The sequence below is a fragment of the Haliotis rubra genome, unplaced genomic scaffold (genome assembly GCF_003918875.1).
Source record: "Haliotis rubra isolate DU_JTF1 unplaced genomic scaffold, ASM391887v1 Scf41, whole genome shotgun sequence".
NCBI classification, from domain to species: Eukaryota; Metazoa; Mollusca; class Gastropoda; order Lepetellida; family Haliotidae; genus Haliotis; species Haliotis rubra.
Genome location: NW_025767091.1, coordinates 297,730 through 441,908, shown reverse-complemented (window position 1 = coordinate 441,908; position 144,179 = coordinate 297,730). Strand labels below are relative to the sequence as shown.

At 39.6% G+C, this 144,179-nt stretch overlaps 4 protein-coding genes across 6 annotated transcripts; 3 read left to right on the top strand and 1 right to left on the bottom strand.

The window, feature by feature from the left end:
• Nucleotides 1-12,870: 12,870 nt before the first annotated feature.
• LOC124288017 (otolith matrix protein OMM-64-like) lies at nt 12,871-27,508 on the top strand. Its single transcript, XM_046724540.1, has 4 exons — nt 12,871-12,988; nt 23,940-25,720; nt 26,098-26,208; nt 26,496-27,508. The coding sequence occupies exons 2-4, from the start codon at nt 25,522-25,524 to the stop codon at nt 27,506-27,508; spliced, it is 1,323 nt and encodes a 440-aa protein (XP_046580496.1). The 5' UTR covers nt 12,871-12,988; nt 23,940-25,521.
• On the top strand, nt 27,471-40,209 carry LOC124288016. 3 transcript variants are annotated; one of them, XM_046724539.1, is made up of 4 exons: nt 27,532-28,325; nt 29,085-33,966; nt 34,090-35,010; nt 38,907-40,209. In XM_046724539.1, the coding sequence occupies exons 1-4, from the start codon at nt 27,624-27,626 to the stop codon at nt 39,611-39,613; spliced, it is 7,212 nt and encodes a 2,403-aa protein (XP_046580495.1). In that variant the 5' UTR covers nt 27,532-27,623; the 3' UTR covers nt 39,614-40,209. The 3 variants fall into 3 exon arrangements, with proteins under 3 accessions (XP_046580494.1, XP_046580495.1, XP_046580491.1); XM_046724538.1 differs by having other exon boundaries at nt 27,471-33,966; XM_046724535.1 differs by having other exon boundaries at nt 27,532-33,967; nt 34,373-35,010.
• Nucleotides 40,210-63,329: 23,120 nt separating this feature from the next.
• LOC124287966 (probable C-mannosyltransferase DPY19L1) lies at nt 63,330-114,575 on the bottom strand. Its single transcript, XM_046724469.1, has 22 exons — nt 114,345-114,575; nt 103,824-103,848; nt 88,900-88,987; nt 87,300-87,437; nt 86,554-86,674; nt 85,784-85,877; nt 84,118-84,175; nt 83,640-83,731; nt 82,887-82,959; nt 77,859-79,142; nt 74,841-74,927; nt 73,373-73,429; nt 71,715-71,795; nt 71,202-71,303; nt 70,460-70,531; nt 68,867-68,955; nt 68,714-68,735; nt 67,485-67,604; nt 66,395-66,569; nt 64,648-64,747; nt 63,987-64,112; nt 63,330-63,812 (listed from the first exon to the last, which is right to left on the bottom strand). The coding sequence occupies exons 1-22, from the start codon at nt 114,499-114,501 to the stop codon at nt 63,662-63,664; spliced, it is 3,312 nt and encodes a 1,103-aa protein (XP_046580425.1). The 5' UTR covers nt 114,502-114,575; the 3' UTR covers nt 63,330-63,661.
• Nucleotides 114,576-116,573: 1,998 nt separating this feature from the next.
• On the top strand, nt 116,574-130,419 carry LOC124287998 (spermatogenesis-associated protein 48-like). Its single transcript, XM_046724509.1, has 9 exons — nt 116,574-117,249; nt 118,097-118,152; nt 118,376-118,467; nt 119,164-119,302; nt 125,781-125,848; nt 127,004-127,045; nt 127,493-127,600; nt 128,464-128,574; nt 129,428-130,419. The coding sequence occupies exons 1-9, from the start codon at nt 116,715-116,717 to the stop codon at nt 129,552-129,554; spliced, it is 1,278 nt and encodes a 425-aa protein (XP_046580465.1). The 5' UTR covers nt 116,574-116,714; the 3' UTR covers nt 129,555-130,419.
• The last annotated feature ends 13,760 nt before the right edge of the window (nt 130,420-144,179 follow it).

Here is a 144,179-nt window from a genome sequence, read left to right as displayed (position 1 = left end):
CATATTTTTATTCATGAAGATGAATTGGGATTGGTGAACAAGCATTACTGCTTATCTTAACACCGCTCCCATGCAACGTATAATACAACATGAAATGTAGGATTTGACGTCATCGATATTGACCATTGCATGAATATAATATTTTAAAATATATATAAATATATACAGGTTACATGAAATACAACTATTCTCTAAGTAGTCATAAGTTAGAGAGTTACAGTTGTGTGTGTCTAACAAGCCATTGTAGAAATATAAATCAATCATGAGAAGGTTGTTGAGTAAATTTAATTATTTTCCTGAGAACATTTGAAGCGTTGTGTCTTGGTTATATAATCGTTGTATATTCTAGTTGCACCCGTTAATCTAACAATCTAACAAAAAAAGATAGTTACCAAATTATAAATATTGTATAAAACGTAGAACATAATGCAGAGCTCAAGGGGTATGTAGTTTGATTTTCATTTGTATAATTCAATTCTCAATTAATTACTTTCTAAAATCAAATAATTTGTTATGCCTTGCAGTAGCAAAGATAAGAGTGTTCTTCCACAGCGTCCGTCTGTACTGGCGATCCGACCTTATCTGATTCAACCAGTTAAAGGTTGTGACACATATGGTATAGTTATTAGACAGTAGGTGGTCGAGTTCATGTTGTCTGTTTCCCATTGAGGATAGCCCGTAATGATATGGTAGGGGGTGAGAGGCTAAGCCGTATACATACAAACACTCTACAACAAGGGCGAACCGGGATAACCACCCCTCTTGAACATAGATTCACCTGACTGCTTAGATATATAATGTCACACCAGGTCGGGACAGGTTAACAAAGAGACCCTATGTGAATCTGGATTAAGTCGGGCCAAGAAAAGTCGGGCAGGGCCGGACCACCGGGTAATACTAAAATGGATTGCAGAATATTAAAACGAAATCTGCACATTTGGGTAGATACAATTCCTGCCTTCACAAATGCATAGTTTGATTGAAAATGTATAGTTAACAATGAAAAAACACACAACAACAACAATGACTACATACCGAGATTCCCGTAGAAAAGACACCGTCTTGTTGTTATGTGTTTTCCTTGATATGTCTATGTGGGAAGGTTGCTTACTTCTCTCAGCGTGTGACATCCGGGTGTCCTGGGCAGGAAGTGACAGTGTTTTGACTGCTTTTCTTTCCTTAATTAAGATATTGGGGTTCCCTAATTAACCTTTATTGTCTCATGCTGAATCAGCACAGGATGTTTATGCTAAAGAGAAGTGGATATTGGCGAGTGTCAATGGGCAAATATGACATGATTATGTATATTAAAAGAAATTTTTAAATCACAACCTTTTGTAATATGTTATAAAGGATCAAACAAGGTATGCATTCACAAACACAAAAATTCTTATGTGTTTTCATTGTAAACAATACCAGCCCAAATCAGATAGCCAGCGCGTATGCATATGCTTATATTTACTAATACACATGAAACACAAAATGGTATTATATCTACCTAAATACTACTTCATAAGTAAAGTAAAATTGAAGCCCTTTTCTCTCTCCATTCCCAACGATTTTAAGGAAAAAGTCCTCTGAAAACAAAATCCTCAATCAAAAGTGTTTAGTCTCTGTTCAGCCCGACTTGGCCCGTGCTGTCAAAAACAACATAAACCTCACAAATGTATCTTGAAATGTGCTTATATCCATAGATTAGTATTATATCTACCTACATATCACTTCACAGAGTCTCAAAGCGTAGTATTTGAAGCAAAAACGTTGCTGAAAGTAAAGCTCTCTTTTCTACATATTCTCAACAAAGACACTGTATCACAAGCGTTTGGTCCGCCTTGGCCCGGGCTCTCAAAAACAACTTAAACCCCACACATGTATCCTGATTTGTGTTTATATGCATAGATTAGTATTATATCTACCTAAATATCAATGTATGATGTTACAAAATGCCACATGTAAAGATAACTGGTTCGTTAAAGTGAAGCCCTTTTCTCCCTCCATTCACAACATAGCCTCAATCAAAAGTGTTTAGTCTCTGTTCAGCCCTACTTGGCCCGTGCCGTCAAAAACAACTTAAACCTCACACATGTATCTTGAAATGTGTTTATATCCATAGATTGCTTAAAGTGAAGCCCAGTGTTCAGTCTAGCTCTGCGCGGGCTAATGAAATTAATACACCTGTTAATTACACCTGTATCCAGCTTGCTTAATTGCCCCTTGTCTAATTGCAATCAGCTAGGTGTTGTGATTCAATTAACACACTCCACTGTTGCCCTGAATTACCTGTCAGAGGCCTTCGGCCTTCCGTGTTATTGATTGCTCTACCGTTTCTTCATAACGTTTTTCACAGATGGGCATGTAATCACTGACAAAATTAGAAATGCTAACTTGAGACATTTGTTTAATTATAATATATATAATTATATATAATTATATATGCTTCCACTCGTGTTACGCTGCGTATGGGATTTCTGTATTGCCTACAAATACCAACATCATACTTTGTGAATAAAAAAAGTTACCAAACCCCCCAACCCCGCCCAAAACATCATACCTTGTATATCCTGTGATTAGATGGATTGTATGTTGCCTAACATCCAGATTCACTGTTGCTCTGTATGCACAATATGTGAATGACTATAGAAAGTCTGAATCCATATCATGGTTTCTTTCATGTTTTATAACCTCAAGCTTTACGAAAATAGAACCATTTTGGTTCGTTTGTCTGGTGTAAGTGAGATACACTTAGTGTTCTTTTCACAAACAAATCATTGTTACACATCTATCTTATTCATCTGGGAGACAACGGTTGGAACTTTCAGTAAGTACAAATAAATTTGAAAATGCATCAAATGTTGTATAGGGGGGTTGCATGATTGGTGCATGCTTGTCGTAAGAGGCGACTAACGGGATCGGGTGGTGAGGCTCGCTGGCATGGTTGACACATCTCATCATCATATCCCAATTGGCTAGATCGATGCTCATGCTGTTGATCACTGGATTGTCTGGTCCAGACTCGATTATTTACAGACCATATAGCTGGGATATTACTGAGTGCAAGATAAAACTAAACTGACTCACTCGCTTAATGCATTGCTGGAGGATTGACATGAGACAACTGTTCGTTGTACAAATCTTTGTTTTACAACTGATAAATAATCCTCCCTATGTCACTGAATACATTTAACCTACAATACAATTCCTAACACCAGGAGGTCCTAACCCCATCATACCCTACACCATACAGTCACAAGAAGCTTACACCAGTATTTCATTGTACTGTCTGTGGAATAAGAGCGGCTAACGGCATGTGAGATAACCTATGTGTGACATGATGTCAAAAAAAAGTGTCATATATAGTATTCATGGACATAAGATGGGTTTTTTATGTTTGCAGTTTGAGAGTAAAGTTTTAAAATGTTGAGTAAAAGCACTGGAAAGTTTTACAGGAGAACACATGTAGGTTTGTTTTCTTATCCAGTAATATATATGACAAATGCTAAATCATTTCATCACTGTACAACCACTTGACACCCTACTTGAGATATTCAGTGACCATCAGTCCTCAACTGCTTACTATTTCCTGTCTTTAATTCCGGTCAGACACTTCTCTCCCTATACATAACGGAAGCTGACCGCTTGTCAGCATACATTCAACATCACGACCCGTGAAGATCCGGGGTAGAATAGGTCTTCAGCAACCCATGTGCTTGCCATAAAAAGGCGACTATCTTGTCGTAAGAGGCGACTAACGGGATCGGGTGGTCAGTTTCGCTCACTTGGTTGACACATGTCATCGGTTCCCAATTGCGCAGATCGATGCTCATGCTGTTGATCACTGGATTGTCTGGTCCAGACTCGATTATTTACAGACCGCCGCCATATAGCTGGAATATTGCTGAGTGCGGCGTAAAACTAAACTCAATCACTTCAACATCACATTGAAAATTATCGACTGCCATGCCATGTACTCATGATTACAGTCTGACCTTTAAACAACGGAAGCTGGCCATTTGTGACACTACATTCGCCACCACGCTGAAAATTATCAACGACCATTTCATGTACAGATGATTACAGTCTGACCTTTAAATTACAATAAAACAATTTCTGGTCAACTTGAACCGGGTAACTTTGTGAGCATAGGAAGTCACACACAGGAAGCTAAACACATCAACCCCTCAGGTCCGCACCTACTTGAACATATCTGTACACGCATAAGCATAAGTGATACAAATGACAGCATTAAATACGTAAAATGGTGGTCAGTTTACATGACTGGATGGAGGTGCTTTTAACAAACATAACATCTTACACTATTTCATCCAATCACAGCTGTCACATGTCTCTTCAGTTACGGCCCGTCTCAGCGAGCAAGCGATTCTGCTCTTTAGCGCATAGACTGCACCCTCCATTCACGCAATAATCATATACGGTGGCGCTTGAATTTTATTTGCTAACAGCTATGTAAAATAAATACTCAGAACTTCGGAGTTGTTCCTTGTGTACCAAATGACAGCGCATTTTAAACTGGCTAGTGATACCTTTGAATTAACAAAATGCGCTCTGATCTAACTTTTGACCTAATAAATAGCAGCTAAATTCCCCTCATAGTGTGATATTAAATCTACGTTGAAAAAAGATTTTGCTGTGTGAACACTCATAAAATAATTGAATACTAGTAATAATCACAGACCGTCATAAAATCAAAATGGCGGATTCTTTCCCCTATACAACACCTAAAACTAAATTTTGGGTGGAAGACAAAAAAACATCGAACAGTTTGGAAAGTGTTTATCTAAATGCATAGGACATGTAAATAAAGACTGTTTACAACCAGTTTAAGGCTTTCTCTTTGTTTTTCTCGGTGTACGTCGGAAAGTAGCAGTGCCATTTTCACTGATGGATATAAAAATTGAACTAAAATCATTTCATCTTAAATTTTATTTACCAAATTATGTTTCAACTGACATTTTTATTCAAAGAAAGCACATCACACATGTTCAAAACGCTTGAACTATTTTGGTATTTTTATGTATTCGTAGGTAACATCATACATTTGTTCTGAAGATCACTCCTTTAGGTCCTCGACGCGGCTGGTCACCTTATCAAGTTGAAGTAAATACTGGATTGTGATTGGTTAAGCAAGGTCTTATAGAGGTATGTAATCACGTTATATACCTCTGATTTTCCAATACAGTATGTATTATTTTTTAGTCTTAATAACACGGCTATGGTAGGATGGAGATAAAATTATAATAGCTCTAAATTTTGTATTTGAAACCTCACGCTACGCGTTCGTTTTTAATTCAAATTTAGAGCTATTATAATTTCGTTATAAACCTCTAATTTTCCAACACAATATGTTTATCTCCTAAATGGACATCTGCACAAGTTAACTTCCTTAACACTAATGTGATATGATGTGAATATCATTGTGATCGGAAAATGACAAATAACAGAATAAATAAATAACACAAACAACAGAAATAAATTCTTTTTGCCCTTCAACTACTCCAACTAGAATAGACCACTTTAGATCATATAGGGGTGCCACTATATTTTACCATTGCGTAATCAACAGTCAACAGACCATGAAATGTTGTTTTAAGACTGTAGGCGAATTGGGATGTAGGCGAGATAAGAACATGCCACAGATATAGATAGCCGGCTGAAGCTATTCATGACATGATTTAAATATATCAGTAACTTAATAAATATCAGAAGGTATCAGCTAAAATGAGACATGTTACGGAATTGCTGTATGAGATGTTATGGTTATATAATTTGAACATACGAAAGTATGAAAACACATCCACGGCAATGACACAATGTTGTCCAGCTCAGGCTCAGGAGAAATTTGTTGTCACTGTGAGAGCTTTGCCAGGCAAAGGTTACTCGGTGATACTGTGTCTTTGTTGAGAATGTATAGAAAATAGGGCTTCACTTTGAACAAGGTGTTTGCTTCAAATACTACGCTTTAAGACTCTGTGAAGTGATATGTAGGTAGATTTAATACTAATCTATGGATTTAAACACAAATCAGGATACATGTGTGAGGTTTAAGGTGAGTAGATATAAATTTCATTCTACAGCACAGACGATCCCACATCCCACATCCCACCCCCCAAAAATCCCACATTTCATGCTCCAATTAGCAAAAACAAAGGAACCAATGACCAGAAATCCCACATCCCACATTTCATCCTAAAATAGTCTTACAATACAGTAATTAGCTAGTAATCCCACATCCCACATTTTATCCCACATCCCACATTTCATCCTAAAATAGTCTTACAATACAGTAATTAGCTAGTAATCCCACATCCCACATTTTATCCCACATCCCACATTTCATCCTAAAATAGTCTTACAATACAGTAATTAGCTAGTAATCCCACATTTTATCCCACATCCCGCATTTCATCCTTAAATAGTCTTACAATACAATAATTAGCTAGTAATCCCACATCCCACATTTTATCCAACATCCAACATTTCATCCTAAAATAGTCTTACAATACAGTAATTAGCTAGTAATCCCACACCCAGCTTCATAAAGCGTAGTGATACACAATGTCTTCTTCATTAAAGGTCACATGCAACGTAAAACACAACTTTGCAGATTCTGATACCTTTCGGTATGGACTTACCGAAACAAATCGTCAAAAATGCAAATTCAACTTATAAAGTTGAAAAATAACGCGATGAAAAAAAACGCGCGAAATCGGAGTTCAAACGTTTCACTAATTTTCCCCAGACTTTTCTGGGGAATACGGGTTTCAACAGCTGGGCTGCGCTCATAGCACGTGCGCAGTGAAATAGGTTCGCGCAACTTGGAAGCGGGCTGTCTGGTGAATACTCGGTGAAGGCTTTGGTGTGAGCTATTTTCATAATGTTTTGTTGATATCTCACAGGCGCGAGCTTTTTATATGTTATGACGGTAAATAAACTGTTTATATCATTTCATTTGTCTATTTCACCACACGTTCTTCTTACCGAGTCACTTTCTCAGTTCGATACTTAAAAGCAATGTCATTATTTAGCGTTGACAGAATTTCTAACTGTGATATAGATATGTCGTTGTCACAGACAAAACTCAGTGTCTTGTTTTATTGACACCTGTGTGTCTGCCTGCCTGTCTGCTAATGACAATATTCAATACACAACTGCGATCACTGACCACATGCAATTTGAACTTAACACCAATCAGGCTATACACCATAAACAAAACGCATTGATTTATGGCCCGAGTTCGGTCTCTGTCACATTATGTAATTACACATACAGGCAGGTGTGATACTTGAACACATGACATGTTATGATGTCTGTTGATTGCAAAATGTTATACACAAAAAAATGAGCATGTATTTACAAAACCCAACATCTCTATATATACACACACAATGAGCCGGCGGCAGTTGCTAATGAACCAGCCGTTACACTTGAGTGCACACCCACCCGCTCTGACTGGGTTCGGTATCCCGGCTGCTTCGTTTCGAGGGAGGTAAACCTAAGTACAAAATATTGCACTTTTGATTTGCGATTATACGCTTATAATTTTGTTTATTTGTTTTTTTCATAATCAGCAATGCATATTATATGTCATGAAGAAGTGATAATTGTGTTTTAATTATGTTTGATTTTTTGGTTGCATGTGACCTTTAAGAAGTTAATGATTGATTTTAATGAGGAAATTATTTATCATGAATGGATGTTTCCCGCTATATTTGAATTACGGTTTGCTTAGTACCACAACAATTGGAATGCTGACTATTCAAATATATATATAGAACAGTTAAGAAAGGGTAGCATGACTGGATGATACTCAATGCATGGTGTACTCTATATATAGAACAGTTATGAAAGGACAGCGTGACTGGATGATTCTCAGTGGTAAATGTTGAAAGTGGATGCATAGGCGGTGTCTAGGTGGCGTCGGCGTGTTATTTGATGACTGACAATGAGACACTAATTGAAACCCGCGAGGTGTTAAAGTTTCTCGGTTTGTTCTTGGCTGGGACGAGTTTCCAGAATAGACTCAAACATCTAGCGATTTTGTTTCAAGACACATGCACGCTCTAGTCCATCACGACTCCATTTCGTGGTAGTAATTTCGTGCCCTGAAATTCGTCTTGTGTCATCCACAGCAAGAGAAACGCTGTATCACGTTCATGCTTCGGTTTTCTCATTATCCTATTGTGTCGAAGTGCTGACAAGTCTTTGATCTGTAGGTCAAGATGGTTCGCTTTGTATTACTGTCTATAGAACTGAGATGTTCAAGACCCTTCCCTGTCACGTTTCAACATTTTATCAGAAGAATTGGTGATGAAAAGAATTTGTTAGTACCGCGACAGTTCGTTTAAGTCTGCATACATGCCACATCATCAATAGCTTTTAACCTATTTAAGGGTTTGCAAAACTCGTTTACATCTTAAAGCGCACCACTGTACGCAACGGATTTAGTTGGAATATTTCATGTAATGGGTGTTCGCGTTACATTTAATGCTACGAAAACAGAGTACGAACTTAAATTTAGAAATAATAACGCTTGGGATTTTATTTTAGATTTTGAAACAGTTTCCAAATTAAAAGCGTTATTTATCGACTTTTTCCAAGAAGTTAGAAATTTTAAATCTAAGACAAGCAACGTAACCACGTGTTGTTTGTTGAGTCATATTATAAAAAACTTTCATTTCACTTTTGATCGACTGTTTGGATCACTTTCCATTCAAAGGTCAGGCACTAGCTCTGTTGTCATATTGATATCGATGACATGAAAACTATTGTTGAATATCTGATTAGAGCCGATGCTATTGTGGAGTTTCACCGATTCAAAGAAGAATTTAAGGATAACTTAAAAAAGGTAAGTATATTCATTATTTATATAGATTAGATGTTTCAGTACTTTATCTCTTTTTTGTTTAATCATTTTGTGCACTTTACCTCATCAAAAGGACTATCATGTACAGGTATCCTCAGTGTTTCCACTCTTATTGAAATTTGTTATTATGTGAGTGCTGTATCAAGTGATAGGTCGTTAGATAGAATTACAGCAGTTAGGCTAAAACGAGAATTGTATTCGTTTGGAACGTACATTGTCTTTATACATATGCGATAGTGAGTTCACTAGAAAACTGAGGGAGATTTTGTTGCAAACAATACATTTTAAGCCGCGTGATTAGTGATCTGTTGAAAAGCTACAGAACCTAACTGGATCAGGCGAGCACGTCGGAGCAATATGAATATTATAATAAAATAATAATAATAGGAAACCAGAAAAGTCTTGCTTTTTGTTGTTTTATTGGTAGTGATTGCTAAAACAACATCAACCCATATGCTGCCTGCTTAGCTACTCAATTATCCAAACCGTGTAAGTCATGCGTTTCGGTCTCCTGGTTTGATCACGTTGTCTATGTGATGGTATGTTCAAGCCTAACTGACTGATATATTTTGCAAGCATACTCTTGAAGTAATACATTAACATTAATTGTATAACCTAGTTTTTACCCCCAACCAGCGTCACTGTGATGTTATACAGCTATACATCTGTTCTATATATATATACTTAATGAAGCTGGTGTGGGATTGCTAGCTAATTACTGTATTGTGAGACTATTTTAGGATGAAATGTGGGATGTGGGATAAAATGTGGGATAAAATTACTGGATTGCTAGCTATTTTAGGATGTATTTAGGATGTGATAAAATGTGGGATGTGGGATTTCTGGTAGCTGGTTACCATTGATTTATAATGGGATGTAGGATTTCTGGAAATGTTCCACTGTTTTTTGCTAACTGGAGCATGAAATGTGGGATTTTTTGGGGGTGGGATGTGGGATCGTCTGTGCTGTAGAATGAAATGTATATCTACTAAGGTGTTTTTGAGAGCCCGGGCCAAGGCGGACCGAACGCTTGTGATACAGTGTCTTTGCTGAGAATGTGTAGAAAAGAGAGCTTCACTTTCAGCAAGGTGTGAGGTTTAAGTTGTTTTTGACGGCCCGGGCCAAGTCGGGCTTAACAGCCTTTTGATTGAGGCTATGTTGAGAATGGAGAGAGAAAAGGGCTTCACTTTATCGGACCAGTTATCTTTACATGTTGCATTTGATAACATTACAAAGCGATATTTAGGTAGATATAATACCAATCTGTGGATTTAAATACAATTCAAGATACGTGTGTTACGTTTAAGTTGCTTTTGACGGCTCGAGCCAAGCCGGACCGAACAATTGTGGCCGAGATAATGTTGAGAGTGTGGGGAAGAAATCGTATCATTTAAATGTGGGCATGCTTTAAATACGATGAATAGTGTGAATATGTGTGTGTGTGTGTGTGTGTGTGTGTGTGTGTGTGTGTGTGTGTGTGTGTGTGTGTGTGTGTGTGTGTGTGTGTGTGTGTGTGTGTGTGTGTGTGTGTGTGTGTGTGTGTGTGTGTGTGTGAGTGTGTGTGAAAACATTTTCGGGCCGACGGAAATGTGTATCGGAGTTGACTGAAGTATTTATACGTTTTAAATCCTGTTTCGTTTAACTTTTAGATGTAACCTCGGTCAGCCAGTTCATAGGCTTCTCGTCCTTCTGAGGTTTAGCCGATTTACGCGTAATAAAGTTATTATGGTACCCGTTATGGCTTCCGATGGATCATTATTATCATGACTGTATATTGCATTAATTGATTGTAGGCATGGTTTTCGTTAATGGGTTTATTAGCCAATAATATAGTTGGTCTGCCTTGGCCCGGCCCGGCCCGACTTTTAGGCCATCCCTGAATATTCACTTGTATAAACTGACATTCATTCAAATCAAGGTTCTATACTTAGCGCCTGTGTGAGAAATAATTTCCAAATTTTGCTAGCCAGACGGGCGTAGCTATATGCCTGAAGGTTACTGGCCCACAAAATAAATCACTAGCCCGATATTTGAATGTAGACACGGGTTTCATTAAGCTGCTAATATGATTGTTATCAGGCCTTGCATGATTTAAAAGTGTATCATAAATAAACTAGTCAGAGACCGTGATACATTTACTAAATGACCCCATGAAAATTCATTAGCCCGTCGGGCCAGTGACTGTGGAGATTTACTGGCCCGACTGGAGTTTTACTAGCCACGGGCTAGCGGGCCAGTGGCTATTTCGCACACTGTAACGGGATCACAGGCCAGGCGTGCACTGGTCAGCTGTTTGGCCGTTGTCCTGGTAATGGACGCAGGAGGCTAAACATAATTTATGATGATTATGATGACCACTGCACGAGAGGCATGCTTTGGTTGTGGACGAGGTTTCACAAGAGTAGGATGATTATATTACCATTTTAGGAAGGCAGTAAGGTTGTGGACAAGTTCCACATGGTCTTGCCATATTACCATTTTTGAACAAGAGTTTCATGAGCATTTCTACTAACCTTAGTGAGTTAGAAACTCGGAGCTGAGCACCAAGCTCCAATTTTTAAGTTAGAAAGCTCACAATAAAACGTTGTGGCACCGCAGACGGACTTGTGTTGTCCGCCAACACACAACAACAACCAGCACCTACAACAACATAGCACTAGACAACCGGAAACTTCTACCGCGAAACTTCTACGGCGGATGCTTATATGGATACCTTACAGTGATATGGTCTTCAGCAACACATGTTTGTCGTCAGAGGCGACTGACGGGATCGGGTGGTCAGGTTCGCTGACTGGATTGATGCATCTCATCGTATCACAGCTGCGTAGATCGATGCTCATGACGTCAATAACTGGTTTGTCTGGTCCAGACTTTCTGGCCTCCGTCATATAGCTGGATTATTGCTGAGTATGGAGTTAAAACAATAAACGTGTACAAATAAACAAAATTTTGTTTCTACCCTATGCCAGGTCAGTAGCATCTTTAATGAGAACATTGCTGTTCAAATTCCCAAACTCTAAATAAATACAGCTATTAGTACTCCCGCAACAACGAATGATATTTATAAAGCAGGTTGAGTGGTGTTTTTCTGATCCTTATACCACTAGGGTATGTTATGTCCATTGTTCTGGCAGGTTGATTTTCTGTGTATCAACCTTCTATCTGCACGTGCAGAGGTTTAATGTGGATAACAACCTTGGCGGTGCAGGAAACGCACGTGCAACAAGCAATGTACGAGTCCATTCGGCGCCCACGTGGTATAAGTAGGTTAGCACCCCCCCTCTGTGGGTGATATGGATTCAACGCTCTCGCCTGACGGCTCGAGCGTTGAAATCCATATCACCCTTGAGGAGGGTGCTAACGTATACATAGCCTTCCAGAGTGAGGCTTTCGACTTGGTTACGCTCCCAAACAGGCGATGGAGTCTATATTTAGCACACTCTATTGCAGTTACACCTTCCACGAATAAAGACTCCGACTGATAGGATTGGTCTACTTAAATTGCATTGGCGATCTGCCAAACAACAGCCAGTCGAAGCAAATGAGCCTATCCCAAGCTGAAAACATCCCTCAGCTGTAATTATTGTGTATGTGCTAATATCGACTTTGGAAAGGGCAATATTACCGTCACTATGTCACAGTACAAACAAAATGAACCATGCAGATAATATAAGACTCCGTGTATGGGAATTGACCGTAGTCATCGTTGATCTAATCGAAAAGACACGGATATGACCTGTCACGTGATCACAGCGACCTGGAAAAGCCCCGACAGTAGGACAACAGTTCGTGGGATCGGATTGTATTGATGTGTTCGCGTAACACGGTAGTAACCGTGCGTTGATTTATTATATTGACATAGAACGCTGGTAACCGGTATCATTTTTATATTAAAACAAACACTGTCAATATCAAAGGGACATAACTGCTACAAAGGCAGTATTACCTTTCGCGCCTTCAATTCGTCAGATGCGATCACGTGATTATACTGTCCTCTTATAAGAATCCGCTCTTCAAAACAGTATGGAGTGTAACATTGGTTGGCGTGTGTTCGTGGAGAAAATGGGATAATTATAATGTGATGATGTATGTCGAACTTCGTTGAGAGTAAGTAGGTTCATTGTTCACATACGTATCGTCATTTAGACCACTGTTTAACACTTTCAGTCGGTTGTTGTAGCTTCAATGAAGTTTCGAGCAATAGCCTTCTATGCTTTGGTCCGAATGGAGGGTGACTAATCCTTCGATCCAAATATGGGCATTTGGTTTTGTTTACCTTATATGGTGATGAAACGGACATGTCCAAATATAGCATTGGGGAGGTCGTAGGTCAAGTTTCATGATGTATGGCATTCATGAAATGTTTCTGCTTATTTTTCGTTATTTATAATCTTATTGTGTACTTAGGTAATTTTCCATAGCAGTTACACGACTAGATATATATATTATTACTCGTAATTATTCTCATTGATCTATTTCCTAATGAGCTCTAAGGAGAGTTAATACACTTAATTATTTACTGGTATGGAAACGGTTTCAATCCACTGGTTGCTGCTCAATGTGTTTATTCAGATTTGATCACTTTTCCTCTTAGTTTTGTCAAAACAAGGCTTGTAAGGGCAGTGTTGGCAAATAAATATTACATTGCAATATTGTGATTCTGGTATGGTATTCTGAACATATTGTGAACATGCTGTCGATCACTGGATTCTCTGGTCCAGAATTGATTATTTACAGACTGCCGCCACACAGCTGGAATATTGCTGAGTGCCCCATTGAACAACAAACCAACCAACTGATACGCATTGCTACATTGCTATATATTGGGAGCTTTAATGTTCGACAGTGAGTGGCATTGATTGTACAAGGAGGGCGTATTTTCTACATACCTATGCTCCTAAAAGTAAATGTTATGGTTGTGATAACAGAAATCTCGAATTTAGATTTGACTTTGAATGAAAATTTTTTCTTATACTATAGTGTGTAAAGTATGCCGTTTTGTCAATTAATGACAATGAATAACTTTGGTGGGAATGAAAGTCTGTTTAGATATTTAACATAAATCATAGTGATAATCACAAAGCTTCATCTATTTTTCACCCAGTACATGTACACTGGTTCTGAGGAGAAAGCAGTGCAGTATGTATCGTTTGAAAGGAGTATTGTAGTATACCGCTAATCAGTCTGAACGCTTATAGATTTCAGAGGATATTTAGACTTAAGATTGTGTAAGCTTGGCCCTATGAAAAGTATGTGTATATTTTTTAGCATTAGTACATGATAAATGTGATCGGTATTGTGGGGTCAAGATCACAATAGGCTTTAGTTGACCTCAATGCAAGGTCAAGGTCAGTGTCACAAAAGGTCAAATTATCAAACATGCTTCCAAGTCCAACCCTCAGACAATGTCCAAACTTGTCACATGTAATGATTGTGTCAAATGTATTTGTTCAGTTAATTTAGGGGTGAGGGGTGGGAGAGGTACAGAACAGTAAACAGAAAGTTATCACCAACTTCACTGACCAAAACATAGAAACAAAAACATAATTATTTTACAATTACTTTTACAAACAGAAATCATTTTCCAATAGTTTGTCTGAAAATTCATTGTAATGCTGGTCTTGCATTTGCCGCAATTCATAAGAAAGAGTCTGATTTGTGTGTGTAATTTTTAATTTTGACAACTTGAGTTCATTCGAAAAGTGCATAAAGAGTCGCATAATGCGACTGGAGTCAGGGGACACGTCATCAGTAGTGAGTGTGACCACCCTGGGCATCCATACACGCTAACACACGTCTCCTCATCCTGGGCATCCATACCCCCTAACACACGTCTCCTCAGCCTGGGCATCCATACACGCTAACACACATCCCCTCAGCCTGGGCATCCATACACGCTAACACACGTCTCCTCACCCTGGGCATCCATACACGCTAACACATGTCTCCTCAGCCTGGGCATCCATACACGCTAACACACCTCTCCTCACCCTGGGCATCCATACACGCTAACACACGTCTCCTCACCCTGGGCATCCATACACGCTAACACACGCCTCCCCACCCTGGGCATCCATACATGCTAACACACATCTCCTCACCCTGGGCATCCATACACGCTTACACACTTCTCTCACCCTGGGCATCCATACAGCGCTAACACACGTCTCCTCAGCCTGGGCATCCATACTGCGCTAACACATCTCCTCACCTGGGCATCCATGCGCTAACACCGTCTCCTCACCCTGGGCATCCATACCTCTCTAACACCGCGGCTTCCTCACCACCCTGGGCATCCATCTGCGCTAACACACGCTTCCTCACCCTGGGCATCCATCCGCTAACACACATCTCTCCTCACCCTGGGCATCCATACCGCGCTAACACCGTCTCCTCACCCTGGGCATCCATACGCTGCGCTAACACACGCTCTCCTCACCCTGGGCATCCATCCATGCTAACACACATCTCCTCACCCTGGGCATCCATGCGCTAACACACTTCTCCTCACCCTGGGCATCCATACCGCTAACACCGTCTCCTCACCCTGGGCATCCATACACGCTAACACACGTCTCTCCTCACCCTGGGCATCCATGCGCTAACACACTTCTCCTCACCCTGGGCATCCATACACGCTAACACACATCTCCTCACCCTGGGCATCCATACACGCTAACACACGTCTCCTCACCCTGGGCATCCATACACGCTAACACACGCTTCCTCACCCTGGGCATCCATCCCGCTAACACACATCTCCTCACCCTGGGCATCCATACACGCTAACACACGTCTCCTCACCCTGGGCATCCATACACGCTAACACACGCCTCCTCACCCTGGGCATCCATCCCGCTAACACACATCTCACCCTGGGCATCCATACGCGCTAACACACTTCTCCTCACCCTGGGCATCCATACACGCTAACACACGTCTCCTCACCCTGGGCATCCATACACGCTAACACACTTCTCATTGATGTCATCAGTCGGCGGATGACGTAAGCAGGAATCCTGTTCCATAAGTATAAGAAAGAAGTTCCTGTCGGTTCGGTGTAGATGGTGCACGCTGTCTCAGCTGACGATCAAGATGATCCCATTGATGTTCAATGGAGTTCATTTCTGGAGAATGCGCTGGCCAAGGCAATACGTTGACATTAACCATGATGCCTCCTCCTCCATTGAACAGATGAACTTCTTGAATGCAGTTCAGTAAACAAAATCAAACTCTGTCATCAATTCTGATCAGACTGAACCAAGTTTCATCTGTAAAGAGCAGTCTCTCCAAAACACATAGCTGCCACTGACTGACATAGTTTGTGCCCATTGCAGTCTGCGTTGGTGTCGAAGGGTCAAGGCCATTCCACGAAAGCGACGATAGGCTCGTATACCAGCCACACCACGTCATCGAAGGACTGTTTGTCTGCTGATGACGTGTTCTAGTGCTCTCGTCAACGTGATGAATGTGTTCTGGAGGTGGATCTGTTGATGTAACGCCTTCGACTGGTGTCGTGACTCTTGGTCTTCCCGATCTTGGGCATTCTTAGGTCTGGCCTCTTTTGCTGGTAGTGGTTTATCAATTTGCTGATGGTGGCCTGGCTGCAGTTGAAGGTTCTTGACAACTGACTGTGAGGCCCACATACTTGTCACATCGATCGCCCTGTCTCGTTACACTTGCGTAGGTCTTGGCATATTCGTGGTAGCTTTTTGGTGATGCAATGCTTGCTCTGTCCAACATCGATAGTTATGCCACAATCATGCTCATGCATTTGGACCATTGTCCCACAATTAAATTTTACACATTTTGAAAACTTTACGATTTGTACAAAGTTTTCAAACAACTGCGTTGTTATAGGGACTGTTGCGTTTTGGCAAATGTTTTCTGCATGGGTTCAAACCTATACCAGCGTTTGTTCTTTATACAATTACTTTTAAAGTGATAACTTTCTAATATCCAGTGGTTTATATTATCACTATGGTCTGGTAACTTTTATGTTATAGTAAAGAATCAGGTTTGTTTTCCCACATGCAGGGGGCAGTGGGGTAGCCTAGTGGTTAAAGCATTGCCTTGTCACGCCGAAGACCCGGGTTCGATTCCCCACATGGGCACAATGTGTTAAGCCCATTTCTGGTGTCCCCCTGCCGTGATATTGCTGGAATATTGCTTAAAGCGGCGTAAAACTAAACTCAGTCAGTCAGTCAGTCCCACATGCAGGGGTAGAAATAACTTTAAAATTGCTAGTGTACTCCGGTACAGTGGCACATGTAAAATCACTTGCCCTGAAAAGTTTTCCACTATACCGTCTGTTTTCTTGTTGATTTTTTAAATAAACAACATAATTAACATTGGAAAGTCAATTGGACACCGGTACAGTGTGATATACAAATCTGCTTGCCCGACAGAAAAAAACACTGGACTCGGACGTTGGGCAATGGGTTATTTCCACCCATGCACATGGGTACAATATGTGAAGCCCATTTCTGTTCTCCTCCCTCATGATATTGCTGAAATATTGTTAAAAATGACGTAAGACCATACTCAGAGCATATTGACTCATTTTGAGTGTGAAACCATGATTATGAAACCAAAACATCCAGCTGACAATTCTGCTGGTATAAATTCTAAGTAGGCATGGACTTAATATTTGGTGTCTTAATACTTACATGCCAATGCAAATAATTCAATTCCCAAAGTCATTAGTCCAACTGTAAATTCACATAGGCTAAATTACTGCAAGGTTTTGTATATAGAGAAGGCACACACCCTGCTCTTTGGTATAATTTTGTTTAGAAAATAACTGTTTACTGTGATTTTGACACAACAATATTTATACAGGGCAATGACATTACATGAACCAAAGAAATGAAGTTAGTAATTAATAACACTAATTTCTTGTTCAGTGTTCACATTAGACTAATGCAAGTCTGCACAGAAACAAACGAAAAATTCTTCCTGTATTTTGCGCTGCGCACTTATCAACGGAAGTCAGTTACTTAACTATTGATAGGCACACATACTGTCAGTGCATTGATAGGGAGTGCCACAGTGGTACTAAACATTGCAATCCATTGATAGTTTAATGCATAGTTACAGCCCTAGCAGGGCCCCCTGATAACTTTTCAACATCAAGAGTACGTACTCCTAATTTTTTCAATATAGGAGTACTTGAAAACCTAAAAGTACATTTAGAGCACTGATTGGAATTTAATGTTGTATCAGTAATCTTGTGTTTTGTTTCATATATGCACCACAACATTGTTACTCTTGTGTAAACAGGTCAATAAACAATAAAACAATACCTTTTCAGATGAATTTACGTCTGATAATGATTCTAAGGCCGTACGCCATTGCTATGGTGCATATCTGCTGCGTTTTCTTAATTTTTTCCTTCCGTATCGTGCATATTTTATATCCGTTCATACGTCCATACGGCCCTTAACTGGAGCCCTGCCTAGTAAAGAGCCTTGGCAAAATAATATTTTGGCAATATTCAATTTTGCATATCTCACTTAGACAAACAACAAAGTTCCAAGAAAAAACACTGTCTTAAAAATAATCATCACCCCTATTTATAAATGTATGTAGATAGTGAATGCAGCAAAAACAACCCATAACGGTTTCATTCACATTTTGAACCATATTGTAAACCTTACATTCAATGAAATTTAAGTTACAGTATTCGTGATTAAATATTTGTATTTGTTTCTATATATTTGGAAACGTATCATATACACCTCATGGGGTATTCGTTGTAGCCCTAGTAATCAAGTACTTGCAGAAAAAGGACTGAAAACGGAAAGTCACCCATGAAGATTTCTTCCCTAGTGGCATTTCCTCTTTACCCATGAAGATACAAATACAATTCTAGGCAAGGCTGCCCTTTCTTTTGCAGACATGATGTTGTAAATATGTTGTCAGCTGTGGTCAACTCTTTTGGAGAGCCAAGAGAGGGAGTGGCATGAAACTGGGATACAATCCCTACAACAATGTTTTGAAAAAGTATCAGTGTGGATGGTAAATATTGCTAAAAGTGGCAAAAATACTTCATGAATTTTGCACTGCGCATTTAATTCAATGGTCACCACAACTTCATTGTCTAAATCTGTAGTATTTCCTGCTTAGCTGTCAATAGCAAAATATCCACAAGCTTATATCATGTATATGAGAGAGAGAGAGAGATTTATTCAAGTCTCACCCAGTAGTTAACAACACATAGTTAAAATAAATAGCTTTTTTTGTTGTATGAGCCACCCACATGGGTTATGGGAGACCTTTTCCTTAATTTATACTTATAACAAACAAAACTAAAACAGACAACACATTCCTCTCACATACAGAACATGTTCACACTTATAACCAATATACACAACCCAAGCCCACATGCCCCAACCCCCACCCCAACACACACACACACCTACACCTATATCCCAGGTAATGCACATGCAAGATCATTCCAATACTCCCTCCCTTAACCCCCTATTAACACATCCCAGTGCTCCCTACATTACTCACCAGGGCTCCAAAATTCCACTCGTCCGCTCGTATTGAAGAGTAAAATTTGTATCAGGCAAGTGAAAAACATAATTTGAATACGTTTTCTGACCCAACTATTTTTCAAAACAATAAGTTTAAGTTTTAACATCGTCATTCCCGATTAGCAGTATTTTCAAGTATTTTTCAGGAATTCCCTGCTTGTTTATACCGATCGTAATCAAAGTAACGATGTTTCGAGATAATAATTATACAAATTTAATAAACCGATGAATAAAATCAATAACAGTACTCATAAAAGTTTTCAAATGTACATTTATAACTTACTATTTCCATCTTTTTTGTGCGATCATGTAATTAAATTATATCAAGTGACATCTTGGCTTTCGTCGCCACGAACTTTGCGCTCGGACACGATGTTTAATGCTAAAATATATGCATGAAGCATTTTTGTCAATGGTCATAGCCTAGCACGATACGTCCACTCAGTTCCATAATATACGTATAGGTGGTGATTTTTTGCATAACACATTCAGAATAGCATGGTTTTACCCAAAACTTTCGTCTGAATCTAAAAGTTTTCGTCTACGAGGATACAATCCATTGTTGCAATATGATTGGCTGCCTTAGGTCAAATGCATAATTTTGTCCAGTCACGATCCCCATAGCAGACTTTGGCAGAAAAGCGTCATTAGAAACCAATCTTTATTCAATAAAGTTGCTTCTTACAACTATGAAAATACTCTTGGCAAGGGTATAGTGATAATGTTTATGTTCAGAGCTTTCGAACGATACCCGCCATCAAATGAATTGCCTCACATGTTATCCGTACGAAGCTTCAAAAACGGAGGTATTTCACGCTGTTGTATCACGTTACCGAGCAGAAAGCTACTGATATCGGGAAATAGACGACCATACATATTATTTGAGAAATATTTTAAAAATAATTTTCTGATTACGTAAAAATGAAAATATAAAAGAAAAGGTAAGGGGATAGTATGACATGTTACAATTGAAAAAAAATCGCCACATATTTTGCTCCCTTCGTGGTACCTCTGGAAAGTAAGCTTGCCTTTTCATTAAATATTAACTTATTTACGTTGTAGTTGTATTATTTGAATAATATGATAAAAAATTTATTTCATATTTATAAACAGAAGTATTAGACCTTTCAAATGGTGTATAATATGTATTATTACCCACGTGGTCAACGTATGGGTAGTTGCATACTGAACTCGTTCGTACGTCACACGAGTGTCGTATCGCGTTGACCTGTGTCGTAACGACTTGACCTGAGATTCTAACGATTTGATTGGATAACCAATGACCTCAATTAGGTCACATTCTGATGTAACTATTTTTTCATTCATAACAAACACGCGAATTCATTCATTCTACAACTTAAATGTATTGTGGGAATGTAAACATTGCTGAACGTTGCCGTGTCACTGTTTAATTGTGAGTCGAACTGAGACATTATATCCGTCGAAAAACATAAGCGCAATATTTCCACCAGTGATGTTTTCCGAATGAAGCAACTGCAAACCAAGGAACGCGGTGCTACGGAGTAGTTTACTCTAGGAGGCTGTACGAGACGATGACAACTGACATGCATCGTGACGTTGGTTACCAAGGCAGTGACGTCATTACAGTGTGACGTCATGCAAATATTGTACTACAGTACAAAACTCTTCCGCAACCTCTTTATGAAACCGGTTTCAGTTTGAAACCAACATATGAACAAAAATGCGCTATTTTGTCAATTTAATGCATGTAAGGCGTGGGTAATAAATAAAATACCACACTTTCGGTCTCATTCCATCACGAATTATCACGAGCTTCGTGACCTTCCTATGATATCTGACCTGCGCTTTAAACCGGGTCGGATACCATAGGAAGGACACAGTTCATATAATTCGTATGGAATGAGACCGAGTGTGGTATTCTCTATGTAGCAGTAATGTTTTACAAGCTGATATTTTCCTCTAAGATCTCAGGGTCTCTTGGAACTCGGTGTCATGGCAGTAAATGCCTCTGGTTGACTGATGTTGAAAGAATTAAACAGATGAGGTGGAAATTTTAATTTAATCTAATGTTTTAAAAATCCTGTCATATATTAAACGCACTTGCCAGGTGTCATTGATATTTTCAACAAGGTAATATAGTTCACTATTTCATGCTTTGTTGGGTTTACAATATCCACTACGTTGATTTGTAATCTACTAGTTTTCTCAAATATTTCGTCTCACAAAGTCAAGGGAAGTAACATTTTTCTTTTTCTTTGAAGTTCAACTATCTTAAATTGTGAGCGAATTAGCAGACAAAGTAAGTAATGTTTATTGTAGTTTTATTCCAAGCAAACGGGCGGTGGGGTAGCCAAATGGTTAAAGCGTTGGCTCGTCACGCCGAAGACCCGGGTTCGATTCCCCACACAGGCACAATGTGTTAAGCCCATTTCTGGTTTCCCCCGCCGTGATATTGCTGGAATATTGCTAAAAGTGGCGTAAAACTAAACTCAGTCAGTCAGTCCAAGCAAAAATTTTGAAATAAAATAATTTAAGTTTACTTTCATTATGTTGCATAGGGCAAGTACAATTTTAGAAGGACGAGTGGAAAGTTCATATTACTCGCCCTGCAGGGCGAGTGCAGATTTTAATTTTTTTCAAGCCCTGCGTTTTGACATGTCCCTAGAGAGATGATGGAGCATGTCTTGTATAATCTTTGTCATAAAAATACCACCCCTTCTGATATTATATTGTTGTATAATCTTAAACCACTGTGACCATTCTTTCCACTGGTTTATGTTAAACTATACGATTGTTCTGGTTTTCAAGTCTCTAGTTCATTGTTGTAGCTCAGTAGCTAAAACCACTGGGTGACCATTCTTTCCACTGGTTTATGTTAAACTATACTGGGTTGATGATTGTTCTGGTTTCAAGTCTCTGAAGTTCATCATTAGCTCAGTAGCTAAACCCACTGGGTGACCATTATTTCCACTGTTTTATGTTAAACTATACTGGGTTGATGATTCTTCTGGTTTCAAATCTGTGAAGTTCATCATTAGCTCAGTAGCTAAAACCACTGGGTGACCATTCTTTCCACTGTTTTATGTTAAACTATACTGGGTTGATGATTCTTCTGGTTTCAAGTCTCTGAAGTTCATCATTAGCTCAGTAGCTACCATGAAAAAAATTTGTCTGGTCCGAGACATTAATTAACCCCATTGGGTTGTAAAACAAACCTATACATATAAGCATTTATTTTGCATCACCCACATTCTTTTTTATCCCCTATGCATGTATTGCAGCGCGATATAGTCGACGCCTTGTCTGTCTGTCCGTCCATAATCATTTTGTTTCCGGAGCAGAACTCAAAACCGTTCAATATCTTTCAACAAGTCTTTGTAGAAATGTCAAACAGAACCTAAAGTCGCTAATTATAGATTTTCGTCTTTTCCATTTATCTTGATTTTTAATAGTCTCAAAAGTGAGAGGTGGACTTTGTTTCCGAACTCGAAAACTGTTCAATATCCTTCTACAACACTTTGCAGATATATCAAACAGATCTTGAAGTAGTGCCTTTTGCTATTTGCAGATTTTTGGCATTATATTTTTCATGATTTCGATGGTGGCTATTTGGACTTAGTCTAAAAAGATCAAGTTGGACTTTAAATGTCAGATGATTGTTCTTTTAAATTTGTAGGGGCCTGGGTGATTTGTAATCTTCTAGTGATTTGTTATAAAGTTGAAAAACATTACATGTTGTATATGCTTAGAAAACCAAATTCCAATTTTTAGAATGGTAACAGTAACATATTTTACTCTTTCTGAAACAAAATCAAAATTGAAATTTGGTAACAGTTTACTTGCATTTTGAGAGTACTACACAACTATGTAAATATGAACGATGTAAGAAGGTATGGTCCTGTACCTCACCAATGGCTATGGGCTTCTTCACAGAAATATCAACTAATAATCATGTGGTTAATGTTAGCACCAGTGTTGTGACAGGACATCTTGATGTCTAAGTCTGTGTCTTGCCATGTCAAGATAAGTTCATTTAAGTTCTGAGGTGTTACAACTTACATGGTGTTAACAAGTAATAATACTCTAGTGCACATACTGCAATTACGAATTTTATACTTCTGGCTGCTCTTGCATAGCAAGAGTCTTGCTGTGCAGCGTCAGGCAATTAATATTTATCATCTTTTGGGGAAATTGTGGGAATGACGTGTCACTGGTTGGCCCACCCTGTTCACAAAAACCCATGAAGATCTGGGTGAGAATTGGTCTTCAGCAACCCATGCTTGTCGTAAGAAACGAGTAACGGGATTGGGTGGTCAGGCTCGCGGACTTCGTTGACACATGTCATCGTATCCCAAGTGCGTAGATCGATACTCATGCTGTTTATCAGTGGATTGTCTGGTCCTGACTCAATTACTTACTGACCGCCGCCATATAGCTCACCTGCTCACTATTCACAAACACTTGATATCATCACTGATTTTCTATGGTCCACTGGATATTATTTTGCACTCATTTTCTATATTTTGTCTTCTCAGATGGACACAGCTGATGCTCAGGAAGGTCATCCTTCAAAAGATGAGGTAGACGGTGATACATTGCATTCAGCAGAAAAGAAATTGCCGTCCGAAGATGAGGTAGATGGTGGTACATTGCATTTTGCAGAAAAGAAATTGCCTTCAGAAAATGCCATTGAAGGTCAGACTTTGGCAGGAACTGAAGCTACTGTGATGGATGAAAAAAGTTCACAGAATGTATTTACTGACCCCAATGAGCAGAATGACATGTCAGTACCCAAAACAAGCGATCAGGCTGAAGTGTCACAATCAGCAACTGATAGCATCACTGTTATCGATGCCAAAAAATTGACTTGTCCTAAAGGAGAGGCAGATTACGAAAGGGATGAGTGTCTCTCAGGTGTTGAAGAAACAAGTTGTGGCCATACTGATGGCGAAAAGTCCAAGAATGAATCAAATGACAAACTTACAAATAGTTTAGCTACTGATGATGATCATCAGACAAGGACAGATGGCCCGAGAAGTGATCATGGGATACTTACCAAATTAAAGGAAGCTGTTCCGGAGAAAGCAGCTTGTGAACAAAGTGAAGATGATTCTTTAACTTCCCTTGCAGAGCAGCCAAAGCATGATCAAAATCTGTTAGAGGAAACAACCCATTCTGTATGTGGTTTCAATCTGCAAGCAAGTACACACAATGAAGGATGTGATTCTTCAGGAGAGTTAGTCATTGATGAACTTGCAGATGATCAACACACAGATGATGTCCATCAGACACCTACAGATGAGACGAGTTCTGATCATGGGGCACTTGCAAAACCAAACCAAAATGTTCCGGAGGAAGCAACTGATGTCCACCAAGCGAACATAGATAAGACAAGCTCTGTTCACGGGGCATTTAGCAAATCAAAACAACTTGATCTAGATGAAGCAGCTTGTGAACCAAATGAAGATGTATTTTTATCTCCCCCTGCAGAGCAGCAAAATTCTGATCAAAATCTGTTGGAGGAAACACCTGCTTCTGCCTGTGACGATTGTGTCGATGTTCATGGATCAAGTTCACAAGCAAGTACACACCATGAAGGATGTGATTCTTTAGGAGAGTTGATCATTAATAAAGTTGGATGTGAAACAAACTATGCTCATTCTGATGAAGATAAATTATCCAATGAATCAATTGACACAAATAATCCACCTAAAGATATGGTCAGTCAGTCAAATACAGATGAGCCATTTTCAGATCATGTGGTACTTGCCAAACAAAATGTTCAAGGGGAACCAAGTAAAGATGGTTCTTCTTTCTCTTCTGAAGTAGAGCATCCAGGACATGATCGAGAAGGTTCACAGTGTCAAGATTCTAATGACAGCCTATCTCAGTCTACCAGGACAGAGGACCATGAATTTGCGATCAGAATGGATAAAAGTGTTCACACAGGTGAGCAGGGTGCTGGAAATAGTCATGAAAATACCAGTGAATTAGCTGAAGTTGTGACCAGTAAGACCACAGAAAGCGTGATTGATGAACAGATCCAGAAAACTGAGGAAGTAGCAAGACCTGAACAATGTGTGGAGATTGGTAGTGATTTCATGGTAGTTTCAAACCATGGAGAGAGAGAACACGAGTGTTTGTGGAGAAGATGCCACTGATCCTCAAGACTGTGATACTACTAATCCTCATGACTGTGATGCTACTAATCCTCCAGAAGATGATGCCACTGAACCTGCAGAAGGTGATGCTGTTGATCCTCCAGAATTTGATGCCACTGATCCTCCAGAAGTTGATGCCACTGTTCCTTCAGAAGGTGATGCTGCTGATCCTCCACTGATCTGTCCTTCACAAGTTGATGCCTTTGATCCTTCTGAAGATGATACCAATGTTCCTTCAGAATGTGATACTGCTGATCCTCCACTGATCTGTCCTCCAGAAGTTGATGCCCCTGATACCATTGACCCCCCAAAGATGATACCATTGATCCTCCAAAAGGTGATGCTGCTGATCCTCCACTGATCTGTCCTCCAGTAGGTGATGCCTCTGATCCTCCCAAAGGTGATGCCTCTGATCTTCCAGGAAGTGATGCTGCTGATCCTACACTGATCTGTCCTCCAGAAGATGCCTCTGATCCTCCAGAAGGTGATGTCTCTGATCTTCCAGAATTTGATGCTGCTGATCCTCCAGAAGTTGATGCCACTGTTCCTTCAGAATGTGATACTGCTGATCCTCCACTGATCTGTCCTCCAGAAGTTGATGCCCCCGATCCTCCCGAAGATGATACCATTGATCCTCCAGAAGGTGATGCTGCTGATCTTCCAGAAGGTGATGCTGCTGATCCTCCACTGATCTGTCCTCCAGTAGGTGATGCCTCCCTGATCCTCCCAAAGGTGATCTTCCAGAAAAGCTGTGATGCCTCCTGATGCCTCTGATCCAAAGGTGAGATCTTCCAGGAAGTGATGCTGCTGATCCTACACTGATCTGTCCTCCAGAAGATGCCTCTGATCCTCCCAAAGGTGATGTCTCTGATCTTCCAGAATTTGATGCCGCTGATCCTCCAGAAGTTGATGCCACTGTTCCTTCAGAAGGTGATGCTGCTGATCCTCCACTGATCTGTCCTTCAGAAGTTGATGCCTTTGATCCTTCTGAAGATGATACCAATGTTCCTTCAGAATGTGATACTGCTGATCCTCCACTGATCTGTCCTCCAGAAGTTGATGCCCCTGATCCTCCCGAAGATGATACCACTGATCCTCCAGAAGGTGATGTCTCTGATCTTCCAGAAAGTTATGCTGCTGACCCTCCAGAAGGTGATGCTTCTGAACCTCTAGAAGGTGATGTTGCTGATGGAACAGAAGGCGTCACCTGTAGTCCCATTCAAAAACGTTTGGAACTCAGTTGTGAATCTGAACCTTTGGATATGGATCACATACAGGCCAATGTTGAAGATAATATCAGTAAGGACAAAGTTGTGGGACAGCATGAGGAACACACCTGTTCCTTTCAAGGTGAGGTACATGGTTCAGAACAGACATGTGAGTCTCAACCTTTTGATGTGGATCACATTCAGTCTAGTACTGAAGATAATATCAGTGAAGACATCAGTACAGATAAGGAACATCCAGGTGAAAATCTGCTCAGAGGATGTCCAGTTACAGAAAATGAAAAAATGACCGATAATAATGGAGAAGACACAGTTACAGAGGAGAAGCGGGATAAGGATGAGGTTCTGAGGGATGATGTTAGTCAACCAGAGAGAGCTGCAAAAGGAACATTTGCCAAGAAAGATACAGCAAATAGTTCTCATGGATTTGTGATGTTAAGCCCATTTACACTTACTCGAGAAGAATTTGATGCCCAAGGCAATAGTCCTGACTTGAAAAAATCAAGTGAACAAGCTTCAGTTGCATCTGCCCAAAGCAGTGAAGTTGCAGAAAGACCATGCAGTGATACTTCATATTTTGAAGCTGGAGACACTGAAAATGAAACGTTTGTTACTGGAACTGAAGATGAGGCAGGTGAAGAAGTTAACACTGGAGGAGATGATGAGAAAACAGCAGATAATGATTCTAAAGAAAAAAACACCCCAGAAGGAAATTAAGATAAAAAGTCCTGAAAAGGGTCGAATTTCCATTGGGTACTCGAAGAGAAAAGACAAATTTAAGTGCTTTCTTTGCGATGAAATAGGTTCTGGTAGTAGCTTTGAAGAGCATGTGATGCAACATCTTCTGTGGAAACCATACAAGTGCCTTTACTGTTCACAGTACTTTATTACTCGGTCTGATATTGGAAGGCATGTGTCAGAGAGTCATGATGGGAAGCAGCTTAGGTGTGGTTTGAGGGCAATCAAGAAAGCTAAAGACTGTATGCGGGAAGCCCAAAGGAAGGGAACATGTGTTTATTTTGCTGATAAATTGAATGGTATGTACTGGTCTTGTAAAAAGAAGAAAATGGAGGATGATGCAACGTTGGAGAATGAAAAGGCAGGAGAAGGAACCAGTGACATGTCACCACAGGGGTCTGAGGAATCTGGTCAGGGTGCAAAGCAGATGGCAGGGAGTGGTGTTGATCTACATCAGGCAGTAGAAAGTAACCAGACTGACGTCAATCAGAGAAGTAATGAAAGTGTCCTGGACCAAAGAAATGTCATACAGCCTAGATCGAGCGACTTTCATGCAATACAGAGCTCATCAGACACTGCAAAGGTTAATCAAGAAGAAATGAGGAACAGTACACCTGAGGCTGTCCTTACACCGCAGTCAGTGAAACCAGTTGAAGATTATTCCATATCAGTTACATCAAGTCTAGGAACAGTATCAGCAACAGCTACATCTGCAGTCTCATCGACAGCAGTCCGTCCTGTAGCTACAGCCACAATCACAGCACAAGGCCAAGCACCAAGTGAAGGACAAGCCCAAGTGAGTGTTCAACCTATAACTGGTCCAGTTCCAAATGTATTTCCAAGTATTATGCCAGGAACAATATCTCCACAGAGTAGGAATATTCGGGTTGTACAGACTACAGGTTTAACCGTACCTCCAGTGCCATTGTTTCTTAATGCTGTTAGTGGTGGAGTCATGACACCTGTTGTGTCAAATCCTTCAAATACACGATTCTCCTCAGTATTAACATCTCCACCACAAAACTCAGTAGTGGGACAGCTAACACTGTCACCACCAAAGATTATGCCCCAGACGCATATTATAACATCTAACCCAAATCAGATTATTATTGGGAATCAGGCCACTGTGCCAGTGAATCAGCAACCAAACATGCAGCCAATTTTCATACCAGTGTCACTGAACAACGTAAACATGAATGTAAACCCTATGGGTGTGACCTCAGTTGCTGTCTGTCCCACAGTATCGTCAACAGGAGAAAATTCAAAAAGAGAAATCAAACCTGTCAAAAGTAAAGGAAGCCCAGATAAGAATCCCAAACCTAAGGATAAACAGCTGAAATTCCATGATACAACTCAAACTTTTATGAGTCCAAGTGCAAGTGCTAATATTGCAATATTACCAAAGCTTCCTGCACCTGTTTTGACGTCATTTCTTGTTCCATCACAGCAGACCCTATCAGGCACTCCTCAGGTTTTGAATCCAACTGCAGCCCCTGGATTTATTCCACAAAATGTATCATTTGTCAATCCCAACTGTCAGCTGCTTGTCTTTCAGAAAGCAGGATATGGAAATTTAATGGAGGTACCATCAGTAAATCAAAAAGCTCCCACCAAGACCCAAACCTTCAACAGTCCAAATAATCCGAAGCCATCAGAAGTACAACATACAGTTACCTCCAAGAATATCCCGGCAAGTGAAGGTCAGAAACACACTCTGGCAACAGAAAGCTTTCTGTATAAGCCACAGTCTTTGGAACCATCTAAGCAAGTATGTGTACTGTTTACAGTAGGTTTGGTTAATGGAACGTATGCCTGTGCCATGTGTCGGGGCAGATTTAAGCACGAAGACAGCTTCCGAGCACATCTGTGGAATCACATCCATGATGTTAATTTGCCCTGCCCAGACTGTAAAATGTGTAATATGAACGGATTGAAGACTATTACATGTGCAAAAACAGAAGGCTACATAGATAAACTTAAGAATGGCTTGGTAGGCATGTCAGCATATCTGGAAATCAAGGGGTATAGAACTGTATCAAATGCTACTGATTCTCAACATTCAAACCCTCCAAATGAGACAAATACAGCACAGAAGAACCCAGTGGATAAATCAAAACTGAGTCCACCTATAATAGACATTTCTTCAGAAGTAGTTTCAAGGGACCCAGTACAAAAAACAATAACACTTGAATCAAGACTGAAAGGATCAGCTCCAACAGTCCATGGAAGCGAAGTAATTCCTAAAACTGTTGTGGAGGAACAGTCTGTTACTTTGGAATCTGGGGATCCTTCTAATGCTGGTAAAGCCAGTTGTGCAGAGGAACCTTCATTAAAGGAACTACACCCCAACAACGAAAAATCCAAAGCAACACCAGATCTGACCAGTATCAAGGTTACATCAGGAACCGTGTCCTCAGTGGATGCTCATAATACAGAAGAACATCTGACTTCAAGAACACCTATTCAGGATAGTGATCAAAGAAGTAAAGATGTTGCTAAACCAGTTTCATCTGTTGAGGGAGGTCACACTTCTAGTGATGCCAAGGATTCACAAAGATTGGTTAAAAGATCAGAAACAGATCTGAACAGTAACACACCATCTCCTGTCAAAGCAGCGACAACATGGACGTTTTATGTTTGTGGAGCACAATGTGGATACTCTTCGTTATATCCCCAAGAATTGAAGAAACATGTTGGCGAATGTAACCAGCCAGGTTCACTCTTGTGTTCCCATTGTCAGTATTCTAGTGATGGTCCTGACAGCTTGCTACGTCATCTAGTGAAGCATTATGTAGGTCATGCTCCTGGGGTAGCTGTGCACACGTGTTCAGTCTCTGGCTGCAGATTCACAACCAATATCTTGCAGGGCTATTACCAGCATTTGGCAACCTATCATACTGATGTCAAGGAATATGAGTGTAACTACTGCAAGGATCCATTTTCTGATCTTGTGTCTTTCATGAAACATCTGCAAGAAAACGTACTTCACATAGTGAGTTGCAGATATTGCAATGCTAGAGATTGTGCCAAGACTGTGCTGGTCCGTCACATCATGGAATCTCATCCCGGAAAAAGCAGAATGACAAACATGTTGAAACACCTTGTGTGCAGGGACAGGAAAGATAATCGTTTAAATGCCCTGTCAGTATCTTCAGCAAGTTCTACATCTCCACCACCAGTATCTTCAGCAAGTTCTACATCTCCACCACCAGTATCTTCAGCAAGTTCTACATCTCCACCACCAGTATCTTCAGCAAGATCTACATCTGCACTACCAGTTGATGCTTCAACATCTGCTTCTGATGGTGCTTCTGCAGTGTTGGGAGATGATGGTCCAGTAGATCAAAACATTGTCCTTGAGATTGACAGAGCTGCTTCACCAGCATCACCTGAAAATACAGATGCACACCTCTCCTGTAATGAACCAGGTGATCAAACCAGTTTGGGTGGTTCTCTAGATACTTCTCTAGATCCTGTTTTGGGATGTCATTTATGCACATACGTTGGTCTAAATAGACATGACTTGAACACTCACATTGCTAAGCATGATAAGAAAGCCGACAAAGTGGCATCATCGTTTCCATGCACAGAGTGCCCTGAGGTATTTAGCTTTCTGTCAAATTTTGAGATACATTTAAGAAAACACAGCAAGTTATTGACCTACAATCTCTATGTATGTTCAGTTTGCAAATTTGAAATGGGCAGCAATGATGAAATGTTGAATCATATGGCAAATATTCACAAGCTAACTGGTAAGGCACAACTGCAGTTTAGTCGTACTCTGAAAGTGTCCAAGACAGAAGTATTGAACTGCTCCTCATGCCCTTTCCAATGTTTAGGCCAAGATGTTCTTGATAAACACAGGCAGAGGTGCCATCTGTCTGGCACCAACAAGATCCCAAATCAGATATCGGATGCGTCCACAAATGAAGATCCCTCTCCAGCAAGTAACAAAGGTGCTGAGGATGGTGGAAAGCATGTTGGCAACACCAACACAGAAAAAGTTAAGGGTAACCTTAAGATGACGATTCCCGACAGCAGTGTTTTCATTAGTCCAGTCAGATGCATTGCATGCAACCATTCCTCAGTGTACAAAACCAATATTCAACGGCATATTGCTAAAGACCATCCTGAAATAGAGATTGTCGTTGAGACTGGAAAAATAGGAAGTCCTGTGAAAAAAGTCATGACAGATGCAGCTCCAAAGAAGGAGGAACAGAATGATACAAGACTCCAACTTGGGAGTCCGCTACTGGACACTGAACTTGAGTGGTTATATGAGTGTCATGGATCATCCTATCGCTGTATGATGTGCTTGAAGTATTTATACAAGAAGAATTACCTTCATGGCCACATCCTGGACCATTTAGACATTTCTTTATGGAAATGTAAGGAGTGTGATTTCAAGAGCTCTCGAAGGAACACTGTGAAGGATCACATGATTGATGTCCATGACAAAAAGTGTCACACAGAAGAAATCATTCCAGTTGTGGATGAAGTAAGGCCAAAGATTTTCAAGGTTCTTGGGAAGCTCATCCAGGATGACCAGGTCGTCACTGACGTCAAGCCGTTTTTGGGTACAAAGGAATTAGATGACAAGCTGAAGAGCAAGTATAAAGTTATTGGAAAGAAGAAGATCTGCAGAAGATGTGAAACAGAACACCAGTCACTTTACTCTATGCATAGCCACATATTGAGGAGGCACTTTGGTCTGCAGCTGTTCAAATGCTCTTACTGTGACTTTTCAGGGCTTGAAAGATATTCTGTGGCCAAACACTGCAAAGGAAAGCATCCTGAGAATGAATTAACAGTTCGATATCTTCACAACAGTATTAAAGATCTCTTATCAGAAGAGGGTAAAAAGGGACCTGAAAGATCCCATCTGAGTACCACAAAGTCATCAAGCCCTGATCATTCGTCGTCCTACAAGAGACAAACAGAGTTGAGGGTTGGAAGTGACATGCTGGATCAGAAATTACAGCCACTGTATGACGTCAGAATGGGAAGAACAAGGAAACTTATTTGCAAAAGCTGCAAAGCTGATTACCCAAGCAAATACTCTCTTCATTGTCATCTTCTCAAACATTTGAAGATCAATCTTGTTGCTTGCCCACATTGTAATTTTGAACTTTTGGAACAGAGCAAAATGGGCGCACACATCAAAGTAGTGCACCCAGGCAGTCATGTCTATTTCAAGTTCCTTGATGTGGACATCGAGTCTGCTGTGAAGGAATATATGGACAAAAAGGAACGAAACAAATCTGCAAAAGCTGTAAAGCCTAAGCTTTCTGACATCCTTGCAAGGAGAAAGCCTACCAGTCCAATCAAGCCTACCAGTCCAATCAAGCCTGTAAGAAGTCCGGGGAAAATTTCAAAGAATGTGATGCCTGTAACTGCAGGAGGTTTGAAAAGGTTCAAGTGTCGATTGTGTGATTATATGGCCTTGACAAAGAACAGCGTTGGCACACACGTTTTCAAAGTTCATAACAACTCTGGAACGAAAACAACCACAGTCACAACAAATTCTCCAAAATCGTTAGTTCCTGATTATTTCACATGCAAGTTTTGTAAATTCAAGACACATCTGCTGGAGTTATTGAAATCTCATTACAAGCATAAGCATCCGCTGGAGACCATGGATGAACCAGATGTAGTGCAAGAGAATAACATCGAAAGTGGAGATGAAGGTGGTGATGATTTTGATGATGATTTTACACCTGATACTTTTCAAAAATGGCCACTTCTACATTCTGAGAAGGAAAATTGTGAGGACGGTAACCAAAATTCAGAAAGTGCTCATTCTGAACCTGCAAAGGAGCATGACCAAAATGAAAGGGAGTCTTCTCTAATGAGCATGGAAGAAGCAAGAGTGGTTCTTGAAAAAGTTGATGTTGGGGACAAAGTTGTCAGTGATATTTCAGAGAGAGTAAAGTTAAAAAAGCGAAAAGAAACATGTCTAGAGGAAAATGCAGAAGTACAACCTGCTAAAAAACCGAAGACACTAGAATCAGAACCTAGACATGTGTCTTACAAGTGTCCCAAGTGTAGCTTTGTGGATTGCAGTAAGACCAAGGGAGTGCTACATCTGAAAATTGAGCATAATGTGAGTAAACTAATGCATTGTGCTTATTGTTCAGCTCCTTACATTACAGAAGACTCACTGAAAAGCCACAGCCGATTTCTCCACAAAGGAAAGGAGATTTTGTATGAAGACATTCCTCTGGAAAGTCTACTTCAAGAAGTTACAGGTTCCCAACCTTCTGAGGTGGCTCCTGGTATTGATGACAGTCACTCTTCAGGGAAGTCTTCTAATGCTGCCCAGAAAAAGTCTGCACTTCCAGAAGGATCTTCAGAGTCTGATCAAGCTCCAAATCCAACAAAGTCATCGGAACCTCAAAAGGACGAAATTTCTCCAGAATTGAAAGATTCAAAGAAAACATCAAATAGTTCTTCAAAGGACTCTACTAAAGATGTATCTAGAGACTCTAAAACTACCACAACAAAGTCATCAAAAACTTTAAAGGACGAAATTTCTCAAGAGGTAAAAGATTCAAAGAAAGCTCAGCATCGTGCTGAAGTATCAAATATTTCTTCAAAGGACTCTTCTAAAGATGTATCTAGAGACTCTAAAACTGCCACAACAAAGTCATCAAAACCTCTAAAGGACAAAATTTCTCCAGAAGTAAAAGATTCAAAGAAAGCTCAGCATCGTCCTGAAGTATCAAATATTTCTTCAAAGGACTCTTCTAAAGATGTATCTAGAGACTCTAAAACTGCCACAACAAAGTCATCAAAACCTCTAAAGGACAAAATTTCTCCAGAATTGAAAGATTCAAAGAAAACTCAGCATCGTGCTGAAGCATCAAATAGTTCTTCAAAGGACTCTACTAAAGATGTATCTAGAGACTCTAAAACTGCCACAAACGATAGTGATCCTGAGGAGTCCATGTATGCAGCACTTGTGCCGAGCAGTCCCGATAATAGTGACCATGAAGAGAGAGTATATTACAAATATGTGTGTGTTTACTGTGATATCTACAGGAATAGGAAGTCTGACATTAAGACACATCTTGCCAAGCATTGTGTGGAGAGACTTCATGGGAATAAAATTCCTGAAGCTGAAGCTGCCAGACAAAAAATCAAAAAGAAGGTACGGGATATTATTCCCATATGTGTTGAGCGTGCCAACAATAAAAAGATCAAGATTTCCTCACAGACTGAAACAAGCAAACCAGATGCTTCCAGTACAGTATCAGAGGCTGAAACTCCGAGACAATCAACAGTACAACAAAAACGTGAAGTTAATTATGAGAACAAGGCTTCAAAGTGCAAAGGAGACATTGAGTCCGAGTCCGATTCTGATTCCATAATTGTGATGAAACCTGCTAAAAAGAAAAGACGAAGGATAAAGCCTGTGATCTCATCGTCGGATGAAGATGAACCCAGCAGAGCATGCAAAGAAAAGAAGGTGAAAACTACCTGTAAGTATTGATGTCATTTAATCACTATTTATCTAGTTTTGGATGTCAGTAGGGATGGAAAGGCAGAAAAACGAAATAGTAGGGTTTACAACCTGAACATGCTGAAGCAGCAATAACACATTATATTTGGGATTACACTTTCTCAGTAAAGCACAGTGGTGGCTGAGTGGGTTAGACAGCTGACTTTGTGTGCTAGCGATTAGGTGCCTGTCTCTTGACTGTGGGTTCAAGGCCTGAATGGGACTCAACCCAACAAAAGTACTAGAATCTGTACTTTACTAAGAAAGTGTAATCCCAAATATAAGATGTTATGTGAGCTACATTGCCATGGCACTATTGTTTGTTTTGAAATTACATAATGCTGGACAAAGTAGTTATCAGGTCATGTTGTTGCAAAACCTTATACATTTCTTTTAATCAGTACACTTGATGGTGAGGATTGTTGCCTTGGCTATGTCACTGTCATGACCCAGATTATTATCAGGCCACAGTAATGAAGCTGGAATATTGCTGATGCAGCAGAAAACATCCCCTCATCCATCCAGAACCTTTCACTTGACCGTATTGTTCCTAACCATATAGTGGCTATTGTTGTGAATGCAATAAACCAGTCCTATAAATTTCGTACCACTATCTGATAATTATGTAAATGAGGTGCTCTGGAAGGAACTACTTTCATATCGGTACATCGATTCAGTGTCTGTATTTGGTACATAGCACGAACTAGTTATCCTTATAAGTTAAGATAAGGTTTAAGATGAAGGCTTTTCTAAGCAGATTGAGAACTAATTATCCTCATATATTTAGATAAGGTTTAAGATGAAGGCTTTTCTAAGCAGATTGAGAACTAATTATCCTTATATGTTAAGATAAGGTTTAAGATGAAGGCTTTTCTAAGCAGATTGAGAACTAATTATCCTTATATGTTAAGATAAGGTTTAAGATGAAGGCTTTTCTAAGCAGATTGAGAACTAATTATCCTCATATGTTAGGATAAGGTTTAAGATGAAGGCTTTTCTAAGCAGATTGAGAACTAATTATCCTTATACGTTAAGATAAGGTTGAAGATGAAGGCTTTTCTAAGCAGGTTGAGAACTAATTATCCTTATACATTAAGATAAGGTTTAAGATGAAGGCTTTTCTAAGCAGATTGAGAACTAATTATCATTATACGTTAAGATAAGGTTTAAGATGAAGGCTTTTCTAAGCAGATTGAGAACTAATTATCCTTATATGTTAAGATAAGGTTTAAGATGAAGGCTTTTCTAAGCAGATTGAGAACTAATTATCCTTATACGTTAAGATAAGGTTTAAGATGAAGGCTTTTCTAAGCAGATTGAGAACTAATTATCCTCATGCATCAAGATAAGGTTTAAGATGAAGGCTTTTCTAAGCAGATTGAGAACTAGTTATCCTTATACGTTAAGATAAGGTTTAAGATGAAGGCTTTTCTAAGCAGATTGAGAGCTAATTATCCTTATACGTTAAGATAAGGTTTAAGATGAAGGCTTTTCTAAGCAGATTGAGAACTAATTATCCTTATCCATAATGCTAAGATTAGGTTTAAGAAGAAGGCTTTTCTAAGCAGATTGAGAACTAATTATCCTTATATGTTAAGATAAGGTTTAAGATGAAGGCTAAGCAGATTTCTAAGCAGATTGAGAACTAATTATCATTATATACGTTAAGATAAGGTTTAAGATGAAGGCTTTTCTAAGCAGATTGAGAACTAATTATCCTTATAATGTTTAAGATAAGGTTTAAGATGAAGGCTTTTCTAAGCAGATTGAGAACTAATTATCCTTATATGTTAAGATAAGGTTTAAGATGAAGGCTTTTCTAAGCAGATTGAGAACTAATTATCCTTATACATTAAGATAAGGTTTAAGATGAAGGCTTTTCTAAGCAGATTGAGAACTAATTATCCTTATATGTTAAGATAAGGTTTAAGATGAAGGCTTTTCTAAGCAGATTGAGAACTAATTATCCTTATATGTTAAGATAAGGTTTAAGATGAAGGCTTTTCTAAGCAGATTGAGAACTAATTATCCTTATACGTTAAGATAAGGTTTAAGATGAAGGCTTTTCTAAGCAGATTGAGAACTAATTATCCTCATGCATCAAGAAAGATAAGGTTTAAGATGAAGGCTTTTCTAAGCAGATTGAGAACTAGTTATCCTTATACATTAAGATAAGGTTTAAGATGAAGGCTTTTCTAAGCAGATTGAGAACTAATTATCCTTATACGTTAAGATAAGGTTAAAGATGAAGGCTTTTCTAAGCAGGTTGAGACTTAATTATCCTTATACGTTAAGATTAGGTTTAAGAAGAAGGCTTTTCTAAGCAGATTGAGAACTAATTATCCTTATACGTTAAGATAAGGTTTAAGATGAAGGCTTTTCTAAGCAGATTGAGAACTAATTATCCTCATGCATCAAGATAAGGTTTAAGATGAAGGCTTTTCTAAGCAGATTGAGAACTAGTTATCCTTATTCATTAAGATAAGGTTTAAGATGAAGGCTTTTCTAAGCAGATTGAGAACTAGTTATCCTCATACGTTAAGATAAGGTTAAAGATGAAGGCTTTTCTAAGCAGATTGAGAACTAGTTATCCTTATACATTAAGATAAGGTTTAAGATGAAGGCTTTTCTAAGCAGATTGAGAACTAATTATCCTCATGCATCACGTTAAGATAAGGTTTAAGATGAAGGCTTTTCTAAGCAGATTGAGAAATGATTATCTTCATACATTAAGATAAGGTTTAAGCTGAAGGCTTTTCTAAGCAGATTGAGAACTAATTATCCTTATACATTAAGATAAGGTTTAAGATGAAGGCTTTTCTAAGCAGATTGAGAACTAATTATCCTTATATGTTAAGATAAGGTTTAAGATGAAGGCTTTTCTAAGCAGATTGAGAACTAATTATCCCCATACATTAAGATAAGGTTTAAGATGAACCTTTACCGGAAGCATCGGGAGACATATTGTTTGTGGTTGAGTTTCTGTTGGCATTGGCGTTCCTCTGTTTCCAGAACATAATTCTAAAACTACTTGAACAATCTTCACCTTTTGGGGGTTTGAGGTGGGTTTTTTCAATTTTATTTTTTTCTGCTTTCATGGCAACAATTTGGACTTTTGTCTTTTTGAAGAGTAATGTTCTTTTCCAGAGCATAATTCTGAAACTAATATACCCATCTTCACCAAATTTCTTTCAGTTTTATTTTTTTCTGTTTCACTTATTGAGAGAGAGAGAGAGATACAGCATACCCAGGCTCTGGTGTTGTTCCATGCTACTACAGTTTCCATGATATCAGCTATCTTGTTCTTGATTAGATTCCAGGGGAAAACTTACATCTGTAACTGAATGTGATAAAATTTGATTTTGATTTCAGCATTTGTTTTTATTGACTAGAGACAACTCTGTGACTGAAAAACAACAGATTCATTTATGAATTCAAAATAGAATCATTTAGAATTCTGAATGTCTTGTAAAATATAACTGTGGAGTTGTTGATTTGTTGATAAGCAATTAAGTCCAGTTGAATATATAAATATTAAATGAAGACATAATAACATACTATCAGTAATATGTATTTTCATTCTTAGAGATTTTGAAATTGAAGGAATCAAATGAAATGTTTGAGGTCTCAACGTTTAAATTTTATGAGTAAAAACACTTTCTAGTTATTCATTTAAGTTCAGTTAGGGCATAAGATGAAGGCTTCTCTAAGCAGAATGAGAACTAATTATCCTTATAAGTTAAGCTTGGGTTTAAGATGAAGGCTTTTCTAAACAGATTAAAAAGTTCTTTACAATGAGTATTGCACAATATGAGGACTTTTCAATCTTGTCTGACCTTCTGATCTGTAGTTCATGTGTGATGTTTTCGTTTCCAGCTCAATCCATCAGAATCTACTGCTGTCACCTCTGTCGGTACAAGGTGGGATCCCTCTACAAGTTCCGCAGCCATCTTGCTTCACATGGCAGTTTCAAGCACCTCAACCCAGACATGTCCCTGGGTCTGTTATTGAAATGTGGTTTCTGCGGATATCAGGCCGTGGACAAGGAGAGCTTCAGCCAACATGTTGAGGAACATCTGGATGGACGAATCTACAAGTGTGGCTACTGCAAGTACGACAGTTACCACTGCAAGAACATGAGGTCCCACTTAAAGAACAAACATCGACACAAGCCGGAGAAAATTATAGATCTTCGAATCTCCATGAATGAAAGAGCTCTTCGGCCTTCCGGAAAGCCCGAGTTAGTCAATCTGGATCCCACTGTGATGGTGGCAGACGTCTTTATGATCAAGGATTTTGCACGGCTGCTGAAAGAGCAGGGAGTGAGGACTGTGGACATGGATGAAGCCATGAAGGATGTGGTTTTAGGTGAACCAGGGCAGATGATTGAAGTGATGGACGTGGAGATAGCGGACTTCAGTGATGAGGAGGACTCTAACAGTGATGATGAGTACAGGGTTGATGATGATGCTGGAGGTATAACAATTTCTTCCGAAGGATCAGATGTCCCTCTTGGGGATTTGGAGTTTGATGATGTTAGTGATGATGATTTATATAAAATGGCTCCTTCTCCAACAGATTGAGAGTCGGACGTGTGGGAGTGGAGCTTGAGGATCTTTTTGCTAAAGACCTGTTTGTGGCTCTAAACGACAAAGTGCATTACCTTCCTCAAAACAAACTGTGCTACGGACTGATAGTTTGATATTGTCAGTGTTTGGCTGGGATATTTACGAAAATATGTCAGTTTGTTCTCAAAGATGTTTGAACAAGTAACATTTCATCAGCCTCACTCGCCATGTCGCATGCTGGGTGTTGCAGGTCCTGTAACATTCCTGTATCAGGAAACATTTGTATATGTCGCAAACAGAAATCCCAGCTCAGCAGCTTATTTGTTGGTTTTCTGAGTTTAATCAAATATTTTAAACAGGTGAGACGCCACTCAGTGTGAAGAACTGACAGACTTCATTTCCATTCAGCCATATATCACTGTGGCTTCTATAGCATAAACCATACTCACTCACTTACTTATTCCAAGGCTTTAGAAGCCACAGTGACAAAGCATGCAAAGTATTTTATCTCACCTCACACATAAATGTCGCTTTCTGATTGGCTGAGAGCTCTTCTATTATTTTCAATGTACCCTGCTGTCAATGGCAACTCATTTGGTACTTTGTGGTAGTAATTCTTTATCTCTAATTACATTGAATCACGTATGATATATGGAAATTACCGATGTTTTGCGAATGCAAATCGATGGAAGGGAGATAACTCTAAATCTGTTTTTCTTGTCAGCAAAATCTAGCGATGGCTACACAAAGATTTCTACCCGTGCTTCAAACAATTCAAAATTAACATTAAGGTGTTCGGTAAGATAAATACGTTGTTCACTGGCCAGTGAACAACTTATAATGTCTGATTTCAGCATTTAAAATTACTGAAATTGCAAGATCAATGCCAGATTATTCCAGTTGTAAGGATTTCTTCTTATTGTTGAGTATTTTCACTATTTTAAGATTCCAGCCTTCAGTCATTACACGTGCTATCTGTGTTGACACATGTCATCGTATTCCAATTGTGTAGATCGATGATCATGCTGTTGATCACTGGATTGTCTGGTCCAGACTCGATTATTTACATACAGCCGTCATAAAGCTGGAATATTGCTGAGTGCGGCGTAAAACTAAACTCACTCACTCACATATGCTGTCAAAAAGAGGAATACTGTTAAAAGTGGCATTAAACACAACTCACTCACCCATTGTTCATATTTTATTATACAAGTCATACTTGACCCACATCCGTGACTACTTCAGACCTCATTTGTTTTAAAAGGCCACACTGTAGAATACTAGAAAGTGCATGTGAATTAAGTCAACTTTGTTGTTATCTCTTGGAGATCAAAACCAGGAAAGGGCATTATATATTTTGATTAAACAGAGTATGATTTGTGTACATGTATAACATTTGTTATTATCCATATAAATTAATGGTTCATGGTTAACCATTTAAAGGTTAAATATTTAATGCTTGAAACGGCATGATCCAAAACCGTCCTTTGAGTCACCATACCTGGGACAGTTTCTTCAGATGTCTTTAGACTTTAGTCATAAAGATAGTGTTGAACTTATCGCATCAGTTTCAAACTTCAATGGAATTTGTACAGAGAAAAACAACTGGTTTTCTCATTCCTCAGTTGTTGAACCTTATGTCTTAATTATTAAAAAAAGGAAAGCAAGAGTTCACAAAACATTACAATGAACATTTGGTATAACTAACATAGATCACTTTATGTCAGTGTTTACATGTTATCACCTCAGGGGTTAAATCTTTGAAGGGCATTAAAGTGGAATATATATGAAAAGGAAGATATATGGAAGTCAACTTCTTTATTGTGAATAACACCACGTTTCGGAGTGTATGCTTGCGCACCTGATGAAGGAGCAAGCATACACTCCGAAATCCTGTTATTGACAATGAAGAAGCTGACTTCCATAAATCTTGCTTTCCTTAGCTCTGGGGTTGTCATGTGTAATGTGGAAGTATTATTCAAGAAGTTGATAATGTTCATATGATTTGTTGTAATGCTATTCCAGTATTAAATATATGCTATGAAAAACATTGTTATTTTCCTTAAGGGAGACAGTCTGAAACTAAACTACATATGAAGTGGTGGAAACTTCAAGCAGTTTTGACCAGAAGAAGGCCATGTATGTTCCATCATACTGCAAGATGATGGCTTCTCTTTTCTGGAATTCCTTTCAGATAATTAGCTCTTGCAACAATAAGAAACTGTCAAAGACGTGTCGTACAACCAGGACAATGAGCAAATCTGTTTTTCTGGCTACCACTCTAGAATGGTTTGGAACTTGATGAACATCCTCCCTGTTCACCAGAGGAGAAACTGTCGGATTTCCTTTTTCTCTCGAGCTTGAAGTAAGAACTGTGTGGCAAGTAACTGATTTGTAGATGACCTTACCTATTTAAATGAGTTCATATTGTCATTGGAGTAACCATGTTAGTCTTATTTAACAAATGTTCTCAGTATAGCAACGTGAAGTAACCGTTATGACAGCTATCCCACAGTGAGAGCGAAACTAAGCCACGGTTAGATGGTGTACATTTTAATAATGGAAGTCAACCCAATCTTTTAAAATCTTAAACCATGAAGATCTGGTTAAAATTGTCATCAGGAACCCATTCTTGTCATAAGAGGCGACCAGTGGGATCTGGTTGTCAGGCTCGCTGACTTGATTGAAACATGTCATTGTATCCCAATTGCATAGATCCAGATTCCATTATTTACAGACCGTCGCCACATAGCTGGAATATTGCTTAGTGCGGCGTTAAACAACCAACCACCTTGTCAGTGGCTTAGCCAAGTATGATTACTTATTAAACACAAATACAAGTTTATGTTGAGATCATTTCTATGTTCAATATGCCAGCTTAAAGGTAGAGTATCTGTCTGGGATATATTTAGTCCCCAACCAAATTGTACTCTGATTGAGTTTAGTTTTACGCCGCACTCAGCAATATTCCAGCTATATGGCGGTGGTCTGTAAATAATCGAGTCTGGACCAGACAATCCAGTAATCAACAGCATGAGCATCTATCTGCACAATTGGGAACCGATGACGTGTCAACCAAGTCAGCGAGCCTGACCACCCAATCCTGTTAGTTGCCTATTACGACAAGCATAGTTGCCTTTTGTGACAATGTACTCTGATGACGAGTCCATGTTCTGTTTATGATTCACTGATGGCCGCAAACGTATATGGCGAAGACGTGGCGAGAGATACAGTCGTAACACTATCATGGAGCATGATTCCTTCGGTGGAGGGAGTGTTATGTTCTGGGGAGGTGTTTCTTACGATAGGAGGGCGGGTCAGGCTAGCTATTCTCGAAACGTTCGTAGCCCTAAGTCCATTCTTAACACTTTGGCTACGATTAAAGTTTAGAATTCTTAGGGCTACGAATGTTTCGAGAATGAGGGCCCTGCTTCTTGTTCCCGGTAATCTGACAGGACAGCGTTACGTCAACGAAATCTTGCGCCTCTTTGCTTCGATGCCCTGCATCGTAGGACATAACTTCACCTGCGCGATCGGGTTGCTTCAAGTACTGCAAGTACTTCCAAGGATGACACTGAGAGTGCATTGAGTGATGAACAATTTAACTTGCTAAAATCTATGCAAGCAACCTTGAGTGCTGTAGTTTCGATGGTTGACTTTATGCAAAAACAGTGGTTTGAGGAAGGTGATGATGGAATGGACACAGAAACGGGGGGACAATTTAGCTATTAATTTGCATACCCAATCGGCTGCAAGCGATGGCCAGTTGTGTCACGGGACACAGGCTGATGCAGAGAACGGAAGAGCAGTTACCTCCACTGGAGCAGTCATGGCCGCTCCCATGCCATCAACATCCGAGAGCATCGAAACTCCTGCCATTCAGAATCTCGCCGAGAAGTTCAGGACAACTGAAAAGATTAGCCCCCCCCCTGTCGACAAAGGGGTTGCTGAACTTGTTGACGGCCTCATGACAACAAGGCTTGAGGAAAAACGGAGACAGGATCTCGGCAAGAAATACAACCCACCATCAAACATGACAAAATTAAAGCCACCTAGAGTAAACCCCGGAATTTGGCAGATAATGGACACAGACAGCAAATCAAGGGATGTAAAATCCCGGAAAATACAAGAAACTCTCTGCCGTGGACTAGTTCCCATCACCATGGCTATCAATAGCCTGAATGCGTTAAGCTCTGAGTCACAGATTTTGAGTCAGGTGGTCGATGGTGTGGCCCTTATTGCCAGTGCCAGTTATGAGCTGAGCATACGTAGGCGTGGCCTTATTCGTCAGGACATAAAACCAGAATTCAAATCTCTGTGGACATGGTATGCCAGTGTCGACTTTCTGTTTGGGGACAACCTCAATGAGAAAATAAAGGAACTTTCAGAGACAAATAAGCTTATGCTCAGAGTTGGCCAGCGGTCCTTCGCCCCAAGGGGTCGTGGAGCAGACCGTGGAGGTTTCCAATTCAGAGGACGCGGTTGCCGGTTTTTAGACCAGCCCTTTTATCCGCCAGTCTTGCCCCAAGCACCCACCTCGTTACCCAACATTCAGGTCCCAGTCTCAGAATAACCGCAGGGCTCTATTGAGGGGCAAGAGTAGGACAGGTGAGTGACACTGTTTTTCCTATTGCTGGTAGGCTAAAAGAATTCATTGATGAATGAGAACGATTGACATTTGATGAAAACATTCTCCAGATTGTAAGAGGATGTAAGATTGATTTTGTAGATCTACCATGCCAGAATTCTGTCCGAGAAACCAAGCTAAATGCTACACAAGGTGCATATTTGGATAAAGAGGTCAATATCATGCTAGACAAAGGTATCATAGAAGCAGTTCCTTCTACACAGGAAGGTTATGTCAGCACTGTGTTCCTAGTGCCAAAATCAGATGGCACTTATAGACTCATCCTGAATTTAAAAAAACTGAACTACTGTGTTGAAAAACTCCAGTTCAAGATGGAACACCTTAAATCAGCTCTTATGGGCTCTGTTGACTTAAAAGAAGCTTATTATGCTGTCAGTATTGCAGAGGAGGATAGAAAATATTTGCGTTTCATTTGGAGAGGTACAACCTATCAATATCAATGTCTTCCCTTTGGCTTGACGTCAGCTCCTCGCATATTCACAAAGCTTTTGAAACCTGTGTTCAGTACTTTGAGGGAGATGGGTTACTTATCAGTTATCTATATTGATGACTCTTATCTCCAGGGACAAACATAGGCATTATGCAAGGAGAATATTGATGTTATGAAACATCAGCTTGAGAAACTAGGATTTCTGATTAACTATGAGAAGTTAGTGTTACAGCCTTCTCAGAAAAGTGTGTTCTTAGGTTTCATACTGAACTCTAAAGAAATGACAATCTCTCTCACAGTCAAGGGGCGGTGGGGTAGCCTAATGTTTAAAGCGTTGGCTCGTCACGCCGCAGGGTTCGAATCCCCACATGGGCACAACGTGTGAAGCCCATTTCTGGTGTCCCCCGCCGTGATGTTGCTGGAATATTGCTAAAAGCGGTGTAAAACCAAACTCAGTCAGTCAGTCAGTCTCACAGACAAGAAAGTCCAAAACTTTCATCTTCATTACCGTAACTTGATCGAGAAAGACTTTGTGACAATTCGGCAGTTGGCAGGAATCACTGGCATGGTTGTTTCTTATACTATAGCAGTGCCATTCGGCAGTTTGTCTGTGAAACGGCTGGAAATTGAAAAAAACTTGTGCCTTGAAAGCAGCGAGAGGTGATTTTGAAGTTTACTCCTCTTTTTCTGATAGTGTAAGACAAGATTTAAAGTGGTGGGAGGACAATGTTGACTCTAGTGGTGCTCCGATTCGCAGAGAGGAGCCAACACAGACAATGACTACTGATGCCTCTGATCAGGGCTGGGGGCAGTGTTAGACCATGAACAGCAAAACACTGGAGGTAGATGGTCCCTGGAGGAGCTAGAATACAAAACCAATATCAACTATCTGGAGCTGAAAGCTATCATCCTAGGCCTGAAGTGTTTTGTAGACAATTTATCAGGGTGTCATGTACGCCTTCGCATTGACAATGCTACTGCCGTCTCCTACTTTAATCATATGGGAGGCACCAGATCTGAACTGTGTAACAGTATGGCCCTTGATATTTGGCTGTTAGCGCAGCGTTATGGTATGTGGTTGTCAGCAGTCCACCTTCCACGTACCCAGAATTGTGTAGCTGATAAAGAGAGTAGAGTGTTCGAGGACTCAACTGAATGGATGCTAAAGCGTGAAATTTTTCTATCAATTACCAGTAACTTTTTTGTGCCTACAGTTGATTTGTTCGCTTCTCGTTTGAACATTCGGGTACCTGTCTATTTTTCATGGAAGCCAGATTCAAATGCTTATGCCTTTGATGCTTTGTTGTATAGTTGGACAGAATACAAATTTTATGCATTCCCACCCTTCAGCCTACTGGACAGTCATAGAGAAAATCAGATAAGACCGGGTGGAGAGCTTGGTGGTCGGTCCTACCAAGGTGGCCAACGCAGTACTGGTACCCAGCGATGCTGAGAATGTGTGTGTCTCCACCCCGTCTACTGCCGAGGGGGAGTAGTACACTAGTACTTCCATTCAAGGAGTTGTCAGTTCACCCTCTACACAGGAAACTTCAGCTGATGGTTTGCCATTTGTCAGGCAGTATCTACAGACTCGGGGACTGTCAGATGACACCATATCCATTGTCATGAATTCATGGAGGGGGAGCACCCAGAAACAGTACAGAACATACCTAGTCACATATCGTGATTTCTGTGAAAGGGAGGGTAGAGACCCCTTTGTACCTAGTGTTAATACAGTGTTAGATTTTCTTAGAAAGCTGTATGACTCTGGTTGTGGGTAAAGTGCCATTAACACGACTCGCAGTGCTTTGTCTGCCATGTTACAATTTCCATCAGGCTTACCTATAGGACAGCATCCCTTAGTAAAGAGGGCATTTTTAATCTTAGGCCAGCTTTACCTTGATATCAACATACTTGGGATGTTGGCGTAGTGTTAGATTATTGAGTTAGCTTAGGTAGCAATGATCAGTTGTCCCTAAAGATCCTCACGTTTAAACTTACTATGTTATTAGCCCTAGTTAGCGGTCAGAGGGTACAGTATCTACAGTTACTCAGTCTGCATAACATGAAGAGATCCAGAGACAAAATTGTGTTTGCTATCTCTAGTTTAGTCAAACAGTCTAGACCAGGTGTTCATGTGAAACCTGTAGAGATCTGCCAATTTGATAAGGAACCTCTGTGTGGGGTACGCTGTTTGGATGAATATATTTCAAGAACAGAGACCCTCAGGGAGGATGATCAGTTACTTGTTAGTTTCATTGCTCCTTACAGAGCAGTGTCCAGAGACACTATCTCCAGATGGCTGAAGCTATTACTGAAGGCAGCTGGAATAGACACTGAGATGTTTACAGGACACAACACACGGGCTGCTTCTACCAGTGCAGCTCACAGTGCGGGTTTGCTATGCAGACTATAATGAGTGCAGCGGGCTGGTCTTCTGCGGGTGTGTTCGCCAAGTTTTAAAACAAGCCTGTGGACACTCAGCTGTCTTTTGCTGACGTTTGTTCCAAATGTTGAACACATGATATTAATTCCCTAAAAGTTACATATTTCATGACATGATTGCATTGATGTGTCTGTTTTCTCTATTTTGATTCTTATTGATGGAAACAATACTGATACATCCCTTGTATTACTGAGTCAATTTGTTTAATTAAAGTCATTAATCCTTAATTTCTTTGCTCTGAAGAACTGCTTTGAATTCTCATGGAGGTCACGTGACCTGATGCCGAAGGAGAATTGAGAAATTAAACGAGACTTACCTGTAACTTGAAGTTTGATCGAGATTATCCGAGGCATCAGGGAACAAGTGAGCTAAAACTAAACTCACTCACTCACTATGCTGGCACAAGTGATGTCCTTAAAGATACATCCACGATGTCATAATGAGAGCGGAAAACAGAATTTAGAGCAATATTTGTTTAAACCCCGTACTACACGTGCACAATATTTCAAAATGCTCTCAAGAGAAGCGGTATATCGTAGAACCTGTGGTAAGTGAAAGAATTTCTCATACGTCACGTTGCCTTTCACGCTTCTTAAACTAGTATAAGGGCGTCTGAAGGTGCGTACCCGTGAAAGGCCGGGTTAGAATATTGATCTTCAGTAACCCATGCTTGTCGTAAGAGACGACTAACGGGATCGGGTGGTCAGGCTCGCTGACTTGGTTGACATATGTCATCGGTTCCCAATTGCGCAGATCGATGCTCATGCTGTTGATCACTGGATTGTCTGGTTTAGACTCAATTATTAGAGACCGCCGCCATATAGCAAGAATATTGCTGGGCGGTGGGGTAGCCTAGTGGTTAAAGCGTTGGCTCGTCACGCCGAAGACCCGGGTTCGAATCCCCACATGGGTACAATGTGTGAAGCCCATTTCTGGTGTCCCCCGCCGTGATGTTGCTAGAATATTGCTAAAAGCGGCGTAAAACCAAACTCAGTCAGTCAAGAATATTGCTGAGTGCGGCGTAAAACTAAACTCACTCACTTGGAAGGTGCATGTTGATAGTCGTGATAAAATGTTTGATTTTGATCTTATTGATGTCAGTTGCTAAGCAACGGCTGACAGTCAAAATATTGTCTTATCACTATAGACATGTTATTGAGATACTTGTGGGCCCACTCATCTCCGTAGTGGAAGGCTTTAAAAATCGTGTTGACAAAGGAAAGGGATTTGCTGGGGAATTTAGGAAATTTGTGACTGATAACACATTGAACTAATCGTGACAAAATAAAGATATCAAGGCGAATTACGCGGAGAGAGTCACATGACTTTAAGAATCTCATATCCAGATATCTGACGCACGACTCGGTCAAATACATGATTTGCTACCAGATTTAATCAGTAATTACAATCGCTCTGTAAATAGAAGCCATGGTTAGTGGCTGAAGTCATGAAGTGAAACGAGCTCAGTTTGTGGAATTACATGCATCCCCGACCAGTACTGGCACAAATTAATTCACTTGAGAAAAGCTTTTTCCAAAATTTAACTACAGATTGGAGTGAGTTTTACGCTGCTTTCAGCAATATTCGAGCATTGTCACGGCTGAGGACACCAGAAATGGGCTTAACACATTGTACCTATGTGGGGAATCGAACCCGGGTCTTCGGTGTGACGAGCCAACGCTTTAACCACTAGGCTATCCCACCTCCCCTACAGATTGGAGATATGATGAGAAATAGATATTTGACTAAATCTTTCAGTAAGAATTATTCAAAATGGCTTCCTTTTCACGACGACAGGATACTGTCATCTATACACTGGTAGATTTTCATGACGAGTGACTGAGTTAGTTCAGTCTAAGCCGTCTTTTAGTAATATTCGAGCAATATCACGTCGGGGGACATCAGAAATGGGCTTCACACATTGTACCCATGAGGGGAATCGAACCCAGGTCTTCGGCGTGACGAGCGAACGCTTTGACCACTAGGCTATCCCACCGCTTCCTTGTCATGACCAAGCTCCTAAACGTCGGTGTTAAGAACAAGAGTTACAAAAACTAGACTAGAATATGGACATTGCTTTGAATGTTGAACGAGTATTGAAAAAGAAACAAAAAACGTAAGGAAGGCGAGAATTATGTTTTAGTTAAGCGGTCTGGTTGGCCCGACATTTTAAATTCTTGGATGTTCTCAAGATCAAAGTACATGCATTTATAAAAATAATATTTGGTTTGAAAAAGATTCAAAGCACTCCTACCTTCCAGGCTATGGTCCGTATATATTGTGACTGAAACTAAATTAGTGATTAACTTTTGATGCAATTTGTGGAAAATAGATTTATAAAACATCAATGTCTTCCATGTCGATATTATGAACCTATGCGATATTGAGACGTGTATATTTAAGACACAGATCAAGCTACGTTTATTCCTAGAGTTTATAATATCCCTGTTACGTTGAACGAGCTATCGCTATATCGGAGTCATCTCTGAGGATACACACGTGACACTACCCTTAAGACGTTATCTGTTTTTAGATCGATACAACTTTCTCAAATTGAAATTATGGACTCTGTACCAGACTGTTCAAAATGGAAACACTATTTAGGGAAACACAACCTCGGTTCCAGGAAATGTGTTGTTAGAGGTAATCCTACAGCCAACTAGATTACTCCTTCAAACCAAGTGACAGGTGACAAACACATGAAAGGTGCGAATGTAACAGTGCAGATGATGTTAGAACCACAAAGGGAGCAGATGGAAAAGAGAAACGTGCCAACACTAGAAATGTTAAACATGTGCATTCAGTTGTGTTGTAAGTAGAGATAATTTAATATGCTTGTTATACCCGTGTGTTTTATTCTGAAGTGGGATGTAAGGGTCCGGTCATAATTTATGGCAAGGTGTGTGTGTGTGTGTGTGTGTGTGTGTGCGTGCGTGCGTGCGCGTGCGTGTGTGTGTGTGTGTGTGAGTGAGATATAATGATTTTTATGCAGAGGCATGTACAATGTGGATGACACCCCCTTTTCAACCCATCAATGACCCCCTCCCCATAATTTTTAAATATTTTTATGTACAAAATTGCTGACCCCCACTAGCATATGTGTCCCTAAACGAGAGACTGTGGATAGATGCTCTGTGACTCATTACATATCATATCATCCTGCAGAAAAGTTATATTCGCCGACATCTCGCCATATGACCAATATACAAATCAACGCTGTCTGTGATATTGACAAACGTGTGTTGAACGGCTTCATAATAGTCACAAGCAATGACAATCGAAGGTTAATCGAACTGGAGTTAAATCCCAACAATAAATATTTGAGAATGTTACGACATATCTCTACAAGAGAAAAGGACAAACACAGCCTCGTGGTACACACAACTGACTGCGTTCATATCAAAATATTGACACGTACGCCAGATGAGAGACGCGGCACAAGGTAATATTATGCGCCATGCCAGACAGCACTGAGGTCCACGCGTGTCTCCAGATGTCCATTACAGAAAATGTAGGGTCCCGATCCACAAAACCTGCCACTTTCACCTTCGTCCCATCAGTAACATCCGTCCCTATCTCTCAGTGGATGCTACCCATGCCTTGGTCAGAGCACTCATAACCTCAAGATTGGATTATTGCAACAGTGTATTTTTTGGCATTCCTCAGAAACTCTGTGACAGACTCCAAAAAATCCAAAACACTACTGCCCGCATCACTTATCGTCTCCGAAACGCTGCCATAATAATAATAATAATAAATGTGAACTTATAATGCGCCTTTTCCATGCACAAGGCCCATGCTCAAAGCGCTAACAAAGTGAGTGGATAATAATACATATATACAATAAGGGACTAGTTGCTAGTCATAATGCAGTGAAAACAGGTGAGTCTTGAGAAGTCGTTTGAAGGAATAAAAGTCAACTGCTGATTTAATGGTGATAGGGAGAGAGTTCCAGAGTAGAGGGGCAGAGCAGACAAAGGATTTCCTTCCAAAAGTTTGCAGTTTGAACCGAGGCACAGAGAGTAGGTTCAGATTCTGAGAACGGAGCTGTCTTTCTGGAGTGTACGGGTAAGGAGTTCCTTCAGGTATTCTGGGCCTATGCCATTGAGGCATTTGTAGACAAAACACAATATTTTAAAGTCAATTCTTGATTTAACAGGCAGCCAGTGGAGGTTTTTCATGACAGGTGTTATGTGTGAGCGCTTTGAAGTTCTGCTTATGATTCGGGAGGCTGTATTTTGGACATTTTGCAATTTTGATAGCAGCTTCTGAGAAATACCAAAAGGAGGCTATTGCAGTAATCAATTCTTGATATAACAAGTCCCTGGACCAGACCGTGTGCTGCATCACGACTGATGAGATGGCGTATTCTGCCAATGGCTCGTAGATGAAAGAAGCATATTCTGCAGAGTTGATTTACATGAGTGTCCATCGCCAGGTGTGAGTCAAGTGTAACTCCAAGGTCTTTAACAGAGTCGACAGCTTGTATCTCTGCATCTGCTACCAGAACAGTTTTGGTGGTAATTTGTTTTGCATTTGCCTGGATCCAATAACCATCACCTCAGTTTTGTCATCATTTAACTTTAGCAAGTTGTTTGTCATCCATGACTTAACATCTTTAGTACAGTCTGTTATTTTATGAAGACCAGTGTGAAAGTCCTTGGGAGTTGAGTTTTTCTGAAGTTGAGTGTCATCTGCAAACAAATGATGGGAAATGCCATGTTTGTCAATTACGTCTGCAACATCGGTCGTGTATGCTATGAAAAGAAGCGGACCGAGTACCGATCCCTGGGGTACACCACAGTGGACCAAGGAGGTTTGTGATTTGATATTGTCTAACAGGACAGTCTGACTTCTGCTTTCGAGATAAGATTGTAACCAGATGAGGGGTACCCCATGGATTCCAAATTGGCCCTTGAGTCTTTCCAGAAGGAGTTGGTGGTCGATTGTATCGAAGGCAGCAGAGAGGTCAAGCAAGATAAGAGTAGCTAGTTTGCCTTCATCAACAGCTGTAAGTAAGTCGTTGGAGACTCTGAGGAGGGCTGACTCGGTGCTATGATTTGATACCAGAAAAACTGTGTATCAGTAGGAGTATCAAACAGCCTACAGTGTTGAAGGAGCTCAAGCCAGTACTGGTTGCCCATCAAAGCCAGGATCGAGCATAAGATACTGTGTCTGACCTACAAAGCCAAGCTTGGTCTTGCTCCCCAGTACTTGTCTAACATGTTGTCATCATACTCCAGTTCATGCAATCTTCGTTCCAACAGCCAGGATCTGCTCACTGTGCCTTCCTTCAGACTGAAAACTTTTGGACAGTGTTCTTTCACCTATGCAGCCCCTACTCTCTGGAACTCTCTTCCTTATGACCTCAAAACTATTGACAATTTCGACTTGTTCAAGTCCAAACTTAAAACCTACTTCTTCCAGCAGTATCTACCTTAATGTGCTCTAGTAGTACTTCTGTACATATGTACATACCCGACTCTGTAGCGCCTTGAGCATGTCTGCCGAGGTGGATTGTGCGCACATATAAATATGCATTATCATTATTATTAAAACGTTTGTAGCACTACCACGACATTCGTAAGTTTATGATTAACAATAGGTGAGGTGAAATTGGGTTTAACTTCGTGCTTGAAAATATTTCGCTCATATGACGACGTCCATGCGTGTGTATGTGTATATGCGGCTGCTTGTACTAGCCCAGACTTAAGCTGGTTTTATAGTGCTAGCCCACTGAGATACCATGCCGCAGTGAAGCATGAATACCCCACTCAGACACATTATACTGACTCCGAGATGACCAGTCCTTGATGTACCCTATTAATGCCGAGCGCCAGGCAGGGACCAACAAGTACCATATGTTAACGTCTTTTGGTATGACACGGTCGGGGATCGAACCCGCGACCTTCCGCTGTCCGGGCGGACGCTCTAACCACTACACCACGGAGATGGTCTGATAAACAATAGAGTTACCATAGGTCCTAATGTTACGAACACTTTGTGGATCGGGACCAAGGATCTGCTGATATGAGGAGCAATGAACTGTCTGACAGTGACGACAGGCTTTCAACAAAGTTGACCATCCAATCCATTAAGCTGCCTCTTACAACCAGCGTATATATTGTTCGGATCTGTGTTAACGTGGAAATCCCAAGTCTGGACAAGGCAACCCTGTGATTAATATTATGAGCGGCCATGAGCAATGTCTGGCTATGACAGACTGGCCATGGAAGCTGACCACCCAATCCACTATAGAGACCAGTATATAGATTGCTGGGATCTCTTCTTGTCCCCCTACCTGATATTGCGAAAAGCTATGTAAAACTTAGCTCACTCGCTCTTGTAACCTGGAATTCCCATGAATGACACCATGGCAACTCCACAAAAACAACCCAAACACAGGTAATAGAGAGATTCTTTATTGGGGAAAAACCCTGTTTTCCAGATCCATTTAGAAACAGAGGAGGCAAAACCAACTATCTAACAGAACTCCTAGGATTAACATATGCACTATTTTGAAGAGAGGGAGATACACGCAGTGGCTTCTTGTTGTAACAGTTGACTCTGTTGGCAGATTAGGCATAAAACCACTGAGCTTACGGAAACTATTGTGGTTTTCTGTCTATAACATTTTGCAGTGATAACTAATTATGTTAAGTTCTGGGCCTAGATTTTCGAAGCTCTCTTAGCGCTAAGATTGTCATAAGTGCCATACATTAACATTAACTTACGACTATCTTAGAGCTAGGAGAGCTTCGAAAATCTAGGCCCTGGATCAGATATTAGTAATGTAGGTGTGTTTATTAATTGTACATTCATTTCATTATCTCATGACTATGTGATAATTGCGTTGTTGGTGATAAATAGGTAGAACTTCCTGAGTTTTAGGCTATAATATGTTTATGTATACATTTTGATTCTAATCCCAGCATTAGAGTAGACTGTAAGCTAAACTGAAATATGAACAAAATACATTTTAAGAAGCTGCTGCTGTGTAATACCCCAAATAATAACATGGTACAAAGTAAATGTGTAAAATTAGAACTTCCCTCTGTAACAATTGAGCAAAATCATACGGGGATGAATCCATCTGGTTCCTATTTCAAGGAATGATCAATACACTTGTCAATTATGAAACATGGGTTTTGAATGTACTTAATATGTGTTTCAATGGTAGCAATCTCCCACCTCATATATTGGCTGGAATAAAAAAATGACTACTAGCATATTTTTTCTTTTGTTTGACAATTTGAAATTTAGTAATGATTTATCTGTAAGCCAAATAATAGCAACAAGGGGCTTAGGTCTTTCTATATTATGGGATCAATTGTAAAATATTACATCATTGTTTCCAATTTGTTGAAACGTCCAAGTACAATGACACTAAACATTGTGTTTGTCTTTACATAAACTAGAATGTCACTGGGGTATTGACTGATAAACATTTAGAAAGGGACAAATATATTTTCTCCAACCCTAATGCTGTGGATTCAGACCAACACCAGCCTGAAGGTTCAAATCTCAACAGTCAGGATGAAGTTTTGACCATCCTTGGTTCTCGTGTAACTTAGTTACGACACAATGATGTAACACAAAACAAAGGACATGAGTGATATCATTCAGCTGCAGGACTGTTTGGGGACTCTTCCAATGGTGAGTGTTGCTTAATGCTGCTACGAATATTTCTCAGAAATTCCTTGGCACCAAGATATAACGTAAACACCTGAAGAATTGGGACATCACTAAATAAAAACAATATAAAGCCCTAGATTTGATTCAGAGGAAATGTGGCCATTCTTTGAGGTTTTAAAAGAAGTATTTAGACTTTTGAGAAAGGAACAATTTTAAACTACATGAATTCAATCCTTAGAGTGAGCTCAATTTGATCATTTCTGCGATTCAATATGATCTTTTATTTATTAATTGAATAAAGAGGAAATTCATAAAGAGGAAAGACCTATACTCATTTAAATTTAAAAATCTAAATAGTCATCAGTTTTAGAATTTCTTTTGACTGAACATTTCAGTCACTGCTTTAAACTTACAACTGTAATGTTTTTAAAAGCATTTTTTTAAGGACTTTAATCCAAATATTATAAAACAAGTGGAAAAATTTATTTTGTCCAGATCTTGTGGAACAAATTAAGTAAAGAAAGAAGGAAACTGCAGCCCAAACAGGAAATTAAATGGTCTCAACAGTAGAAGAGGTGACAATGCAGCTGATATGAGGTCAAGGGTCACAAAGTTATCTGAATGGTCACATGGCTCCAACAACTGATTGTCCAGAGTACAGTTACATTAGGGACTTGTCAATACATCTAACGGACATAACAAACAAAATGCACCTTCTAAAACAACGACACCCTGTACCTCCCATACTTTACCCCATGTGCTTCCCTCTCAGGGTATGGAAGGAGGACATTTATATATTTTAACACTTAGACGCTCAAATTTGACACACTTCAATATATCAGACAAAAGGACTCACATGTTCAATGCACTGGTTCTTCATACATTGTTTACAGCACAATCGTTAACAATACACAACCATAAAACATCAATACCACTATACTCCCAAACAATGGAACAAACAAAATACACAGTCAACAACAAAATACATCCAAACAGATGTTGCATGTTTTGTGACAAGATGGTATATTTAAGGCCAGATTTTGTTCCTAGATTAAAAAAATAAATGAAATGTGAAAACATTTAACTTGCTACTTCATCCAGAAATAGCCCAAAAAACTAAACTGTGAAAAAATACTCCATTTCATGTCACTGTAAATAAATTATTTAAAATAACTTGTGGAAATAGTATCATACAAATTACTTAACATGTGGAAAAAATCCAAAATGTCAAAAGAATTAGGCTAGTTATAATTAAAGCTTTTAGATGTGGGAACACTTATGCTTCTATGGCTACTCCAAAACCAAATCATATAAATTATTAGGAACAAAAGTTCCTGACCATCAGAGTTTCAAATCTTATCAGTCATGAAATAAAAAAAAGGTACAAATAAAATGATAAAGCATAAATCTACCTTGTTCTAGTGTACATGACGACTAAAGGTCTGTCTAGGCAAGAGCGACTATGGCAATAATAGTGGGTACAAATAGGAATAAAACTAAAAAGCCAAATAATATCATTATGCTCTCTAGCAAGATTTAATTACAGACTAAATAAATTCATAAATTTGATCAAATATTATATTACAATCCAAACAAACATGAATGATTATTGTCAAAGGGAACAGTGCCAACAGATATGTAACAGATAAGATACACATTGTCAATACAACACGGGGCCCTGTTTCAGAAAGACATTGTCGCGCTATGACTGTCGTAAGTCTATGTTACAGTATAGGAGGTATGACAGTCATAGCACTATATTAGCATTATGAAACGGGGCCCTGGTTTGTATACACATGTCCTCCAGCACCCAGGAATACACAGGACTGTCTTGTAGTGTTGCCATTATCAACCAATGTGACAAGTGATGGCCTGGTTGTGTCACAGACCGACTGAGCTATCAGAATGGTGACCTGTCCTGCAAAACTGACAGTCATATGACAGTGTTACAACCAGGACTTGTCAACATGATCAAATACAGGTTTATGACAAATGGACACTTAAGTTCGTAAATGTCAATATTACTTTGTTGACATGTGTTAACAGGAGTTATTGCCTTGCTGTATCTTCTCTACATATTGCAACAATGTTATGTAAAGGTAAGGCTCACACAGAGTTCTTTCAAGTAGGACTCCTTATAGTCTCTTATAAAGACCCTATAAGAAATACATCCAGTTACAACATACATGTATTCATAAATCCAATTAGATCCAAGTTTTATTCCTGAAGTTTTACTTTCTGAAACTGAAGCAAGTCTTTGGGCTTCTCCTTGGTACATTTTATCCAGATTAACAACTGTTTTTTTCTGTAAAAAGTTTTCCCTTCATAGACTGAATGTTAGTCTAGGCATATTTGAATTTTGTAACAAGTGCACAGTCGCATTTCATTGGCTGGTTAAAGACAGACACACGTGACCACTACAGGCCCGATGTATTGACAGATGGTGGAAGACATGTACAAGTACTGACATATTGTTACATGGTGACTTCATGAGAGGAAGAGTATTCGAAAGGTTGTCTGAAAACAGGCAAAACATTCTAAATATGTCATAATTCAATATAAGCACCAACAAAATGTTACACAGTAAGTATACAACACACTGGAATAAGATATGATTATTATGCATATGATTGGTGTATAATTGTGTTTATCACACTGCCATGTGTTGTTCAGTACACATCTCCACTCAATTGTTGCAACAATTACTTGATGACTGGGACAGTTACAGAAGCAGTAAATGGAAACAAACTGACAGATATGAAATCGTATTCCAAGGGGAGACATGCATTATATTGATACATAATGAAATAATGACATTATCTGACAGAAAGCTACAGTATGAACAGTGTGTGTTTTTGTCACTTTTGATAATGCTACATCAATAGGAAAATAATGTGTATCTTTCTGTGTGCATAAGAGCACTTATTTCCCACGACGGCTCCATTCCACAAAGCAATCTTAGCATAAAGACTGCTTAAGTCTATGCTAAAGTATGTGAATTACGATAATCTTTGTGCTGTGATTGGTTTGTGGAATGTGGCCATGGTATTCCCAAAGACGAAAGAAGAATGGAATGAATGATTTTGTATCATGAACTATCTGCATGTTTCACAAGTCTAGCAGTCACTGTGAATGAAGTAAACAATTATCACATAATATAAGCAATATTTGTACATTAGGAATGTTAAGAGACGAAAACATATCATCAAATGTTATATTGGATAAACCTACGAAGACCAATAAGGACAGCTCCTACTGAAAGCACAGCCTAACTGGCAGCAGTAGAAACTTACAACTCCTACAGGCCTGACAACTGCCCAGTAGCTATGGTATCTTAATAACCAGTAGATATAAGCTATATCCCATGAGGTGGACTAAAACCGCTAATTTCTATCCGTGCTGAATGTTGAGTCACCTTAGAATATTATTCAGGTTACATACTATCAAAATAAAGTGACATCTGGTTTACCTGTTATATTCGAAGTTGAAAAATAAGAAAATAAAATGAAATTTTGAAAAATAATTTAAACCACATTGTCAACCCTTTTACAAATCTGAGTGAACCTGACTTGACAACAGTGACACAAAACTCATGGCTGTGCTTTGAGCAGGAGTATTCAAATGAATTCAATGTCCATTCCCTTCCAACACTCACAATATACAGTTGTGCCCGCAGTCTCTCAGGTGCTACAGATCTCACACTACTCAATTACTGTCTAACTACAACATAAACTGACGTTTCATGTCAACTGTTTCTGACACTAGACTGCAGACAGACGGAAGAGAATGAATGAATTTCCGGTCTGCACTGTGTTGTATCATAAATATACTACTGCCAGAGCTACAGATAACTTTTTGGGTCATTGAGTTATATACTCACTTGTGTTCATGTCAATTGGGTATCCTAATTTTCCTTTGAGTAACCAAATAAATTGTACCCTCCTCACTCAAACTAAATTGGGTATTTTGCCATTTTCCATTAATTGTAAATACATAATAAAATTTAAATGTTGGTTTACATGTTTGTTCTTTATATTTGATCTGTAATATGAGAAACGATAAGAAAGACTGCAAGTTGCCAAGTTCATGTGCTGAAATAGAACCTCTCAATATACCTCAGTTAGTTTATCTATTTTTGTGTGTATGCATGTAAGATCAAATGTATTGAGTATTTACAAAATTTCAAGCGTAGTTGTACACAATAGACCCAATAGGAATTAGGGCTGGGACGATTCACCGATGCATCGCGATACATTTAAGTTTTACAGCTATCGTATCGTGGACTGGTGTATCGATACAAAACGATACACAACTTTTTTCAAAACAGTATTATCTTAAACATGTTACAGTACTTATTTAGAGAAAAATATGCAAGTATGATGGAGTTACTTGTATATTCATTGCAATAGTGTTATTGTTAAACACAAATACCTTGAAATAAATCATTTTAAATCTTGATACTGTGTCATTCTTTCAAGGTGTATGTATCGTGATATGTATCGTATTGCAGGTCAAATATCGCAGATATGTATCGTATCGTGACATAGTGTATCGTCCCAGCCCTAATAGGAATTGAGTTTTCACATAAATATTTGCGTAATTTACGAAGATACGCAGCTTATCTGTACCTCTGTACTTCCCTATGGACTGGGGTGTCAGTATCTCTCCATGGTACACAAAACTGATTCTTGTAATACTACAAGTGTATATTTAAATGGAACGATATATCTAACAAACCTTGTCAGAACCTGAAAAGTGTATTTCAAAAGAAGTAAATTTGTATAATGTATTCTGTCTCATTTTGTAAGACCTATACAATTTTAATCATAAAGTTCTCAACATCAACACAGCAACAATTCCAACTCAGAATAATAATCTAACAACAAACTCTTATTGTTTAAAAAACTACCAATAACAGGCAACTGAGAAGCTGTTCACAACCAAGTCTTTTGGGGGTCGTTTTGCTGAATATTTGTTATATTCTGCCAGTCACCCAGTGTTCACGAGTGGTGTTTCAAAGTAACAGGACATTGGGTCCTGTAGTTTCAGATGTCTGTCTGACCCATTGAAAATGCACAGGACCCATGGAATAAAATTAAACACACATTTCAGATTTAATATTTCTTATAATTGACACTGAAATTATTAACAAAGATTTATAAACAGCAAACAAGTGTCTCGTGTCACATAAAACAACTTCAGTCAAAGTCATTGTGAAATATACAGTCAGACACTGGGGCCGGCGGGTTGTACACTTCTGTCTGACCGTTTGCGAATCTGCTGCATTTGACAGAGGGTCAGACGCTATTCGTGAACACTGGTCACCCACTACCTTTGGTCACCCACTACCTTTGTAGGTAAGTATGGAAATGACAACCACACAAGCTAACATCAATAGTCATGTACAGCATCATCCACTATCAACCAGTGTATTATGATGAACAGCCACTTGGGTCAGGTATTGATCATAACAGAATGCCAATATAATACCCTACATAAAGTGGGACGAAGGTTGTCATGCAATGAAAGGCATCGATTTATCAGATGGATACTGCACATGTACAACTGACCAGGATGGAAATGTAATTTGCATCATTGTAAGATCGTTTTACTTCGAAATATGTCAAGTATATCTGAAAATGCATGATGCACAGAGTGTGAGTCATATCAATGGATATCACCTTAATTGAAACAGGATATAGTGTGGTGAAACCCAAGTGGATATGTAAAATCCTGAAATACCACAGACCCTCTTTTGGACAAAACTGGAATTTGACAACTGGATCCTGGAATGGCTAAGGGAATTAACTCTGCAGAGCAAATAGTGACCCTCAGCTGTGTTGTTTCAAATTGATAAGCCAATTTAGAGATACCCTATATATCTACACATGAATACTTTAGCCGATGCTGTATGACATAACACTGACAATCTGTGAAAAATCAGTTGAGCACATTTCCTAAACATTCACACAACAATATTTCCAAAAATATTTTTTCTTTAGTTATGTACAATAATTACATATGAACATCATACATAAGTAAATACCAAGGAAATCTACATCAGTTATCAACAAACCTGCCATTTTAATTCATCTGTAGCCAGGTGTGTGTGTGTGTGTGTGTGTGTGTGTTTGTGTGCATGCCTGTGATTGTGTGTGTTGTGCCCATGTGAGTGTGTATGTGATATTGTTCATATATTGTGTGAGATGATGTGAGATATTGTGTTTGACTGTATGTGTGTGCATGAGCCATTTTGAACAGTTAAACCATTGGTGTCCGCTTAAAGTTAAGTGCTGACCATCACAAGAGGGACAAATTTTGAAACCATCACCACCAGATCCTGCTCTGGCCAAGGGACACAACTCAAAATGGATGCAGTACAAAGACACATGACACTTATGTAAGTGTGCATTGAGTCCATAGTAAGTTACAAATATCACACTCAGCTTGTACAGAAACAGCTGTTCACTTGCTTCATCAATGGCAGACAGGCAAGCAACAATGATCACCCAATGAAAGGTAATAACTGGTTAGGAAAAAATTAATATTCAACATCCATATATTGAGTTTAATACTATCTGAACAGTATATAATAAAAGTACATGTATACTGAAAGATGGGACTTTTCAGAAAGTGTCAATAAATGTAGACTGTTCAATAAAGTAACATTCTTAAAACGATAAACCTCTATTATACACAATTCACAACAGATACAGGCGTGATTATGTTGCCATAGCAACAATGTTCAGGTATTCAATATGAGTGTATATTTCCACTGCAGGGTACAGTGTATGGATATAAATCATTATGATAAGTCGTCAGTATTAAACAGTGAAACCTCATTAATATGGGGACAGTGGGTTGCCTAGAGGTTAAAGTGTTTGCTCTTCATGACAAAGACTGAGTTCGACTCTCCACATGGGTACAATGTGTGAAGCCCATTTCTGGTGTACCCCATCGTGATGTTGCTGGAATATTGCTATTGCAGCGTAAAACTAAACTCACTCATTAATACAGACAGTGTTTTCCCTTTTAAATGGCTTGGATGAAGTTGTTTATTAATCAACAAATCACAGGTATGCTGTAACAGTCTATGACTTGGACTAGTCCAAACCCAAAGTCTAACAACTTTGTTTTGATAACACTAAGAAAGACCACCAACATCTTTTGTTTTAATGACAATCTACTGAAAATTATGCCAAGAAATATTTTGGGCTAGTAGCCTACTAGTAGGTGAGGTGAAATTGTTGTTTAACGTCGTGCTTGAGAATATTTCACTCATACGACAGCCAAGTGTACTAGCCAAGACTGAAGCTGGTTTTATAGTGCTAGCCCACTGAGATACCATGCCGCAGTGAAGCATGAATACCCCACTCAGACACATTATACTGACTCAGAGCCGACCAGTCCTTGCTGTACCCGTTAATGCCGAGCGCCAGGTTGGGACCAACAAGTACCATATTTTAACATCTTTTGGTATGACGCAGTCGGGGATCGAACCCGCGACCTTCCGCTCTCGGGTGGACGCTCTAACCACTACACCACAGAGGCGGCGCTCGGGCTAGTAGGCATTGTTGAAGGTTTTACATAATCTTGTAGTGACATGTGTTTATTGGTGCATTGCTGTTCCACTGCCTCTGTGGTCTAGTGGATTGAGTGTCTGACTTCAGGAAGGAAGGGTGTAGGTTTGATCCCCAGCCACATTTCAAACCACATCAGACTAACTGACTGACTGAGTTTGGTTTTACGCCGCTTTAGCAATATTCCAGCAACATTACGGCCGGGGACACCAGAAATGGGCTTAACACATTGTACCTATGTGGGGATTCAAACCCAGGTCTTCGGCGTGACGAGACAACGCTTTAACCATTAGGCTACCCCACCGCCCCCAAACCACATCAGAAGATGACAGTGAATGAGTAAGTTTTTACGTTGTGTTTAGCAATATTCCAGTTATATCATGGAAGGGGACACCAGAAATGGGCTTCACACATTGTACCCATATGGGGAATCGAACCTGGGTCTTTCGGCGTAACGAGCAAATTCTTTAACCACTGGGCTACCCACCATCAAGGAGTGATTACCTGGGAGGCAGAATACCTGGATTACAGTGTCTGAGTTGACGAGGTTTCACTGTATAGAAGGTTCCAGGACATACAATACTGAGTGTGTTATGACTCTTCTTGATGTTCACATGGACAAGAGCACCTTGTGGTTTTTAAGTAGGACTGAAATTAATCGCACTAACTTTCCCGACCCTCACAGCATGATGTCAATATTTCATGGGTTTCTTTACACTACATTTCTCCATCATCTGTGAATTAGTACGGATGCTTTGCATGTAACTAAACAAGCGATGGCCTGATCGTATGAGAGGGAACTTGATTGTGGTCAAACCTATGATCTACCAGCAGTGTATGAAATAAGGCCAGTCCGACCATCCGAGACAGCCTAGAGTTCTGACGGATGGTCTGGTAATTTTTTTAGATGTTCCATACATCTGAGTAAATTCACCATATTTGGTCTGGTTAAATCCATTTTGGGCTGGTAACATTTTAAAGTTACCAGCCCTGATGTCTGGCTGGATTTTTGGCTTATTTCATGCACTGTTGTCAGTTAATATAGCAATATTAAAGGCAATGTGTCTGTCAACATTGTGAAAACATATACTTCATGCTCTTCCCATTGCTTGAATGTCAGCAGTGGTTGGGTTTTCACAAAGTTCATACATGGAGTGGAACTAACTTTACTTTGATGAGTTATTAATGCTCCCCATGGCATTACCCCAATACTGGATACTGACGTATCTGTTCACAGTTGATGGAGGCGTTTACAACCCATGAGGAGGTGACGATGAATGATGCAGGGTCATGCTTGATCTGTATGGCAGGAGGTGTTCAAGGCTCACGCTAGCTTCAGCACCTGGTACACATTGTTCATGTAGACTCGTTTGAAGTAGGGCTCGGGGCGGTCTCGGACGATCTCACAGTATGGTGTCTTTCCTCGATTCTCAATATCTTCTGTATCCCAGATCTCAGGCATAGAGCATCCCTCCCTGAAAAAATAGGACAGTGAGTCTGGTAACTGAATCTGAGCAAAATTTAAAGTTTTACAACATACAACATAAGACGAGGACCAACAGTTAGTTGAAAGCCCTTGGACAGTAATCAGTGGTTCCACTACAACACTTTAACTGTCCCACCATGACAGGATAAGTGGATGGACTCACTTAGTTCTCCGGACACACCATGAGTTTTCATAGATGATATAATCCACTTCCAGTTCCTTGAGGCCCTTTACCACCACATCTCCTGACTTCCTGCTGAAAATACTGTACACCACCTTCGTCCTTTCCCTGCAATACACATGTACAGTTTCAGGTCAACACACTTCACATGTACAGCTTCAGGTCAACACACTTCACATGTACAGCTTCAGGTCAACACACTTCACATGTACAGCTTCAGGTCAACACACTTCACATGTACAGTTTCAGGTCAACACACTTCACATGTACAGTTTCAGGTCAACACACTTCACATGTACAGTTTCAGGTCAACACACTTCACATGTACAGTTTCAGGTCAACACACTTCACATGTACAGCTTCAGGTCAACACACTTCACATGTACAGCTTCAGGTCAACACACTTAAGATATACAGTTTCAGGTCAACACACTTCACACGTACAGCTTCAGGTCAACACACTTCACATGTACAGCTTCAGGTCAACATGCTTCACACGTACAGTTTCATGTTGATGTGGATTTGTAGCAATCAAGCAAGCCATCACATGCATAAATGACCTTTATAGAGGGTTTAATGATCTGAAACAATTGATCATCAGGAACTGAATCACTGAAACAACGTCCCATGATCGAACACCTACCTCAGACCTGCATCTTCATAATGGGGGTGGTTGACTATAGGTCGATGGGTGCACAGCTTAATCGTGGCCATTGTCGGCATTGGACCAGCAAATACAGCATCTGAAAGGACAGAAGTACCATGAGGCCTGGAACCTTTAACTTTCCTTAAAGCAATATTCCAGCAATATCATGGCTGAGGACACCAGAAATAGGCTTCACACATTGTACCCATGCGGGAAATCAAACCTGGGTCTTTGCTGTGACGAGTGAATGCTCTAACCACTAGGTTACCCCACCGCCCCTTGCCTTGTTGCTGGGTACCTACTCAAACCTCGTATCCCTTACAACCTAAGCTGCCTGGCACGTAGTCTTATATGGAATCCACACTGGGCCAAATCTGAATGCCAATGTACTTGTAACATGTATCAGATCAGTTAATAGTAGTGTATAAAAAAAACTCAACTCAAATGAAAATAATTGTTTGAGCTGGTAAAGTTGGAAGTTTTGGGTTGTTTTTGACTGCTGTACCGGGATTTTCCGGAAAGCCGCCCAGGGCTGTAAAATGGAAATTTGGGGAAAAGTTTTGGGGAAAAATGGACCATATAACCGCCCGGGTGATAATTCAGAAATAAAATAATTCAATAGTCGGGAACTAAAATCAAGTTTCATCCCGATTAGATATCGTGTAGATGCACGCAAAATGTTGCCAAAATGAAATCTTCGCAATTCAACATGCAGTAGTCATAGCAAAGTAACGATGTTTCGAGGAAATCATTAAATAAATTGAATAAACTAATGAATAAAATCAACAACAGCATTCATGAAAGTTGTCAAACGTACATATAAAGTTACTATTTCCATCTTTTTGTGCGATAATGTAAGTCAAGTCACTGACATCTCGGCTCTCGCCGCCTCAATCTTCACGCTAGGACACAATGTTTAATGCGAAAATATATGCATGAAGCATTTTGGTCACAGGTCATAACCTAGCACGATACGTCCAATAAGTTCCATAATTTACGTATAGGTAGCGATTTCTTGCTCAATATGTTCAGAATAGCATGATTTTACCCAAAACTTCCGTCTAAATCTAAAAGTTTTCGTTTACGAGGACGGTATCCATTGCCGTAATATGATTGGCTGCCTTAGGTCACGTGTCTCATTTTGACCAATCACGACCCTTATAGCAGACTGTGGCGAAAAAGCGTCATTAGAAACCAATATTTATCCAATAAAATGGCTTCTTACAACTGTGAAAATATTCTCGACAAGGGTACAGTGACATTGTTGATGTTCAGAGCTTTCGAACGATACCCGACATCAAACGATTCGCCTCGCATGTTATTCATACGAAGCTTCAAAAATGGGGGTATTTTCCGTTGTTGTGTCATGTTACCGAGCGGAAAGCTACTGATATCGGGAAATAGGCGACCATACATATTATTTAAAAAATCTTTTTATAATAATTTTCTGATAACGTAAAAATGAAAATATAAAGGAAAAAGGCACGGGCATGTTACGACATGTCACAAATGGAAAAGAATCGCCATAGCATTTGCTTCTTTCGTTTTTTATCTGGACATTATAAATGTAAGCTTGCATTTTCACATAAATAACGAAGTTTACTGTGAATTTTATTTCTAAATAGCAGTAATGAAAAAAGAAGTTTTAACCCCAAATAATTGCCCACCTAAAATAAGCGCCAATGGGCGATTTATTGAGTGGGCGTCTTTCCGTAAAATCCCGGTAATAGGAAAGGAGGCCTACTTTTAGGTGTATTGTCGTTGATCCAGTCGACCAGGTCCTCCATGGGGTAGTTGCTGAACTCTCCCATGATGCTCCACTGCTGCTGCAGGTTCTGTATCCCTGTATACGCCATCCCCGCCAACACTACCGCCAGCACTGCGAAGTGGGCCTCGTTACGGCCGCACCAGCCGAAGTACTACAACATTCAGCCAGAGCATGAGTACATTGTTCAAGTCACGTGGGTGTATGAGTTTGTTTGGTAACGCACTCAACAATATTTCAAATAAATGACAGCTGCCTGTATATAACAAAGTCTGGACCAGACAATCTAATGATCAATGCTGTCGGGTTACGATGGCAGGTATCAACTCATTCATTTAATTTATTTATAATTTATAATTAGTCCATTTATATTGTGTAAATCCACACTGACAGCGTGCTCATAGCGCAGACAATTATTACCCCAGATAACCCAAGCTGCCTGTGAGGCGTTAGAAGGTAAAAAATAGTCACATGACTTATCTGGCCAGGTACTCATTTCCTTCTGAGTGAACAAAGGCAATTTTGAGCAAACTCACTTGCATAAGGTGAGACCACATGCATCACATGTGCTTTGATGTGGGGCAGGACTGAAGTCCTAGAAACTCTCAGAGTCGAACTGCCAAACATGGTCACCCATGCAAGGACTCTCCGTGCCCAACGTTGCTTAACATCAGCTGATTTGTGACGTGAGCTCTATGCACAGGACCCCACACGACCATTTGGTCACCTTTTGTGACGAGCATAGGTTGTCTTTCAGTGGCATTTAGAAGTTGTACATTGATGTCCAAGATATTTTTATGGATTAAACTTCTTTTTAATTTCTCTCACGACGTTTCGAGACCATTCCAGGTCCCTTCATCAGGTGAACTGGCAGTTAGGACTATGACTATGACTAAGCATAGGTTGCTTTGGACCATGTGTACAGAAATGGTCTTCTTACACTGGGGAATCCTAACATAGTCTCAGCACAATGAGTGACTGCTTTAACCATAAGGTTACCCCAGCCCCTCCTTGATGAGGGTGAGAGAGTATTGTGTGGGTGGCAGGAACAATATACAAAGCTTCTCACCTTCCTGGAGGCTAGCAGTGACGTGAGGAGACACAGGTGCGGTGTCCAGAACAGCTTCAGCCTCATGATCATGATGGCCATCGTCGCGAAGGAAACTTGTTGAAACAAGTGATACACCAGCTGGAACATGGACGCAAACATCACAGATGATAAACTATCAGTCGTTTAATGATGCACTCAACAATATTCCTGTTATACTACATCAACCTGTTATACTACATCAACCTGTCTCCCTGACCGCGTCATACCAAAAGACGCTACAATATGGTACTAGTTGGTCCCTGTCTGGCGCTCGGCATTAATGGGTACAACAAGGACTGGTCGGCTCGGAGTCAGTATAATATGTCTGAGTGGGGTATTCATGCTTCACTGCGGCATGGTATCTCAGTGAGCTAGCACTATCAAGCCAGCTTCAGTCTGGGATAGTACAAGCAGCCACACATACACATACACACACATGCACGTCGTCATATGAGTGAAATATTCTCAAGCACGACGTTAAACCCAATTTCATCTCACCTTACAACCTGTTAATAACTAAGTACTGACTAGACAATCCAGTGATTGATATGGTGAACAATGGTCAACACTGTCAGGTATATAGACACACTGAACCAAATCAACAAGCCTGGACAACAGGATCCCCTACAATGATCGTAACTCCTATCTAACACAGACTTAGATGGTCATAGGGCTAAGATCGCTCTGTGCAAGTGCGCATTGATCCACATAGTTGTCCCTTGTGAGCAACACTGACTGCTAACATGACTCCCATACTCTAACATTGACTTAAAATGGAAGTTGTGCTAAGATTGCTTTGTGCAAGCAGAATATCATCCATATATACTACTCACACTTTGCTAAGGATCACAAAAATTCCCAACTTTACTTAAACATAGATTTAGGATTTGAAATTGTATCCATTTGAAACTGGATAAATAGTAATATGGTAACCCTAGTTAAGGCAAACAGCCACTTAATCTGACCGTAGGCACTTAATACATGAGTAACCATAAAAATGGTTTTCATGGCACCAATCAACCATTCACACATTGTGCCCATGTGGGGATTCGAACCCGGGTCGTCAGCATGACGAGCCGACGCTTTAACCATTAGGCTACCCCACCGCCCCGCCTGTGTCAAGAGATAGGGGACACAAACATTGCTTTCTTACAACCTTCTCTGCAATGTGCAAGATGTATTAACCTTGACAGGTCTGTTAACCTTACCTCAGCATCAGGTCTGTTCCTTCTGAAATAAGAAAAAAATTCACAACTTTAGTTTCATCACAGTAATCCATTTGAGTTTAGTTCCTCACAAATAGAACTTTTGCTTGTCATGGTCTAAAGAGCAAGGCAGCCAAGTTCCACACTGATACCTACCCCTGACTCTCTGCTGTGTTGGAGGCATGTACCGCAGAGCCATTAGCAACCACTGGACTCTTCCACTGAGAGTATTCAGATCTCAATATCTGCAACAAATCAAATATAGACTAGGACCGATTGTGGATGAAAGTAATGCAAGAGGCATTTTTTTGTAGTATTTGGTATCCAGGCTATTTTACCTATTTAAAGGGTGCTGATCATGAAAAAATAGGATACCAAGCTGAAAAAAGTGTTTTTGACCCTCAAAATTGAAAAACAAAATGGCCGCCAAAATCGCCTAAAATAGTGGTAGGTGTACACAGTATTTTCACCTGTGACTGTATCTCTATTTTGTACATTTTGGAAACTTGACCTTTTATGACATTTAAAGAATTTTGATCATGAATAATTAGGATTGCAAGCTGAAAAATGTTTTTGGGACCTCAAATTTGACAAACAAAATTGCCACCATAGTCACCGCAAGTAGTGGTAGGTTTGCACGGTATGTCATCACCTGTGACTGTATATCTATTTTCTAATTTGTTTAAATCTGACCTTTTTAGACATTTAAAGGGTGCTGATCACGAAAAAATAGAATATCAACTGAAATAAATTGATTGTGAACCTTAAAATTGAAAGAACAAAATGCCTCAACATCTTTTATTTGAGCCTTTTTCCAGAATCGGGCCTGGTCTAAAACAGGCTGTGATTCTGGAGAAATGAGAAGCTGTGTGAGCTAGTGAGTAGGCTAACACCTCTTAGTCACCAACATATTGGAAGTTTAGTTTAACACAGCCTATATAACCAGTGGATGAGCTGGCCTTAGCACTACTAAGAAACAATTCACTGAATAAACAGCTTTGATCTATGCAACTGGGATACAATGATATGTATCAACTAGGGCTGCGCAATATAACCGGTTTACCGGTATTTACCGGTTCAGACATGAAAACGATATTGCGATACGCTGATCGAAAACCGGTATTTTGACATGCATTTGGAAAACTCCGTAACACTCGGAAATTTTTTGGATATTTTCGTTTTTTTAATTGTTCTTTTCCCTGTTTCATTAGTGCCAAATGTTAATTACATTTTTATTTTGTCATGATTAAAAGTTTGTATAAACGGTTAATCAATCATAGTGATTTTGTTGTGTTTTTGCTTATAATCAAGCATTAACTCGATTATAAGTAGTTTTTGTTAAAAAAATAATCCTTGCAATATATTGCAATACATATCGCAATATATGCTTCCGCATCGCAATATGCAATACCCACCCCTAGTATCAACCAAGTCAGTGAGCCTGACCACCCGATCCCGTTAGTCACCTCTTATGACAAGTATGTGTTACCGAACATCAATTCTAACCAAGATTTTCTTGGGTTGACATTGTAAACACTTGTGACTTGTATCTGGACGAGAAATACAGTGATTGATACTGTGAACAACCACTCACGTTGTCAGTGTACTATGATCCACCATCATCCAAGCCTGACATCCAATCTGTTTGGAAGCCTCTAAGCACTACTACAGGTTGCTTGGATCTATTCTAACATAGTATCTATACAAGGACAGCAAACACCAAGCTGATTGATACAGTGGTTGACTTACAAAGAACACAGCTGTGAGAAATACGATCAAGGCGCAAGGCAGAAGTAGGGTCCACGTGAGCTTCCATATTGTCTGAAACAGAGTGCAGCTTCAATTAAAACTTTGAGCCATGTTAGAAGGAGCGTAAACATTTGAACAAGACAGACACTACTTAGTAATGTAAGCAGTGTGCAAAATAGTTTCCCAATTTTGCAAGCCAGTCGGGCTAGCTATGCCAGAAAGTTACCAGCCCACAGAATAATTCACTTGTCTGAAATTTGAATGTAGACATGGGTTTCATTATAAAGCTGCTAATATGATATAATACTTTTTATAAGGCCATAATCTTGCATGATCTAAAAGTGTGTTATAACTTAACAAGTCGGAGAGAGTGATATATTTACAAAACGACCCCATGATTTTTCAAAAGCCAGTCGGACCAGTGACTGTTGAGACAAACTGGCCCGATTGGATATTTACTTGCCACAGGCTAGCGGGCCAGTGGCTATTTCGCACACAGGATGTAAGACGATTTCACAAAACTCAAGTCTTGAAAACTTGTGGACTAGTTAACATTAACAAATTTACTGATGGGAAAACATAGTTACAGTGTCATGTGACAATGTATACAATAGAGTGCTCAATGAAGTAATCTTCTGGAATTTGGAGTTCAGTGTAATAATATAAGCATAATATCTTTATAAGGTGAAACTGATCTTATTGATCTCTTAGTTGATGTGGACAGCTAAATTAGTATACTCACGATTTCTTCAATGAAATCAAACTCCTTGGAACAAGTATACAACATGGTGTGGAAGTTTTTAAAGTCAGAAAACTTGCTTCTGAAGATTTCCCCTATGTGGGCCTGGAAATAACAGACTTACAGTTAGGAAAAATATCACTTCCCCTCAGTGTCATGGACATACAAATGCAAACCTACAGTCACAAGTTATAATTCTATTTCGCTTTGAATGTTAAATCAAAGTGCTAAGTTTATTGACTACATGAACTGTTCACAAAAAAAGATAAACCTTATTTGCACTAAATGCTATACTACCTTTGATTTCAAGAACACAAAAGGAGATCTGAATTATCAAAAGCCTCTATAAAATGTTTTCTACCCATTCTCTACAATTTTGTATAAGACACTGGAATTTTACTTGATAAAATGCATGTTCAGTATGGCAAGTGAATTCCTGGCTCAGGACCAATGGCATGATATTATAACTGTTTAAATCACAAATGGAACACATCACAAGGTGATACAGTTACATACATCATCAGCAATGTTCAGCAGCTTCCCGACCACTATTTTACTACAGACTGTTCCGATTGCCAAGAGTATACTCTGCACAGCCTGAAACACAACATGGAAACCTCACAGACATTATGTAATAGAGTACTGACCTTGCTGAATGTTAACATAGGACTGAAGGAAATGCTTCCATGCACAGATCAGTTAATGCTCAAGTATCTGAGGACGAAACTGCTTGATTTATCTTTCTCATACCAGTGAATTTGTCAACATAATTTGCAAGCGAAAGGCCTTTGCAGGTATTGGTCCTATCGGAAACCGAACCAAACTGCTCGGACTGGCTGGCGTTAACTTAATAGATCCAAGGGACACTTATTCGAGGAGCACAGTGGTGTAGTGGTTAGCATGCTGGCCTCTCACGCCAAAGGCCCAGGTTCGAATCCTGGTGGAGACACCAAAATTTGTGACCTGGGTCTCATACTGTGTTGTGTCCCTGGGCAAGGCACCTTTTTTTCGTCCACATTGCACTCAGTCCACCCAGCTGTTCAAAAAGGGAACCTGGGAAACGGATGTACGGACCTATACGGTTGCGCGAAGTGCTTAGTAGTGGCTTTGAAATTGAAAGTACAATTCCATCAGGGTAATAATGTAACGCCAGAGAACAGCGTCGTGTTGGATTCTAGGCGCAAAAATTTCATTATTATTATTATTATTATTATTCTCATAGATGTTTGAAATAACTGTAGTATTCCACATTTAAGCAATACGACAGTGGCTGGTAAATGATCAAGTCTGGACCAGACAATCCATTGATAAGTATTATGAGAAACAATCAGGGTACACTGACTCAATCAAGTCATGGAGCCTGACCACCCATTCCACTGAGTTGCCTCTTATAACCAGCATTAGTTGCTGGGGTCCAGTTCTAATCTGAAATCCCCAAGGGCCATGACCCATCGAGCATGGCAATATTTATCATAAACCAGCATATGTGTTAACTTGTTTGAGTGGCATTTAGAAGTTGATGAAGAATGAGGAGAGTTCTATGGATATACAACTTCTTTAATATAATATGAGCGACGTTTCGGTGTAGCTACTAACACCGTTATCAAGCAAATGATGTACAATACTAGAAGCAAGGTATATATATATATATGTATATACATAGTAAAGTTGAACAGTAAGTGATTGATGTTTGTACAATTAATGAGGTTGATGTACAAGGTTGGAGGATGTTTACACGAGAAGGCAATTGTTACACAAACAGAGTAAGCTATGGGGGATTATTGGGAGGAAGCCAGTGATATGACAGACAGGAGAATAATGGGATTAAGATTGCTTGGTGATGAGTTGGTTGTAGGCAGTGGGGATGTAATATCCATGAACAGAGACCAAGGATAGTACATCCCCACATTACCTGGAAACACAGCATACGGAGCATTATCAGGTTGCTAGGGAACAGTTCTAACCCATTCTCCGCATGGGTTCCCCATTTGGTCACTTCTTACAACTAGCAAACGGGTGTGTACATACATTCCACATGGGTCTCCACAGGGTTGAACCTAAAAATACCATGTCTCTAATCAGCAAAACAGCATACTAAGGGACACAACTCTGCACAGAAAGCATGTAATGTGGAAGTATATCATTACAAATGTACCTGTATTAACATTACTTACCATAATGACGATTTTAAAATGTAGTTTATCTAGCACTGGACGAAGGAATAGAATGATCTGAAAGAAAGAAAACATATTTAATCCTGATTCTTAGAATTTCGCCATCATATATTCCATGAACGTTCTTTCCAAAGTTATCAAGGACATAATAGTAACATACATGATAAGATGATTGTATTCATCATGATGACAATATACACTTGTGTTTTCATACTGTATGTTATCTTACCTTCATGTAAAATACTTTAATTTCATTGGTCAATGACTGTTTAACAAGTTTCCGTGTCACCCTCCAAGCACTTTGCCGAGAAGCTGAAGCGCTAATAATCGTATGACGTTATAATATGACGCATGCCGTCCTCAGGAGTTCGAAAACCGTTCGATCAGCTGTTTTTGTCTTCACTTTGTACAGATTTATCTTAGCGACTTTCACTGCTTTATTTAAGCTATTTTATACATTGAGTGGTTTGCACAATCGGCTTATGCATAATTAATTTTTTTTTATAGCAGTTTTATGCTTGTCAGAATATGTTTCACTGATGTTAAAAATCCAGTCAAGAGGCAGACGCCATTTTGTTTCCATGTCATATAGTCGGCAGCGATCTTTAACATAAAATAAAATGATTTTTTTTGTACATTTAACATGGCGGTAAGATAAATATGTTGTATGCTTCTCCCTCGGGTAATACTGTCTGATGTACGCCTCTTTGTAGCAGTGTCATGAAAACCAACGCTCTGGAGAGCAAATGGTTAAAGTCCATGCACACGTCTAGGACAGGCTAGCATGAGTGATAGACCCTGTACTTGTATAGGACATACTCGTACATGAAGAAGGGTAGCATCTCCACTTGATGTGCACATCAAGAGATGGAACATTAGTATATATAAAAGTCCACACTAAATGTCAGGAGAAGTTTCGGAAGAAATCTGACAAGTTGTGGTTCCCCCCAGACTCGTCAGAGGAAGTTGAAAGAACAGAATCATCAGCAGTGCCGTCATAAGTTCCCATGGGGGGTAATACAGGACGTAAATCTACAGCCAGAGAATCAAGAAGTGGCCTGACCCACCACCGATTCCGACGGATTCTGCAAGCTTTTAGCATGAGTCAGGATAAGGAAAATTATGTAATTTTCTGACTAAGATTGATATTTTATACTTATCCTGACTCATGAGGTCAGCCCTCCCAAACTCCCCTCTTATGGCACTCTGGATTTCCCTGTAAATCCGGGTGTCGGGCATTCATACGGAGAGAGTGACAAGGCATGGTCGGTCAGGTGACCAAAGGGGCAAGGGAGGCAACTCCTGGGTGAGTAGTGATTTTACGTCTGCATTTTAGAAGGGAACTTCAAGGGATTTCAAGTGTTCCACTATCATTCGCAAGGAGAAGGAGACAAGCATTTAGCATTTAGCATGAATCAGGATAAGGATAAATAATAATTATTCATTCATTCATTTGAGTAGTACCTACCCACATAGAGATCAGACAGGATGCATAGAAGGATGTCAGCAGCATCTCATTGCCGAACAGCAGCAAGTAACTGATGGCCAGGCCCATCTGGAACAACAATATGTTAGGGAGGGATGGATGGAATGGAGTTTTATGTCCAGTTCTGCAATATTCCAGCCATTTCACAGAAGGGGACACTAGAACTTGGCATGATTAGCCAACGCTGACACTGCATGACTGAATTAGAGGTGAGGTGAAATTGAAAAGATCGAGTAGCTTTCCATTTATGTGAGGGGTGTGAATGAGAGTGGCACCATAAATAATTAAATACAATTTATGCCTGATAATTTAAGGCTATAAATATGTCTGAGTCTAAGGCTCTGCTGGACATTCACTTTGATTCACTTGTAAGCTCAGCTTACATAATGCCACTGAAAGTATACATACTGGTAGTCTATAATGTGACACTAAAATCTGAAAGAGATGCATCAGAGCCAGGTTTGGGCAAGCACACTAAATCCCTTTGATCTTCTTCAATTCACTATTACGTTCAGCTGATAACACCAGTAGTCCATGTGACTCTAACATCTGAAAAAAATGATTCACAGCCACGTTTGGGTAAGCAGACTAAAACCCCTTGGGCAGAGACTTGTTAATTGAAAATTTTAACTATAAATTGTATATTTATATACTTATCCTATCTCACGACTTGCACCTCTCTCTCTTCATTCGACCATGAGTGGAAACGAATTAAAACTTTGCTCAAGACCTACCTTGCCCCTCTCCCGTGCTGTGCATGCCTTCCTGTCTCAGTCGTGCTCACTAGTCCATGACAGCACGAGGCATGCGCAGTCCTCACCCACGTGATCACCTCACATACTCATTCTCGATCTTGGAGCCATAAAAGGACAAAACCGGAACGGTGGTAATCTATGTAGTGGGGAGGTAGGGAGGGACTTTATCGCGTGAGATAGGATAAGTATATAAATATACAATTTATAGTTAAAATTTTCAAATTTTTAAACTTATCCTATCTCACGACTTGCACTTATCCCACGGTAGGAAGGTGGGTCATAGATTACCCGGAATTCAAGCGATAACAGCTAGTGTTACGCCCAAACAACCGTAGGAAGCAACTGCAAGGTAGGGCAATAACTACCAAGTTACTACGTGCGAGGGTTAGGTCGAACCCATTGACTTATTAAGCACAATTGCTCCCAGGGACCGGGATTCCCGAGCAATGTGGTGTTCAGTCACTACCTTCACTAAGTGAAAGGACGTAGCTTAACGAGTGTAATCAGTCGCATCGCCACGATTTCCAAGGTACCCCCGTAATAAAAGTCAAACGACTAGTATCGGGCCAGCCCTGCTTGAAACAACCCCACAGACACCGTCCCGAGGAGGGTGAAAGAGAAATTGAATCGGTAAAACTCACAATTTTAACGTTCAGTACCACAACATCATCTTATGACTTCCATTACTTACCACAATAAGATCACATAGATGTGTATAGGCACTTAGGAGCATGAACGCTACGAAGTGTAACACTTCGGGAAGGACTCACTTCACTGACTTAATTACTCCGTGGAGCAGAGGACAGTAAGTGAGGTGGCGACTCTCTGTAGTCTCAAACAAATGAGAGGAGAAAATCTAAATCCCGGAAGAAATAAAGACGTAAATCAGAAAAAGTTTTTCAGATTTATTCAGATTGTACACAAGCAGAAACGATCGCGACTTGGGATCAACTGCACAGTGGGATCCATATAGCATCGGAGCACAAGAAAGTTCATTATCTGCGATGTTGTGCCGCTGATAACTGCTGGGCAAGGACGAGTGGTCCAAACTGATGAAGGCCTTGAATATCCGTCACCGACACATCTCTGAGGTAATGAGACGAAAATACCGTGTCAGATCGCCAAAAACACCCCTCCATTATGGCAGTTAACGAGCAGTTGCTATGCAACGCCATAGTAGAAGCCAAAGCCCTGGTTTCATGAGGGTTGACTGCCGTAGGTGGTGGCAAACCGGCAAAAGTGTAGGCTCGTAGTATTGTAGCTCGTAGCCAATATGAGAGTGTTGTGCGAGAAACTTCCGCCTTGGAAGCCGTAGACAAGGGTATAAATAGCCTCTTACGCAGACGGCGGCGCTCTTGCGATGCTTTAAGGTAAATGCGAAGTGCTCTGACTGGACAAAGAGACAGATCTTCAACATCTGCTGGACCCAATATGGTAGACAAAGGCGGGATTGTAAAAAGACGATCAGGTTGACCCGGCAACTGGTTTTTTGCAATAAAATCCCAGCGCAATCCCAACAATACCTTGCCATGTCTACTCTGTTCAAAACGGACACGGTTGATATCTAGAGCATGCAGTTCTGATATACGTGCCGCTGTGGCCAAGGCAATAAGAAAAAAGGTCTTGAATGAAACTTGTTCAAACTCCTTGTCCTGTAAGGGTTCATAATGCTCGGACACTAAGTGGTGCAGGACCACGGATAAGTCCCAAGCTGGTGGACGAAATTTCCTGGATTGGTCGGCTAGCTTAAAAGAACGAAGTAAGTACTGCAGTTCCGGTACCGTCGAAACCTTCGTACCAGAAGTCGTGGCTAGGACCGAATTAAGAGCCGCCAAGTAGGTGGCTAAAGTGGAACCCTTGAGTTTCCTTGTAGCCCGCAAATGTTGTAAATATTCCGCAACAACCTGGGGCGAAGCAGTAGTAGGGGAAGCGATCCCTCTGACCCGACAATAACATTCAAATTTCTTCCACTTATCGTCATACAAAGAACGGGTAGACGTACGATGAGCTGCAGTGATAGCTGAGGCCACTCTGTGAGAATAACCTTTGGCTATTAGTGATTTCTGCAAATGTGCCATACGTGAAGATTGAACGTCTGTGGTGACTCGTGATACACGCCCGAGTGCGGATGAACTAGTAGGTCGTCCCGCACGGGAAGAGGAATGCTGCTTCGACTGACTAGACTTTTTAGGCCGACGAACCAACTTCTCGCTGGCCAAAATGGCGCTACCAAAAGTAGTTGTACTTTGTTGGTTAACAGAATTTTCTGAATGACCTTGTGAAGTAGAGCCGGAGGTGGAAACGCATAAGCGTTGAGGCCTTCCCAAGGAATGGCCAGGGCGTCGTGATCCCAAGCTAGTGGATCTGGAATTGGAGATACGAATCTCGGCAGTTGGGAGTTGAACCGAGTGGCAAACAGATCGACACTCGGTCGAGAGATCGGGTAAATTATCGTCCGAAAAATCTTGGGCAGGAGTTGCCACTCTGTGGGCGACGGGCGACTGGAACGAGACAGAGCGTCGGCAATCACGTTCTTTGTTCCGGGAATGTGCCTGGCTCTTGCGACGATGTTGAGAGAATCTATCAGAAGATAGAAACGAAACGTCCACTGTAGGAGTGCTGCTGAGCCCGTCGACCCTAGGTGATTGATGTACCACACTACCGTCGAGTTGTCGGACTGTATCAGCAGGTGAGACATCTTGAGTAGAGCCGCCCAGTGCTGAATCGCCAGTAATACTGCCTTGAACTCCAGAATGTTTATGTGGAGTGACTTGTCTTCGGACGACCACTGCCCTGCCACTTGATGCTGAAGGAAGTGGGCGCCCCAACCTTCTAGAGAGGCGTCCACAAACAACTGATGGGTTGGACTGAATGGCACCAAAGAGACGCCGGCGCAAACATTCTGTACGTTGAGCCACCAACGTAGAATTGGACGTAGTTCCCTGGGTAACCGAATCAACACCTGAGGGTTGTTGGTTTGAAGATGAGGGCGCAGAAATAACTGAAGTGGGCGAAGCTGCAGTTGACCTCTGTAAGTCAGAGCCTGAGCTGACGTTAAGACGCCCAGCAACTCCTGCCACTGGCGTAGAGTTCTGGGGTGATCCAAGGCTAGCGGAACCAGACGCTGAATTTTGGTCCACCTGTCCTGGGGAACAAACAACTTGGCTTGTTCTGTGTCGAAGATTGCTCCTATGAACTGAAGTCTGCGAGTCGGTGTTAACTCCGACTTCTCGTAATTGAGGAGCCACCCTAACTGTTTGAGCAGCCTGATGGTGAACTCCCGATGGATTTGAAGAACGTTTGGATCCTGTTGTGCCTGAATACAATCGTCGATATAGCTTTCGAAAGTCACTCCCCGAGAATGTAGGAAACTGCTGATGGGTTTGGTCACCCGAGTAAAAAGCCACGGGGCCGTAGAGATTCCAAATGGAAGGACGTTCCATTGGTAGTGATGGCCCCCCGAAGGTGAACCTGAGATATTTCCGATGATCTGGGTGAATCGGAATGTGCAGGTATGCGTCTTGAAGATCTAGGGATATGAGGAAATCCCCTTTCTTCAGAATTGAGCGGAGAAGACTGACCGATACCATGCGAAAATGAGGTGGTTGTTGCAGGAATCGAGCGTTGAATGTCTTCATATTGAAGATGAGACGCAACTTGCTGGAGTTTTTCTTTGGCACCAGAAAAATCGGGGAGTAAAATCCTGGAGTTATGCACACCTGATCTAGGTGTTCTATTGCATGTTTCTCCAGTAGAGTTTGGATTGTAGTCGAAAGGACTGCAGCCCGATCCAGAGGATATATTTGCTGCAAGGGTTGAGTGGTGAGGGGTGGATCCCCGACCACAGGCAGTCGATAGCCGTGAATGAGAGTCATTGTGACAAAAGGATCTCCCAGAACCTCCCAGTTGGGAGCAAACAGACCTAACCTCCCTCCTACAGGGGAATCGAACACTGGAACCACCGGATCCGGCAGAACCAATCCGAGCTCTGACTTCCGTGAGTCACTGTTTGGACTGTCTATGTCCAGTTCCCGTGTCGGGTCGATAGGGGCGACGTGATGCGGAACCACGAAATGGCCTCCTGCCTCTGCCACGTGCTTGAGAAGGCGCCGTGCCTTTCATACAGTCCCGGAGGTCTGGGTTGGAAGGGGTAAATTGTGCGGTTCGGCGATGCCGAATAGAATCTTGGAGCTGAATTTTTTTGCAATTCCAAGAGATCAACAGATACTTGAAATTGGTTAAGACGGTCCACCTTGGATGCGATTTCAGCAATAGCCCCACTGAACACCGTATCCCCCGACCATGGTTGACGAAATAATTCAGCCTTGAATCTATCTTCCCATGAGGAGAAATTCAACGGACCCCGTCGCCGTATTGCAAGTAAATAGCCAAAAAAATGAGACAATTGCTCGAAGACCACCTGGAATTGGTCTAAAATCAGAGTCATACTACCCCTGATGTATGCGTCCTGGTCCGTATATGCATGGTTGACCGCCTCCGCAACAGCGTCAACAGCTGAAATAATGCAGCTAATGGCAGGGATAGCATGGCGAACCGTAGTATCTAAGTGAGCCAATTCCCTGTCTTCCACCAAATACGGCGAAATGGAACGCTTGCCACAGACCATGGAAATGTCATCATCGACTGAAGGTGCCGCTGACCAAAGTTTCACACCATGAGTATGTGCCGTGGATGGTCTGAACCTTGGAGCAGACAAACCATCCTTCGTCCTTCTAAGCTTGTTGAAAGCCGCGTCAAGAGAAGAAGGCAATTGTTGAAGACATGGGCGCAAAGGAAGTGTGATACTGGCAACATCTCTATTAGTCATGGCATAAGACGTGGCCAAATCATCTGGAGATTTACTAAGAGGTAGCTGAAGTTTTTCAACTATCCAGGCTAACACGTGAGCCGGTTCAACAACATCAAAACTGCCATCAGGAGTGGAGATGTCTGACTGCCCAGGTGAAGGGAAAGTAGTCTGAGATCGAGTCCGATCCCTCAAATCCCCCGAACGATTATTGCTAAGTACGCCAGACGATTGTTGAACATGTGAGGACGAGTGACACTGATTCCAAGCAGACGTAACGGCACGAAGCATGGTATCTAAATCCGGCGCTGGAGCGGAATCAATAGCAGGATTCCAAGACTCAGCAATAATCTGTGACCGGGGCAAAATAGAAGTGGAAAGGCGTGAAGGTGAACGCTGATCCACTGAAGCGTAACGCTGCCTAGCAGGTGAAACCACCCGTACAGAACGGCGTTGCTGATGTGTACTATCATGGGAAGGCACTGACCGTAAGACGTTACTAGCACTAGGCTGGCTAGAGGGGATATTCTGATTCCCCTGAGGTGAATGAGACCGATTTCTATTATCCCTCTGACGCAAAGACACCAAGCGGTTAGGTGAACCGGATGGAAATGGCGAACCACTTCGACTAGGTGAGACTGAACGACTACGGGAATCAAAACGCTGTGGTGAGTCGAACGGAAACACCTGTTGAGGTGAATTGAGTCGGGAATGTGAAGCGGTTCGTCCTGGTGAACCTATTTGAGTACGTGAAACAGTACGGCCAGAGGAACCCATTCGACTACGTGAATCAGTTCGATCAACTGAACTCATTCGAGGATGTTCTGGTGAGCCGGTTCGGCCGTGTGAGCCGGTTCGGCAGGGTGAGTCGGTTCGGCATGGTGAGCCGGCTCGGCGATGTGAGTCGGTTCGGCAGGGTGAGCCGGTTCGGTAAGGTGAGCCGGTTCGGCTAAGTGAGTCGGCTCGGCTGTGTGAGCCAGCTCGGCGATGTGAGTCGGTTCGGCAAGGTGAGCCGGTTCGGTAAGGTGAGCCGGTTCGGCTATGTGAGTCGGCTCTCGAAAGTGAACGAGACCTAGAACGACTCTTGCCAGCCGTGGAAGAACGCATTCGAACCTTCGCACCAGATGGTGATTCAACTCGTGTGGGTGAATTGTTCCGGTTAGATGAAACCGTGGAATTAGGAGAACGGGTACGTTCCAACCGCGCCGATCCCCGCTTTGACGATGAATGCTTAGAAGTTCTCGAAGTCTGTGATCGTTCCGAAGAAACAGACCTACGAGATAATGTAGATCGCAGGTCTGGCGTAGAAGAAATATCGGTCGTTACCACCCTGGTACGCTCCTGAGAACGTAAACTGGGTGAGGGAACCTCCCCTAAAAGCCGTCTCACGTTCTCAGATAAATAGGAATCTGACGAAGCGTCCATAAAATCTTCGTCAGGCGAGACGGCCGATTGAGAACGGTGAGCAGTGAGGGTGGGGCGATCTAAGCATTGTTTCTTAGCGGGAGATGGACCAGACCCCGCAGAAATAGTCCTAGCCCTATCTGCCAAACGTCTGGCACAAGCACGTTTGTAAGATTTAAACGCCTCATTAGACAGACCTGAACACTTAGGACAGCGTGTGTCCCAGTCACAAGCACCCACACAATCAACACACGATGTGTGAGGGTCCCATGCTGAAAATACTTTATTACAACGGACGCAAAACTTCCGTTTACTGGCCTTAACAGGCTTAACCATTTTGAGCAATTCTCTGACGAAAAATTTTCCACGTCCACTCAGTGGAGCGACAAGAAAGAGAATGAGTATGTGAGGTGATCACGTGGGTGAGGACTGCGCATGCCTCGTGCTGTCATGGACTAGTGAGCACGACTGAGACAGGAAGGCATGCACAGCACGGGGAGAGGGGCAAGGTAGGTCTTGAGCAAAGTTTTAATTCGTTTCCACTCATGGTCGAATGAAGAGAGAGAGGTGCAAGTCGTGAGATAGGATAAGTTTAAAATTCCAAGTCATGATTAAGTTTATCTTAACAGCTCCAGGAAATGTATGTTCCTAACACACTAGTCATCCTTTAAAGATGGGAAATTTGCAATTGCATTTTGTGCAATTTGCGAAAAAAGACGAGAGAACTACATGTTTTTTCTTTATTTTTTGTGCATTAACAAACATAACCAGGAAAATTTGATAAATGACGCTAACCAATTATTTTTGATGATTGATCAGTTGTAATGAACCTATCATCAATTATGAGATTTACACCAATTCCGAACACTAATATAGACTAGCTGGAATGGCAACACTGTACTGATGCACAATGTTGTGACACTATTGGTTATCTTATTTTATATGCATGTTTGTATGCAAGTAGCTAAAACATCACTTGGTCATTGAGATTAAATTTGTGTATTTCATGCAGATGGAGCTCTGAAATCAGCTATATATTCCGTGAAACAGATGAAGGCTTACCTGCCAAGGTAGCATAAAGCACACGGAGGCAAGGGCTATAGCCACACTGTGGGTGTTGTTCGGGGACTTGCTCCTGGAAACAAAACACCATTGCTACTACGACCGCAAAACATACACATTCCATTCTCCTTTAGCATTTAAATCTGGAGGCCCCTGACACTCTTTAGTCTTATGAAAAGGACCCAATGACTTTCACACTTAATTTTAAGTAATGAATAGTGAGAAATACTTTAGTAAACGAGTGAGTAAGGTTTTACACTGCTTTTAACAATATTCCAGAAATATCATGAGGACACCAGAAGTGGGCTTCACACATTGTAACCATGTAGAATCAAACTCAGGTCTTTGGCATGATGAGCGAGCGGTTCAACCACAAGGCCACCCTCACTACCCCAAAAGTACTTTTAACTCCAAGTATATTGGAAACTGAAATACCTTATAGAGTAATGTCGTTTATATTAGTTGAATCTAGAGGATCGTTATCAAGCCATTACGATTCTGACAAACAATAGAGTCAGTGAGCACTCTGTATTCATATGCAGATAAAATAGTCTGTGTAAACTGTGATCCTCTGATTTAGGTTGAAGATCGATTGTGGTCAGTAATCAACCAATGAAAATCAAGTATCCCACAAAGGGAAGCAACTCCACTAGTTACCGGTAACTGCAGTGCCTTGGATGACTGGGCCAAAAATGCCCCCTCAAACCAGTAGCTGCAGTGGCTAACAAACATGAGAAGTACAGGTATACCTACCTCAGTGTAAATGTTACCAGTAGCATCTGAAACACAAGGAAGGGGTAGGCGAAGCTCTCTCGGAGAGGGGGTGTCCACTGTACTCGGGTGGCCTGAAAGTGACAGCTGGTATTAGAGAGTGTGTTTACTGGTACTAAAGTAGTATTGATGACAGAGTCATATACATGTGTATACCACAGATAACAGTGTAGTATATATGTATACCATAGACTAAAGAGTAGTTTACATATGTATAACATAGATGGCAGAGTAGTATACACATGTATAGTAAGTGAGTGCTTGAGTTTAGTTTTATGCTGCTTTTAGCAATATTCCATCAACATCACTGAGGGGGACAGCAGGAATGGGCTGCACACATTGTACCCCTGTGAGCAATCGAACCTTGGTCTTCGGTGTGACGAGCAAACGCTTAACCACTAGGTTATCCCACCGCCGGTACACACGTGTATAACATAGATGGCAGAGTAGTATAACATACCTCCCCATGGTTGAAGAAGTAGCAGGCCACTGTGAGGATACCACCAAACATGCTGTCACTGAAACACACAAACTCATGTCATTACCCATCATGCTAAAATGGTCCAGGGCTCCAGATAAGGGCCGTATCGGCGTATGTACGGATAAAAAATATGCACGATACGGTAGGAAATAATTTAGAAAACATAGCAAATACGCACCACAGCAATGGTGTACGGTCTTAGAATCATTTACAAATGTATTTATCTTGTTTTATTGTTCATTGACCTGTTTACACAAGAATCAATGTTGTGGTGCATACATGAATCGAAACCTATATTGAACAAATAAGGTCCACATGTGGTGTCCAGATATACTCATACCTCACTCACTGGACACCTGGGTGCTTCTTGTCATTTTATACAACACCTAGAAATATTCCAGCAACTTGATGGCTGTATGTAAATGTCTGTGTCCAGACAAACCAGTGACTGACCAAAAAAGCATCGATCATATAATCTTAGGACAAGCATGGGTTGCTGAAGACCAATTCTAACCTGATCCTTGCTGGGTTAGTGTTGTTTAATGGCACTGCAAACAATATTCAAGTAAGATGACCTGTAATACAAACTATTATGGTCAGCCTTTTACATCGTTGTCCTATTTTCGATCAATCTTTATCTTTCGGTTTATAGTCATTATTCTTTCTTGGTAGATTACAACATTTTCGTTTCGGAGTCAGAGGACTACTATGAATGAGTTGTTTCATTGTGTTCACCGGGGTTACGTTCCATTTACCCTCAATTACCTTACCTGTCTTTTATTCCGTTGTCTTGATCGCTTGTGTTACTGGTCCTCGCCATTTTGAGTTGTGACGTCATCACTATTTGTGTTTCTTCGAATGTAACTCTTTTTATGCATAAACTAATATCTTAAGTTGTTTATTTATCGTGTTACGTTTCCTTTGTTCTCTCATACTTGGTTGTTATGATGAACTTGGTTATTATCTATAATACACTCATACTCAATAATTCTAAGTTTTAACTCTCGCGCTGACGGATCGTATCTGTTCATTCCATATGGACCCGGAAGTGACATAAGTCTCGATTGTGACGTTGTTTTTCTAACGATCAGCTGTTAGGGAGAGCGGTTGTAAACATCACAAGATAAGGACGTGAGTTGACTTCAGTCCGAGTAAGTACGATCTGTCAGCGGCAATCAAGCTCGTCTTTGCGCTGACTTTATTATTTCCAATCTCGTATTTAGGTAACAGTTGTGCAAATCCAGTTATGCATTTTAAATATAATAAGTAATTTGTCTAATAACCTTGTTGGGGATAACATCCCTGATCATCACTATCCATGTAAATAAACTTCTTGTCATTGTTTCCAACGTGTGTTATCACTATATTATTATAATGTTATGTGACAGAAGTTAAACTGTGAAAGGTAAGTTAATTATGGAACCCCTAAACCGTCACACAAACCAATCCTGAACTAGACAATACTCGCTGAGAAACATCCACATTATATCCAATTAGTCACCTCACCTGCTATTTAGTCGCATCTGAAGAATGGCATGTGTTGTGAGGGATCAGTTTTGTTTATTTCCAGTTCTACAGTTATCAGTGGCGTACTAGAAACTGTTTCTCCCCTGATTCCATATGGGTATTGAGAACCCCATCTCACCTGAGGTAAGTCCCAAAGAGGAAGAAGATGCCCATCATCATGCCATTGAGAGCGAAAGCTGATTCCACATAGAAGTAAGACGGTTCACCCAGGCCTAGAGCAAGAAGTCACACAGACACAGTTAGAAAGAAAGTTTGTTGCAGTGGCTGTTTTCTTGTCGCAAAATATGAGTTTCTGTGGTAGTGAGCATGGAAACTGATTAATATGAAGTGGAAGAAATGTTCCACGTTAACAATGTATTAATAAAGTGAGTGAGTGAGTGAGTGAGCAAGCCATATGGTAATCGATCATGGCCAGTGGACATTTCAATACAATGCCTCCAGATGTGGTTGTCCTTCAACTTGTCTTCAGCAGAATATATCAGGGTAGAAATATTAATATAGGAAATGGACATTAACATGATCACTAACATATTTCTCTCAACATCAAACATGTGACAATAGTGACAATTGCTTTATGTTCAAAGAGCCCTGGATTGCTGCTCTCATTCACTTTGAGAACAACAATCAGTTATCAGTCAAGTACTGAAAACAGTGAATTACCTCCCCTGCTTGTCTACAGTTTAGTACCAAAGGGTGAGTAACTGAGTGAGTAGGTTTTATGCCGCTTTTAGCAATATTCCAGCAATACCACGGCAGGTGACAACAGAAATGGGCTTCAGACATAGTACCTATGCAGGGAATCGACCCTGGCTTTGGCGTGAACGTTTTTACTACTAGTACTGTACTAGTCTACCCGACCACTCCACCACAGGGTGTAGATACACTCACCTTCACAGCTCTGGACTGGAGTCTTGCCTTCTCCTCGGTTCACTTGCCAACACATCTTGGTTGGACGATTCAGCTGTGCATTCACGTGTTCAAATATACGATAGCCGATACTAAGCACAACCTGTAGGAACGAAAGTAAGTAATGTGACATTGACATTACTTATTTAGAGATGAATTCTTGAATTACCTGCCTTCAGTTTAATGATTTTAAAGTGAGTTATTTTATGCCACTGTTGGCAATATTCCAGGAGTATCAAGACAGAGTACACTGGGCATAAAACATTCTATGAATGGGAAAATCAAACCACTGTCTTCAGGGTGATAAGTGAATGCTTCAACCAGTGAGCTACCCTACCTCTCCAGACCTTTACAGTTAAATATAATCCAGAAAACATCCAGAGTGAACATTTCCATTGAGAAGGCAAATTTGTTTTTAAAGTTCTTAAAAGTTGACCTCAATTCAAGTTGAGCTGTCAATACTCTCTGGAGGATGTATGTGTGGTACAGATTCAAGGTTTCATAAAAAATGTTTACAAATGACAAGCAAGAGCAAATAGATAGACAATGTTTGACAAAATAGTAATGTACTGAACAGTGTATTTATGTTTATTTAGCTGCCCATGCTTCAATTCTAAAAAGATCTAAAAAGAAAGTCTATTTGCTTGATGACATATTTGAGCAATCTGTCACATTCAGACCCCATCTCAATTCACCTATTTGTATCAAAAGTTGAGCTGTGTACTTACCTCTGGGTACAAGTTAAATCTTTTGAGGACGTTGATGGTCTGGGGATACTCTGTGACATTGTCGTACATGATTTCGTTGAGGCCGTCCATGAATGACGGCGCATGGATCAACGTCTTGAAGTATGAGTAATATAAACCCTGAAAATTAACATCAAACCATGTCATACCTTAGACCCGTTTAACTTAACAGTCATATATAAGACAAAATATTATGGATGTCAACTTTTTCTTTATTGTTTACACAACGTTTCAGAGCCCCTTGCCTCTTCTTCAGGTGAATGAATTAGATGTAATGTCACCTGAAGAAGGGGCAAGGATAAGCTCAGAAACGTTGTGTATACAATAAAGAAGAAGTTGACATCCATAATATTTTGTCTTATACTTGAATACAAACTTCTATATGCCTCTCAGGAACCTTAATAGTCACAGCTTACAAATGTCTCAAGTTGACAGCGAAGTGAAGATAACTGCAGCACTATGATTATTCGTTAAAAGAACTATGAACATGATGAAAGCAGAACACTAGAACATGGTAGAAGAGTTTCCTGTTTCAGTCCAGAACTCCATTTGGCAAAAGAAGATAGAAGTAAGATGTGGTAAGATGATAAAAAGGTGACTTGATGCAGTCACAGCTCTGTGAAAACACTGACTGAGTTTGGTTTTACGCCGCTTTTAGCAATATTCCAGCAATATCACGGCGGGGAACACTAGAAATGGGCTTCACTCATTGTACCCATGTGGGGATTCGAACCCGGGTCTTCGTCATGGCGAGCCAACGCTTTAACCACTAGGCTACCCCACCACCCCCTCTGTGAAAACAGAACATTGGAACAAAAACAGAAACACCAGGGTTCGAATACCCCATATAGTAGTGTGCCATGGCACAGTAAATATTGAAATGGCACGGCTGAAATATGTTCTCTGTGCCCTTTTGACACGCCTAATTTTTCTAGACACATAACTCACATTTAGTCATTTAATCCCCAAAACAATTATTTTTTTCCAAACTGAATAATACCATACATATCTGAATACTTTCTGAAAGGCACACCTAAAATATTTGTCTGGTGCCCGAAGGCACACTTTGATAAAAAAATATTTCTATCCCTGAACACAAGTACACTTTCCTGTTTCAGTCAAGAGCTCCATTTGACAAAAGAGCCAAGCATACGACTGTGGTAAGATGATAGAAAGAGTATCTAGGTTATGATCGGTATCATAAAAAGAAATCGTTCATGCTTCAGTCATGCGACTACAGTCAAATGTAACGGTGGCAACTGGTAGAACAATGATCATCTGATGAAAGCAGTTTAGCACACTGTTTTAAAATCTAAACTTAAAATTGCAACTATTATACTTGGAGTATCGAATGCACTAAATTGTGTAACATGTATTGGGACTCATTCCCTGGGAATAATGAGTTTCTTGTTTAACATGCGGTTAACACCACACTTTGCACATTATTGACGACTCTTTATCCACAAGATTCTTTCTGTAACATTGGCAATTTCATATACCATAGCATTGATAAATGAATGAAACATTTTTTAATAAAAGCAGAAATTGTCCAAGAAGATTGTCCTTCTGTCATTTGCCTTACCATCTCGGTCCTGAAGGCCAGTTCCCTCTCCAGTGTGGACAGATGGGAGAAGTGGCGGTCCTTCTCAAACATTGTGGCAATGTGATTCCTACAATGCAAGATAACACATTAATAAAAAAAGTTTCTTATATATTGTCATCATCAAGTCTGTTTCAGATTATGTTTTTATATTATATGCTCAGTGCGGAGAGATAAGCAAAGCCAACATGTCATTAATTATATTCAGTAGTAATTTTTATGTACATTTGAATTTCGATCATCCAGGTCTATATGCATTAGAACTGTGACGATATATCGGAGTATCGATAATTGTGATACTTTATCTGACGATATATATATCGATACTTTTGTTCGTATCGTGATATGTATCGTTGACCTAAAAAATGTTAATGTTCACTAGAAATTGACGGTTATATAAAATTTACACTGTTACTTGCTATCAAAGAGACTTTTTAAATAGTAACTAAAGAGCAAGGTATTCCGAATCGAATGCCAGTATCTTCATATCGCTAAATCCAGGTCTACCACATGCAATGTGCATTAAGAAAAAAGAAACCTAGGTATAAATAAATTAGGGGTTGGGACTAGAGAGAGAAGGCTCCTCAAGAAGCACTAATCCCCGGCCCGATCCTCCAATGACAACACATGCTTGTATGATGTATGCATCACATAGTTACTATCCAGTGTTCACGATTAAGCATGAGAGTCAGTGGGCTCTCGTCATAACCCTCTTCTTCAGGGGTCCCTAGATTCAAATTACACAGGCGCAAATATCAAGGGTCAGTGAATCTCCTTAATCGTGTTGATATAAAAAAACTGCTATCGTTATGGGAAGCTGCGGTGGCTGTGTCACAGTGTGGGTTAGACAGCTGACTTTGAAGGTATGGCAGGGCTCCAGATAATTTTTCAACATCAGGAGTACGTACTCCTTATTTTTGCAATACAGGGCCCCGTTTCACAAAGCTCTCGTAAGCCTAAGATCTCGTAACTTTTCTTGTAGCATTCGTACCTCCTATACTGTAACATAGGAGGTACGACGCTACGAGAAAAGTTACGAGAACTTAGGCTTACGAGAGCTTCATGGAAACGGGCCCTGGAGTACTGGAAAACCCTAAGCAATAACTTTTCAGATATATACATCTGTAAATGATTCGAAGACAGTGCACCATTGCTGTGGTGTTTTCTAACTTCTTTTCTACCGTATCATGCTTATTTTGTATCTGTACATACGCCGATACAGCCCTTTTCTAGAGCCCTGGTGTGGGTTCAAATCCTGTATGCAACTCAACCCAATAAAAGTACTAAAATCTGTACTTTACTGAGAAGTGTAATCCCAAATATAACATGTGGTACATCACTATGGGAGTAAAACAATTTAAGCTTTTCAAGAGGCTGTCTGCAACAAAATGTGAGTCCTTGAATATTTAACTGTTCTTGTCCTAGTAGAATTTCAGAGCCTGTTTTCTTCAGTTGTAGTATAGCGTATCTTGGGACCCTCTATTATCGCGGTAGTAATGTTGTCGCTATGGGGATTATGAACTCCTACTGACATTTGGCATTTTATATATATTTTGGTTGGTTGATGTTTAATCTTCATTTCTATAGCACATGGTACAAGCAAATGACACTATCAAACTTTTACTAAAGACAAGTAATGAATCTATATAGTTTTAATATTAAAAATTATTTAGGAATTTCATTACGATTAGTAATATCATTGTTTTTAACCAAAAACATCTGAAACTTCTATTAATTTGGATACAAGGTAACAATTACGTAACAAAATAATTTAAAATGGGCCATACAATTTGCTGCCGTGTGGAGGGTGAAGTAGCACAATACGTCACTTCCTGTAATAGTTTTAAGACGGAAAATATGCAAATGACCTTGTAGTTGTCACAGGATTATTCTTCACGAAGTAAGATTTGATTTATGCAAAATGCAATGGCGGTTGGGGCATACTAGTTTCAGAATGTTCCAGAAGTTACTGCAAAGGTGAATACTTTAATAATTCTACCATTACACATGACATTCCAATGAAATAAATCACTTTTTCAAGAGCGATGAATTATTTTTACGTAATTTGCATGTGTAAAGAGCCGATGAGGGGCGTGGTGTTTGTGCTGTCCGATGTTTTCATGTGCAGCGATAATAGAAGACCTGTGATAATAGAGAGTCGCGATAATAGAGAGTCGCGATAATAGAGAGTCCCAGTATACCAGGAGTAAGGAATTGTTCTGCTCCTATAGTCCGAGGCCTATTTACCACCACATTTGTACTTTGTTGTCAAAAACCTTAACATGCTTGTACAAAATGAAAAACAAAAAGACATGAACACTAACACTAGTTGAAATCAACACTTGACAGACAGTTTCTACATCAACACTAGTTTCAGCGCAAACAAATCTTAAATAACATTAACATCTCTAAACATGCTAAAACTTGATCGATATACTGGCTTAGTTTATGATTCCATGTGAAGTGCAAATGTAGCATTAACAGATCAATAAAAGATCCACCTGTCAGTTATGATTTGACTATTTACTCAATAATGACAATGTTCCAGAAATGGACTCCTAACCAGCTGGATTTGCCCTGAATTTACTTTTGCTTGTTTGCACTGGAAACAGACATAATTTGTTTTGGTCTTTAAATATTCTAGGTAAATATTTCAGTGTCTGCTGATGTGATGCTACTTTCAGCTAAACCTACAGAAGGTCAAAATACACTCCAATTTCAACAACAAACATGATAAAAGATCTCCATTTCGCACACCTGGTGTGGAATCCATACTATGCTACTCAACTGTCGCTAAGAATGCCAAAACATTTATTATCATGATTATGTTAAGCTACTTATAGAACATCTACATTTTGTAAACTGAAATGAAGATAAACATGATGAAACAGTGCATGGCAACATATGAACCCCCTGAACCTCTCCTTGGCTCTGCCAATGCAAAACATTAACTTCAATCAGGAGTGGAAAAAACCCATTGCCCGACGCCCGAGTCCAGTGTTTTTTCTGTTGGGCAAGCAAATTTGTATATCACACTGTACCGGTGTCCAGTTGACTTTCCAATGTTAATTATGTTGTTTATTTAAAAAATCAACAAGAAAACATCCGGAATAGTGGAAAAATTATCAGGGCAATTGATTTTACATGTGCCACTGTACCGGTGTACACTAGCAATATTAAAGTTATTTCCACCCCTGTCGGGCGGTGGGTAGCCTAGTGGTTAAAGCGCTATTCGGTCATGCTAAAGACCTGATTCGATTCCCCACATGGGCACAATGTGTTAAGCCCATTTCTGGTGTCCCCAGCCGTGATATTGCTGGAATATTGCTAAAAGCGGCGTAAAACTAAACTCAGTCAGTCAGTCCACCCCTGTCAATGTAGCGAGCATGACCACCCAATCTCGTTTGTTGCCTCTTATGAGAAGCATCAATTGCTGAGACCAATTCCAACCATAATCTTCATTCAACGAGTCACAAATTCCATAAGAATTCAGAATATTCACTTAAAATACTGAGTAGTATATTTGAAATGACAGCAAGCAGTGAAAAACGTCAATAGTTGTAAGGATCAATTCATTAAATGTGGACCACATGGGACAATTGAACATTCATCATGGTCACATCTGGGGATCTTGTCCACATCTTGCAACGATAGAATCAATGCAGCAATAAATCACCTGTCTTGTATAAAAAACATCTCACCTTGTACACTGTGAATGAGTTTCACACAGAGACACTCAAGACAGACTAATACAAAAAATACAATCAGGAAAAAATCAATTGAAATATAGTTACAGCAGGTATAGCTAAAGCCAAGCAATTATTTTCTTTTTGTTCAGAGTGCTGCCCAAATATTGCATTTGCAAGAGAACAAAAGCCAAGACCGTATTTCCAACGATTTTCAAAACATTTCTAAGTACATAACAGCTAAGACAAAGGTTTTTCTAAGTTGGTTTTCGATAACTAAATGAAAAGTAGAAAAATAATTTATCAGTAAACATGGCTAAAGCTATTTTTTTAGCCACTATGCCATTATTGGCAATATGCCATATATATATTTTGGGTATTCAATATATTGTTAATGCACAGGGTTGTATCTATTGAACATTTATGAGCCAATAATAACAAATCTTGAAATAAGTTTGTTACCAGTTATGATCTGCACATTATCAAGTGCAGCAGATTTCATATCGATTAATGTCTGCGTGCGTTTGATCGGCAAATAACCATTTGTAAAGAACAGGAGGGCAAACTGAAAAGGGTGTTTGAGTACTAACACACAGTGTTGTAATACCTTTATTACATTTGTCATGAGTATTTGTAAATAAGCAACTTCAAACCAGCTGGGTAATGGTGATTTATTTTGTGTATCTTATGCAAATATGCATCCTATATGGCTGGTTGGTTTGTTATTTAACGCTGCACTCAGCAATATTCCAGCTATAAGGCAGTCTGTAAATAATCAAGACTGGATAAGACAATCCAGTGATCAACAGCATCCTATATGGTGCTGCCTAAGCACTAAAGCAGTATTGCTTTGTTCTCTTGAATGCACTTCTTTACTTCTAAACAACTGTGCATCAAACAAGTAAACTGCAAGACATTAGCTTAAAATGGATAAAGTGAGTGGGTTTAGTTTTACGCTGTTGCAATATTCCAGCAATACTACAGCGGGGGACACCAGAAATGGGCTTCACGTATTGTACCCATGAGGGGAATAGAACCCAGATCTTCGGCATGACAAGGGAATGTTTTAACCACTAGGCTTCCCCATCACCCCTAAAAGGGTTAAAGACAAGACACAACATATTGAAATACTGTTAAATAACCCAAACCCTAAATTACTGTTTCTTTTTGCCTTTGTTCCCAGTACACCCCATGCTTCTTCACACAAACATGATAAATATTTCAAACTGATAAACTGAAAGCTATATATTAAAATCAATCTCACCATATGGTGATGTCAAAGATTAAATAGCTAATGAAATGCCAGCTGTTGTAATACCGGTATGCTGTTTTTGACTTTCTAGATTACAAGGCCTGTGAAGCTTTCTGCTGTAGAAGTAGGTGCAGAATACCTTTGAATCAGTAGCTTGAACAGCCAGACATTTACAAGAGCCTGACTAATAATTGACAAAGAGCTCCATTACTTATCAAGGAAGTCCAGAGCTATAATGGCATGTCATACCAGTGATCAGTATGCGCTCAGATTTTTTTTGTGGTTGTGATACGTGGTAAATTAACTTAATACCTGATGATTGCAAGTGGCAATTTCATTGAGGCACTTGTATAATGTTGACCTTGGTAGATGCCTTCACATAGAGCGACCTCCCTTTATGATTATGTTAAAACTCCTTCCCAGCGCTTAAAATCTTTGCTTATCAACTGGTACTGATGAAGAAAATCCTAGAATGCTTGCTTTACCAATACATATGGCCTTAATTCTATCACTTGCCCTCCCTCAGTCATGTAAATGTAATTTTGGAGTAAAATTGATATTTTATACTTATCCTGACTCATGCTCTTTTGCTTGTCTTCTTCTTCTTAAGTAACATAGTGGAACACTTGTATCTCCCTAATTGAAGCTCCCTTCAATTTAAAATCACTAATTAGTATTCACCACGAAGTTACCTCCTTTCCACAAGCTGAACGAGGGGCCACCTCTACCCATGTGCCTCACTCTCTCCTCATATACTGAGCCCAACATTTGAATTTACAGGGAAATCCAAAGTGTTATTTGGGAGGATGGGAGGGCTGACCTCATGAGTCAGGATAAGTATAAAATATCAATTTTACTCCAAAAATTACATATTTTCCTTATCCTGACTCATGCTCTTTTGTTTGTAGCATCCTACGGAACGGAGGTGGGAATATCTAATACTTTGGATTTTAATAATTAGTGATTTGAACTGTGATGATTGTAATAACCCTATGGGAACTTCATAAAGGCACTGAACTGATGAATTCCTGCTGCTAACTTATCAGCTGCCATATAAAAGGTTATTACCATGTACTTATTATGATAAAGTATATATAACATTAATACAATGCTTAAGACTAATAGACTTAAGCTTGTTAATATGCTAGTATAAACTCCTTAGAGTTTGTTAGCTAAAATACTTTAAGATATAACATAGTACTAAGCTTAAGATATGATTAAACTTAAGCTAATTATATAATAGCAAACTCTTTAGAGTTTGTTAGTTAATATACTTATATGATATAGATATAATGCTGAGCTTAAGATATGAATAAGCTTTAGCTACATATATAATAGCAAAACTCTGTAGAGTTTGTTAGCTAATATATTTTTATAATATGAGTATAGTACTGTGCTTAAGCTATAATTAACTTAAGCTACATATATAATAGCCAAACTCTGTAGAGTTTGTTAGCTAATATATTTTATAATATGAGTATAGTACTGTGCTTAAGCTATAATTAACTTAAGCTACATATATAATAGCCAAACTCTGTAGAGTTTGTTAGCTAATATATATTTATAATATTAGTATAGTACTGAGCTTAAGATATAATTAACTTAAGCTACATATATATAGCAAAACTCTGTAGGGTTTTGTTAGCTAATATATTTTTACAATATGAGTATAGTAGTGTGCTTAAGATATAATTAACTTAAGCTACATATATAATAGCAAAAACCGTGAGAGTTTGTTAGCTAATATATTTTACAATATGAGTATAGTAGTGTGCTTAAGATATAATGAACTTAAGCTACATATATAATAGCAAAACCGTGAGAGTTTGTTAGCTAATATATTTTACAATATGAGTATAGTATTGTGCTTAAGATATTATTAACTTAAGCTACATATATAATAGCCAAAAACTCTGTAGAGTTTATTAGCTAATATGTTTATAGTGTAACCATAGTACTAAGCTTAAGATAAGATTAGACTTAAGCTAAATGTATATAGCAAAATAAACTCCTTAGAGTTTATTAACTAATATACTTTTATGTTAAAAACATAGTACTGAGCTTAAGTTATGATGAAACTTAAGCTATATATATATAATAACAAAACTCCTCACGAAGTTTTGTTAGCTAATACCTTTATAATGTAAACATACTGCTTAAGATATGATGAAAACTTAAGCTAATTGTATAATAGCTTAAAACAACCCTTTAGAGTTTGTTAGCTATGATATAAACCTAGTATTGAGCTTATGAAGGAAAACTTAAGCTACATATATAATAGCAAGAACTCCAGAGAGTTTGTTAGCTAATACATGTTATAATGTAACCATAAAGCTTAAAATATGATGAAACTTAAGTTTAAATATATAATAGCAAAACCCTCTTTAGAGTTTTGATAGCTAATATACCTATATGATATAAACATAGTACTGCTTTAAGATATGAATAAGCTTAAGTTACATATATAATAGCTAAAACTCTGTAGAGTTTGTTAGCTAATACATGTTATAATATAACCATATTGCTTAGAAATATGATGATACTTTAAGCCAAATAGCAAAAACTCTTTAGAGTTTGTTAGCTAATCTACTTATATGATATAAACATAGTACTAAGCTTAAGATATGAATAAGCTTAAGCTACCTATATAATAGCAAAACTCCTTAGAGTTTGTTAGCCAATATATTTTAATAATATGAGTATAGTACTATGCTTAAGGTATAATTAGCTTAAGTTACCTATATAATAGTAAACTCCTCAGAGTTTGTTAGCTTAATTAACTTAAGCTATGTATAAAATAGCCAAAAACTCTGTAGAGTTTGTTAGCTAATGCATTTATCATGTAACCATAGTATTACTCTTTAAGATATGAATAACTTAAGGTAAATATATATAATAACAAACTCTGTAGAGTTGTTAACTTATATATTGTATGATGTAATAATCATAGTACTGTGATGATAAAAGGAACTTAAGTAAATTATATATAGCATGAAGCTATTTAGTATTGTTATAAGATAAGTAAAAATCTGTTAGATTGACTTATCTTCTCCGAGGAACTGTCAGCTGTTGTGCGAGGACCATGGGATCGAATTGGTGTATACCTGAGACGCCCTCGTGGTGATATCTCTCAGATAATGGTTTGCAACCACCATATCGGATTTCCAGAAATAAACCCTCCATTATTTCAATCACATTTGTGTAGAACAATTGTAGAAGTTAGCTTATAATATCATGAGTATTAAGCTCATGGAGGGTCGGAATAGGTCCATCCGCGATATGCACGAGTATGACAGTTCTGATCCAAATGGAGATATAGTACATGAGACTTCACTCATGAAGTTGATGATAGAGGAAATAATCTGTTGCATTTTTCCTCCTGTTTGGTTTGGTGGAGATAAATTTACAGTGCTCTTGCTGGCCATCTTGATAGAATCATCGTATCATGGGGTCCAAGTATGTCATCCAGGCGTTGTTCATAAACCTCACTTGTGAGGTGTTGGAGCACTATATTCATATCCCCAGGTTGGGCTGAAATTTCCGCTTTATTCTCCAAACAGAAGTTTAGTAGGTTTACTAACCATCTAGTTGTGTTAGTCGCTTGATGAAATTCAGCTGTAGTCTGAAACGCTGTGGATTTAGATCCACTTGTATCTTTCGCTCAGGTAATTCGCCGCTAAGTCCTTTGACGATGTAGGTGCACAACCAGGTGTGTCTGTCCTCGCTGAACTTTATGTAAAATCGCCTGACTGCCGCATCCCTCGCCTTAACTTGACAGGGAGGTCTCTAACTTGAAGAAAGGCAGTCTAATCATGAATGTTCAGGTTAACTGGACTGTAATGAGGCTTGCTCGCTCACTGATATATAGTTGTCACTTGTGACGTAAGTCTTGAACTGTGAATAGAGATCGACCTCTGTGTAGGTCGCTGTCCCTCGGGTCCAATCAGAACAAGGCATTTTGATTCTGTATAATACCCGCTGTGATGTCACCGTGTAGCGGAAAACCCACCTTGAATAAATTCTTGTCGCCGCTGATATTAGCATAAACGCCGGTCTTCACCGTGAGCTTCCCGGTTATCCGAAAGTGACCACGGTTTCGAGGGTTAATGGTAACCGCTGAAACCTCCGCCAAAATATCTCGCCTGTAATTTTATGCTGGGTAGGTTATTTTCCTGGTTGTCGGAAAGTAATTTCAGTTTTGAATATAATTCGACTTCCTTATATATAAGGGTATAAACAACTTGCAAGTTGTGAGCTTGTAGACTGTATACATGAATGTATCGCCATAATTGTAGAATTAACGCTGAACTTGTTGTACATATTTCTTCTCAGAAACTTTGACGCATTAAGAGTTATACTCGCTGTAACAAGGCTGCTGTTCAATTTCGATATTGAATTGTGTCTGCAGATATGCGTAATGGTCACGCATGTAGATAATCGTGATCGCCGTCCGGGATTGTATATTAGCAATTTATAATGAATAGTTGATTTCTGTGAAGATCTATGAAATGTCGCTGACTAATAATACAGCGACGCTCTGTGTTGTAAATAGCCTGAGCAATTATCTTCACAGAGGCTTATAGATCGCATCTGGCATACAGTTGATAATCAACTTATGCGACGCCTTGAACGGACTGACGAAAGTAGCTATATATGACGAAAGTGGCTAGTATATGGAAACCTTGAGGAGACTTCCTCGGTGAACGCCTGAGACTTCGCTAAGTTCTCAAGTATCCCTTCTAGATCTTCTGGGTGAAGTAGACTTGAGTTATTTTAGCCTTCGCGACCATCGCTAAGGTGTCGAAGTCAAAGCCCGATTATATATATATATATATATATATATAAATATATATATGAGCTTTGCTTCGCGGAACAGCCTCTGTGTTTAACAGGATGTGGATCGGCTAAGCCGCCTGCCTAAGTAGGGTCCGCATGGATCATCTTATCATATTCAGAAGTCGTGGTTACTTAAGTCTGGTGATAAGTGTCTAATTGATCGCTCTAGATCTATTTAGGCCAGCTTAACATACGCCTCGCCATGGATTCAACAGAACCAATATACGCATTGTAGTTCTTATATTTGATATCGATGATCAACTTGTCTATGGGTTGATCTTCTCGAGACTTGTGAGGGGAACGCTGATAGTTTCGCAAGCTCTTGTATAGTCCCTCGATGTCCTTCTAGATGATGATGATCTGATTCAGGTGTCTTCACAAGATGCCTTCGCCGAAGCTTCCTCTGCGCCCCGTCCGGGGAACGACGATATGACCTTCGCAAGGCTTCCGCGGATGTCTGATGGTCCGAGTCCACATCTAGGGATGAAACCGCATAAGGTGATGATCTATCCTGCCTTCAAGTCCTTCAAGGCTGTACATCTAGGTTCTTTTTCCGCCAAGGCTGTACATCTAGGTCCTTTCCGCTTCGCTAAGGCCTTCGCTAAGGCTGTACATCTAGGTCCTTCGCCAAGGTGGTCCGCGGACTTCCTTCGCAAGGTGACATCGCCCTGGCTGCTACGCTGACGGGGTGCCTCTGGGTGTTGTTCACGTTGGAGCCTTCGCTGGCTCGACCCTGCTACCGCGAGATATTGGTCCTCCATGATGTTCATAATTTGTCGATCATGTCTTCTGGATGGTCTGCGACGCAGGTCGCCGGTGCTTTATCTGGCGTGTTAATGGAGGGGTCCACCGAAAATCGTCCGACATCAGTGTAGAGGCATCAGGCTGCATGGTGATCTCTGCTGATGTCGCTGTAGCTGTCACCGGTCGCTTCTTGTATATGACGCCGGGATGATGATCAGCTGATCATCGAGAGGTCCAGGTCATCGGCTGGAACAATCTCGCTGAGAAAGTCCTAGTAGACTTCGCTGATTTTCCTCAGAGGTCGACGCTGCCCTGTGCGCGACGCCTGCGCGCTGAGTGTTGGTAATGATGGGACCCTCAGGACGCATCATCGCGATATCTGCGCTTGGTACATCAGGCTGCATGCTGATCTGTGCCGACATCGGGTCAATCTTTGATGTACATCCGTATGATGACCGGCTGATCATCATACAGGCCCAAAACTTCGATGGGAACGGTCTCGTTGTTGAGATGTAGTAGAAAACCTCTAGTCTTCTGCTGCGACGATGGGATGTCTGGGGAAGCAGGATGCTTCTTTGAGATGGCGGACTACGCCCCACACCTCTCCACCACTCTAGCGAACACCACACGGAGGGGAGTCGGCCAACAGCAGTAGACTGGCGAGGGTTCCGTGTATCAGTCATACTAGACTCTGCATACGCCAATCTATCTGCTGTGCGCGTACAAACGCAAAGTAAATATTAATAAAAAGGTAGAATTGATAAATTAGTACCGCGAACTGCAATGTGAATATAATAAACATGGCTACCGCACATCATATTAAAGGCGGATCAGCAGCAGCATAAAAACGAATCTGCAATAGTACAGAATTTTCATCAACGAATCCACTGAAACAAACAAACACGGCCCCGTGAATAAACTGTAGAAAACGACTAAATATCAATATATAATCGCTGAAGGATACTAGCTAAACCTCTATAGATGTCTATACGAGGTAACTAACTAAATATAATTCAAAGGATATAGTGTGTCGGAGACACAGGCGCCTCACGCCCAGCTCACTGGGCTAAGAAGGAGAGAGTGAGGCACATGGGTAGAGGTGGCTCTCGCTCCCCCGCTTGTGGAAAGGAGGTAACTCGTGGTGAATACTAATTAGTGATTTTAAATTGAAGGAGCTTCAATTAGGGAGATACAAGTGTTCCACTATGTTCGCAAGAAGAAGAAGACAAGCAAAAAGAGCATGAGTCAGGATAAGGAAAAATTAAGTTTGGTGAACCTAGCATGTATAGTTTGTATGATATGCCGTGGTCAGGTCACCATCAAATACATTTTGCATTTACCTAGCATGAACCTAGCATGTAAACTTTAAGAGATATGCTCTGGACAAAATAATCAAACACATTTGGCACTAAGTCATGTTTCCATTGAAACAGCAAAAATACAATTCATATCTGGATGTAAACCCCAAAAGGCACATCTAGGGATCATGCTTGATATGTGTACCAAGTTTGATGAAGCTAGCATGTATAGTTTGGAAGATCTGTTCGACAAGATGACATCCCTCATAGTCACAGCCTAAGTCGTGGTTTCCATGGAAACAGCAAAAAACTAAATTCTGAAAAACTTTAAAATAGCAAAAGGCACATCAATGGGTAATGATTAACATGTGTGTGAAGTTTGGTGAACCTAGCATGTAAACTTTAAGAGATATGCTCTGGACAAAATAATCAAACATATTTGGCACTAAGTCATGTTTCCATGGAAACAGCAAAAAATACAAATCATATCTGGATCTACCCCCAAAAGGCACATCTAGGATCATGCTTGATATGTGTACCAAGTTTGATGAAGCTAGCATGTATAGTTTGGAAGATCTGTCTGACAAGATGACATCCTCATAGTCACAGCCTAAGTCGTGGTTTCCATGGAAACAGCAAAAAAAACTAAATTTGAAAAAACTTTAAAATAGCAAAAGGCACATCAATGGGTAATGATTAACATGTGTGTGAAGTTTGGTGAACCTAGCATGTAAACTTTAAGAGATATGCTCTGGACAAAATAATCAAACACATTTGGCACTAAGTCGTGGTTTCCATGGAAACAGCAAAAATACAATTCATATCTGGATCTAAACCCCAAAAGGCACATCTAGGGATCATGCTTGATATGTGTACCAAGTTTGATGAAGCTAGCATGTATAGTTTGGAAGATCTGTCCCGACAAGATGACATCCTCATAGTCACAGCCTAAATCATGTTTCCATGGAAACAGCAAAAACTAAATTCTGAAAAAACTTTAAAATAGCAAAAGGCACATCAATGGGTAATGATTACTATGTGTGTGAAGTTTGGTGAACCTAGCATGTAAACTTTAAGAGATATGTCTGACAAAGTTTTGACGGACGGACGGATCGGACGGACGGACAGAATGAACGCTATATACCCCCGCTACTTTCAGAGCGGGGTATAATTATGGCATGTCACTCAGTACAAAAATGGACAAATCTGTTGTATTTACATAAATTTCACTGCTCTTCAAAATATGGGTTTTGTTTTATTGGAAATTGTTTATCTGCAGATTCATACACCAAGCACAAGGTGAAATCAGCAACACATTATTTTCAGATGATCTTTTAATTATATTTTTCTCTTTTTCAAATGATGACAAATATTATTGAAAGGAAAAGCAATATATCTAAACCGTCACAAAACTTGTCCATCTTGTCAATTATTCATAAATCATACTTCTTTCTTAATGAAAGAAAGCCATGCACATAAACAGTTTCAGCTTAATCATTGTTGTCACTGTTTTCCTGTAGTAAACAGCCTGGGGCTTGTCAGTCCCTAGTGTCAAGGATCCTGTCTGACGAGTTGAATCTCTCACTCTGCACTGTCATGATGGTGGTGATAGTGTTCACATGGGTAGATGTTTTTATTGATGGTTTAGCACGTTTGCCACTTAACATTTTAATCTTGCCTGGTTGGCTAATATATGATTATACCGGTATGTGCTCTATTTTGCCAAGAACATGAATACTTGCATTCTTGAGTTCAGAATGATAACAAGTGAAATGGCTGAATATAAATATGATTTCATAGTGACAATATTTGGTACTATATTTTCAGGCAGGACTTATACTGTTGTGCTAAATAGCTGTTAAACCGAAAATTGATAAAATACATTCAATAAATGCAGCTGGTAAACTGTCGACAAAATGTTGAAGGTTTGTAATCATATGCATTGTTCCTATCAGCTAAAGAAACATGTATCAGTAGGTCAAAGGACCTATCAACTATTTCTCATGTCGCAATATCTATTTTTGCTACCTGCCTTAACTGCAAATATTTTCAACACGTTCAAGCCTACCCATTTGTTATCTATTTTCTATGAAGCCTAATTAGATACAGTGAAGTCACAGCGCAATACTTTGCCTACAATATAAACATATGACCTTTTTCAGTTAAAAACATTGAGACTAATCTCATTGATTTTCTTTGCTTACATACAAATACAAATATGTGGAATATAAGCAAGGATTGGGAAAGGCAGCTGCCATGGGCCATTTTGTACATTAGAATAAAAAATGGCCCATTAAAATTTTGAAGTTTACTATTGATACAAGGGCAGTGGCCCATTCTAAATTCAGAAAATAGCTAATAATCCTCAAAATGACCCATTGTCAAAGTTTTCTATCCCAATCCCTGTATAAGTAATAAAATAATTAGACACTTATGAAAAACATTAAGCTATGGTCAAGCTAGAAGACTTCAGGCAAGTTTGGACCAGACAATCCAGTAACTGACATCATCAGCATCTATCTTGGGACTATCTACCAAGTCAGTGAGTCTGACCACCAGATCCTGTTTATCACACTATTCAACAACCAGTGGCTTCTGACGATCAATTCTTAAATGCATCTTCCCAGGGGTATTTCCACGATAGCAACATCTGGCAGAATAATGGATTCCACAGCGACAATGTCAACCAGTACCAGATTGTTGACCCCACCAGAATGCAAATCAATAGTCAGCTAAGAATATTGTGTACAATTAAATTAAAATGAAATCCTAGTCTAGTTTTTCTTAATTACTTAGATCAACTATTTGAAGCTTCCAGAAAAATGGAATAAACTAAACCCCCTAAAACATCAAGCTAGGACGAATAGGAAATGACAATTCCCTGGACATTTCTTTAATATTGACTTCATCTGCATTCATCAATGTTTAGATTGTTAAAATGTAAAATATGTTTGCCTTATTAAATATGCATTTTCATTTAAACCACTCACCCATTAAAAACATTAAAACATACAAAGTGATTAAGTTAAAACAATAATCCACATCTGTACCATGCATACTACATCTAGCAACAAAGAAGACTTTGCTTACCTGTGGGAAACAGCAATTCCAATGGCTGAAACAGAGAGCAAAACATATATGTAGGTAATACACTGAAGTAGGTGAGTAGGTGAGTGAGTGAGTGAGTGAGTGGGTGGGTGAGTGAGTGAGGGCAGAAACAGTCTTCACACATGGTACTGAAGTCGAGAAATGAATCCATGTCTTCCGTATGACAAGTAGTCTGTCTCACAGTCCCTGAACCACACTATTTTCCCTAATGCCTAACGCTCTCTGCACGGCTAAAGCCCTTAATGAAGCAAGTCTAGATTTTCCCAGGTTCCCCTGAATCTCCAAACTCACTGGGGCTCCTTTTAAATTTAAACGGGTTTATTTGTTACTAACAAAATTATATATATTCAGGGACCAAGCGATAGTCTATAGGACAAGCAAATGCTTTAACAATAAGGTTGGTAGATTATCTGACCAGCCCTCAAATTTAATCATCACATGAGGCCAAATAAAAAATGTTGTGGTTCCGATTACACCCCTTTAAAATTTAGGGTAGGCAGGTAGGATTTTTTTTTGTAATTTTTTTTTTAGAAGCCAAGTGCAAACTAATAACACATTTATCGGGTAATCGGAACCACAACATGTTTTTTTAGGCGAGACAAGTATGAGCAACTGAGGATGTATCCTAAAATCCTAAAGGCGTTGGTCACAAATAATCATACAAAGAGAAACTTATAAAACTATGCCGAGGCCTACACCATGTGCCATGCATATATTACAGGCAACCAGTATATCTATAGGCCATAATAACTAAATTTTATAATATTCAAACCTAGCCCACCTTAAATACCCCTGTTTACGTCACTTTACTGCCCATACTATTTAAATTACCTACATACAAGCAATATCTCATGTCTGTTGTGCTATCTTCACATGATGAAACATACCACCACATAGTCCCCCCCATTAATGTCAAGGACACTCCTAGTTAGCCATTTAATGTCATTTCAACCTATCTGTCGAGTCACAATTTAACTAATGATAAAAGTGGTAGCCATCAAGGAAATGCCACTGGTCCTCCTGGCACAGTGGATTTAAATTAATTGAGGCTTAGTCTTGTCAAGTTGCAGTCAAATAAAATCGGATTCATTTCTCTAAAGTAACTTCTTGGTCTCCCAGTGTAAATGATATCCTGTAGAGTATACCCTGTATATGTTTGATTAGTCATGTTGTAACATTACCAAGACAATGTTTGTTTACAGGGGTTTACCTAGGATTCTGACCTCAAGATTGCAATCAATGTAATAACATAGGCATTACTGACACTTCTTTTTGTTCCATCATCAGTGTAATACAGGCTATTTCTAAAGAGACTTAAAAGTAATTACTCCTTATATATAATCAGAAATTCAGAAATTATAAATTCCATTTTGAAAATTTATGATGCTAGTTGCTTGGGCTGAATTTTGCCTGGGTGCAGGTCTAGATAAATCACTGATCTAAGCTTCATATATTGCATTATTATAATGTCTTTGTAGAAAATGAATTTTTATATTCTGCTGATGCAATTTCAGGACACTGGGCACTCTTTAGAATGATATCATGTCGGTGCTCCAGATAAGAAGACAAATCATATAATTAATTTTGAATTACTTGAGATTTTTAATAAAACCAACAGTACAACAACACTGTGTGGTATTATACCTGTACGCCTTTGCACATTTTTTCACACAGGCATCACACATTACACATGCATCACCTCAGTGAATAATGTGTAACAGAGATAGCATGCTTGTCCGCCAGTAACGTGTATGCAAGATGGCTGTGTGCAGTTTTCAAGATAGTAAACATGTTTCAATGTGATAACAAACATTTGTGCCTGAAAACCCACACATATATTCCCAAACTCTATGATGAATAAGCTTTCAGAATATGTTAAGATTATGTTTCTGGAAAATACACACATAGGAGATATGAGCAAATTTGTAAAAGAACCAGGTAATTTTGCTCAATTTTCATAACTTTTGCATTTTTTCTCCATTTCCTTCCATGCTAATCTATAACTGCTATTGCTTTAATAAATGTACTTATTCACGAAAATAAGTTGTCACTTGAACAAGCAACTGGGAACCTGCCTCACGTACACATTACATTCTTTACTGGTAAGTCACACTAACCATTAATTACACATGTGTCAATAGAGTGAACTTAAGCTCCATGTTCATGATGTTACCTACTTGGGCTAGCACAAGAACATGCAAATTAAGTCACTAGTCACTAAAGACTAGACCCAAGGGTGTAAATATACTGAACTCTTCAAGAAATCTATCAATGCCATTCTGAATAATAATTTCTGGGTTCTGATACCCTGTGGATCACTCTTTCTCTGATACTGAAAAGAGAGAGAGAGAGAGAGAGAGAGAGAGAGAGAGAGAGAGAGAGAGAGGAGAGAGGAGAGAGAGAGAGAGAGAGAGAGAGAGAGAGAGAGAGAGAGAGAGAGGAGAGAGAGAGAGAGAGAGAGAGAGAGAGAGAGAGAGAGAGAGAGAGAGAAAGAGAGAGAGAGAGTGTAAAATGTAAACAAACAAATGTAGAACATAAAGACATATCAATCACAAAAATATATCTGTTTTCTGTTTTCATCCAGTGCAAACAAAAAGAATTACTAGTAGTAGAAATTATATAGTTCTAATTCTGATCCATGTCACAGTGTTCATGTGTGTTCTGTACTCTACTTCCTCCTCTGCTATTGTATGGCTGCCCCTGCAGTAACACTGACAGAGGTTTCAGGCCTTACAATGGAGAGGGTAGGCAAATATGAATGTAAACAGTACAAGGAAAGGAGAGTCTGGCACGAACAATCATTTGGCCAGACGTTTCTTTATTTTAGGCGTCTCTGATTTTATGTGTGAATAATACTGGTTGGTAGGTGGGATTTAAACAGAATAAAATGACATATTAGATTATTTTTTGGGTATATCGTACTGTGTTCAGAGCTAGTCATGTTACTTCACTGAACAGCTTATAACATCAACCTTTGTCATGCAGTCATACATACGAAAAAATATGAAAATATGATATTTCTTCAATTCTTTTCAAATGTACATTTTCAGTTTTACATCTTGATATATATATCAATTAATAATTTTATGATCTATCCCTTGTCCATTGCCGAAAAACAAAAACACTCAAAATTGGTGTTTAAATCATAACTGGATGAGTATGGTTTCATGCCTGTCTAAGAGTGTGTAAGTATGGTTTTATGCCGCTTTTAGCAATATTCCAGCAATATCATGGCGGGGGTCACCAGAAATGGGCTTCACACATGTACCCATGTGAGGAATCAAACCCGGGACTCCAGTGTGATGAGCAAACCTTTTAATAACCACTAGGCTACCCCATTGCCCCCTAAATCATAACTCTTGAGCACAGTAAACCACAAGAATATATTACAGTCTTTATCTGTGATCAGCTGTGGCGATACACATCACAGAAGTACATGGAGGAATGACTAACACAGTCACTTCTCTGTTCCCCTCAATAAACATTCCAGATTATCAACAGCAGTTCAAGTATTTTCACAGATCCTTCTGTCTTGGTGATAAACATGAAACATTCTGCAGGGTTCGAAATACCCCATACAGGGCTCCAGATAAGGGCCGCATCGGCGTACGTATGTACGGATAAAAAATATGCACGATACGGTAGGAAATAATTTAGAAAACGTAGCAGATGGTGTACGGTCTTAGAATCATTTACAGACGTATTTATCTGAAAAAAAGTATTGTTTTATTGACCTGTTTACACTAGAGCAGCAATGTTGTGGTGCATATATGAAATGAAACACAAGATTACTGATAGTCCATTAGCTTCCATTCAGTACTCTAAATGTACACTTAAGGTTTTCCAGTACTCAAAATTGAACAAATAAGGAGTACGTACTCCTGATGTTGAAAAATTATCTGGAACCCTGCCATATATTAGCAGTTGCATTTTGTGAAGCTGTTGGCCTTGGATAGCACTGTAACACGCCTAATTTTCTAGACACATAACTCACATTTAGTCATTTAATCCCCAAAACAATTATTTTTTTCCAAACTGAATAATATCATACATATTTGAATGCTTATAAACCCATTTCTTTATTTAACAATAAATTTCAAATGATCATCATCATTGTCATTTATTCTAAAGACATGTGGGCATACTTGATTTCTGAAAGGCACACCTAAAATATTTGTCTGGTGCCCTAAGGCACACTTAGAAAAATAAGTATTTCTATCCCTGTTCTGTCTGTTTCTTCTGTACTAATGCTGTGACTGTAATAAATATAGTGATTCCTCAGGTAAGTACAACTTGGCTACAGACTAATAATACACAGCTCTGAGGTGGAAGTTTCTTGTGATGCTTTACCCTTTGGCAATGACAGTTATTAGGCATGACACAAAATTATTGTGACCCAGCTTTCTGAAACCCATTTCCTCTATCAACCTAGAATAAGAATCACTGAAAACTGAATGCAGTATTTTATACAGAAAATTAACATAAAAAATAAATGGGATAGGGATGTCACTTATCTGCATAATTTATCTGTTTGAGAAATGCCACCTACTTAATGGTAAGTGGTGGATCACGAGGAAATGTCACTTGAAATTAATTATGCATCTTTTATAACTGTCATGAATAATCATTCAATGCCATGAAACTTCAGTTTTGAAAATGACAACATGAAAATACACCATAACAAAGTTTAAAGTAATTACAAAACATATACAAAAATATTGTTTGTTTGTTGTACCACACTGCACTCAGCAACATTCCTGCTTTATGGCAGTAGTCTGTTAATAATCAAGCCTGGTAGCATATACAGAATGAATGCTGTTGGCATTCATCAGCCACCAAAGGTCCTTTTCAATAAGATCCATATTTTGTTTCAATCTGCTTCATGAGGACATTACTTTTTATTGTCAGAAACACTTCATATGTTACTCTAAATACACTTTAAAAACATTCAAGTCCACACAACTTGTGCATCAATATTATTTATTGAGTTACAGACTAATCATTACAAAGTTTATTGTACTACATGTTTTAACGGCCTAGACAACTGTGATGAAGTGATGGGGTGCATCCAGATGGAACAGGACTTTCATTCAACATTGAAAAGATGTATAAGTTCTATATTTTTCTGGCGGTTTTAATTTTAGCCTCCACCCAACAATAAAGAACATATGTCAGATATGAATCAATATAGTTTTGTAATCAGTATAACATTATCACTAAATCATTTTTTTGTTTGAGACAGAGGTACACTGGCTTCATAAACCAAAGTCAACCACCATTAATTATACATGGCCTCCTTAATATTCAATGTATTTATTTTAAGTTGCTTTACAATTGTTTATATTACAATCTAATAAAACCATCTTATTCACCCTGTTGTCCGTACAGAGCAAGGATGTACACTAACCTGGTAATATTTGAGCTGGGATAGCTTGAACATATTTCTACCTGCCCAATTGTTTAATATGATGATACCTTATAACTGTATCTAACTTGACAGCCTGAGATTTATTGTATTACAAAATTGTTTTAGTGGAAATCGTTACAGCATTTTGCTTTGAGTCATGGTAACATTACCTGGTTAAGAGCTTCCATTTATGACCTGTCAAAACATGAGGGTATGAAATTAATGGATGTCAACTTGTACAATATCATACAATATCAGGAACAAAAGGTTCCATCCACCTGATAAAGACTAAGCAGGGCTCCAGATAAAGGCCGTATCGGCATATGTACGCATAAAAAATATGCATGATACGGTAGGAAATAATTTAGAAAACGTAGCACATACGCACCACAGCAATGCTGTACGGTCTTGGAATCATTTACAGACGTATTTATCTGAAAGAGTGTTGTTTTATTGTTTATTGACCTGTTTGCACAAGAGTAGTAATGTTGTGGTGCATATATGAAACGAAACACAAGATTACTGATACGCCATTAAATTCCATTCAGTACTCAAAATGTACTCCTATATTGAAAAGTTTATCCAGTACTCCTATATTGAAAATTTATCTGGAAAATAAGCATATAGTTTGAAACATTGCATTTCACATACCACATGATGTTGACAATAAATTTCTCTCTCTTAAGCATTTCACTTTGATGTCTGAAGATTAACATCTAATTGTAGTTTGGAACCTGCCTCGCATTTCACATTACATTCTTTACTGGTAAGTCCACTAACCATTAATTGACATGTGTCAATAGAGGTGAATTATGCTCCATGTTCATGATGCATTTCTACTTTAGCACAAGAACAAAATGTCACTAGTCACTGAAGACTAGACCCAATGTAAATATACATGAACTCTTCAAAGAAATCTATCAATGCCACTGAATAATAATTTCTGGGTTGATACTGATGCCCTGAAAAAATGTCTTCCTCTCTCTCACTCTCTGTGTGTGTCAGAGAGAGAGAGAGAGAGAGAGAGAGAGAGAGAGAGAGAGAGAGAGAGAGAGAGAGAGAGAGAAAGAAAAAAAAAAAGACAGTAAGGGTAGCCTAGTGGTTAAAGTGTTTGTTTGTCACTGCCGAAGACCCGGGTTTGATTCCCCACATGATGGGTACAATTCTGGCCATTTCTGGTGTCCCCTGGCATGATATTGCTGGAATATTGCTAAAAGTGGTGTAAAACCAAACTCACTCACTCACTAAATCATGAATTCCCTACACCAAACTGGCAATACAGCTGTTCTTGTATTCAGTTTGCTGCATGTTTGTAAACTACTCCAGTATGTATTTATGAGGAAACAACAACCTTCAAGACCAGCTTGTTATGTTTGAGTTGCCAGTACTCCTGTATAATGAACATAATATACTGAACCCTAAAATGTAGTATTTAATTGGAATCCCCCCAAAACTGTACTTCAATATAATGTGGTACAGGTATTTATATGCATTGCAATACATTGGGAATGTTTGACAATATCTCACACATTGACAGTAATGACACTGTACATGCAGATTCAATTTTCCATATACAAAAGTAAATATTACTCTGCATGGTCTATCACCACCTGTTTGTCACCATGAGTACAAAAGATATATCATGAGAGCAAAATTATTTCCACATTTTCAATATTCAATTAATATTGCTTTTTGGAAAATACATGCAATATGTGTTGTTTGAAAAGCATTTGGTAATATACCCAACACTGCAGTCTGAAGTTATTCTTGCCACCTGTAGAACAATTAGACTCTCTCATTCAGGCAAGCAGGCTAATTTTAAGAGGAATCTCTGCAGGTGGTTATAAGGTTTGAAACTACAAAGAAATCAAAATACAGTCGTGCTTCTGATTGATATGTGTCGGTGACTACTGAAAACACACAAATAACCTTCCATCTGACTTACCGGTTATCGTGTTCGAAATCAATATTTTTGTGCTATCTTTCTGTTTCTGATACCTAGCTTTGGTGATGTAATAAATGTTAACTTAAGATTAGACTTTCTCAGTAAAGTACAAATTATACAAATTGGAAGCCTTGGTGCCTTAATGAGTGAGATTCCTCACTTGGAAAAGTAGGTGCCTCACACTGAGAGTGTGGGTCTGAATCCCAATGAGACAACCACAAGAAGTACTATAATTTATACCTTACTGAAAAACTGGAATCCCAAATATAACCCTTGTTACACTTGATCACTTTCTAAAGGGCACTGTGTATTCAGAGCATACAAATATATAGGTGTGCCACTGCCTATTTTTTATAGCTGCCATTGACATGCATTATTAATTTTGAGTCCACAGTCAGAGAAAGCACTTGAATTTGTCGATTCTTGAAGTAGAATCAGTTTGCCCATCGCGGTCAGTTGATTCTACTTTTGCAATCAATATATCCTCATGATTTCTCCATTAAAGAGCTCATTATGAGCTCATTGTTTTCAGTGTCAATTGACAATATCAGTCATTTCACTGATGAGTCCACACATCTAGGCATGGATGTAGTTGCTTCAATCACAATACAGGGTAATTTTAGTGGATAATATTACAAATTAAGATCTCATTCAGAGACTAAAAGTTTAGATGTTAAAAGTACTACACTGTCAATATTTAGCAAAATTTGGCCACTCCTGTTGACTTCCATGTTATTTCAGTGTAGAAATATACAATACACAGGATTACTTGTGAATATGAACAATTTGACACAAAGATCAACTTATCATGATGGTGCTAATTGTAATCACTAAATGATGTAACAAGTATAACACTATAATGTAAACATGGTAAATGTAGCAGAGATGACCTTGCTATGCTGAAAATATATTTAGTGAATGGAAGAATGGAAGACTGACAACAATTTATCATGAAGGGGAGCTCTTATCTTTCAAATTCATGATTTTGTGTAGAGACCTCTTGAGTCATGAGATAATAGTGATCGCCAAAGAGGCCAATATTCATCCTTAAAACTGCAGCATAAGTCAGTACAAATTCCGAATTTGGAGCAAAAGGACTATTTCATATAGTAATGACTAATGATGTTTGTGAAGGTAAAGACATATTTCACTGATAAAAGAATTGACTTTTCACATTTCAGGTTATATAAATATGGGCACACTTTGCATAAATCTGCTATGCTAATTCACAGACTGGTTTTTACATTCACTTCTCCATAAAAACATATTGGTGGTAATTTTTAGGAATAAACATTGCAAAATTAATTTCACCAACTACATATTCAATAACTAAAACAAACAAAACATTAAACAATGCAATGAACTAAATGAAGTGGTTCAGAGCAATAAAGCAACAACATCCTGCTCATTCTCTTTATGTCTTAGTTAGGGGTTATAGCTAAAACGGAACCACGCCAAAACGGTACTAACCAAAACGGAATCAAATTGGCGAAAACGGAACCTTGACTTGGCGAAAACGGAACCATAAAAATTTTATCAATTAAATATTAGCTCTAAATTAAATGTATAAATAAAACTTTACGTTGCCTATGTATAATATTGGCAACGTTGTATAATAACTAAGTGCTCAACGATAATGATTTAAAATGGATACTTGCTGTTGACATGGTTGACTCTTCCATTCACATCTATCGGCTGACCAAATAAACTTGTCTCTTCTCAAAACATTAAGAACTTGTTGTTTTTAATGCAGTTATTAGTTTATTCTTGGTACTTAATGCACAGGCTACAAGTATAAACATGTTACTTATCAAAACATTTCATAAACACTAGTTAATGAACTATTATTCCAAAGAAAACAGCGGCGTCTTTGATGGGTTGACAAGCTTCATTAAAACAACAACTCATGACTGCTCTGTTACAACTCAATGTCATGATACATGCTATATAAAACGTGGTCATTCGTCAAAATGTACAAGCGACAATGGCTGTTAGGTGCTTGACTTGCGAGAAGACTGTCCGTCGAAATCAACACGCTATCACTTGTGATGGATGCGGAGGATGGACACACAGGACCTGTGGCACTGGCCTCAGCGTCCAGAGATACAGGGAGATTTGTTCAAGCGGCGAGGACTACCCCTTCCTTTGCAGTAAATGTTCAAGGCCCTAGATACAATTGATGAACTCAGCCAGCTGCTCTCCAGGTGTGCCATGATCCACGGACCAGTCATCCAATGAAAACGTGATGCAGAACTAGTGAACTGTTATTGATGCGATAAACTGATCGTGTTAAATAAAAAAAAAAAAACTAGTAGTGTTTTGGTGTAATGTGGTTCCGTTTTCGACAGAGAAAATTGGTTCAGTTTTCGCCAGAGTGGTTCCGTTTTCGCCAATTGGTTTTTGGTACCGTTTTGACGCGGTTCCGTTTTAGCCTGCACCCTTAGTTAGTGTGGGATAAATCATTTTTCAATTTATGGAAACAAATGCAAAACAACCCTCTAAATTAGCCAAACAATCACCATGGAATCACTTGCAATATATTTTTAACACCACCAATAAAGAAGCCTAAATGCTGAACCTAACATTATTGCATTCAGTAGAATTCTTCTAAATTTATGAAAATAAAAGCGTACCATAACTCCTTATTTTAAAGAGGAAATAGCGTAGCATCTCCATCCCCTTTTAAAGTGACTGCCATGTGCACATTTCGGAATCGCAGATGAATCCGTGTTGTTGATGTAAAATCAATAGACATTCCAGGGCAAAGACTCAATAGTCATGTGCCAAAGTGAAGCCTGTGTACTGGTTTCAATAATTAACACGAAACAGTACCATGGCGATTCTAATCACGATAACACCTAACAGTACAAGTCAACATTGTTTAGACCTATTTCGCTTCTCCAGAACTAAAAGAAGTTCAGATTAAATTAACAATAATGCCTTTATTCATATTCCTTTTCCAAGTCACACAGTGAAACGATTTCATAAAAGTAAAACACATAAACTAAGAATATCAGCTGCAAATAAGATTCTCCATTTCGCAATACAGACACCGGCACGGGCAGCTAGCAGACGATATGCCTGAACCGGTACCTTCATGCAACAGGATTCATCTCGATGATGCACCGTCCAAGAAAAGCAGATTACTTACCGACAGCCACGAGAAAGAGTTTGTAGACAATGCCCCATGAGTTTCCATTTTCCTTCTCCCTCTCTCTTGACTCAGAAGACCTGTTGTACTTGCTTTTACCATGCTTAAACGAACTACGATGATCGCCGGTAGATCCTTGCCGTCGATTCCCCGCCATCTTGAAACGTCTAATAATGTATATACTATTTTCCTTGAGAAATATTTTACTATCTCGTCCATAAAAAAAAAATACAACCAAACTTCACAGATGCTATTAGCTGTATTGAAAAGCATACGATTTTGTTTCAGTGTCACCAACACATTCTACAAGTTCTATGTTGACTGAGCATCAAAGAATAATAAAATGTCATCATTAATAGCATACCTCGTTGACTAGTCTCGAACAGACATGGGTGGGTTACTTCCCTTGTAACCGGTTTATATGTTGACACAATATAGGTCTCTGCTATCACCTTTTCAGTGTTAAAGACTGTGTTGTAAAACCCGTCTTTCAGACACTCTCCCTGCCGCTTGGTGACAACAATGAAACCCAACTGTGCAGTATATTTGCTGACTTTGCTCTAACGTTAGAACAGAGCAGAAGAACATTTTATTACCTTCAAGCCACTATCTGTGGCATATGAAGCTCAATGTATAATATTATTCAACAAAATGCATGGTGGAAGGACATTTGTCTATATTTACGTCCATACTAACTCAAAAATATCGTTTAAAGGATAGAGGAAAGTATTTGTTTATCTAGAGGGATGGCAGCTTAGCTTAAGGAAAGAAAAAGGTTTACAGTACAGATTTGTTCTTACGTTGAAAAAGAGTACCAAGGTGAATGAATATAAAAGTATGGCGACAACATGTTTTTTCTATATTCGCTAAAGTAATCGCAACTCAAAAGTGCATGGTATTCGTCATCAACGTAGTTTTTCTAACACAGGTTACGGGTTCGTTCCATTAAGGGTATATTATTCAATCTGCCTAGTTCAACTGTAGGGGCGGTGGGGTAGCCTAGTGGTTAAAGCGTTCGCTAGTCACGCCGAAGACCCGGGTTCGATTCATCAGATGGGTACAATGTGTGAAGAGCCTTTCTGGTGTCCCCCGCCGTGATATTGCTGGAATATTGCTAAAAGCGGCGTAAAACTAAACTCACTCACTCACTCACTCAACTGGTAATCTGTGACATGATGTCCTAAATTCAATAAATGTATACCACTGGCTTTTTAGGGAGCTTACTAAGCTACTGTTCAAATGAGTGCTCGGATTTAAGGATTAACTCACAGAGAAAAATTGGTAAAATTGGGAGGGTGTGGAGACATTGATCTTATAGGAGTTCTTGTATCCTATTTTACTCCAGTTTTATGTAATATTTTAATAATAAACAGTTCCAAGTCTTTAAATGCTTCAAATTGGGAATTCAGACTTTAATGCGATCCATGTATGTTTAGAATCATTGCACAATGTTTATTTACGTTTACAGTCGTACATATAGTTATTAAATGTAAGAGAAATCTGAATACACAATATATTTACCTGTTTCTGTTTTCAACAACTGCGATAGAAATTGGAAGCATTTGTGATGGGTGTTAATTGGCATTATATAACAGTAGCTGACAACTCGTCGATTACCAAATTATGCGAAGCCAGCCAAGAATATGTAGTGACTGTAACAACCTGCTTATGAGGAGGTGATAGTGATTTATTGAATGTAAGGGGCGGTGGGGTAGCCTAGTGGTTAAAGTGTCCGCTCGTCACGTTGAAGACCCGTGTTCGATTCCCCACATGGGTAGAATGTGTAAAGCCCATTTCACTAAAAGCCACAAAAGATAATTACTTACTCACTGGATAAGCCACACACCGAAGCGTGTTAAATAACATGCAAATTCAGAGAAGTGAACGATCTGCCTCTGCTACTATTACATGCGGCAATATTCTGTGAATGTGTATGTTTAGCATTAACACCGACTGAAACATATACACATAATTTCAAATACAATATTCCGTGTGGAAAACACTATATCGATCAATGCGAAAATATTGATAGTAACGAAAGCGTGTATTTCGTTTTAAGATCAAGACATTTATCTCATTTGATTTTTATGAAAAAAGCTTTGGTAAATTGTCAAATCTATTAACAAAATCAGTGTTTGATTAAAATATACTACGGGTCGAGTGTTGCCATATTTGGAAGTTTCCGGACAGTATCCTAGCGACGGTGTAGTTTACAGTCGTTCGGAAACATGGCGGCCTCCACATGAAAACAAGCACCTGCTCTCCGTGGTCGCTTAGTTTAGTTGGCATTATTGCTAATCAAAAACACAACAGCAGATTGTGATATCATTTTCTCTTGAGCGGAAGGTTGAGAGCGAGTAAGAAGACACAATGGCAGAGGTTTTAGAGGCAGGGCTTGTTTTGTCAGACTCTAATTTTAGAGCTAGACCGAACTTTAGAACATATTTGTCTTCAGATGCCAGTTTAGGTGGCAATGCTGTCAGGCAAATTGAAGAAAAAAGACGAGTCCGACAAATGAAATTTCCAAGCCTCAGGGGTAAGCGTGATTACGATTCCTTCCAGGAGAGCACAAAAGAAAATGGAGCATTTAAAAAATGGAATGATGACGGTGACTTTCGAGCACCTGCTCCTTACAGAAGCTGTGACAACATCTTGGACCCTGTGTCTGGCTTTGTGAGTGTAGGAGGTGATGTTGATAGGAATACTGGACACACTCAAATACGATCACTTGTTCAGCTCAACGACACACCAAATTCAGGTACACCAAAAGGGAAGAATTCTGATCGAGTCAGTGAGCCAGCAGCCCCTCCCGAGCTTCGGAGATCTCATACATATGCACCCGGTGCCCCCACACCGTGGAACAGTAGAAAAATATCTGATGCTTGGATACGAGCTCAGCTTGGAGGTAAACCATTGTTTTTGCTGAACCAGATATAACTGCAACCATTAGGCAATAAACATATTTGATTATGTCATGTACATAATTCCTATCATAAGTCCAAATACAGTGGATACAGTCACAGGGGCTTGTAACGCTAAAAACTGACACCTTTAGTGACAGTACATACCTTGATGGCAGTTTTTAGCGTTACAAGCTCCTGTGGATACAGTGTTGGCCATGAAATGCTCCTTGTTACTATTCTGAATATATTTGTGGCTATATTGAGTGATTTTCATCTTATGGTAGAAATCAAATCTACAACAAGAGGGTGAGTGAATGAGTGAGTATGGTTTTACGCCGCTTTTAGCAATATTCCAGCAATATCACGTCTGGGGACACTAGAATTGGGCTTCACACATTGTGCACATGCGGGGAATCAAACCCGGGCCTTCGGTGTGAAGAGCGGACACTTTAACCATTAGGCTACCTCTGCATTTATTTAAAAAGAAGACCTGTGAATGTCCAGGTTAGAATATTGATCTTCAGTAACCCATGCTTGTCGTAAGAGGCGACTAACGGGATCGGGTAGTTGGCTCTGACTTGGTTGACACATGTCATCGGTTCCCCAATTGCGCAAATCGATGCTCATGCTGTTGATCACTGGATTGTCTGGCCCAGACTCGATTACATGCATTTACAGACCGCAGCCAATTAGCTGGAATATTGCCGAGTGTGGTGTAAAACTAAACTCACTCACTCATTTAAAAAGAAAATATATTACTACCCATAAACTATTTTCTCAAAATGTTCATGAAATTTAGATGATAACTTCAATGTAATAGATAACATGAACATGACTGCTGTTCTTTAGGATGGACTAGTGATTATGACCCCAGGAAAACACCCCCAGAGGAACTTCGGTCAAAGGTATTTATTACATGAAAAGTAGACATGATAGTTTAAGACATAATCTAACTAAACTACACTTTAACATAATTGATTAAACTGCAGTTTTATTTAAGAATATAAAAAAGGTGACAGCTTTAAATAAAAACATAGTAACACCTAAAGTTATATTTGTGAATATTATGATATATGAAATACGTTTGAACTTTTGTCTTATAGTTTGTTGCTGTTGATTGTTTTTCAGTCGATGTTTGTAGCCAAGCCTCCATCAGAACTCAGTAAAGGGGGCAGAGACCACCTGGCTCTTAGGTACATGTATGGATCTTCCACTCAGAGGTCAGTCAAGCACTTGTTTTACTTTTAGTTACGTCATACATTTAATATTTTTATGTTTACAAATTTCAGAAATTGTTAAAGTTTCTCTTTCAAATTTATAAAATACATTTTTCTGTTTTATCTATGTTTTCTTGTCAACCTTGGATCTGTGAAAATAGATTTTATGCCATTGAACAGCATCAGATTGATGTGGTCAGCAGATCTGTAACCTGAAAGACTGACTGACTGAGTTTGGTTGTACGCCGCTTTTAGCAATATCCCAGCAACATCACGGCGAGTGACACCAGAAATGGGCTTCACACAATGTACCCATGTGGGGATTCGAACCCGGGTCTTAGTGATGAGCCAACGCTTTAGCCACTAGGCTACTCCACCGGCCCGTAACCGGAAAGAATACATGTACACAATGTATAGGAAATCTGTTGTTTTCAATTGATCAGAATGTTCAGTTGCAAATTGCTTGCATGTTCTTTTCAAATTGACAATAAATTTTTATCATTCCTTCAATCATTCATACGCAACAGTCTTATATCATTTTCAGTCTGTTCAGAAAATGTATGAGTCCTCTTTTATTATAGGTTGATTTAAATGTCACCATATTGATTATTGACTGTAATTAACTGAATTAGAACTGATGAAAGGAATTTATGCATAGACTTATGACTAGTTGCTAAATTGAATATTTTGTATTTTCAGAGGCTATGAGGAGCTGCCGTGGGACTCCATGCTGGCCCCCAAGATGTGGCAACCTGTCTCCGCCATGGAGCACAAACCAGACATGATCTCACAGCGATGGAGCTTGAAGAAATACGATCCTGCTGCTCAAGAGTGGCAGGTGGGAGATTAGTAGGATATGTATTAGTGGCTGTGTTTGTGGTTGTATTAGGGTTGTATAAGTAGTTGTGTTTGTGGTTGTATTAGGGTTGTATAAGTGGTTGTGTTTGTGGTTGTATTAGGGTTGTATAAGTGGTTGTGTTTGTGGTTGTATTAGGGCTGTATAAGTGGTTGTGTTTGTGGTTGTATTAGGGTTGTATAAGTGGTTGTGTTTGTGGTTGTATTAGGGTTGTATAAGTGGTTGTATTAGGGTTGTATATATGTGTGTGTGGTTGTATTAGGGTTGTATAAGTGGTTGTGTTTGTGGTTGTATTAGGGTTGTATAAGTGGTTGTGTTTGTGGTTGTATTAGGGTTGTATAAGTGGTTGTGTTTGTGGTTGTATTAGGGTTGTATAAGTGGCTGTGTTTGTGGTTGTATTAGGGTTGTATAAGTAGTTGTGTTTGTGGTTGTATTAGGGTTGTATAAGTAGTTGTGTGTTTGTGGTTGTATTAGGGTTGTATAAGTGGTTGTGTTTGTGGTTGTATTAGGGTTGTATAAGTGGTTTGTGTTTGTGGTTGTATTAGGGTTGTATAAGTGGTTGTGTTTGTGGTTGTATTAGGGTTGTATGTGGTTGTGTTTGTGGTTGTATTAGGGCTGTATAAGTGGTTTCTGTTTGTGGTTGTATTAGGGTTGTATAAGTGGGTGTGTTTGTGGTTGTATTAGGGCTGTATAAGTGGTTGTGTTTGTGGTTGTATTAGTGGTTGTATTTGTGGTTGTATTAGTAGGGTTGTATAAGTGGTTGTGTTTGTGGTTGTATTAGGGTTGTATAAGTGGTTGTGTTTGTGGTTGTATTAGGGCTGTATAAGTGGTTGTGTTTGTGGTTGTATAAGTGGTTGTATTAGGGTTGTATAAGTGGTTGTGTTTGTGGTTGTATTAGGGTTGTATAAGTGGTTGTGTTTGTGGTTGTATTAGGGTTGTATAAGTGGGTGTGTTTGTGGTTGTATTAGGGTTGTATAAGTGGTTGTGTTTGTGGTTGTATAAGGGCTGTATAAGTGGTTGTCTTAGGGTTGTATAAGTGGTTGTGTTTGTGGTTGTATTAGGGTTGTATAAGTGGTTGTGTTTGTGGTTGTATTAGGGCTGTATAAGTGGTTGTGTTTGTGGTTGTATTAGGGTTGTATAAGTGGTTGTATTAGGGTTGTATAAGTGGATGTGTTTGTGGTTGTATTAGGGTTGTATAAGTGGTTGTGTTTGTGGTTGTATTAGGGTTGTATAAGTGGTGTTTGTGGTTGTATTAGGGTTGTATAAGTGGGTGTGTTTGTGGTTGTATTAGGGTTGTATTAGTGGGTGTGTTTGTGTGGTTGTATTAGGGCTGTATAAGTGGTTGTGTTTGTGTAGGGTTGTATAAAGTGGTTGTGTTTGTATTAGGGTTGTATAAGTGGTTGTGTTTGTGGTTGTATTAGGGTTGTATAAGTGGTTGTGTTTGTTGGTTGTATTAGGGTTGTATAAGTGTATAAGTGTGTGTTTGTGGTTGTATTAGGGTTGTATAAGTGGTTTGTTTGTGTTTGTGGAGTTTGTGTTTGTGGTTGTATTAGGGCTGTATGTTTGTGGTTTGTATTAGGGTTGTATAAGTGGTTGTGTTTGTGTTTTGTATTAGGGCTGTATAAGTGGTTGTGTTTGTGTGTATGTATTAGGGTATGTATAAGTGGTTGTGTTTGTGGTTGTATTAGGGTTATATAAGTGGTTGTGTTTGTAGTTTGTATTAGGGTTGTATAAGTGGTTGTGTTGTGGTTGTATTAGGGTTGTATAAGTGGGTGTGTTTGTGGTTGTATTAGGGTTGTATATAGTGGTTGTGTTTGTGGTTTGTATTAGGGTTGTATAAGTGGTTGTGTTTGTGGTTGTAAGGGTTGTATAAGTGGTTTACATTGTTGTGTGTTTGTGGTTGTATTAGGGTTGTATAAAGTGGTTGTAGTTGTGTGTGTTTGTGGTTGTATTAGGGGTTGTATAAGTATGGTTGTGTTTGTGGTTGTATTAGGGTTGTATAAGTGGTTGTGTTTGTGGTTGTATTAGGGCTGTATAAGTGGTTGTGTTTTGTGGTTGTATTAGGGTTGTATAAGTGGAGTTTTGTGTGTTGTTTGTATTAGGGCTGTATAAAGTGGTTGTGTTTGTGGTTGTATTAGGGTTGTATAAGTGGTTGTGTTTGTGGATTTGTATTAGGGCTGTATAAGTGGGTTTGTGTTGTTGTGGATTTGTGGTTGTATTAGGGGTATTGTATAACTGTATAAGTGGTTGGTGTTTGTGTTTGTATAAGTTGTATTAGGGTTGTATAAAGTGGTTGGATTGTGTTTGTGGTTGTATAAGGGTTGTATAAGTGGATTTGTGTTTGTGGTTGTATTAGGGTTGTATTAGTGGGTGTGTTTGTGGTTGTATTATGGGGTTGTATAAGTGGTTGTGTTTGTGGTTTGTATTAGGGTTGTATGGTTGTGTGTTTGTGGTTGTGGTTGTGTTTGTGGTTGTATTTGGGTTGTATAAGTGGTTGTGTTTGTGGTTGTATTAGGGTTGTATAAGTGGTTGTGTTTGTGGTTGTATTAGGGCTGTATAAAGTGGTTGTGTTTGTGGTTGTATAAGGGTGGTATAAGTGGTGTGTGTGTGGTTGTATTAGGGCTGTATAAGTGGTTGTGTTTGTGGTTGTATTAGGGTTGTATAAGTGGATTTTGTGTTTGTGGTTGTTTAGGGGTTGTATAAGTAGTGGCTGTATAAATGGTTGTGTTTGTGGGTTGTATTAGGGTTGTATAATTGGGTGTGTTTGTGGTTGTATTAGGGCTGTATAAGTGGTTGTGTTTGTGGTTGTATTAGGGTTGTATAAGTGGTTGTGTTTGTGGTTGTATTAGGGCTGTATAAGTGGTGTGTGTTTGTAGTTGTATTAGGGTTGTATAAGTGGTTGTGTTTGTGGTGGTTTGTATTAGAGGCTGTATAAGTGGTTGTGTTTGTACAAGGAGTTGTATTGTGTGTACAACAGGACTGTACCCTAATGCAAGACCAATTGATCACTTGTGTTACTGAATTTTCCCTAAATTTCTTTAAGGTATGGAGAAAGCGGAGAAAATTTAAATCAATTTTTACAATTGCAAAAATCAAATACTATATCTTCAGTTTTAATCATGCTCACAATATTTACCTGAAAATAATTATTATTATAGGATATTTCTATAGTGCACATATGCATGCAACTAGTACATGCTCAAGAAGCTGGTAATTTGTTTTCTGAGAACACATTTGTTTCTTTACGGTAATAGGGAACAAGCAGATCTGTGAAACAAAGAAGTTACATTGGTGATGCCTTGATTCAAACTTTTGATGATACTCAGAAGTGTTTATTTGAATATACATGACACTGTGCAGATTCAACCAAGTTGGAGACAACCCTGATTGTAAAACATGTAGTTGCTTTCAGATCATATCCCTGGATGCAAACAAGGGAGACAAGTCTGTTAACACTATCATGGGAAATGATAAAAGTATGTCATTTATATTCTTGCATATTGTGTTGCTAGGCAACTGGTCGAGGCTGGGACATGTTCCAGATGAGGAGAGGGATATTACAAGGGAGGAACCATATGTTTTGTAAGGATCAACTTGATGAAAGGAATTATATGTCAGGGAATCATAGTGGTGGATCCAGGTTCTGTCACTTGTGCAGTGGTGGATCAGGTTCTGTCACTGTAGTGGTGGATCCAGGTTCTGTCACTGTTTGTGGTTAGTGGTGGATCAGGTTCTGTCAGTGGTTGTTTAGTGGTGGATCCAGGTTCTGTCACTAAGTGGTGGATCAGAGGTTCTGTCCATGTTCTGTCATTATTTAGTGGGTGGATCCAGTGGTTCTGTCATTGTGTGTAGTGGTGGATCCATGTTCTGTCACTGTGAAAGTGGTGGATCCAGGTTCTGTTACTGTTTAGTGGTTGTGATCCAGGTTCTGTCACTGTGTGAGTGGTTGATCCATGTTCTGTCATTTATGTAGTGGTTGATCCATGTTCTCATCTGTCATTGTAGTGGTGGATCCATGTTCTGTCACTGTGTAGTGGTGGATCCATGTTCTGTCAGTGTTTGTGTGTAGTGGTGGATCCAGGTTCTGTCACTTATGTAGTGGTGGATCCAGGTTCTGTCACTGTGTAGTGGTGGATCAGGTGTTCTGTCATGGAATTGTGTAGTGGTGGATCCAGGTTCTGTCACTGCTGTAGAGTGGTGGATCCATGTTCTGTCACTGTTTAGTGGTTGTATAGAAATGGTTGTATGTTTGTGGTTTGTATAAGTGGTTGTATAAGTGGTTGTGTTTGTGGTTGTATAAAGTGGTTGTGTTAGTGGTTGTGTTTGTGGTTGTATTAGGGCTGTATTTGTGGTTGTATTAGGGTTGTATAAGTGGTTGTGTTTGTGGTTATTATTAGGGTTGTATAAAGTGTGTGTTTGTGGTTGTATTAGGGTTGTATAAGTGGGTGTGTTTGTGGTTGTATTAGGGTTGTATAAGTGGTTGTGTTTGTGGATTTGTATTAGGGTTGTATTAGTGGATTTGTGTTAAGTGGTTAGTGTGTTAAGTATAGTGGTTGTATTAGGGTTGTATAAGTGGTTGTGTTTGTGGTTGTATTAGGGCTGTATAAGTGGTTTGTGTTTGTTTTTATTAGGGTTGTATAGGGCTGTATAAGTGGTTTGTGTGGTTTATGTGGTTGTATTAATTTGTAGGGTTGTATAAGTGGTTGTGTTTGTGGTTGTATTAGGGGTTGTATAAGTGGTTGTGTTTGTGGTTGTATTAGGGTTGTATAAGTGGTTGTGTTTGTGGTTGTATTAGGGTTGTATAAATATGGTTGTGTTTGTGGTTTTGTATTAGGGCTGTATAAGTGGTAAAAGTTGTGTTTGTGGTTGTATTAGGGCTGTATAAGTGGTGTTTGTGTGGTTGTGCTGTATAAGTGTTGTTTTGTGGTTGTATAAGTGGGTGTGTTTGTGTGGTTGTATTAGGGTTGTATAAGTGGTTGTGTTTGTGGTTGTATTAGGGCTGTATAAATGGTTGTATTAGGGTTGTATAAGTGGGTGTGTTTGTGGTTGTATTAGGGTTGTATAAGTGGTTGTGTTTGTGGTTGTATTAGGGTTATATAAGTGGTTGTGTTTGTGGTTGTATTAGGGTTGTATAAGTGGATTTGTGTTTGTGGTTGTATTAGGGTTGTATAAGTGGTTGTGTTTTTGGTTGTATGTAGGGTTGTATAAGTAGTTGTGTTTGTGGTTGTATTAGGGTTGTATAAGTGGTTGTGTTTGTGGTTGTATTAGGGCTGTATAAGTAGTTGTGTTTGTGGTTGTATAGGTGGTTGTGTTTGTGGTTGTATTAGGGCTGTATAAGTGGTTGTGTTTGTGGTTGTATTAGGGTTGTATATGTGGTTGTGTTTGTGGTTGTATTAGGGCTGTATAAGTGGTTGTGTTTGTGGTTGTATTAGGGTTGTATAAGTGGTTGTGTTTGTGGTTGTATAAGGGCTGTATAAGTGGTTGTATTAGGGTTGTATAAGTGGTTGTGTTTGTGGTTGTATTAGGGTTATATAAGTGGTTGTGTTTGTGGTTGTATTAGGGCTGTATAAGTGGTTGTGTTTGTGGTTGTATTAGGGCTGTATAAGTGGTTGTGTTTGTGGTTGTATTAGGGTTGTGTTTGTGGTTGTATTAGGGCTGTATAAGTGGTAGTGTTTGTGGTTGTATTAGGGCTATATAAATGGTTGTGTTTGTGGTTGTATTAGGGTTGTATAAGTGGGTGTGTTTGTGGTTGTATTAGGGCTGTATAAGTGGTTGTGTTTATGGTTGTATTAGGGCTGTATAAGTGGTTGTGTTTGTGGTTGTATTAGGGCTGTATAAGTGGTTGTGTTTGTGGTTGTATTAGGGCTGTATAAGTGGTTGTGTTTGTGGTTGTATTAGGGTTGTATAAGTGGTTGTGTTTGTACAAGGAGTTGTATTGTTCACAACAGGACTGTGCCTAATGCAAGACCAATTTGATGACTTGTGTTACTGAATTTTCCCTAAATTTCTTTAAGGTATGAGAAACGAAAATTTAAATCACTTTTAACAGTTGCAAAATCAAATACTATATCTTCACTTAATCATGCTCACAATATTTGCCCGAAAATAATAATTATTATAGGATATTTCTATAGTGCACATATGCATGCAACTAGTACATGCTCAAGGCGCTGGTAATTTGTTTTCTGAGAACACATTTCTCTTTGGTAATAGGGAACAAGCAGATCTGTGAAACAAGAAGTTACATTGGTGATGCCTTGATTCAAACTTTGATACTCAAGAAGTGTTTATTTGAATATACATGACACTGTACAATTCAACCAAGTTTAGACAACCTGATTAAAACATGTAGTTGCTTTCAGATCATATCCCTGGATGCAAACAAGGGAGACAAGTCTGTTAACACTATCATGGGAAATGATAAAGTATGTCATTATATTCTTGCATATTGTGTTGCTAGGCAACTGGTCGAGGCTGGGACATGTTCCAGATGAGGAGAGGATATTACAAGGAGGAACCATATGTCTTGTAAGTGATCAACTTGATGAAAGGAATTATATGTCAGGGAATCATAGTGGTGGATCCAGGTTCTGTCACTGTGTAGTGGTGGATCCAGGTTCTGTCACTGTGTAGTGGTGGATCCAGGTTCTGTCACTGTGTAGTGGTGGATCCAGGTTCTGTCACTGTGTAGTGGTGGATCCAGGTTCTGTCACTGTGTAGTGGTGGATCCAGGTTCTGTCACTGTGTAGTGGTGGATCCAGGTTCTGTCACTGCATAGTGGTGGATCCAGGTTCTGTCACTGTGTAGTGGTTGATCCATGTTCTGTCACTGTGTAGTGGTGGATCCAGGTTCTGTCACTGTGTAGTGGTGGATCCAGGTTCTGTCACTGTGTAGTGGTGGATCCAGGTTCTGTCACTGTTTAGTGGTTGATCCAGACATTGGTCATTTATCATGTTTACAGTCACAGGCTTGCTTGTCCAAGTTTCTTTATATAATGTTGACCGCCTCCGTGGTGTAGTGGTTAGAGCGTACGCCTGGAGTGCGGAAGGTTGCGGGTTCGATCCCCGACTGCGTCATACCAAAAGACATTAAAATATGGCACTTGTTGGTCCCTGCCTCAGGTGCTCGGCATTAATGGGTACATCAAGGACTGGTCGGCTTGGAGTCAGTATAATGTGTCTGAGTGGGGTATTCATGCTTCACTACGGCATGGTATCACAGTGGGCTAGCACTATAAAACCAGCTTAAGTCTGGGCTAGTACAAGCAGCCGCACATATACATACACACGCATGCACGTCGTCATATGAGCGAAATATTCTCAAGCACGATGTTAAACCCAATTCCACCTTTATATATTGTTCATAATGCACAGTAATACAATCCAAATATTGATAAGTGAGATGTGACTGAACATTTGCTCATTTGGGCCTACCTTAGTTATTCATGGTGTTAGTTTAAAGCCACAGTGAGCAGTAGCTGAGTAATACACAGGTTGTCAGCATGATAAGAGAGGAAAGAAGTGTTGCAGCTCCTAGACATATATAGTCTTTGTAAAACTGAAGAGCTATTAATTAATACGTCGAGTGCTTACAAACCAAGATCATAATCAAGACGAAACCTTTTTAACATGATTACATGGATGAGTGAGACAATGAACTTTGTTTGTTTGTTTGTTTGTTTAGCTGCAGTGCAAACCCCCGAGCTGACCAGATTCCATCTTATGGGTGAGTGATGCAGTGTCAGACACAACTCAACAGAATAATGTTTGTATTGGCCCAAAATGTAAACTTACAAGAAAATTTCTATTAGATTGTTTTTTTGCCCCATATACACTTCATAAATTGCCAAAAGTAAAATACTTTTAGTATTTAGATGGAATATTACTTTGACTGGTAATTTTTATTTTTACCTCTAGCCTTTAGGTTTTCTGAGGACAAAAATCCGTAAAACAAGAAATATAATTGGTCTGCCCTCAGCATGTTATGTCAAAATACAAATTAATTTCTTTCGCTCTATAAATGCTAATGTTTTTAGTTGGGTAATCAGTGGGGATATGGGTTACTTATAACGAGCCTCCTGCAACCTTTGCTTGTAGGGCACAGAGACAATATACAATGCATTTGTTAACTCATTATGTTCGCTATTCAATTTCTGTTTCATTATTTCCACAGAGGCTGTGTTGGTGCCAAGAACCTGGAGGAGATAGACAATGCAAGAGAACCTTTCCAGCCCTTCACTGTGAAGAGAGTTACCATTCCTCGGCCTGTAGAAACTGGACAGTGAGTGGAGACATGGTTTTACTTTTGTGTCTGTGGAAAACTATGTCATGGGTTGTTCAGGTTGTCAGGGAGTGGTTGGGTAGCCTAGTGGTTATAGTGTTCGCCAGTCACGCCAAAGACCCAGGTTCGATTCTCAACATGGGTACAATGTGTGAAGCCCATTTCTGCAGTGGTATTGGTGGAATATTGCTAAAAGCGGCGTAAAACTAAACTCACTCACTCAGTTTTTCAGATTTGCGACTGTAGACATAAGACACTATGTCTTTTTATCGAATAAAAAGTAATTTTTGAGATTTTCTATCCATTTCATCATACTATGCAAGCCACATCACATAACACCCATTGTTGCAGTTTTGCTCTGAAAGGTTGCACCAAATCATGTTTCGACCAGCCCTTTCTGCTATGCTATGTCTCTAAATGAACCATGCTTAGATTGAAGAATGAGGACAATTGTATGGATATATAACTTCTTTATTCTGTACAGGCGATGTTTCGCCATAGATTCTAATGTCATTGTCAAGCAAGTGATTAGACATTAGAATCTATGTCGAAACCTCTATACAGAATAAAGAAGTTGCATATCCATAAAATTGTCCTCATTCTTCATATCCTCAACTTCAAGAATGCCAATCAAAGAAGTCACGCTTAGACTATCAGGTTCAGGTTCTGAATATCTCATTTAACCAAGGTTAGTCCAATGTTGTTTGTTTCTATCAAAATTATTTGTTTTCAGAGACGTGTTAGTCTGCGGAAGTGCTTCACTATCTTCCCCTTCTTTTACCTAATATACATGCTCCATTTCCCCATTAAGACCAGGCCAAGCAGGCTAAAGCTCATCTCAATTATTCACTTCTTACTTGCAGCCGACCAAACATTCCCGGCTACAAGGGCTGCACGTTGTACCAGGGAACATACAGCCCCGCCCACTCCAGACAAGTAGCAAGTGCCTTGCCCACCACTACTGATATACACAAGTAAGTCAGCATACAGCTGTCTCCCTTTGTCTTTAAAATGAAGAAAGCCTTTTGATGAAAGTACACAAGTAAGTTTGAGCTACATACAGTTATCTCCCTTTGTCTTATCAGGATGGAAGTACGCGAGTAAGCCTGAGTGGCATACAGTAGTATGTGTATTATGATATATGGTGTGGTGGGGTAGCATAGTGGCTAAAGCGTTCACTCGTCATGCCAAAGACCCGAGTTCAATTCCCCACATGGGTACAATGTGTACCCATTTCTGGTGTCTCCCACCATGATATTGCTGGAATATTGCTAAAAGTGGCATAAAACCATACTCACTCACTCTCTTATTTTGACCCAACCCGTGAAGGTCCGGGTTAGAATGAACCTTCAGTAACCTATGCTTGTCGTAAGAGGCGACGAACGGGATCGGGTGGTCATGATCAGGCTTGCTGACTTGGTTGACACATGTCATCAGTTCCCAATTGCGCAGATCGATAATCATGCTGTTGATCACTGAATTGTCTGGTCCAGACTCGATTATTTACAGACCGCTGCCATATCACTGGAATATTGCTGGGTGTGGCGTAAAACTAAACTCACTCACTCACTTTATTATGATGAATGTAAACAACTATGTCTGTGTTATACAGTTGTCTCGCTTTGTCTTCTTTATGATTCAAAATGCAGTGTTAGCTAATATGTTCAAAGTTTAATAAGTGTTATTGCTATTGCTGATTGATAAGAATGTATACTCAGGTTTGAAATGGCCTTAGACCTTGTACAAAAATGGTTTGAAAGTCCTACATGAGAATGTTTTAATTGATCTGTTATAAATCTAAGGTCATGATTTACAACTTTGTTTCAGGTCTAAGCCAGTGTCCCCGAATAAATCTGAGTTCAAGCGAAACTCCCATATGTCGAAGATGGTGACGACTGTCCCGCCCTGTAACCCTTTCAACAATGTGGAGACGGAGATGGTGACTGTCAGTTAAAGGGTTAACCATGGGACCAACATCTGACACAATCATGACCTAACTATATTTAACCAGTTCACTTGTATCTCAGGTATCAGTCCTCTGAGCGTGTTGCTATGACGACTGAGTGTAAATCCAACAGTCTGAGATCCCAATCCCACTAAAATCAGCTATAATCAAGATGAGACTACACTCAGTAGAGCAATTCAACTTATTTCAGACAGATTTACTTATGCCTACTGTAGAAGAATTACAACTGAAAATGCCACATTTTGTTTTTTGACTCAATAGGGTTAAACATTAGGAGACGGGGTTGTTGGGTCACTGAAGACAAGCTGATGCAGGTGCCCTGCAATAGGACGGTTTTAATCTATGTGGGACTAACCAACTCAATACACTTTTTCCTTACTAAGAGAATCTTCTGTGAGTTCAGTTCCGGATTTGGTCAGATTATGATCCTTGGCCCCACAGTCATGGGGGCGGTGGGGTAGCCTTGTGGTTAAAGCGTTCGCTTATAACGCCGAAGACCCGGGTTCGATTTCCCACATGGGTACAATGTGTGGAGCCAATTTCTGGTGTCCACTGCCGTTATATTGCTGGAATAGTACTAAAAGCGGCGTAATACCTAACTCACTCACTCACTCACTCACCTTCAGTCATGTCCCTTGGGCATGCCAGAAATAAATTTTGGGTTCGAATTCCGTTTACCCCTAATTTTTTTACTAGGTTTGCCAGCACCATTCCCTTGCTTGTAGGTGTCCCGGATGTGAGAACAGGGCTCCAGATAATTTTTCAACATCAGGAGTACGTACTCCATATTTTTTCACTACAGGAGTACTGGAAAACCTTAAGAGTACATTTAGAGTACTGAGTGGAATTTAATGGCGTATCAGTAATCTTGTGTTTCGTTTCATATATGCACCACAACATTGATAGTCTTGTGTAAACAGGTCGATAAACAATAAACCAATATTTTTTTCAGATAAATACGTCTGTAAATGATTTTAAGACTGTACACCATTGCTGTGGTGCGTACCTGCTACATTTTCTAAATTATTTGCTAAAGTATTGTGCATATTTTGTATCCGTACATACGCCGATACGGCCTTTATCTGTAGCCCTGTGAGAATCATCACTTCACCCACATCACTTCAGCCGTGATGTAACTGTGCTAGTTTCCATGGCAACTCATCATGATAGAACTCTAATACTGTTCAACGCTGCGCTATTATGACTGAGCCTGCTCACTCAGTCATGGTTTTGAGATAAATGAGAAATGTGAATGATGAAATGATACAATCCAATATCAATATGCCTATTCAAATATCAACAGGATGTATTTCAATTAGAAATGTACAAATAGTTTTGATTAATAATGTGTTTTTTTTCAAATTTGTATCTGTGCGTACATCAAGTACGGTTTCAACAGTTTTAATATTGTTTGACAAGTATATTCAACCGAACAAACCAAGTGTTCATGATATATTTGCCTTTAATGTTTAGTTGCATTTTTCAATATGTTGTAATTGTAGATTCAAATGCGTTTTTTAAGTTATGCACATGCCCTATTTCAATACAAAATGGTATACTTCCAAACAAATAAACATATTTCTGCAGGTTCAATATGACGGCTCAAACCTTGATACACCAGTTGCCTAGGGGATGGTGGTTGGCGTATTCATACTTCAAAATTAATCTCAAATTTCGCGTTTTAGTGAGATGAATTTTGATTGTACTAGAACCTTAATTAGAAACCATGGAACCATGAATGAATTATATTAAACATCATTTCAATAAGTACTACCCAGGTTATTTGCTTTTGTTTGCAACAGGGACGCAGAAATATATAATTAATTAGAAAAAACAACAGCATGTCATCAATATTCATATTAGTTGGGGCAGTGGGGAAGGATGCTGGTTAAAGCATCTGCTTGTCACGCAAGGATCCTGGTTAGAATCCCCACAATGGTACAATGTGTGAAGCCCATTTCTGGTGTCTCCCTCCCCCTCCCCCTCCAAGCAACTGGGCGGTGGGGTAGCCTAGTGGTTAAAGTGGTTAAAGCGAAGCCAGGTTCATTCTCCACCAAGAGCCCCTGGTGTTCGATTCCCCACATGGGTACAATGTGTGAAGCCCATTTCTGGTGTCCCACACCGTGATATTGCTGGAATATTGCTAAAAGTGGCATAAAACCAAACTAACTCACTCACTCACTCCAAGCAACTTGTTTTACATTCAGTGACTTGAATGCAAAGTAACTGGTATATAACATAAATATTTGAGATTGTACTTATATATACAGGGTTGTATACTTGTATATATTTTCTTTCATATAAAATACAGACACGGTTATAACGTTTCTAGGTTACTAAGGATGTCAGTAAAAATATATTTTTACAGAACATTTTTACAGAACTTATTAATTTAGCGTAGACTTGTGTGTTTTTATTCATAATCACATATGTTTCTATTCATATTCACATATGTTTCTATTCATATTCACCAAACACTGTGATATTCACTGTACCCTTTATTACTGTAAATAGTTTATTAGCTTCATTATCTATTTGTGCAATTTGTGTGGATGTGAACATTTTGTTGGAACTGTCACATTCCTGTCAGGGAATACCTGATATATTGCCTGTGTCAATATCACACCTGGGCTCCCTTGGTAATAATGCTTTAGATTATCTAACCAATCAAATGCTTTGTGCAGAAATGTACTCACCTCAGAGATTAGTGTCTGCAGGCAGGTTTGTTCAGGGTTGCAGTGTCTGAAACATTTGAGTGAATAATATCGGGATATGTTTTAAAAATTCATAATTAATTATACACTTGATTGTATATTTACAGCCTTGATGCAGAAATGTGTTGTTAATGTTTAACCTGTAATTAACAGACAACAAGTAGAATTAACTTTCCATTTAAGTCAAACTGTATTATTTTACCCGTTTCAGCGTCATGTGGGAAGTTAATTTTCCACATGTAAGACTTCTGGGATAATTTTGAAACTGTGAACCATCCTCGATAATGCAGGATATTTTATCTCCTTTGTATCATGATAAGAACCCTGGATCATTTACAACCATAGCTTCCTGTACGTATTTATCTAAACAGAATAGGAAGGTCAAACGCTGGATCACTGAGGATGTCCTGTGAGAAAAGAAGAATGTTTGTGACTAGGTATTTAAAATATCATCACTCTTTCAAACAAAAATGTTCTTGCTTAATAAGCTGTTTCAGGAAACGACAGTTATGTTGTTGTGCACTCAAACATAAATTTGCTCAAAGTTTGAAAAACATATATACATGTAGAGAATTTTATAATTTCTTCAATGCTATGGAATCTAAAAGTTTCAAATATAACCAAACACATCATAGTGTTTCCTTTGCACCCAATGCTTTAACTAACAGTGTGTATATTAATTTTTACATATTTATTGTATTGTATGTTCGATCTATCAACATATTTTTGACATATTCAAATTTTGTAACATCTCATGATTTGATTTTGCATGCTAACTACTACTGAGTAATAAGGATAATTTTAATATATATTCCCTTGTGCCATCCGTCTCTGGAATGGTCTGGTACATTATAACATGAGAGAAGTGAGATAAGACTCAGTAATACTTGGGGCCATCTGTCTCTGGAATGGTCTGGTACATTACAACATGAGAGAAGTGAGATAAGACTCAGTAATATTCCCTTGGCGCCATCTGTCTCTGGAATGGTCTGGTACATTACAACATGAGAGAAGTGAGATAAGACTCAGTAATATTCCCTTGGCGCCATCTGTCTCTGGAATGGTCTGGTACATTACAACATGAGAGAAGTGAGATGCGACTCAGTAATTATATCAAGCTATATATGTGCTGAAGGTCTTTAAATACACAACGCTGGACCACACGATCAAGTGATTGACATCATGAGCATCCATCCTCCAAACTAGGATATGATGACATGCAGTCAGCCAAGTCACTGATCATGACTACCTTAAGTTATCAATAAGGTTGCCACTGACGACCAGTATTCTTACCCAGGGGGATACAAAGGAGTGGGAGAAAAGTGAACCCCCTTTTGTACAGACACCTTAAATGTCAACATGTCTTGTGTCCCAAATGATTTGGGGACTTGGGTGTGGTCTGCAAACCCCCGCAAAGCCTCAATTTTGTTTAAATCCTGAAGCGCCTCTTATACTGTGTGATATTGTTCTGTTACTACCTTGTTATCAGTATTATTTTTGATGAGACGTATCTACTCCATGCTGACACCATGGTTTTGGTTGGCATTTATTTCTAGATATCCTGTGATTGATGTTCCTCCCAATCAGTATTAGTAGCTCAGAGGGAGGCTTTTATTACAATGCCTGCTTGTTGTATTATTGGCTGATTGTGGTTGAATTTGAATAATAAACTTTTTACATTGAAAAACATGTCTCTTGTTTGTTGGGGAGTTAAGTGGTGTTCCAGATATCCCAGTGCAGTACTCTGGATGCCCGACCATATATTAGCATTACAGATAACACAGTGCAATCTGCTGGAATGTTGAATAGTGTGAAAAGATCTTGAAAAGTTTTACAGAAAACTATCGCTACACAAAGTTATAAGAAACGTTATAACGATGTAGGAGCCCAAAGCATAACGTTTCCACAACGTAAATTTGCAACGTTGTTATTACGTTGTGACATAACGTTATAAAATACTAACGTTGTGACAACGTTGTGTCATGACGTTACCAATCTACAATCTTCCCACAACGTTGTTTCATGACGTTACAAATCTACAATCTTCCCACAACGTTGTGTCATGACGTTACCAATCTACAATCTTCCCACAACGTTGTTTCATGACGTTACCAATCTACAATCTTCCCACAACGTTGTTTCATGACGTTACAAATCTACAATCTTCCCACAACGTTGTGTCATGACGTTACCAATCTACAATCTTCCCACAACGTTGTTTCATGACGTTACAAATCTACAATCTTCCCACAACGTTGTTTCATGACGTTACAAATCTACAATCTTCCCACAACGTTGTGTCATGACGTTACAAATCTACAATCTTCCCACAACGTTGTGTCATGACGTTACTAATCTACAATTTTCCCACAACGTTGTGTGTAAGCTGGGAAGGTAGTAAGTTAGGGACCTTAAATAAAAAAGTCGTTAACAAACCAAGCAGGTTGTGACATCAGTTGTTCGGAGGACCCATGTAAACTTGAGGTGTTGTCACTGTACAGAGTTGCCTCCCTTAATAGTAGCAGAATCCCATGAACATGTTCCAGATACAAGATGATGATGAATGATGATAATAATCATTATTGTTATGATTTACAGATTTAAATAATGAATGCAGCAAAAAGGGTTCAGGTGATACTGGTCGGTCGGGCTGGAACCCTGGCCCTCTCTACACGTAGCCCAGACTGCGAATGGGTCTTATCTCAGGAAGCCTTGTTGAACCCACCAAGAAAGTTGCAGAGAGTATCGAAACTCCCCAACACCACACTCTTCTCCATTCTCGGTGGGAAACCTGGGCACTCACCTGATCATGGGATCAAGAAGTGCCAGACCATGTCACCGAGGACAATAGGGAGCCTGTGGACAGTGCACGTGGGGTGACATATTTATCTTGCTTTTTCTGAACCTTGCCAATCGCAATGCTGTCAAAAGGGACAGAAAATTCAACAAATATAACGTAAATCCTTTCTTTGGCTTTGTGAAAAAGGACAAGATCAGATGTGTTGCTGGAATGTTTCTTTGGCCTATTCCAAAGAGGTTTAAAGCATCATTTTCCATGACTCCCTGGATACCTTCAGTGCCGTACCATGGGTGACTTCGGGGTCAAAGCCAGAGGCATGGCAAAGACGGCAATAGAAACAACGATCCATGTCACCGTGTTGTGTTGTATATGCTGTCTGTGCCAAGGACGAACACCCACTGACAACGTCAAAGCTAGTTCATTGCAAAGGCGACATTCTATTTTAACATATTCTGTAAGAATCACATTTTGACGATTGCAAGTGGGAAGTGACTGGTCCTCTGCAGAAAGTTCATCCCGGCAATGGAGTCGGTTGGATTGCAATTTTGTTCCACACACACCATATATACACGATGCGGTGGTATTCCAGAAAGCTTCTCCATAATTGATCAACTCTTGGCAGACTTGGTAAATGACTTCACCTGCTTTACACTGTCCAGCAGTACATCCCCATCAACAAAATCAGCTTCGACATACAAGTGGCTTCCACCCAAGTGCCTCTCATACACCATATACGTTTTTTAATAGTTGATTGTTTTAGATTTGGAATATAATTTATTTACAAAAAAAAGGAATACGAAAGAACTGGCACATGAAAGGTATTTGTGGGTTTGACTTTGTTTCGAGCATTTAGCTATGACCTCAAGATCTTCTTGTAAGATTTGTGTTCAGCCCGTGAATTTGGGCGTTCTGGAGCTTGTCTCGAACTTGCATTCCAAGGCAGGTGTAGGCCTGCTAAATAACCCCATCTCCTTCCCTTATAACGTGACCGATCCATCATTCATAACCTTGCCAAATTCCAAATGAAGAGTGTTACATTTCTCGAGTCCAAATGTCAAACCTATATCGTTAGAAACGGACAAGAAGAACGTTTCGTTTCAAACTGGCGTCTCCTTTGACAATGATCTCGATGTCATCCAGGTAAAGGAGATGAGTTAGAGCTGGTGGGAATCTATGCTGTGGAGGTCCCGGATGGTAACCTCCTCTCTATCATATAAAAAAACTCAACAGAGTTAAAGCAAACAAAATTGCAAAGGACAAAATGATGATGATTAATATTATTGATATGAGTATGTTTGTTTGTTTACGCCCCAGTCACCATTATACTAGCTTAATAAGAACGGTCTGTAAATATTGGGTTTGAACCAGACAAATATTCCACTAAAGTGGTAAAGACCGCTGCACCACGCTGGACGCCCCCACACACACAACAAACTAAAAAAGAAACAAACTATAAATTTAGATAAATAAATAAGAACACACACACACGCACACACACAGAGCTGACATTTTGGGATATACCTAATAAACTGTTCAAAGCCCAGTTAAAAGAATTCGCCCGTGTACTATTATCACTGAAAACAAACTCTATATACGTAGATATTTATTTAGATGGAACGTTCAAACACTGGCTGTGGCTATGCATATACATAGATATTTATTTAGATGAAACGTTCTAACATTGGCTATGGCTGAGTTATTCAGCCAATACGCCCCAATTCTTTATTACAATATATACCATACAATATCTGTGTTTTTTTCCCTATCTGATATTGTGTTGATCTAATTAGCACACAGACAGGCGTTTTCTCTCCTTACAGCTGTGCATTGTCCGCTGGTGTAAACATTGTCTGAAGTTTAATTTAGACAACACCTGTTTTGTTGGTTTACGTGAACTGGATCGAGGATGACCACATTCAACATTTGTATCATGAAAGGCTAGACGGTAAATGCTCTTGTAGATTACATCTCTCACACACGTAATATATACGCACTGTCATGCCATTTTCCCCGCTACACCATTGGATTGTTTAATCAGTTAAAACCATTCAGTACTGGAAGGTTTCATTCCGGACGAGGGAAATAACCTCCGCAGGAAGGGGATTTGACGTGACGCGAACAGAAACTCCGGATCGACAGTGCGTGGATGATTACCAATATATCGTGAACGTCATCTTTGTGTGATTACAATATTCTTGAGCAACGTGTACGTTTCAGCATGCACGACGCAGAAACAGTCTACTTGTTAAACGGTAAGACGAGTTACGCCAGAGATCTGGACTCGGACATTCCTTCAAGCGAGCACAGTGTAGCTGACCCCAGGAGAGGGAATGGGTTCTGTGGGTCGTACGGCACAGTTGGGGGTGCATCAGATCTTCACAGCCGGCCTGGACTGGAGCGCATCGCCTTAACGTGGGAGAACATCAGCGTCAGCGTGAACGTGGACAAACGGTGGTTCTTTCGCCAAGAAAAAGAAACTTGGAATCAAAAACAGATTTTAAGGAATGGTAAATAGCGTCACCCGTTGTGATAAATTGATAATATTACTCTAGTGTCTCTTGAACAATTTTATATGGGGAAAGAGCCATGACGGTGAGATTGTGTTTATTAATCTTCAATTATTCTTCCTTATTTTCAGTTTGTAAACAGTAATAAACATTCTAAGATGCCTAGCACCAATACATTATCAGACAAGAAAGGTATAGTTTTTTGATGACGTAACAATTGAATGACGTTATCCCGTCACTGCGCCATTCTAGTGTGCCCCCTCGTAATCGAACCATTTTACATTACGTCACAATGTAAGCGACGTCACGATGCATGTCAGTTGTCATCGCCTCGTACAGCCTCCTACAGTAAACTACTGCGTTGCATCCCGTTTCTTGGTTTGCAGTTGCTTCACTCACCTAACATCACTGGTGGAAACATTACGTTTATGTTTTCTGACTTATTAAATGTCTCAATTCGACTGGCAAGTTTTCAGCGACACGGTAACGTTCGCAATGTTTACATTCCCACAATGCAATCGTGGAATGTCGCTAGACTACTCAGCTTCGTCTGGATGTACTGATCTAAACATACGTTGGTAGTAGAAATGCGACGTTCACATGGTTTACGTTAATCACAGATGTAATTAAAATACTTTAGAGAAGATATTTAAATCCGAATGTAAACCGTCATGAAACTGTTTATCATTTGTTTTTCTGGTAACGTTCGTCTTAACGTAGGGGGCAGAGACATCAATAGAACAGCGCGCCAGTTAGCCCTGTGCGAGGATTCTTAATTTAGGTCACCGACACCGCCGTTTGTTTTCTGCCTTAAATTAATGGTAATTATCCTTAGAAAGTATTAAATTTGGCATCTTAGAAAAGAAATACAGTTCGCTCTACCACCATGTATAGTGTAATAAAACACCCTTTTGCCCTGAACTATTATAGTTAAAGCACGAGGACGCTTGCGTCCGAGTGCTTTAACGTCATAGCAGTTCAGGGAGAAAGTGTGTTTTATTACACTATACATGGTGGTAGAGCGAACTGTATTTCTTAATTCCAAGTTGCTGCGGTGAAAGATCAAAGGCGCCGACAGTACTTTATCAGACGATAATGTACACTTTTTGCATTACGTCACAATGTAATAGCGTCACTGCGCCATTCTAGTCTGCCCCTCTTAATCGAACGTACCCTTTGTAACCGACGTCACGATGCATGCCAGTTGTCATCGCCTCGTTACAGTCTCCTACGTGGAAACAAACGGATGAAATGTCTCAGTTCGACTCCAATTAATATATAGAGAGATTTATTGCAATATCCGTTTCAAAGGGTTTGCAGTTGCTTCGGAAATGTAACTCGAAAAGATCATCACTGGTGGAAACATTACGTTAATGTTTTTTCGACGGATGAAATGTCTCAGTTCGACTCACAATTAAACAGCGACACGGCAACGTTCGCAATGTTTATACATTCACACAATGCATTCATGGAATGTCGCGTGACAAGTCAGCTTCATCTGGATGTACTGATCTAAACTTTTACGTTGGTTGTCGAAATGCACGTTGACGTTGCCCAATATGGTTCTAAAAAGATATGTACGTTAATCACAGATGTAATTAAAATAATTAAACAGCGACACGGCAGAAGATATCTAACCAGAACGTAAACCGCCCTTAACGTAGCTTAACGAGGATTGTTAATTTAGGTCACCGACATCGTCGTTAATTTTTCTGCTTTTTCTTTTCTGCCTTAGATTTATCGTCGGTAAGTATTTAATTTGGCATCTTAGAAAAGAAATACAGTACTTACTAAACTAACGGGCAAAAGAAACGATATACCAAAATTTAATTTGATAATCTGGACTCGAACTCAAATTTTGTAGGTATTTATGAGCTTAAACAATTGCCACAACGCTTCCCTAGCATTTGTTTAGGCGAACAATATCGCTCCAACAGGTAGTGAAGCACGAAACTCTCGTCAACGGATTGCATGAAGCACGTGCATCTTTGGGGTATACGAGTGCACACAAACCTTCCTCGACATCAGACCTTCAAGTCAACTTCAGCGACCATGCCCCGATTATCGCAGGAATCCAGAGAGAGAGAGAGAGCCATTGGAATGGTACAGATGGGTGCCACTTATGCACATGTTGCAGTGACCTTGGGCTGTACACGTCTAACCATCACGAGGCTGATGACCCGCTACAGGCAAACACGGTGGACAGCAGACAGGCCCAGAAGTGGAAGACCTCGCGTCACCACCCCCAACGAAGACTGCCGCTTACGTATCCTGCACCTGAGAAACCGTTTCCTACCTGTGACGTCATCAGCAGCGACTGGGCTTGGACATCCTATCAGTCGACGAACAGCAGCACGACGACTCAGACAATACGGTATCCGCGCCTACAGACCCCACCGTGGTGTACGGCTGACGCTTCAACATCGACGTCAACGTCTTCGATGGGCACGCACGGTTCGCCAGTGACAAAACAGACAGTGGCAGAGTGATGTTCTCAGACGAAAGCAGGTTCCAGCTGTTCAGGAATGATGGCAGGGCTCGTGTCTACAGACGCCGTGGAGAATGTGCAACGTTGCTGTGTACAGGAAGTGGAACCGTTTGGTGGCGGGGTGTCAAGGTTTTGGGTGGTATATGTAACGATATGAAGATAGATCTTGTGGTGGTGGATGGTACTCTCATTTCTCAACGATACATTGCTCAAATTCTGCGTCCGGTAGAGCTACCATTCCTACGTCAACGCCATAACCGGATCATGTTCCAGCAGGACAACGCCCGTCCTCATACAGCACGTATTGTCATGGATTTTCTACAGAGAAACAACGTCAATGTGCTTCCTTGGCCCTCCAGGTCACCTGACATGTCACCAACTGAACACTTGTGGGACCATTTGGATCGTCAGATTCGTGCTAGAGCCCTTGTTCCTGGAAACCGACGTCTGCTTGTCCAAGCCCTTCAAGAGGAATGGTGAAGGATCCCTGCCCAAGGTATACGGCGTCTAAAGTTCTCAGCACGCTGTAGAGTTAGGGCTTGCATTGATGCCCACGGTGGACATACCAGATACTTATAATTACCACGTATGTTGTTTTGTTTGCATCTGTGATCGAATACTCAATGGACTTGTTATTGTTGCTACTCCAATGAAATGACTGAGTGCATGTTGCCAATACACCTGTTATTTAAATTCACTGTCCTTTTTCACAATGGTGGTTTATTGTTTTGTAACATCAGTGATTTCGACTTGGTATCGTTTCTTTTGCTCGTTAGTTTACAATACATTGTATATGGCTAGGGGTGGGGTAGGGGTGGGAGCGTAGGGGTGGGGTGGTGAGGGAAAAGGAGTGATGATTAATTTAGGGGGGGGGGGGTTCACCCATTTTGTTCTGGGGAGGTAGGCGTCAATTTTGTACACATGCACCTTGGGTACATTGATTTTGTGCATGACATGCGGGGCGTAGGGAGTGGGGATGTCACTTACTTTGTACGTACATTTAAGTGGGGATGGGTGGGTCATTCACATTGTACATGCTTCTTCATAAAATCATTATCACAAGGTTGTTGCTTCCATATGCACTGCTAACCTTGAACACTTCAGTAGGAATATAACCGCACCCAAACTTTAGGTGCGTACTTTCTTTTGTACGCCAGTGTGTTGTTGTACTAATTAACCTTAGCGCTACGACTACCTTAAATTTATGTTAAGGTATGGGAGTTACGGTCACCTTAGTGCTAAGATCGCTTTGTACAACAGCACCCAGATTATTTTGTCGACGTCAATTTAGCACAATGGAGTATTCGAATCCCCTGGAGTTCTTTCCAAGAAGTGCAATTGCTGAACTAAGCTCTGTCGAATGTATCTGATATTTTTATTAGGTTGCCCCATTTTTTCCCTATTCCCATGTCCTACCCGTCCAAAATTTTAATTACGACGTGAAATTTTCAAATTTTGGTTATCCCTTTGCTTTTGCTCTCCCCGCCTCTGTAGAAATTTATGGTAGGGTGTGATGAAAGTGAAAATCGTTGTTTTTATTTCTTTTCGGTTCTGGGGCGGTGGGGTAGCCTAATGGTCAAAGCGTTCGCTCGTCACGCCGAAGACCCGGGTTCGATTCCCCACATGGGTACAATGTGTGAAGCCCATTTCTGGTGTCCCCAGCAGTGATATTGCTGGAATATTGCTAAAGCGGCGTAAAACCATACTCACTCACTCATTCTCACACCTTTCGGTTCTGTTTTTTTCGCCTGTCCGGTCTCTTGCTGGTCGATGTTGGAGATAAGAAACACAAACAAATATACGGACAGTCAAATAATGCTGTAAATTTAAATAGAAGAGTGTTTTATCAGTGTTCCAAGGGTATGCACCGGCCAGGTTGCACAATCGTTAAGATTCCGGGTTAAATCGTCTTCAGCAACCTTGTCTTAAGAACCGACTAAGGGGATCGGGTGGTCAGGCTTGCTGACTTGGTATATGCATGTCTTCGTATCCCAATTGCACAAACCGAAGTCTCATTAACCTATTCAGACAATGACCCACTTTTCAGCCGATCCGAATTTTCTCGTGTGAAAGTGAACATAGACATCTCAAACAACTATGGTTACACTGAATTCCAATTCCTTGTTTCATAAGAAAATGGTATTTACAAATGAATTTTAATTTTAAACTTTAATAACATCGTATTTCTATTTTTTTATGGCGAGGTGTAGGCAGCATGACCTTAACTAAGACGTCACAGACTGCCCCAGTTTGATGAGGTCGTAAAATGATTCACAATCCATCTGGCTCACTGGTTACACCTGTTATGTGTTTTTTTTGTTGCGCTTATTCAGTGTAGTTCTGTAACGCACAATGTGATTGATATAATATCAAGTCCGTACCAGACCGCCAAACTTTTCTAGCAGCAGAGCCTCGTTTTGAGATTTCCACAATTTCCAGGTTTCTGTTTGTCAGTGCTCGCTGTACGACAGAGCACGCTGCACGACATGTTTGCAAGGATTAGAAGGAGCGTAGTGTTGCAATATACAAGTGCTTAGATGTATCAAATAATATTGATTAATATTTATGCATCCAGTTGAATGAATTGGTCTCAAAATTCTGGTCTGGTTATTGTACTAAATTGCGCAATAGGACGGAACCCAGTCAACAGGAAATGAGACTGTTGTGTAATCAGTGTTTTGACTTGAGATCGATGCTCAATCACAGGATTGTTTGGCCCAGACTCGATCATTTATAGACCGCCGTCATATAGCCATATAGCTTTAACATTGCTGAATGCGGCGTTACACAACAAAACAAATAAATCATACAAACTATGATCGAATGTGTCTTTGTTCAATTGACAGCGGCTCTGGCAAATCGACTCTGATGAATGTCCTGACGTGCAGGAACACAGCACAGTACGTCACACAGGGCACAGTGAAGGTCAACGGCGTGGACGTTGGCCACGGCATTAAAAACATATCCGCCTACGTGCAGCAGGATGAGCTCTTCATCGGCACCCTCACAGTCAGAGAGCATCTTACATTCAGGGTTGGTTTGATGTTGACGTCTTATGGCATAAACAGAACACATGAATCCCTATTGCCGCTAATAGCTGCAAAATTGCTGATTGGACTAAAAGCAACATTTACTCACTCATGAATCTATCGGTTTTTGGAATTAGTTTAAGTTCAATGACTGACTGAATATTGCTTCATGTCGCCAGGCGGGTAGTTCGCCAATTTTTCGTGTAAGCCCGATAGGTTGCAAAGCTTTATATTTAGATAGTACTGAGGGCTTGTCCAACCGTTTTAGCAACAATCATATCTAAGCCCTGGCTTTTTCATATAATGGTAGCTACGCCCCTGGTCGCATCAGCATTTTTGCAGCTGTCCGCGACGCTCAAATTCAGTAATAATGAGCTTGTTATATACATGATAATAAGTGGAGTCGTTAGTGAAAATTGTGAATCCAAAACGTATTTTGTATGCATGTGACCTCATGTATTTCATATCGTTGTACCGACAAAAGTGGTGGTGTTCACTGCAGAGTAAAACTATGAACGTATTTATGCACTCAATTTCTGAATGCCAATCAGAGACTTCATGTGACGGTGAGATCCACTATATATTTCAGAGTAAAAAGCGGTAATAACCTTTTTGTTGGAAATAAACTGTACTCACATGTTGTAGAGAAGTGTTTCATTACTATTTCTTAATACCATCGTTACGGAATGTTTCATTAACTTTTGGACGGTCCCCAAAAATCGAGTTAATTAGAAAAAAGTCCAATTTCTCAGTTTAAAAAACACAAAGTTTGATATTTTGATTTTTAAAATATAATTACATATGTATTTCTTAGAATGATCAATAGTTAAATAAATAATAATAAATAGAAACTTTACCAAGTTACTCAAGAATGGGTCCTGTCAATAAAATATATGTGTCCATATTTTATGTATTATCTGAAATAAAACCAATTGTTTAGATTGTGACTTACAACACTTACGTTTCAAAATATTGACGTTGATGTATTAAAAAATAATCCCATAGCCTTAGGCGAGTACTTACTTTTGTATGTCTGTTAGTCTGAAATTGGTAAATATCATTTTCTCCTTCCCTT

Coding starts and splice junctions, on each gene's coding strand:
- LOC124288016 (XM_046724538.1), top strand. CDS start 27,471: ATGATTCTAAAGAAAAAAACACCCCAGAAGGAAATTAAGATAAAAAGT. Junction 33,967..34,089: donor ATTGAAAGATTCAAAGAAAA/CATCAAATAGTT, acceptor ATTCAAAGAAAG/CTCAGCATCGTGCTGAAGTA. Junction 35,011..38,906: donor AAAGAAGGTGAAAACTACCT/GTAAGTATTGAT, acceptor TTTCGTTTCCAG/CTCAATCCATCAGAATCTAC.
- LOC124287998 (XM_046724509.1), top strand. CDS start 116,715: ATGGCAGAGGTTTTAGAGGCAGGGCTTGTTTTGTCAGACTCTAATTTT. Junction 118,468..119,163: donor TATGGATCTTCCACTCAGAG/GTCAGTCAAGCA, acceptor TTGTATTTTCAG/AGGCTATGAGGAGCTGCCGT. Junction 125,849..127,003: donor AAGGAGGAACCATATGTCTT/GTAAGTGATCAA, acceptor TTGTTTGTTTAG/CTGCAGTGCAAACCCCCGAG.
- LOC124287966 (XM_046724469.1), bottom strand. CDS start 114,501: ATGGCGGGGAATCGACGGCAAGGATCTACCGGCGATCATCGTAGTTCG. Junction 103,849..114,344: donor ACTCTTTCTCGTGGCTGTCG/GTAAGTAATCTG, acceptor TCTCTGTTTCAG/CCATTGGAATTGCTGTTTCC. Junction 67,605..68,713: donor GGAACAGACCTGATGCTGAG/GTAAGGTTAACA, acceptor TCCATGTTCCAG/CTGGTGTATCACTTGTTTCA.
- LOC124288017 (XM_046724540.1), top strand. CDS start 25,522: ATGGAGAGAGAGAACACGAGTGTTTGTGGAGAAGATGCCACTGATCCT. Junction 25,721..26,097: donor TGCCACTGTTCCTTCAGAAG/GTGATGCTGCTG, acceptor ATCCTCCAGAAG/TTGATGCCACTGTTCCTTCA. Junction 26,209..26,495: donor TACCATTGATCCTCCAGAAG/GTGATGCTGCTG, acceptor TTCCTTCAGAAG/GTGATGCTGCTGATCCTCCA.